Source organism: Mixophyes fleayi, chromosome 6, assembly GCF_038048845.1.
Source record: "Mixophyes fleayi isolate aMixFle1 chromosome 6, aMixFle1.hap1, whole genome shotgun sequence".
Classification (NCBI taxonomy): Eukaryota; Metazoa; Chordata; class Amphibia; order Anura; family Limnodynastidae; genus Mixophyes; species Mixophyes fleayi.
Genome location: NC_134407.1, coordinates 194,207,960 through 194,315,683, shown reverse-complemented (window position 1 = coordinate 194,315,683; position 107,724 = coordinate 194,207,960). Strand labels below are relative to the sequence as shown.

At 41.4% G+C, this 107,724-nt stretch overlaps 2 protein-coding genes across 5 annotated transcripts; one reads left to right on the top strand and one right to left on the bottom strand.

Moving 5' to 3' along the window:
- The first annotated feature begins 8,734 nt into the window (after positions 1-8,734).
- Positions 8,735-15,217, top strand: AANAT (aralkylamine N-acetyltransferase). 3 transcript variants are annotated; one of them, XM_075215398.1, is made up of 4 exons: positions 8,735-8,839; positions 13,121-13,304; positions 14,536-14,690; positions 14,871-15,215. In XM_075215398.1, exons 2-4 carry the CDS (start codon positions 13,160-13,162, stop codon positions 15,174-15,176), a joined length of 606 nt encoding a protein of 201 aa, XP_075071499.1. In that variant the 5' UTR covers positions 8,735-8,839; positions 13,121-13,159; the 3' UTR covers positions 15,177-15,215. The 3 variants fall into 3 exon arrangements, with proteins under 3 accessions (XP_075071499.1, XP_075071500.1, XP_075071501.1); XM_075215399.1 differs by having other exon boundaries at positions 8,738-8,839; positions 13,124-13,304; positions 14,871-15,216; XM_075215400.1 differs by lacking the exon at positions 8,735-8,839 and having other exon boundaries at positions 13,138-13,304; positions 14,871-15,217.
- A 2,850-nt stretch (positions 15,218-18,067) lies between these two features.
- RHBDF2 (rhomboid 5 homolog 2) lies at positions 18,068-67,437 on the bottom strand. 2 transcript variants are annotated; one of them, XM_075177764.1, is made up of 19 exons: positions 67,301-67,437; positions 55,315-55,431; positions 40,945-41,060; positions 40,722-40,849; positions 36,955-37,150; positions 36,143-36,355; positions 34,613-34,741; positions 34,321-34,448; positions 33,853-34,050; positions 30,704-30,815; positions 29,168-29,242; positions 28,099-28,260; positions 25,967-26,073; positions 23,854-23,917; positions 23,674-23,768; positions 23,199-23,274; positions 21,944-22,044; positions 21,389-21,542; positions 18,068-20,144 (listed from the first exon to the last, which is right to left on the bottom strand). In XM_075177764.1, the coding sequence occupies exons 3-19, from the start codon at positions 41,056-41,058 to the stop codon at positions 19,725-19,727; spliced, it is 2,472 nt and encodes an 823-aa protein (XP_075033865.1). In that variant the 5' UTR covers positions 41,059-41,060; positions 55,315-55,431; positions 67,301-67,437; the 3' UTR covers positions 18,068-19,724. The 2 variants fall into 2 exon arrangements, with proteins under 2 accessions (XP_075033865.1, XP_075033866.1); XM_075177765.1 differs by having other exon boundaries at positions 67,311-67,411.
- Positions 67,438-107,724: the final 40,287 nt, after the last annotated feature.

Genomic DNA, 107,724 nt, shown 5'->3' with positions numbered 1-107,724 from the left:
ATAGATTCATTTATGGTGACAGATTGGTGCAAATGTAGGTTTACGATATTATGGAAACTAAAATAAAGTGACGATGTACAATTCAGAGAGCACGCTACTGACTTTTGTACAATACAGAGAGCATGCTAGTGACTGATGTACAATTCAGAGAGCACGCTACTGACTGATGTACAATACAGAGAGCATGCTAGTGACTGATGTACAATACAGAGAGCACGCTAGTGACTGATGTATAATACAGAGAGCACGCTAGTGACTGATGTACAATACAGAGAGCATGCTAGTGACTGATGTACAATACAGAGAGCATGCTAGTGACTGATGTACAATTCAGAGAGCATGCTAGTGACTGATGTACAATACAGAGAGCATGCTAGTGACTGATGTACAATACAGAGAGCACGCTACTGACTGATGTACAATACAGAGAGCACGCTAGTGACTGATGTACAATACAGAGAGCACGCTAGTGACTGATGTACAATTCAGAGAGCATGCTAGTGACTGATGTACAATACAGAGAGCATGCTAGTGACTGATGTACAATACAGAGAGCATGCTACTGACTGATGTACAATACAGAGAGCACGCTACTGACTGATGTACAATACAGAGAGCACGCTAGTGACTGATGTACAATACAGAGAGCATGCTACTGATTGATGTACAATACAGAGAGCACGCTAGTGACTGATGTACAATACAGAGAGCACACTACTGACTGATGTACAATACAGAGAGCATGCTACTGACTGATGTACAATACAGAGAGCACACTAGTGACTGATGTACAATACAGAGAGCATGCTAGTGACTGATGTACAATACAGAGAGCACACTAGTGACTGATGTACAATACAGAGAGCATGCTACTGATTGATGTACAATACAGAGAGCATGCTAGTGACTGATGTACAATACAGAGAGCACACTAGTGACTGATGTACAATACAGAGAGCATGCTAGTGACTGATGTACAATACAGAGAGCACACTAGTGACTGATGTACAATTCAGAGAGCATGCTAGTGACTGATGTACAATACAGAGAGCATGCTACTGACTGATGTACAATACAGAGAGCACGCTAGTGACTGATGTACAATACAGAGAGCACGCTACTGACTGATGTACAATACAGAGAGCACGCTAGTGACTGATGGATGCATTTGGCGGCCGGAAGTTCCCGAACAGTGCTCGGATCCCGTCGGATCCGCACGGTTCAGGTGGGCTCGGATTAGCGAAATCCGAGCCCGCTCATCTCTACTGCAAAGGCATCAAAATTGCACATGAGGAGGCAGTCAAAAAGTTGCTGCCTTTTGCAACAACCTACTTTTGCGAACAAGGATTTTCCACTCATTAAAGAACATAAAAAAAGCAGAGAAATCGATTGGACGCTGAAGACTGTATCCAAATTTCTCTGACATCAAAATGCCTCAATATTGATGCTCTCATATCAAAAATGAAGCAACATCGTTTCTCCAAAACCTGAAGTTTTGAAGTTGAAGCTTCCAAAGAAATTTTGAATAGATTCAATAAAATTTTGAATTCCAATAATTAATAATATATGATTTCCTTCCTTTCAAATCAAGGGGGTAACGTTGGCGTATCTAAATATATTTTGGGGTAAAAGGTAAAAATGTTCCCTGACCCCTGCCCTAGGGGATTAATTGCTGTACAACCCTTCTCTGTTAGTTATTTTGGGTCACAAACTCCAGTGGGACTTCTGTGGGGTTGGACATAAGTGCATTTGCACAATGTAAAAATGGATCTTGGTACAAAATTGATGCACTGTGCATGTGTATAACTTGCATCCATGTTAAGTTTTGCACGTATATTGAAATATGATAGCTCTGAGACTTTTATTTTGCACCTACATGTACTTCTATGTATCATTTCTTAGTACTGACTACCTGTTATCCTGTGATCCACTTCCTTTTCCAAAACACTGTCCTTTAACTGCTCAGTTGTTTATTGTGCACAATTGCTATGCAATTTTATATGATTTAATAGTTCCACTTTAGATATAACACAGTAATAAAGTGGAAAATAATTTATTGTCCAATCCAGTTGCTTAAAGGGAAAAATAAATACATTTATTAATAAAACATTAGTTTAAAATTGAATTACGCAGCACTGCTAACATTAGCTTAGAGTTTCATTACTGAACAGGGGGTTTAATGATTGATAGAGTGGGCTCTTTATTACTTTTATTCTTACTCTTATTTATATTTACTCTTATTTTTATACTATTTGAACAATGTCTAGGGGATGAGAAAAGTACACAAATATATATACATTATTATAATGCTATACAGCAATTCCAAAAATAAGTTAATTATAATGTGCAACAAGTTCTGTGTCTCTGGTCAGATGAAATGGCAACTATGGTCCCTCAGGCAATGTTGACATCTGAGTCCTTTGTCAATTAATCCCAGGTAAATCTTCATTAGAAATATTAATTAGTGAAGTCATATTTAGTCTTAAATGAATAAAGATTGAACAACAGAAATGATAGTGACATTTTGCAAGACTCCAAACCTTTTACTTAATCCTTATCTTATTAAGGCATTGAACAGAGATTCTACTCTATCTCAGACTGTTCCCACAAGCATTGCTTGTTGTCTCAGTGAGGACAGGGCCGGTGCTAGGGTCCACGGCGCCCTAGGCATTTTTAAAAAAGCGGCGCCCCCCCCCCCCCCGCAAAAATCACCGCCCCCCACCTCGCAAAAATCGCCGCCCTCCTCCCTCCTCCCTCCTCCCTCCTCCGTCCTCCCCTTACCTTGTCTCACCACCGCCGCCTCTCTGCTCCGTCTCCTCCCCTCCACTCACTGACACTAGTAAGTGGAGGGGAGGAGACGGAGCAGAGAGGCGGCGGTGGTGACAAAATAGCCTCTTCCCCCCTCCCCGTGCATCTGAATGCTGTGCGGCGGCCGTGACAGGTATGGTCAGCGGTCGCCGCACAGTTCTAAAGTCTTTTAGTTTTCTGTGGCATCCTCCAGGCGCCCTCCAGAGCCCGGCGCCCTAGGCAAGTGCCTAACCTTGCCTAATGGGAGCGCCGGGCCTGAGTGAGGAAACCTATTTTTCAATGTGTTTACATATGACGGGCAGCACAGTGGCTTAGTGGTTAGCACTTGTGCCTCTCAGCACTGGGGTCATGAGTTTGATTCTCGACCATGGCCCTATCTGTGTGGAGTTTGTATGTTCTCCCCGTGCTTGCGTGGGTTTCCTCCGGGTACTCCGGCTTCCTCCCATACTCCAAAAACATACTAGTAGGCCAATTGGCTGCTATCAAATTGACCCTTGTCTGTGTTTCTGTCTGTCTGTGTGTGTGTTAGGGAATTTAGACTGTAAGCTCCATTGGGGTAGGGACTGATGTGAAAGTGTTCTGTACAGCGCTGCGGAATTAGTGGCACTATATAAATAAATGATGGTGATGATGAATACAACAAAAGACTGTGTTTTCACTAAATATATATGCAAATCTAGTTTTCTAAATATAGATTAGGGTTCACAAGTAATACATGAGACTCTGATCCCTAGGTTCCCAAACTGTGCATCGCGGCTCCCAGGGGTGCCGCGGCACTGTCACAGGGGTGCCGTGGACAGGAAGAGGAACAAAAAAAACCAAAAAAAAACAACTTACCAATCCAGCGTTGCCAGGGACCCAGCATCCTCCTCCTTCCTCACTTCTCACTGAATGTCGGGCCTGATGACGTAACGCCCGACATATTCAGTGAGAAGTGGCAGGAGAGAGAATGCTGGGTCCCGGGTGCCGCCTGATTGGTAAGCTTTTTTTGTTTGTTTGTTTTTTTCTTCCAGTCCACAGCAGGATGCAGAGGGGGCACAGCGCGGATGGTAGAGTGAGTGGATGCAGAGAGGGCAGAGTGAGTGGATGCAGAGGGGGCATAGGGAGTGGATGCAGAGGGAGCAGAGTGTGTGGATGCAGAGGGGGCAGAGTGTGTGGATGCAGAGGGGGCAGAGTGTGTGTTAGCTGTAAATTATTCTTTGACAGAAATATCCCTTGGATTTATGTGTATTATTTTTGCATACAACTAAATAAGTATTTGTGTCCTGACCTAAATGCTTATTACGTTTTTATTGATTACTTATAAAACGGGACTGCTCAGTAAATATATTGAAGGGGTGCCTTTAAAAAATTATGGAGACTCTAAGGGTGTCGCAAACTGCAAAAGTTTGGGAACCACTGCTCTAATCAATAGTAGCTAGTGACTGAAAGGTATTTCATACAATATAGGAATATTAGTTTTGTACCTTAATTATTAAAAAGAAGCATAGCGTCATAGTAAAATACAACAAACTGACGATTAAAGATACAATCATATCGACTTATTAAAAATGTCACTTTAACAACAGGAACTCACTTTATTTCTAGTTTTAGCAAGATGCAAACTGCAGAATACATAAATCTGCTCCAGCATTAATGACAGCTACATGTTTTAAATAGCTCGTCCTCCAGGTGTCTCTCTTGTTCTATATTATACTTATACCTTCATCCTAATTTATTACCTGCTTCTGCAGTTCATTTTGGTTTATTATCCTTTATTTAAATAACACCAAAATGTTCAGAAAACCAGGGTGATAAATGGACGTACCTGCAGTTTGTCTACTGCATAATTAATCAAAGTAATTGGGCTTCATTTATGAAGCGTACTTAATGACTTGGTTTTGCTCCCGTAAGCTAGATGGTCCACCCTGTACGTATCAAGGTTCCTCCTTACTCTCCGCTCTTGGGAGAATCCTCTGCAAAGTAGAAGTATGGCAAAGTGAGTAGAGAAAGGTCACATCAAAGTCCAACATTCTACCATTTTAGAGCTACTGCTTTCATTAAATACAGTTTGTATCTTAAGATACTGCTAGGTTAACTTTATTTATGCTTAAATCAATGATGAGAGTGATTGTTTTTATTACATGTGATACTTTGGGCTAAATTTACTAAACTGCGGGTTGGGAAAAGTGGAGATGTTGCCTATAACAACCAATCAGATTCTAGTTATTTATTTAGTACATTCTACAAAATGATAGCAAGAATCTGATTGGTTGCTATATGCAACATTTCCACTTCTTCAAACCTGCAGTTCAGTAAATACATCCATTGGTGTGTGTGTGTGTGTATCTGAAGGCAGATAGTCAGCCAGGTCGGAGCTAATGGAAGAGTCAGGTACTTTTGCAGAGTGAAAATGTGGGTCAGCCTCTCTGCCCAGCAAGGAATGCACCCTCTCCAACCCATTCTCTTGTTTTAGTAATCAGCCTTCGTTAAAACTAAGGAAACATCCAATGCATCTTGTCATTAAGGCAATTAGAGTGTGATTCCTGGCCCTGCTAGTAAAGGTGAAGTCTGACAGCTACTACCTCTCATTGGGAAGAATGCCGGTGTCACTTCCCCAGAGTTCTTAAATATCACAATGAGGCAATATTCCATGTTACCTCTAAAAGTTGTATTGAAATATAATTAATAATAATTTAATACATAGCAATAGCCACTCTATGGATTTTAATAACAAAGCAATAGCCACTCCATGGACTTTGTATTACTATAAATTTTCATTAAGCCTCATTTACAACCAGACAAACACTGACCACTGCCAGTATAGATATCAATTAAGAAATTAAGGGGATTAACTGTGGGGGGAGGCCTCCCTAACTCCTCCCTATCTACCATAATTGTGCCCCTTTGTTTGACAGGGGTAGTGAGTGTTCCTTTTCTCCCATCTTTGGGGAGCCATCTACAACAGGGTATACATAAGGATGAGAGGCAGAGTCAACCACCAGGTGATAAGGGCCACCAATTGTGGCAGCCAACTCCTCTCTAATACCCAGAATGCAACATCATGAGAACATACCTCCCAAGTGTACCATTTCCAGAGGGACAGTCACAATTTCAGTGGACTGTCCCACTGTCCTGCCCGTCTTACAATTTGTCCCGATATCGGAGTGCCATGCTCCGTTTCCATAGCACCCGGTATCCCCTGTTGTCTAGGAGGAAGCGGGGCAGGACGTCTGTCCAAAAAGCGCTACTGTGCAAACAGGGAGTTCGTGGGTGGTGATTGGGCTCGACGGGAGACATGGCTTATTTGTCCCTCTTTCGGAACTCCAAATGTTGGGAAGTGGGAACCAGAGTGTGGATAAAATGTGGTGCCTAGGGCCCATGGAGAGACTTTTGACAGACTGATTGGCGATTATGGTTCCAGCTGGACTGTCCAGTCCAAGCAGCCGCCAGGTGAATACCAAAGCTTGAGACAACCTCTGCTGGAATACTAGAACAACCTTTGTTTTTTTGTGCAGGAATGTTCCTGACAAAAGTGGGATGACATCGGGCTGGGCCTTTTGCTGGCAATTTTGAGCACCGTAGCATGCCTCATCTGAACTAGGGATCATGAAGGATTTTCCTCTGGGTGGCCTGCAGAGTATGGTCTATATAATGTATTGTTTCCTTGTATGTGTTGTGAATCAAATTTCACTGCACACTGGTACACATGTGCAATAAAAGCCAGAATCTCTTAGTGACTAAATTGTAAAATAAACCTTTATTCTTGATTTATTTATTTAGGTGTGAAATCTATATCCGCATCCACATCATCAGGCCATGTGAAGTATAAATGATAAGCCTTACATTATTGAGTGAGCTCATATGCTGCAGAAAGCGGCAAAGGCATAGAGTGCTATATCAGCAAATGAGACTAGAGTGAATGGTAAGAGCTTCCAATCTTACTGAGAAAGCTGCTGATCTTGCTGAAATAGCTGCCAATCTATCAGAGAAATCTGCCAAGTTACTAGAGAAAGCTGCCACAAAGGGAACGGCCAATCCCATAGAGGAGTCTGTCATTACTAGAGAGTAAGTTACCTGAGGTGAAAGGGAGTCTATGTCAAGTCTGGAGGGATTCCAGGTCCAAGGCAGATGGAATCCAATTACAGTCTATTGCACAGTCCCATACACTGGGCTAAACACCAATACTGCAGCCTATTTCAACCAGAGACTTGGCCTTGAACTTCCCAATACTGTTGTGACTACTCCACCCCTCATTCATTACTACCCTCATTATTGTCTTCCTACATATGCTGAGACTACTATCCATATCAATGTCTTCATCATAAATATTACTATTCGTACTACAACACCCTTTATAATTATCTTATTCCTCCACGTGAGGGTTACATTTTTCATTGTCTTCAACATCAAGACTGTTACTCTTCATTATTATCATCTTGTTCATCATAGTTGCTGCAGAGACTTTCAAAATTATATGATGCTAGCAGTGAGTGAGCTTATGTTTAGAGTTCCTAATCAGGTTTTAGCTTTTTCGTTTCATCCGTGTCTCCTGCACAAGACATTACCTAATTTCAGAGTGTGTGCTTGTAGTTTTTACCTGAGAGTATTACCCTCATTAAGCCAAAACCTGTTTTTAGGTAAGCACAACAAGATAGCAGACCTCTCAGTCGATATCGAGTCCATCCAGGAGACTGGGCCTCATGGAGAGCAAAGTGGGTGACTTTTAACATTGTACTGCTCCACAGTTGCATTCTGAGATGCTAGACAAGTGCTTTTAAGAGTATAGTCATTGTGAACCTGCTAATTCACCAATGCTGGTTTCTTTACTGCGCGTTACTGCCAGATGTTGTCATCTTTGATTGCCCTTATTCTCTTCTATTGATGTTTATTGCATTGATATTGAGTCAGTCTATGCTACCCCATTTCATGGTTACATTGATATCAACTACTTTAATCTCATCAGAGATTGAATCTTTTACCCTGCACACATTATTTATCAGATTATGGGGTTTTAATTTACACAGATTTTTAATAAATGTGCCATCTGGCTTAGTCCCATTTCCTGATGAGTTATCAGCAGCCAATTATAGAGAGTTTGGCAGGAATTTCCTGAGTCGACCAGTGGTAGACAATGCCAAAATCTACAACCCCGAAGAGAGGACACAGCTCAGGTGGAGGTACTGTACCTGCTAAAATTGAATGGGTCAGCCATGTATGAGTTGCTGTGAGTAGGCTGATCAATGGCTACAGGGAGTCATTTGCTTGTTTGAAGTTATTGCTGCTAAAGGAAGTGCTAAAAATACTAAATCAGATCCCCTCATAACCAGTCTACCCTGGCATTACCCCCCCTTTAAGTCCACCGACTCGAATCTCCACAACTTACATCCGTTCTATTACATGCCTTTATGATTTTTCAATGATTTGGTTTTCACTGACAAATTTGCTTATTTTAAATTATGTGTATTATTGTGTTATTTCCCCAGCATGTAAATGTATTTACCTTTTTTGCTTTCAATTCCCCCATAATTGCAAAATCTTAATAAAAACTACTGATGATAAAAATGCTAAATTTAGCAGTTCATATACATTTTCAAACAAACACAAAAAGCTTTGGCTCAATGTATACTGTATAAAGGTTTATGGTAAATATACGTATTTAAATCAAACCACATTTCTGTTCTAATTAAAGGTAAGAATACCGATATTTTAAAAGGCATCACAACATTTTTCATGACTAAATGAGAACTTGGCAGTAACAAGAGACTAATAAATTATAAGCATTGGGGAGGCTGCACAGCACAATACCACTCTTAAAAGGCACTAGCTGAGAGCAGGGATAGCTCCTCATTTTCTTTGCCTGTTGCCAGTGGAATCTTAAACCCTTGAAAGTCACGTGAGTGATAAACAACTTAATTCAGAGGATGTCATAAGCAGGCAGCTCAGATCAGTGGACACAGGGAAAAAATATTGAAGTGCCATCTCCAGTCTGTCTTTGCTTCTTCCTGAGCCCACTTGGGAGCTGTTCAGCCAAGGTCGGTGCTGAACGGAGGTAAGTTATCTGGCTGGGAGAGTGGTGGAAAGCAATTACATGTAGTGAAAAGTTTTGATTTTCTCTTATCAGGGAAAACTTTTAATACCTCGTTGGCATCCAGAGCGTTCACATTATCACACACGTATTAAATTTAGATTGTAAGTTCAATAGATCTCATAAGTATTTACTTTAAAAGCATCACTACTATTAGTTATGAATGTAAAGCAGTCACACCTCTATCATATGATACTAACGCACGTATAAACAAGTAGATTGTTAATTAACCAAACACTTTAACTTACGGTGATTAATGTTTATCTTATTGAACAAGTAATTCCATTTAGAAGCTCATTTTAATCAACTCAGGAGTTTATTCAGTAGCAGATTTCACATAAAAAAAAAAATATCACCTACACTGTTAATTACAGTATGATGCTGTAATATTTTCAGGCAGGCAGTCCCTTCCACTCTCCTTCCATAAGTGCTCATTTACAGACCTCTCTTCTACAATCACCACATTGCAATTATATTAATAAGAGTATTTACAGTCTCATGTATGCACAGTGTGCTCAATAATTAACACTGTAAGGTTATGCAGATAATTATTTTTAAGTGCTGATTTGTTTCTATTCTACCTCCTCCATAGCAAATGCAATGTGACCACACTTTCCATTTTCATTCACATATTTTATTCATGAGCCCAATGCTAAAAATATGCGTTTTTTTTCTTTTATATTTTTTTTTTCTTAAATACATCATCCAACATAGTTGGTAGATTTTCACTGGTATCAGACTCGGCAAAATGCACAATTGTCAATGGCAATGCCTATCATATCACAAAGAAGTATATGGACATTATATACAATATACCAAGTACTGCTTAGTTGTGTTCTTAGATTGGATATCTGTAATATTAACTCTCATTATTGTACGAAAGAAGAATGTTGTACATGTACCACTAGGTGTAGATACCTGGCGTGTATATATGTGTATATGTATATATATATATATATATATATATATATATATATATATATATATATATATTTATATTCAGCCTGTGACTGGTATAAGTGGAGTTGAAGACTACAAAGATGCCTCTAATTGGATGCTAGTTTTATAACCCTGAGTTAAGAGGACAATCAACCTTATATGGGGGTTAGATGCTTTTGGTAGAAAATGTAGCAGACCCCTGGAAGTTTGGGTTGCTTACTGCTGGGTGAGTAAAGACAATAGATGACAGTTTTACATGAGCTAATGATCTCCCCTGTATAGAGCTGCGTGCGGCAAACACAGATGCAGCAGAAATGTCTGATGGTCTCTAAAACAAAGTCCCCCAGGGCACACGTGGTTAATGCCATATGGGACCTTTCATGGTGCGGTCATTTCTGACATGATGTCACAGGGCACTGATCATGTAACCTATACACTTCAGTGTTATGTACAGCAGAAACGGGAGTGTAGGACTCATAAGGTGAGGAGCCTGGATATGGCCATTTAGATGATGTGCTTTCACCAAAATACAACACTAACCGCTTATACTTTTATTGTAGTAGATGCATGCTGAAATTACAGAGGACATTATCTCTGCCAAATGGAGAAGGGAGGAAAATTATTGCATGTCTTTAATCAAAGCCAATAACTAAAATAAAAATATATATTTTTTTAAAGGCAAAATTGCATATGGGCTTTATTATATATCCATAGTTTATTTCTATCGCTTTCATTAAAGCACAAACGTTAATTTATTTAACGACAAATAACTGTCTAATTCCTCGTTATTCAACCACCTACCTATTGCTTTTCCCATCTTAAAATATTATAACTACAAGCTTTATTGAGCAGATGTGTGCAGGTAAGAATTGAACTTCTCAGCAGATCATTGCTCCATCGTATTCTAGTATTCTAGACCAGTGGATTCCAAACTTTTTCAGTTCAAGACACCTTTAGGGCCTCCTTCATTTTTTTCAAGACACCCCTAAGCCAAAATAATTACCAAGTAGTCCCCCGCCTTGCTTACCACTGGTCCTGGCCGAGGCACCCCAGGGAGCCTAAGCACAGTTTGGGAACCATTGTTCTAGACAATTTATTACAACATAACATATACTGTAAAGTGCTACAGCGGCGGAGGAGATGGGGTATGACGACATAGTTTATTCTGCTTGTAAACGATTCTTCTTCCTGCTCTGCATTCACATAATCAATGTCTCACCCACTCATTTTGAATTAAATATCACTCTTCGATATTACGGAAACTAGACTGCTATATTGAAAATACAGAAATCACACAACCCTTTTAGGTAACTGGACAACGGAGCTACCGGTTTCATCGTTAGAGGTTAAAGAAACATTGGGTATAATACTACAACAAAGAAATATAACACTTATTTTCCAAGGTAAAGATCCAATGAGCTCAGTTACTGGAGGCTGATGCACTTTTTATATTTTAAGACTACTATTTGCAAATTTTTCTGATTCCAACATAGAATCAATAGAATAAGGTAAAAGTGACTCCTGATTTCTGAATTGTAGCATTGCAGTACAACAGTAGCTGGAAACCTATAGGTTACCCAATGTGTCCTTTTGTGTTTCATTGTAGCACTTAATCATCATAAAATTGCTATTACATTTTTATTATGATAAAATCTCCAACATCTATTATTAGTGCCACACTATTTAATAGTGTCTGATTTCCTGCCAAAATCATCTCCAGCCAATAGCACCACAAAGAAGAATTCAAACAATTGGGCACATCTGGTTGTTTTCAATGTGTCCGTCCCTAAAACATATTAGAAGCCTTTGCTCCATCTTGTAGGGCACTCCCTACAGTTAAAATAAATGGTGCAATAATGCTGACAGAAGCATCTCTCAAATAATATTAAAGAATATGAGCCCTCTGGAATAGGCATATTTTTGTTGTTGCAAAAATTAACTTCTTTCATTTATTTTTAGTGTATATAAGCCAAGTTGATTATAGTGATCTGGAGTCACATTAAAATAGATGAACCAGCCTATAAATGCTTGTTTGGGTGTGGTTTTTTTATTATTATTATTATTAATTTTTATTTATAGGGCGCCACTAGGTATCCGTAGCGCCGTACAGGGACAAACAAAGTTACAATACAAAGGTGAGACAGCATGATACAGTAAACAAAATGCACAGTAACTCCGAGATCTCAAAGCACAGCTAAAGGGGCGGGGGAGGGGAGAGGGGAAGGTCCCGCATACGGAGGAGCCCAAGAGGGCACGGAAGGCAGGGAAACCCCCAGAGTGGAGAGGAGGGAGCAAGAGGTAACGGGGAGGAGGAGGGCAAGGTAGCTGGAGAGCAGAGTTAAAAGTGGTGAAGACAGGAGGAGAGATGACCCTGCTCAAAGGAGCGTACAATCTAAGGGGTGGGGTATACAGACAGAGAGACACGAGGGAGGGAGAGAAGGAGGATAAGGGAAGGGGAGTGAAGGGGAAGAGGCAGAAGATCTGGTAGGGAGTTAAGTGGGAGACTGGAAGGCTTTAAGAAAAAGGTGGGTTTTTAGAGCCCGTTTGAAACTGGACAGATTAGGGCAGGTTCTGATAGAGGGAGGGAGCTTGTTCCAGTGGAGGGGGGCAGCGCGGGCGAAGTCTTGGATACGCGCATGGGAGGAGGTGATCAGGGGAGAAGAGAGGCGACGGTCATTGGCTGATCGGAGAGGGCGGGAAGGAGCAAACCATCTTTTAAAATGTTGGCCTCTTTAGTTGTGAGGCGAGTGTACATGCTTTAAATTGCCTTTCAGTGATATTTAAAGCATAGCTTTGAGATTAGTGTGTAGAGAGTCACTATAAATGAAGGCCCTTGATGTTGGGTTGCAAGCTTAAATATTGTGATCAAAATATGAACCAATATTTGGTATTTCTACTGTGCCAGATGCATTCAAATTTGCACAGGTAAGGATAAGCTCCGACAAAATGTGTTTTTCATATTAATATAGTACACCAATATTGGCATGCAGCTGGTCCCTAAAAAAAAAAGAACACAACAAAGTATGACGAATAAACATCATACTCGGGGAAAAAACAAAAACAATTTGGATTGGAAATAGCAACATTATAATTTAAAATAATTTCAAAGCACGGTACATATTTAACATCCTTAATACGACAAAATGTATCCAAAGCTCTAAATAATAGGGTGTAGACGAACTTGAATATTCATAGGCGACAATGAATCCCTAAATGGATGTGGTGACACTGTTAGTGCCCTTTGGTGTGTGAGTCACAGAGACAGTTTATAAAACGTGATTGTAACGGGTGCTCGTTTATTTCCAGCAGATCTTGTAGTTGGTGCAGAGAAAACCAGATCTTGCCATGTCTGTGCTGAACGCAGTACCTTTCATGAGGCCAATCCACCTTCGGTCCCCACGCCAGCAGAGACGGCACACGCTACCCGCCAGTGAATTCCGTTGTCTTTCCCCGGAAGATGCAGTCAGTGTTTTTGAAATAGAAAGAGAGGGTAAGTGAAGTACTTTGACCATTGTTACATCTTCATTTACAAGTATTGGGTTTGATTGGGATGCCATCATCGAAATATAATTTTAGCCAACAATAGCAAGGTACAGTTGTGACCTAAGGTTTTAACCTAAACCAGTGGTTCCCAAACTTTTGCAGTTCGCGGCACCCTTCGAGTCTCCAAATTTTTCAAGGCACCCCTCCAAAATAATTACTGAGCAGTCCTGTTTTAGAAGTAGTTGGGTCAAAAAATTGTAATAAGTATTTAGGTCAGGACAGAAATACTTATTTAGTTGTATGCAAAAATGCCCCCTCTGCCCCCTCTGCCCCCCTCTGCTGCCCCGAGCCAGCCATAAAAAAAAAAGAAAGAACACAGAAACTTACCAATCCGCGCGGCGCCAGGACCCAGCAGCCTCCTCTCTCCCGCAGCTGTCACTGAATATCGACGTCAGTGACAAGCTGCGGCGGGAGAGAGGAGGATGCTGGCTCCCGGTGCTGCGCGGATTGGTAAGTTTCTGTGTTCTTTCTTTTTTTTTATGGCTGGCCCGCGGCACCCCAGTGACAGCGCCGCGGCACCCCTGGGAGCCGCGGTGCACACTTTGGGAACCGCCGAGTCCTAAACTCTTAAAAAAATACATATCTTACTGCAGTCAAAGACACACACATGCCTTGGCATGCTTCTGGACACTAGGCTATCACATAACACAACCAGAACACTACAGCACACACACTGAAAAGTGGACATTATAATAAATGTAGGCACTAAATAAATCTGTTTTGGAGCAAATAGAGATTACCTATACACCAATATATTTCAGACCAAACAGTGGGATACATTGTAAAGGAATTATAAATACTCTAAAAAGCAAAAAAAAAGTCACTATTTTGTGGCCCTAAATAAAGCTTTAGCAAAAAGAAAAAAAAACCTACACGATTTTCATAGTAAATCTGTCCAATGTAAAATGTCATTTTTACTGAAGGACATCTATATGGTTGTAATACAATAATATTCTATGCAGTACATTCTTGCATCACGCTTAGTTTATCTTTTGGTATGAGTGACTCCAGCTCATTGTAAACATTGAACTCCTATTAGTTAGTATTCCTTTAATAACATATAAAAGAAACCAGTGCAAGACTCCGTCATTCAGTTTAGAGCCCGGGTACCGCCGCATTCTTCTGTTTATTATTGTTGTTGTTGTTTATAACATTATTGCATATCTGTTCTTCCACAGCCTTCATTTCAGTGTCCGGGGAGTGCCCCCTCCACCTGGACGAAGTTCGACAGTTCCTGACACTTTGCCCTGAGCTGTCACTGGGCTGGTTTGAAGAAGGACGACTTGTGGCATTTATCATTGGGTCATTATGGGATCAGGACAAGCTCAGTCAGGTAATGTAGACTGCATACAAAAATGAGGAAGGGAGGGCAATGCAGGCTGGTGTGAATTATACATTTGTTCTGATCATAACCTGTTTTATGGACATCTCACACAACTTTACAATATATTCTAGTAGAATAGATAATTTCACAAATTGCCAGTTACATCTATCCCTATGTCTCTTTCCACAGGACGCCCTCACCCTGCACAAACCTCACGGCTCATCAGTTCACATCCACGTTCTTGCTGTACATCGTACATTCCGGCAACAGGGCAAAGGTTCCATCCTGCTGTGGCGTTACCTCCAGTACCTGCGTTGTCTGCCTTTTGCACGACGGGCTGTTCTAATGTGCGAGGATTTTCTGGTATCCTTCTACTCTAAGTGCGGCTTCAAAGCTGTGGGCCCATGCAACATCACCGTTGGACCCTTGACCTTTATCGAAATGCAGTGTCCGGTTAGAGGTCATGCCTTTATGCGGAGAAACAGCGGCTGCTAGCACCTCTTCTTACCCTACAATCCAAGACCATTAACCATTTCGTTGATCAAGGGCAGTGGGACTCAACATCTGTGTTAGCAAAGGGGGAAAACAAAACCGCTGCAGGGGACTTCCCTTCATAGTACTTCATGGAGGAGTTAATGTGAACTGCCCCCACATCAATGCATTCTTCCACTGTGGTCCCAGGAAAGAAGCCCTCTCACACCATTGTATAAAATTAATCCATCTTCCCAATGACTTCACTGTACAAAACCCTCTTAAATTAATCCATCATAATAAATGTTTTTATTGCTTTCTGGTTTTCTATGCCGGTCTTGTGTCAAATATTATTCATACAATAGCTACAAAGTATGTAGTGCTTAATGCAGCACCGACAACGCCAACAGGTGCAACATTTTGCAAATTTACCATTTATTCATGAGAATGCAGCCTATGAACTGCCTAGGAATCAGTACGTGCACAAGTGATGTCAGGGACAGGATGACTATTCAAAAGCACTAGAATAGGGGATGAGCTTTGACTTTCAAGCATTATGGGAAATGAAGTGCAGCAGCAGCTGAAAATGTGTAAAGTGACACAAGCTCATTATTCATCACACAAGACTACATATGCTGCAGAAAGGCTACGTACTCTCATAAGACATAGTTATGAGTCTTTGTATGTGTTGGCTATCTCACTTTATAAGCACAGTATTCAGAAAAGCAAACTCTAAAGGATAATTAGAAAAGGAGGTGTATGCATGGTATGGACAGCACCACGCGAGTCTGAAAGGACTATTCACTATCATTGCTCAATACCGTGGCATTAATGTTAATCTGCACTGAAACCAAAGCAAACAATTAGCTTTAATCGGTCGCATTTGAGTTAAACTGGTAACACACTACAGGTTTTTCATCCAAATATCGTGCCAATCACATGATAAACAACCGTTTGGTAAGTCGTTTGATTTTATAAAACTTTCTAAATATCACGATCCACATTTGCCTGACATCGTTTCATCGTTGAAGTGTGTACGACCAGCAGTGTAAGCAGATCTCTATAAAGTGGCCAGAACCACAATCTTTTCAGCAGATGGTTATGACAGATGAAGAGCTCAGATTTGAAGGTAAATTGTGTAGGTGTGTACACATGAAACAGCATTCTCATCTGGGCTTTTAGTCGTTGGTAAAGAGTTACAGAAATCACATCTGCAGTAATTTTCTGTAGTGTGTACCCTGCTTTAGACAAAAAAAAAAAAAAAAAAAAAGATTTAGCAGTCTATATATGCTAAATACAGAGCTCATTCGCACATTCAAAACATAATAAACTTATCTACTTGATAGTGTGTAAAAACACAACAATGATATATTTAAAATGTAAAAGGTATTTTTGGAACAACTGGAAACTGTATATAGTTAGGAATCATGCAGAAAATAAGAGGTTGCTATTTTATTTTCATTTTTTTTTACAGTTCTATGTGCAATACTTCTGGGGCATACTGGACCTGACATGGGCAAAGTACTTAATTTAATATTTCTGTTTCAGTCACAGACTGTAAAAAGGCTTGCGACAATAATAGCTTTAGCCTGTATCTAGATATTGTACATTAGATTGTGATAAACCAGCTCATTTTGGTTTGTTTATGACAAAGGATTATGGGTAGTGTTCTAAATGTGGATGTAGACACTGGAATAAATATCATGGTAAGAATTCAGATCCACATGCTTATTTTAGTCCACAGCCACATTAAGACCCAAACATCAACAGGATTTTTTCCGGGCTGCACCCACTTTGTGGAATTCCCTCCCACGCACAGTAAGACTTTCCTCTAGTCTTCAAACCTTCAAGCGTTCACTGAAAACCCACCTCTTCAGACAAGGTTATGATATTCCTCAACCATCATCTTAATTTCCCTAGATTACCCTATTACCATCCTCTACACTGCTAACTCAAGACAACAACCTTCTGACCAACATTGCAACACACATAGCCCACTCAGTACTTTTACATTTGCAGTCTGGCTGGTCCATTGTGCAATATGATGTAGCACATGCCCTTGTGTTTCTAACTCCCATTGTCCCATAGATTGTAAGCTTTCGAGCAGGGTTCTCTTACCTCTCTGTCTGTATGTATTACCCAGTATTGTCTTATTAATGTTTGTTCCCAATTGTAAAGCGCTACGGAATTTGCTGGCGCTATATAAATAAATGTTGATGATGAATGTGAACTAGCTAGTTAAGCTGGGTGCACTCTAATGAAAAGTACTTCAAATGTGACTTCTGTAACGATTTTACCAGCGACTGAAAGTCCTGATGAACATGCCGATTTGTGTGTATACACCTACACGATTTTCCTTCAGATCTCTGCTCTTCCTCTGTAATAGGTATCTGTACAGAGTCCTCTTCTCTACAGCAGATGTTGTCTACAATGGTGGTTGCGAGTGCGTACACACTTCCACATTTGCCTGACGTTGTTACATCCTTGATTATTTTTAATCTGTTTATAAAACCAAATGAAACGATGCAATGTGCTTTGGTATGATAAAACATGATTGCTTAAGAGTACACACTAATGCAATATTTGACCAAACTGCCTTTATCATGTGATCTGCACGATAATTGCATCAGTGTGTACCCATCTTAAGAGGAAATGTTCATTTCTACTGAAGAGCATGGGGTACCTGATATGATAAGTTCCTGTAAGTCAGATACAAAAGTAGAGCAAGAAAAGACATCACACCAAGGTAGCTCTACAACTTGTATAGCTTGAGGCCTGTAAATGTTTTCTCCCCCTCTTCAGACCAGAATTAACACGCTAATCTTTATTTTGAAAACTACAAACAAAAAAGCAGGTAAAAGGAATGCAAAAAAGGAACACAGATTGTCACCTTAATCATACACAAAGACACAAAGTGAAAACATAACTGGAGTTTAGTTTTATTTCAAAATCTGTTTAGTTCTCCGTAGTTAAACCAGTTCTGGAGGACCTACAGCCACACATGCCTTACAAATCGCGACTCTCTGGCTAGTGGGCAGCAAAAGGTTGCAGTAGGAGAGAATGTTGTCGCAGTCTTGCTTTAAATATATTAAATATAAACATTTTACTAAAAATTGCATCAAAAACTACGTTGATTGTATAGATCTCTTGTGACATCTTAGGTCGCTTGTACAAAATGAACATTCACGCCAACACTTTGCAGAGCGGACCCTATCGCACAGCAAATAGGGTAATTTAAAATCCAAGTGTCCCATGCAAATGGCTTGCATTCAAAATATTCTAGTCTCTGTGGGGAAAAAAAACAAAAAGCTAAAGCCCTTTCTCATTCTCAGTAGATTCATCTTTCAGACGTTTGCACAGTGAGATAGATTATCTTTTTCATTCATAGTGCATGATTTTGGTCCATTAATGCAAAAAATGAACAGAACACTGTGTCCCTGATATATGTGCATTATAAATAGATGTGAGGTACAGAAGGTTCCAATCTCAATTCACAGGAAATGAAAAGCTGTGTATAATACAATCTCCTCTGTATTGCACATGTGACATGTTGGAGGTTTAAGAGGGAGTGACATCCACTGCTGGTAACTATGGCTAGATGGGTAGGAGATACAACTGGAGCAGATGTCCAATCAGTAAAAAGATAGAAGATATGCAGGTTGCTGATGTCTGCTTAGTAAGGGGTGGGAGATACAGATAATTGATGTACGGTTAGCAAGGATGTTGGCGTATCACCCACTATCTGGTAAGAGTGGTGGGAGATATATGTAGTTGATGTCCGATTTGTAGCTGCATAGACACATTACCGATACTGTATTATTTGGGTCTTATGAGATTAAGATGTAACTGCCCTTTCATCCAAGTTGAGTACTATGTGTTAAATATGACGACATGTGCAATTCCTCTAATCTCATATGATAAAGTCTAGTGTTTTTCCCCTAGTGTTTTACTATCCCACACTTCTATCCGTAAACCAAAGAAAGAACTAATGAGCCTTGGAGGCAGCTTTTCTTCCAGAAAAACGTCATCATATAACCTTTGAACAGATCATTTGTGAAAGGGATGTAGAGGTTTTCTTAAAACAGTTCTCCGAATTAGCTGCTTCTGCTAACTAGGACCACACAAAACCTTTGTTTAAGTTTGTATTCCCGTCTACTGGGATCTTACACTTAACATTGATAATGCATAAAGTCAGTGGGTGATTCCTGAGCGGCACAGTTCTACAATGACCAGCTGGTGAAAAGTCCATCCATTCACCCTCCTTTAAGAGCTTCCGTTTTGGCTCCTTAAAAATAAAATCCGACAGTCCTGTTAACATATCCATAAGCAGGCACTGAGAGTTGGACTGACTCTAGAATTGGCTCAGGTATGTCCATCTTGCTTCTGGTACCATGTATTCAACCAGACATTGCCCAGTGCGCACTCTAAATATCACATTAAAGTTGATTACACAATCCGAGCCATGGATAAAATAGAGACAAATCCAAAAATATTCTATTATCTTAGTCATTATTCTATGACTTAAGTTTCACCTTCTGGTTACTTCCATGGTTGGAAAGCTGGAAAAAAAAATCAGTGGAGTGTCTGGTCTATATCATACTTCTCACAGAACTTGTTGGTGAAGGGGATGCAGGTAAGGTACTCTATCCAAGCCCAGTTAATTGGATATACATACAGCCAGATAACCAAAGAGGCAAATAGACCAATAAACACCAAAAGAGAGACGAGGATCATTACTCTCTTGCGATACTTGTCAGCTGTGCCGAATGTAATGTACGGGAGGAAGGAGAACGATAGCAAAAGACCACTGATGAATCCAAAAATGTGGGCTATGTTGTCAATCCATGGGAGCAGTCCAAAGAGGAACAAAAAGAGAACAATGCCAAGAAGCTTGAAGAAAGCCTTCCATGGTTTTGCCAAGATTTGCCAACTCTGGAACAGCTCAACGAAAAGGCATGCCAGGAGTCCAAACTGAGATCCTGCTGGACCAACCTGCAGGGGAGGAGAGAACGGTGAAAAGATGAAATGGGAGAGAATTTGGTGACATTTAATGACTACATCCAATGAGCAACGTTTGTAAAATAACAGATTGAAAGCAGTTTAAAAAATTAGAGTAAAGAATAGTCACAGTGGCATATACTATTGTTGTTGGATAGTTTTGTTTCAACTACTCTTAAACATGTTGATGTTGTAGTCAAATGTGATCTATTATTGTATTCAAGCAAAAGCACTTTTTTTTTTCCCTCTTGAATATTGAAATTGTGCAATTAGAACATCTGCCCGAGAGGTACGGGTGTATTGTGCGATAACAAAACCCTCCACCCAAACCTCAGTACAGAAATTGCTGGTTTGATGAAGCCCTTTACCACAAAATGGGAAATATAATAGAAAGCAGACCATTATATATTTGAAAAATGAATTGACAACATATAAATGACAAATATATAAATGCTGATGAAGAGTCAATGTGCTGTATGATTCATCCCTACGGCTGTATTTAGTGACATCAGCATGCACTCCCCTGCCAGAAACTAGTAATGACAAAAACGCAAAGAAAGAGGTAATAACGGACAAGACACAAGAACACTGATAAGAAAAAGTATAGAGAATAGAGTTGTAACTGAATCAAGTGAGGTTAGTGAAAGTGCCATGACCCAGTGAGAGTGACAGACAGATCCACTTAGGAAACGGGTGTCAGATCCTAGCTGTCTGATCACCTGGATTAGTGACAGGTGTAAGGCAGACAGCTAATCTCAGGATAATCGCATGAAAGCTAGAGAGTCAGACATGAGAGCGAGATGCACGTGCCAGGGGGAAGGCGGGGAGGGAGGGCATCAATGGCTGAGAGAGGAGAAAGTGATGCAGAACTGACCAGAAAAAAAAAAGACACACAGAGAACACTCACAGAATTGGGAAAAAATAAGGAGTCTATTTCTCAGTTTGCCAAAAATATATGAAAAGCATAGATCAATCTGCCTTACTTGTATAAAGGTCGTATTCTACAGTAAAAAAAAACCTTCTTTTGTTCTCTTACAACAAATTCTCACCAAGATCATGCTTTAGATTCAAAGGAAGAGGACTGATAGGAATATAAAGGCTTGCAGATATGCATGGCCTGCATAAGACTGTAAAAACACACAGTATATATGGGTACTCCATTGTCACTGTGAGATTAACCAGATGTGTGTACACCACTATGCGCCACTTCAGGCCTCGCATTTTCCCACGGGACTCACCTCTGCCCGGTAAGGCAGGAATAAGGCACTGGCCAAGTTCCCTGTGATACCGCTCAAGATGTAGATGATGGAGATCCGAAGCCAGCCTGCCAGCTTCTCCAGGTCACGCAGGACTGCCATCTGGAAGATCACCGACACCAGGCAATGAATAATCCTAAAAGAGGGGGAGCATGGTCATAGTTTAAAATTGGAGCCAGTAACCGATTAGTGATTTATTTTAACCCCTTTTCTCGTAAGCCCAAAATAAAACGTATTCCGAAACATGACAGAATTTAAGGTGACTTTCCATTTTCTAGGCAGCAGCTGGATGCAAAGCTACTGTTCTCAGTGCTAGGTTATTTGCTTCCCCCAAAAACGATAACTATGAGAATTTTATTAGGAGCTCTTTAAGATTAGAACATTAACCTGTCTGACATTCTACTCCCCAGCATATGTTGTCCCCAAGACCAAATGCAGTTCCATCTTCTCATGAAGGCTTCTATTAGCATTCATTACAAAGGATCATTAGTGGCCAAGTAGCCAAGTGACCAATTATTCTGTATAACAAATACCTACCCAGCGTGCAGGAAGAGCGATAGCCACAAACGGTAAAACTGATCTGGGACTTCAGGATTTAAAAATGGCAGTAAGCCACATACCTCATCTTGGCAGTGGACCTGCAGCAGAAAAAGTCATTTTTTACACCACTGGACCAATTAAATATCATTAACTGAGATCATCCAGCAGGCCCATGGTCCCACCAACTATACCAAGAAACCACACCTGGAGGAATCAACGTAAATGTAATTATTTAACAAAAAAATTGGCATACAAATAAGACACCAAACCAACCAAAAAAATAATTCCTTGGCTCCTATCCATGACAAATGTCCAATTTTCCTTTCAAGATGCACGTGTGCTTTGCATATTAATTTTCTAACTTTTCTCTTTGGATGGGAAAAAACCCCTATATAAATTTAAATTTAGGAGAGTGGCTCGACCATAGAGAGCTGCTACCATTGCTTATGGCAAATTGTGGTGTATAAGGTGAACATATGCCACTGTTTTCTTCTTCAGAGCAAGTCACTACTAATGTGACATAATATACAACTGGATAGAAGTTACATTACTACACAAAAGTAACATGAATGGGCAGTGGATATGGTTACATTTATACTAGAAGCCAGCATAAAGACCTATCAATTTTATAGACGAGAGCACGGTCACTGAACAATCTCGGGTCCTTGGCCAAATCTTAGGGCCCCTGAGGGAAGTGCTAGTGGTGCCTAGGAGAGATATGGTCACGAGGACCAAAAGGAAGATATTGGTCCATATAGTCACTCTAGCAGGGGCGGATCTAGACAATAAGTTTACCCCGGGCGATTTTAGGGGGGGCGGGGCGATTTAGGCCCCGCCCCCTTTCTGATGTCTAAGGCTGCCGGCGGCTGCACAGTATGTGCAGGTCCGTTCAGCAGTGGCAGTGTGCTGCCCCGCTACTCTGATTGTGTTTAAAACACAATCAGAGCAGCCGGGCAGCACACTGTCACTGCTGAACGGACCTGCACAGTGTGCAGCAAGCCCCTGCTAGGGGGGGGGGGGGGGGGGCGATCGGGCCCCCCCCCCCTGAATCCGCCACTGCACTCTAGCCTACCTATAATCTGGCACAGATACACCCATACACCCCCACCGTAGTCACAACCACTAGGCACACAAAGGATGCCTAGGTACATGTACCCTCCCGTCCCTCTGCACCCCTGGATGGAAGATAAAGTCAGCTTTGGGTCTGTGGTGTGCATGTCAAAGGATTTCAAAATGTCTGACAAACACTAACCTGTGAGCAAAGTGTGGCCTCCTCGTGGAAGTATCCATGCATGAAGCTACAATACTCCCGTGTTGTTATTTCACAGCTGAGGAATAAAAGTGTCAATACAAAATGTGATGTTACAGCACAAATTCCATCTTGTACAATTATCATACAAAATCATTCTGCTTTTGTTCTGCTCTAATAACCTAGCACCTATGTTTTTGCATAACTCCTAAATGTGCATCTGCTCACACCCAGTCTCACCAGGTCACTATTACACCTGTCTACCATTACTTTACCAACCAGTTGCCTAGGGGAGGGCTGGCAAATTTTAGATGGGGGGGGGTCAAGACTCGACTCAGCAGCCTGTTAGGGGGATTTTAAAGGACAAACAAAAATGCAGGTGGCCCAGTGCCCTAGCCCAAGGTAGCCCACTATGGGACTGGCAGATGCCCCACTGCCACACAGCCCAGTCTGCCCCTGCAGTTACCAATGCGCTTACCTTCCCTTAGTACCGATGCAGCATGGTCGTCCCTTGATTTCACAGTCCATGTTCTTTAACCCAGTGTGGTTGTTTTTGTGCTGAAATGTGCAAATCTGGAGAAAGAAGACAGAAAGGTAAAAGGATTGTTGAGGCCTTTAGTCCTGTCTGTAGCCAAGCAACTCATTCCGTTCCACTTACTGGCCACTTAGTGATGTCATCTGCCCATACATGAGGTGTGATGGATGCCGGCTCCTCACATGTCCTGAGGGACAAGAAAGTCACATGATCACAGGTACATGCACTGGAGCATGATGAATGACAAACCTGAGTTGTGGTACCTGGTAACCCAGAGTTTCCCAAACCCAAGTTCTCAGGACCATCCCCCTAACAGTGCAGGTTCTCCAGGTGACAAGTGAAATAATTAGTACAACCTGCGAATTTTTTACAATGTGTCACTCAGTAATGAATACACCTGTGCTCCAGCAAGGAGATATGGAAAACCTGCACTGTTAGGGGTCGCTGAGGACTGGGGTCAGGAAATCCTGGTCTAATCACTACAGGGTAATACACCAACTAAGTAAGAGACACTTGAACACTAGAGTTTACATTCTAAAGAATGAAATACAATATACACAGCAGCTTTTCCAAACAAAGATAACACCTTAGCACCATAATTGTTATTACCCAATCTATATACAGACAAACATCCACTGATTTGTTTTACAAGGATTTACAAAGGAAAAAACACAGGTTCTGCTCATGAATAACGAGTCAGTGGATGTAGAATATTGTGCATCATCATATGTTACTTAGGAATTAATAGACCTTGCTGGTGGGGAGGATGTTATAGCATTGCTCCTGCAGCTAAGCCACCCTTTCACCACTCCAGGACAAAGATACAAGAGCACATGGCATGGATGCTGACCTTAAACCGAGACGTAACAAGCAGACAGCTTTAGTGAGAACACTAGTAATCCAAGGCCAGGGATGAGCAAGAGCAGGATTACATGTAATGTGTCTTCAGCAAGATGCACATTAAATATACAAATATTTAAAGCACCAGTAAACTCCTTAAAAATACTCTGCTTTTTGGGGGCCCCTACGTAGAGCCATTACTGGAAAATCAACAAGATGCTATACTCTAAGTATCTGAATCCACCACTTGGGGGGTTTGAAAAACCAATCAGATTCTAGCTATCATTTATTTAGTACATTCTACAAAATGATAGCTAGAATCTGATCGGTTGCTATAGGCAACATCTCCACTTTTCAAACCTGCCGGGAAAACTCTCAGCTTGATACATTTACCCCCTGGTCTGTACACAGGAAGTTGGGGGTGGATGTTTGAGCTTTTTTCATAACTTCGACACCTATGCACTTCCTTTACATTGGGGTTGATCTTCCCTCTACCGTTGATATGTATATTATAGCAGGGAGCCCTCCTCCCTCGCCAGACCAAGGGGGTTGGTGGATTGTGATTTTTCGTGTCTGATATGAGTTATTCTCACTCATCTCTCTATAAAATATTGCATGTGCTACTATATAATGTCCCAGGCATGGTTTGTTTTTCTATTTTTTTGCTTGCGGTTGCCTTTTAGTTTAGGATTGTGCTTAATAGCATGGTATTATCCTTTAAAGGCCAATAGAACAAAGGTTATTACGTGTGATCATCTCATCTGTATATTCATAATCACAATTTTCTCAATGTACAACCTATACAATATGTTGCAAGCACTTAATTGTATAATGATTGCAAAATATCTATTACCTTTTTGTTTGAAAAAGCAAATAAAATGTTTTGAAAAAATAAAACAAAGAAATTATGCGTTTTTATTCAACATATACCCCCCCCCCGTCCCACTCTCCACTAATACACCCCTGTCCCCATTATGCAGGGTTGCAGTGAGAACACTCACAGGAATAGAGAGCCCATCTTATGGATGGCATAACTTGAGTGTGCACAAAAGGCTGACAAGGTTGAAAATTCCGCCCATCTCCGAAGTCTTCATATGAGAAGGGTACGGCGAGGATTGTGACATACTCAATAACAATCACAGGCCATACACACACTATACTCTATCCTTCTGTCACTAAACACTATAGGGCTCTTGCAGTGTAGCACTAGTGATCCCAGTCTCCTGCCTACGGACGGAAAGAATGGAGGGCATCCCAATCTGGCCAGGCTAAAGATAGACCCACTGTTGCTGTTAGACTGAATAGTTGTGTCTAACAACCCATATTTCGAAGCTTTCCCTTATTATGGACCTTGTAGGTCGGGACTATATTACAGGCCATCAGTTTCTAGACTTACCGGGGATCTTGGTGGCAAACGGCTCCCGACACTCTGCTCTTGCTGCCCTTCTCATCCAGCAAAGGGGGATTGTGTTCTGGCCACTTTATAAAAGTTGCCAACGTTTCCTGATAGTTGGAAAAAAAAAATATAAAAAAAAAATAAAGTTAGACACTTGATCGTTCAAATTAGAAGGATCCTATGACAATAGCAATACTTGCTAAAGCAGTTATAAGAAGACGTGACAAATTATTTGATAAAACCCCTATTATTATTAGAAACATCAATAGCAGAACTTTAGTAATGCCATGACAGGAGCTCCTGCAGTTGAAGAGAACTCGCTGCTGCAGGAACGTCAACATGTCTACTCCTGATGCCAACACAGAAGAATAGCACTGTGTTAGTGTGCTAAGGGCTGGATAGACACATCAGGAACCAAAGCTCCTGCACACTACAGTCTAATCATTCAATACAATTATTTTTATTAAATTGTTAAGGAACCAACATAAGTGGGCGACAATAGACCCAATATGTTCAAAAGTAGATGGCAAAATTGAGTGAAAATCTGTTCTAATTGAAGTGCTTGTAATGTAAATGTATGACTACAGGCTAACCATCCAATAACTGCCCTATATGGTGCACAAACTGCAAATGTCTCATCAGATCAAAATTATGTATGGGAAGCAATCATTTGTGCTTACTCGGTTTTAAAACCGGATTGCTTTTAACTGTAATGTGTGTGTGTGTACGCCTTAACTGTATATTAATATGATTGTACAGAAGTACTAGAGCTAGCTATAAAACAAAAAAACAAAATAAACTGATGTGTATGTGCCAACTTAAACACAGCGCTGTTTGCACAGACCCCTCTCTAATGGTCATCAGCGTAGAAAGGCAAGAGAAATGAGACAAAAATACACTGTACATAGAATTACACAACTATCCTCCAATACATTGTTTATTAAGCACTTATGTGAATTTCTTCCCTTTTAACCACTATTTTATACGGTCTTATAACATGACACTTCTATTTAGGGTGTTGAAATGGTTTTAGTGACATTGCTAGGTCATAGATCAAGTCACAGTGTCTTTAAAAAGTTTTACCTGTCAACCACACACACGTGTCACAAACCAACCTTAACCAAACTTGACCAATGCAAAACTATTATGGAGATATGGATGTTTTGCATTGGTCAAGTTTCTATATGTTCAATGTGATTGGTTATTACCTTTATATACCGTCTTTTCCCCTTTCCCCCCACTACCTTGAAAAAGACTTGTTTATGAGTTGAAACGCGTCAGTGGGTGAATGGGGAAGATATTTGCTCCTAACCAGAGTTGCTGAGAGTCCCAAGTGTTGCAGGTATAACATTCTCTTTTCCGGATAAGAGCTGTTTACATTTTGGATGCCTTTTTACATCTGGTACAGATCGCTATATACCTGTGTATGGAACTTCAATTATTTGTACAACATTCTACGTTTTATATTGTTCATGCGAGTGTGTTGCTTTTAATCGTTATCAACGGATACACACTATGTGTCTTTCACTCTCTCCGTCTGTATCGAATAGAGCTTAATTAATCCAAACACCTGTAGTGAAAGTCTATATGGACACAGGTCTCAACAGAAGGGCTACACACACATACAAGAGTGGATATTCCTAAATCAGACCGATTGGTGTCTATCACTGTTTTTGAAGTACTTTTATATCTACTCTACTATGGAGAATATATCTACGGTATCGTAAACCACATAGACGATAATACTGCTCATAAGATCTATGATTTTAGACTTTGCGGTTGGAATATCTATTGGTCTTTACTCTTGATCCTTTTTTGCTTGTATATTAAGTAGCACCTATTTTTCTTCGCTCTTTTTTTTGCTTTTAGAATGAAGTGTTAATCTATCATTCAATGTTTAAAATGTCATATCAGGCCTACCCAGTCTGAGAGCTCTTCTTTCCAGCAATCATATAGGAGCTAAATAATTGAATGCAGCGTAAAGAAAACGCAAAAATTGTGCGCAAAACAGTCTCTGAAGCAAATTTTGCAAAATAAGCAAAGCATCTGCTGTAGAACGCGCCAGTCCTATTGGTGCTATTTTCTGTCCAGAGTGAAATAACACAACATACACTGGGTGGTCTCCCCCTTACCGAGCAGTACTTCCGCAAAGTCTGTACGCAGCCGGAATTATCGTTCTGAACACAACAACCAGACTCCCGTTCCAAGTCATGCTCTGTCTGGATCAGGCGCTCGATTTGGGCATCCCTCCGTATGCAGGGGGAAAACTTAGCTCCAAGGTGAATGAGAGCTATCTGAAAAATACAGGAGTTTTTTTTTACAACATATTTTGTTTTATTTTACCTTCCCACCATCAGTGAATGGGCTTGCAAGACAAAGCAGATGTGCAGTAAAGGAGGTGAGTGGAGCAACAAGCCATTGCTAAAGGGCAGGCCTGTCCAACCTGCGGCCCTCCAGGTGTTGTGAAACTACAAGTCCCAGCATGCCCTTCCAGATATCAACTGGTTGTCTACTGGCAAAGCATGCTGGGGCTTGTAGTTTCACAAACATCTGGAGGGCCGCAGGTTGGACAGGCCTGCTATAGGGTCAACAAATGGCATAATTCAGAAACAGTGTGTGAGCAGCATCTGTAAAGAGTGATCGTTACATTGGGGAGCAGGGAGTGCTGGGTCTAATAATTAGCATGTCATGACAAATCTTCATCTCTCTGTATGTGTATATACAGTGCCTCGAAAAAGTATTCACACTTCATTAAAACCAATGAGATTCCTTAGAATGGGAATTTTTATTTTTGACTCCACCTTATCTTCAAAAATGAATAGTAAATCGTTATGTTACAACAAAAAAAATTAAGCTGAAATATAATAATTTAAAAAGTATTAATCCACCTTCGTCAATACTAAATTGAACTAGATCTGGCAGACATGACAGACAGTAGTATTTTTTGTGCACTTTGTAACTTTGAACACCAAAATGGGGCAAAATTCCTACTTGCTCAAGTTGAGTCAGGTGGTTGGTTGTGGAGCAGATTGACAGCAATCTTGAGGTCTTGTCGCATATTTTCAGTGCGATTAATATTAGGACTCAAGGACACCTATTTTCCTGCTAATGTTGTGCGCCAGTGCAAATTTGAACTTACAAGGGATATGGAAACACACACAAATACACACATTTGGTTCTGTACGTGAGCACTATACTTACTGAACTTGGGCCTATCCAGAAGTTTTCTTGCTGTATGTATTTTACACTCTCGTATACACCTTTGTTCCTTAGGACCTAAACATAACAGGTGTGAAGGGAAGAATGATAAACTAAAAAGGAAATTAAAACATTTTTTTTTTTTTTTTTTTTAAATAAACCTTTTTTGCAGAATAGCTCAACCCCTCTACGGTTTACCATTTCCAGCATCTGCAGTCATCCACTTAAGAGGTTACAACCCCCCCCCCGATCCCCCACCTCACCTCCAAGTTTTGCTGCAATTTGTGTGGCTTCAATTACGGTCATCAGCCTGCGTTTATGTCACTTATTTAGCATTTTATGGAATTCAGACTTGGGAAAATAAACATCAATTTTAATTTTTTTTTCTCCTTTTTTTAATCGTGACAAAAAATTAGGCTCACTTTGGTACCATTCTTTAGATGAAGTTTTATTTTGTAGGGTTATAAAAGCAAAGTTTGACACAAAAAAACCCCAAAGCTTTTTTCCCACGATTATACTCAATATTATTTATAATAAAACATATGTCCTTAAATCTGTTTTAATCTGAGTAATTTTATCTAGTTTAGGGAAATTTATTGGGGCTAAACGGGAGTGTCTTATTAGACTTTTTTTTTTTTTTTTATTAATTCATTTTTATTAATTTTTCACTAGAATGTCTCCAAGTCAAAAAAAAAAAAAGAATCTTCGGGGGACACTACAAGTAATTTGGTACTTCTTAAACCAAGTAGCTCTCTCTTCTGGAGGAGAGCCACAGTGATAACATGATATCCAAGTACAGCATCCTGTATCAGTCGTACTACTGAACACTGTGTAGAAAATTATGAGAGTGGTTATTAACTATAACAGCTACTGACAGTCTCTCTAGACCCCCAGGCGGTCAGTGACAGAACAACGTCAGGCATGCAGCAACTTTAATGTGCATCCGCCGTTCTCATGTGCAGTAAAAACATAGCGCAAAGGTCAAAAGCCCATGTCCAGCCACTGTATAGAAAAGAATGGCTGGGTAGCTAATGGGTTAAGGGAGGTTTCCACAAATATAACTTATACCCTCCCTCCTCCTTCATAGCGCTCCTGAAGTGGACTTGGATGACTGCAGTACTTTGCTTTGAGCTGTAAAGCTCCCTACAGTAAAATTAGCAAGCAGCGGTGAGACCTCACATCCTATATTTGCTACACAGAGAGATGAGGATTGAGCAAAAATTAACTTCTTTAATTACAAGTCACTTTGTCTAGCTTTATCCCAGGTACAAGAAATACATTATAAGTTTAACGGGGCAAATAAACTGTGCCTGAGAAATTATGTATATAGTGCTGCATAAAATAGGTGTTTTGTTCTAAAGACACTTGTGGTAAAGTCAAGCAGGTAGCCTACAATATTTAATGATTACGTGGTCCGTTCCCGTTTACTGGAACTGAACTGTGCATGGCAGAGTTCAGGGGAGTGGAACGACAAAGTTACCAATGGTTTTTGTGGGCACCGAAAATTGGCAACTCAAAACTCTCTGGGATGCGACCTACCAGTTCAGTGGTGGTATGCTGTGCAAATCCGATGGGGGCAATGCCGTATGTACCAATGGCTAGAAGGGTGATAAGGACATGGACAAAGGTGATCCAGTAGGTAAAGTATGGTCTGTATAGGATAACAAAAAATGAATATAAAATTAAGATTCTGTATTTCAACGTTTTTTTTTTATATCTTCTGAACGAGATGTAATATACATTTAGCGTCTATTTTGTCAATGCAAGTCCTCACCTGTCTTATAATTTTGGTTATATACACTTTCTAGCAAAGTGAAGGTTACTTAGTAACATTGCTGTCTCTTTCTGCAATATCACACTCCACTATAAAGAGATTCCTTACCTGCCAAAGAACTGCTGCTCTGCAGAGCATCACTAGAGAATATCGCTCTTCCTATTATACTGCCCTCACTCTTGTCCAAAAACCCCGCCGCCTCTTGGCCAGAGTCAACACGCTTCTCTGTCCTCTCTCATGACCCAACCCTTCTTCCCTCATGACTTTGCCACTTACTTTTAAAGGTAAAATAAGCATCAGTCATAAAATCTCATCTCAACGGATTCACTTCCCTCCAAACACCCTCTCCTTGGAGAGCCACCCTTACTCGTTTCTCCCCTGAAACTGAATCAGAGGTCTTCACACTACTCTCTGGCTCTCTTTCTCCCCCAACATCCCCTCGACCCTGTTCCCTCACATCTCCTACGTTTAGCTCACTTCTTCAAACTATCCTTCTCCACCAAAACCTTCCATTTTGCCTTTAAACACGCGCTTGCCTCTCCTTTTCTCAAGAAACCATGTCTTGAGCCTTCCTCACTTTCCAACTCAGCCATTTACAACTGGATGTCCCTCAAACGCCATATGTCCAAACTAGAGCTCAACATCTACCCTCCTCCGACTGTCACTAGCCCACCTCATGTCTTCCTTTTGGTTGACATGACGCTCTCCCCTGGCCCACACACTCGTCCACTTGGTGTCATCATCAACTACATCCTCACATCCAGTGCCTCACACAGCCTTGTCACCTTCTCTTTCAAAACATTGGCAGAACACACCCCTCGCTCACTCAGGATAACAAAAAAACGCAACACTTGGTCATTCCTTCATTATCGCCTGCCTTAATTGATGCTACCTCCTCCTAGCTGGCCTTCCCCCCCACCCACCTTTCCCATCTACAATCCACACTGACTGCAGCGTTGAGGAGTTTTCTCCCACTGCACCACTCTGCAGATCACTTCACTGGCTTCCCATTCCTTACAAAATTCAACTCAAGTTGCTCACCCTACAAAGCCTTCATCAATGCTTCACCTTCATACATCTCTAACCTCATTACTTTGGCTTGACCTCTCTGTTCTGCCTTTGGACTAAACCTCTCCTCTTCTAAAACCACATTTCAATATTTCAAGCACTAACAAAACCCACCTCTTCGCTATAGCCTAGCTTACATCCTCCTAGACTTCTCCCACTGCACCCTACACCTGCCACATCCTCTCTGTGCGCCATGTCCGCTGCTCCTCTTAAATGTACTCGCTAAGTTACGTGTAACTGGCATTGTGTATAGATTTATATTTTGTACGATTTGTTATTATGGTTGTTTAATTTGTATTTGTATGATCTCTATTTCGACTGTCCAGCGCTGCGAATTTGTGGCGCCTTACAAATACTCAATAACCAATTAGCAACTAGCTATTTAAAATCGGTCAAATTTGATAAAGATCAGTGCAAAACTGCAAAAACCCATGTTGGCGTGATTGCGGGGTGGTGGGCTCTTTTCTCCATGTTTGGTGGGATTGCCCTCTGGTGGCTAAATTCTGGGACGATGTTATATCTCTGGTCCGACAGGTCACCTCAATTAACGTGCCTAAGAATCCACTCTCGGTGCTCCTTTACCAACCTATCAAGGGCATTACTAAGACATCAGATAAGCTGATCCGACACATTTATAATGCAGCTAAGTTACAAATAGCTAGTGAATGGAAGAAGGCCTCACAACCTTCTAAAGAGGGAGTTATGAAAAGAACTTGGCACACGGCATCCATGGAATATATGACTAGTCTCCTCCATGACAAGGTCCCCACGTTCCACAAAATATGGGATCCTTGGTATAGCTTTAACAACAGCACTATGCCAGGCCTCTCATAAGCCTAAGTTTCTTCTTCCTCCTCTTCTCTCCTCAATCTCGGTAACTCTCTTTCTCCTATTCTCCTCGTGCTCTCTCTATCCACCTCTCCCCCTCTGTCCCTCCCCCCTTCCTCCCCTCCCCTCGTACCTCCCGAAAAAAATAAAAAATCATAGCAGTATGTTCTATTCACTAGATAAGTACAATGGTATAAGTTGCACCTCTGCTATTGGGGTAAAAAAATTTCTATCTCAATTGTCCACTTCGCAGATCTTTAACTCCCTCCTGGAATGTTTCTGGATGAGAAAGATGTATTTTTATTTTGTCTGTCACTTTCTTTTGCATTTCTCATTTTTCTTATCTGGTGTCCTTATATCTAGTAATAATGGTACCTGGACAAGATGTATGATTTGTACTGTTGTGCTGTATATTAAAAAAAAAAAAAAAAACCTGCAAAAACCCTCAATGTACCAAATACCTAAATAGTTTGTGTGCTGGCAATTGCAAATCCAATTACTACTCGAAACACTTAACTAACAATACAAGTTAGTTAAAGGCTATTGCATCTATCTCAGTGGACCAAACAAATATTCAAAAAAGGTGTGCCTGTTCTTTAAAGTATAAATTGCCAGGACCTGAGAACCAGGGGTGGATCTCTGCATCACCAGGCCCAATAGCAAAATGTATTGGAGGTGCCTGCTGTGCTCAATGTGGCCTCGGGAGGGTGGACCATCATTGTACCAGGGCCCCTCTCACATTGGGGCCCCCTAGTGGTCACACCTTCTGCAACAATGGCGAAGCCACCACCGCAAAGAGCTTTGTTCTTCGAATGTCCCTTTTGTTACGGCCCCTCTATTACATAAGTAGTGTATTTGTCTCGTATTATGTTCACCTTCCACCCGCCCTACTCCAAGAGAGTGTTTATAGAATTTTGGTCACAGAAAGCATTAGAAATCTCTCCAGGTTTATTGCCAGCTTATTTATGCTCCATGCTGTAAAGACAGTGTACCCACCCCTCTTACCATGCCGTCTCACCTGTGGCTGTCAACATGTTCCAGTTGGGTCTGCACAGTGCTGCTGATACTACGTCTGTAGGTCCTATTCAACCAGTTCCCCACCACTCCCAAGCCATATAGACGCTTCTTCCGGTCAAACGCAAAGTGCTTCACCTGAGACGCAATGCGCTTGCCTCTACGAGGGTGGCCGGACAGACAAGGTTTGTCCGTCTCTGTCCTGCAGGAAAATAAGATCTTGCTTTATTACACTACCACTTTCTCCAGAGTTCAAGCACCGATGTCGCTTAAGATTTTATAGAAACCTAAAGAAATACTACATTATTATAGTGGGATATTAATATTCTACTGGGATGTTTTGCTCTAATACGTGTCCGTAGTAATGGATTTAAAGTTTGTATGGAACACGTTTTATGCCGAGTGTAAAGGACTGGCTCACAATGTACCACCATCAATCACCACTGAGCAAGCAAAACGAGGGCATATTTACACGTTGGCAATGGGTCCTTCAGATCTATCGTCAGGCGTTGGCACATGAGCTCGAAAATAAGCCGCGGAGAGGGGAGGAGATTCAAAGACATCATCTGGCATAGAGAAGGCTTCATCGTGCATGTCAACCTGTGCCCATCAAAAGAACGATTAACGTTACATACTTATAAAAGTCTTTAGCAATTGGTAATGGTTTAAAGCATGTAACAATTTGAATTTTTTTTTTCTTTTTTAAATTGAGCTCCGACGTGATTAATGGGTTACTTATATTAGGTACACAAAATGTTTCTTGCCTTACTGAAGAAGGAGGAGTCCAGAGTATCCGGGGCATCCACGGTGTCCTCATCCATAAAGCTAGGATAGGCAAAGCTTTTCTTGTTCCCTGCTTTTCGGCTGTGGGGGGTGTCTAGTATGGGGCGACCCTGGAAACACATTTGAAAGGCCACGTCAATGCTAATCATCTCTGCAAGTTGGAATAACTAAAACTAAAGCATGCACAAGCCACAGAGGGTGGATAGGCATAGCAGCAACACAGCCACACAGCTGGGATAACACCAAGTAATCGTGCTACCGGTACACAATGGACATAGAATGCTGCAGAATTACAGTGGAACCTACCACTACAATATCATCTTTAGGAGAATGTACAGAGTGGTGGACCATACAGCCTTGTCAATTATTCAGTGTTTCCTCACTGCTGTACAATATAAAATTCCATTTCACATCCCAGTCTTTGATTAATGAACTACACAGTGAGCAGTTTATTTGTGTTCTCTTAACTGTGGGTGTTTCAGCCACAACATTGAGGCACATTTCTGCCAAACACTTTAAAAAAAACAAAACAATTTAAGTCAGGTTTTGAGAACATCCTAGACTTCATATAAATAAAGCTATAGTCATGACATATCTTCAAGTCACCTGCATGTACTTGTAATGAAATAAGAACATAAGTTTGCCAGTAAAATATCTCCTTGGAAAATTTACTAGTAACAGATACAAGTAGTGTGTGGCACTGTTTAGTGGCTAATTCCAGTGGTTGCAGGTTTTCAGGACAGAGGCCTCTACTTCAGGGTAGGAGAACAAATGTTGAAGTCACATGTTATACTGTATTTTATATTATACTATATTGGATCTATATTGTATTAATACCAAGTTGTAGGATGTGGATCAAAATAAAATGTGACTAAATCATGAATGGTCACGGAATGCCGTCATCACTACATCCTAATTTGTTTGTTTCCATCTTTTCTCACCCTCCATTAACAAACCTTGATTTCACCAACTGTTGTTAACAAACCACGTCCTCTCTATTAACAAACCAAAAAGCGTCTAATTTGTACGGAATTAGAACACTGTTAAACGTTATCATCCATATGCAACTTTGGTTGTTTGTGATTCTACATCTAAAGGCCACAGAAAAAGAATAAAGAAAAAAATCTGTTTGCATAGCCCTCAGACACCAGGGGGTATATTTACTAAACTGGAGGTTTGAAAAAGTCGAGATGTTGCCTATAGCAACCAATAAAATTCTAATCATTCATTTAGTATGATTCTACAAAATGACAACTAGTATCCGATTGGTTGCTATAGGCAACATCCACTTTTTCAAACCCACAGTTTAGTAAATGTACATCGTGGTTAATGTTGGACATACAGAAGGGCTGCATTAAAGTGCTCCCAAATAGTATGCACTACACAAATAGTAAAATTCTATGATGTAAGTAACAGCATGGAAAATATGAGATACTTAAGAGTTGGATGTCTTATGACAATGCGATGGCACACAATGCGTAAAAAGGCTGAGCAATACAAGTTTGGCTTACCTTAATGATAGCAGCTGCAGCCCGAAAGCTCATGTGTGCAACACTTTCTCTTTTGCGTCGAGGAAACCGGCAGTACCCTGAACGTACACTGGTAAAGGAGGTCAGCGACATGACTCCGGGAGTCACTGGGCCCACACACGTGTGAGGGGTCCTTGGCCGGTCAACCTCGTCAGGATGCCGAAAAGCTCGTCCCCGTGCCAGTGGATCCACAATCTAGGAAACGCACACAAAACAATTATGAAAGAGCAGAGCTACACAAATTAAAAGATCTCCTTTCAGAAGGTTTATAGTGATAACAGAACAAGATAGACATTTCAAGTAGATGCTTCATTCAGGACATGATAATTGAAAGATCTCATGGTCTTGTACGTTTAGTCCTTGGGTTGAATGTGAAATGCAATCCCTTCATGTAGAATAGTTACCCAGATACAAACAAGGTATATAGTTACGATTACAACCCACCCTAAGGACTAAGCTCATCAAATTTAGCTTGTTCCTGGTTAGTGCGTGAAACTTGCCTTTCGATCTGGGGATGGTGGACTGTGATTAGTAAGCTTGCTGGATGCATGACTACTAGATTATGTTCTCAGGCAGCACGGACCACATATAAATCTATGAATTTTACCATAACAATACATATTTCAAAACAGGTTATGGAATTATGAATGCCTTAGAAATGCAAACAACCAGAGGAACATCATCAATAAATCGCATTGCTGCTCATTAATGTCTGTTTTGGGCAAGTTTAACTATATGGTTTAGTCCATTCACCCAGTCTGGAAGTATAGGGTGCGCTGGTAAACTGAACAGACCTTGGGCAGGCGGGAGGTGGCAGGGGACTCGGTGGTCTGGAAGGAGGGTGTTTCTTGGCTGGGCAGTTCCATGTCCTTCTGATACTGGGGTTTAAGCTTTCCATAACGGAGGCTGCAATGATGGAGACTTTTGCGCTGCCAGTGTTGCCTCTTTCCCTCCCAGTCATTGCTCACGCCGAACCACTGGGCTGTACCCCTGTGAAAAGAAATGTGAGGGTTAGTTTCTCCCTAAGTAGCACCGAACCCTGCTCAAATGGGGCCCAGCAAGGCTGCTCAATCAACGCCACCCTAATTCACAGTGTAAAACCATACAGTAAGATTATACAGCATTGCATTGTAGCCTATGTTCTCATGCCCTCGGTCAGTTTACTTGTGCGTTTTACAATAGTGTAATACAAGCCAGCGAGATCTGTGCATTCAATGGAGGGTTATATATTAACATTGCTCTAAGGCTCAAATCAATTAGCAGATGTCTGTTTGGTTGGCATGGGTTCATGCAGATTTGCAATTCTGAGCAACATTAATAAATAACCTACTGTATGAAGTATTCAATATGACAGCTAATAGAGGCGTACTCAAATATCTGTGCAATTATCAGTGTGTCATGTAAGAGGATGAACCTATCTGATGGATTCATAAAACTTTGACTACAGCCATTTCCATTTGATGCAGTGAGCTGTAAATGTTAGTTATTTATTTAAATTTACATTGCATTTGCATTTTTCAAAACGAAAACACAAAAAGGACATTTACAAGGTGTGCAAGGAACTAGTTTTAAAGATAAAAAAAAAAAAATTCTCACCACTTCAAAAAAATGTCCCTTAGCAAGATATACTGCTGCAGTTATTTGGGATAGGATAATATGCAATGTAGGATTCTGATGAGTTACCAGAGAGCTTTACATTGGGAAAAAGTTTTTAGCATGAATGCAAATCCTCAAGTTTCAAAATAAAACCAGCAAAGATGTATGATCTGATAATGGTTAAGTTACCCCCTCCCCCATGTATTTAAGAGGTCCATTAAGACTTCTTTTTAGGGTATCCAAATAAATGAGACAAAATCCTAATTCACCTTACTTATATCCCAATGTTTTAAATGCTGATTGTTTGCATATGGCAGTGTTGGCTAACCTGTGACACTCCAGCTGTTGTGAAACTACAAGACCCAGCATATCCTTCCAGCAATAAGCTGCTATATATTGGCAAAGCATGCTGGGACTTGTAGTTTCACAACAGCTGGAGTGTCACAGGTTAGCCAACACTGGCATAGGGTATAGACATTGTCCAAAGCTCTTCATTTTAATAAGAGGACACATAATCATTGTAAGGGCCATGTGGTTGCCTTGTTGTAACGCCAGATACTATCAATTAAAGGGGGATAGTTCATGTATAAAAGGATTGATGAGTCAATCAATTTTGCTCCTTAGAGATTTAATCCAGTGGGGTGCAGTAGTGATGCCCACTATTCTCTTCCAAGAGGAGTGTAGGGCCGTTCTATAAGGCCCATCTTTCAATGTAAGGGATTCCCATACTCCTCTGCATACACACATACAGAAATGTGCGTTTCAGCCCTGCCACAAAAGGACCAGCTGGCATCAGGTCAGTGATTCTCTCGTTAACACAGGTGAGAGTGTTGACTAGGACAAGGCTGGAGATCACTCTGTCATGCTGATTAAGTTAGAATAACAGACTGAAAGCTTTAAAATGAGGGTGGTGCTTGAAATTATTGTTCTTCGTCTGGTAAGCATGGTTATCTGTAAGGAAACAGGTGCCATCATCATTGCTTTGCATATAAAAGGGCTTCACAGGCTAGGATATTGCCGCTAGTAAAATTGCACCTAAATCTACCATTGGATCATCAAGAACTTCAAGGAGAGAGGTTTAATTGTTGTGCAGAAGGCTTCAGGTCACACAAGAACATCCAGCAAGTGCCAGGACCATCTCCTAAAGGTGATTCAGCTGCGGGATCGGACACCACCAGTGCAGAGCTTGCTCAGGAATGGCAGCAGGCTGGTGTGAATGCATCTGCAGCACAGTGGGGGGGAACACTTTTGAAGGATGGCATGGTGTCAAGAAGGCCAGCAAAGAAGCCACTTCTCTCCAGGAAAAATATCAGGGATAGACTGAAATTCTGCAAAAGGTACAATGATTGGACTGCTGAGGGCTGGGGTAAAGTAATTGTCTCTGATGAATCCCCTTTCAGATTGTTTGGGGCATCTGGAAAAACACTTGCCAATCCAACCTTGCCAATATGTATTATCATTGATTTGTAAGGCTCCAAAGTGCCAAAAAGTGGGGAAATCAGGATATACATAACTCAGGGACATACAAGGTAGTCAAAATGAATGCAGACATGAACAAAAAGGTTGGGATGGCCCTGCTCATAAAAGATCTTACAATCTAATTGGAAGAAGGCATAGCTGAAATGAGAGGAATGAGTGTGGCTCAGAGTGGAGATTGGGACAATAGCTAGGATTCTTTGGTTTGGGTAGTAATGGCTGGAGTAGAGTAACCACTAATAGATCAGTTTTTAGGGAGTGTTTAAAGATTTGAAGGCTGTGGTGATTGGGCGAGGTAGAGAATTGCATAAGTTATAGTGGCACGTGAGAAGCCTTATTGGCATGATTGTGAGGTGGTTCCCGGAGGCTAGGTGCAGATCAGATGTAGATCTAAAGGGGCAAGAGTACTTTTAGATTAGATTTGAAAAGGGGTGTACTTGTTGAGGGCTTTGCAGGGTAAGGGTGCGTAATTTGAATTGGATTCTGGAAGTCATGCGAAGCCAGTGGAGGGATTTTCAAAGTTGTGTGGCAGATGTGGAGCAGCAAGAGGGGAAGATCAGTCTTGCTGGTACATTTAAGATGCATTGAAGCAGGGAAAGATGGGTGGGGGGAATTCCAGATAGGAAGAGTGGGCAGTAGTCAAGGCGAGATATGATGAGAGGGTGGATAAGAGTTCTGGCTGCATCTTTGGTAAGAAAAGAGAATATTCTGTTAGTATTTCTAGGGTGTTTCTAGGACTGGGAAATAGACTGAATGTAAGGGGAAAAAAAATAATAATCAGAGGGCACAGTCAAGTGTGACTCCAAGGCAGCAGGCCTGGTAGATCGAGGAAACTGTAGTGTTATTGGCATTGAGGGCGGTGGTGGCTCTGGGAGGAGGGACGATAAACTCTGTTTAGGACACATCAAGCTTTAGATAGCATTGGGACATCCACGCGCAGAATGCAAGAGACAGTTGGTTACATGAGAAAATACAAAGAGGGAAAGGTCAGAGAAAGAGGTAAATTTGAGTGTCTTCCATGTAGAGAGGATACTGGAGGCTGAAGAACAAAATTAGTTCACCAACAGAAGAGGTGTAACAGTGAGAAAAGCAGAAGGGCAAGAACTGAGAAGGGACACCAACACTATACCTGCCCTGTTCCAAAATTTGGGTACAAGTACCCTACTGGCTACTCTGAATTGTTGGTGGGACTGATGTCAACGAGCCACTACAGTCTTACTACAATCAATACCACATTGGCCCAATACCTATGCTGCTCAGATTAAATCAAGATTTATTTTACAGTCTAATGTTGGTAACAAAAACACAACCAGCACCCACTATTAAATTCTTCTCAAATACGCACAGTTCCCATAAGCTCCTTACCTAGTGATTTGTAAACGTCATTAGTAACCAATTTCTGTTTTAGGGTACTTTTATTCATTTAAGGGTATATTTACATACAAAGTGGCTCACTCTTTAGTATAAATCAGTCAGTGCGGTTCCTTACTTTCTAATGCTCTGTGACAGTGAGGTCTGTCTTCTGAAGGCAGGCCTGCCGCTTGTAGGAAAGTCTTCAGTCCTCTGTCGTTCCTGCAGGCTAATACTTTTCTGGTAAAGGGGTTTATTAGTGAGAGGCTGTAGGAAAGAACAAAAATTCACAGTCTTATTAGCTAGTATGCTTTAAAAGATATTCACAAATATAGCGAGTGACACAGTTATTGCCTTTGTACCCGAATCTGTGCGGGGTCCTGCTCGCCATCAGTAGGAGGGATGGTGATGGAAAGATTAGGCGGTTTCCGACTTTGCAAACGTGAGTTGCTCCCATTTTTTTTACTGGACGCCATATCTAGACAAAAGGGGGAAAAAAAAAAAAAAAAAAAAGAATGCATGAAATGCAGGACAAAAACAAAAGCCTGGGGCAGACAGAAGCATATCAGGATCTAATAAAATTCTGAGACACAAAAGGTCTTACAACATTAGTGAGAAAGCTAAAGAGAGACTAAATTCACTACTGCCAGTGCGGAATACAACACATGTAGGTAGTACAGGTATTACAAACACGGACATCAATGGACAAAGAAAACTTTTTGCTACATTGCCTGAATACCTCACCAGCCATAGATTTAATTTCCATCATCTTCACAATGCTGTACGCATTAAAAGTAGCAAGTAAACAAATAAATGTAACTCCCCCTTGTCTCCATGTGTGGAATTAGGGGTAAATAGGTGGATATGGACCTGCTCTCCAGATTGAAATGAAGCCACTGAAATCACGGACCATCGCACAACACGGCAGTTGGGTCGGGTACGATTGTCTATGCATGCGCTTCAGTCAAGCTTTCATTCCCAATGTTCCGCAGACACTGCACTGATTAAGGTGGTCAACATCTCATGGAAAGACTGTATTCCTTAGGTTCCATCCTGATTCTCATCCTAATAATCAAAGCACCCCCTTCAGATAGTATCTCTGGAGCCACCTACTTTTGGCTTCCTCCATCACTTGGAGTATTACAAGGCTTGGCACTGGGTCCTCAGCTTTTATTAATCTACACCACTTCTTTGGGAAATGAATAACCTCCTCCTGGTCTCAGGATCACCTATACGCTGGTCACCCAAGACACAGCAAACACCTTAACCTGTACAATCCATTTTTAAAGTCTGACTCCCTGCTAGCGTTAGGAAAACACCATTGACAACTTGGAAAACGCACTTAAATCTAGATAAATAGACAAGTTAGCTTAAAAAAGAAGATGACGTTCTCGACCGCAAGAGCATGCACAGATGAGCAATTGGTCACTGGAACCAATATGTTCCTTTCCCATACCAATACTTTTAAAAGCATTAACAAAAACGCTAGTAAAAAAAGTATGATTTTTAAACAGCAGTGGGTAAGGGAGGAGTGAAGATTCAGTCAAGGCAAGGACAAAACCTTAAGAAGCAACAAAAAAATTGTATAATCATGCCTGGCATTCACGTATTGTTTGATGATGTACTATCTGCTGCAATGAAAACACATATTGCATTAAGTCCAGATCTCACACGGCAGATGACCGGATAGTTGACGGACAGCATCCTATTGTTGTCTCTGCAGGCAAGACTATTTGCTGTCTGGAAACAGAAACAGATCACTGCATGCCTAGTGATAGTAGACTGTGCCAACATACAGCCCAGAAAAATAACTACTTTCTGCTATGAGCCAAAAAAACAAGCAGCTGAGATTATAGCAAAAAAATAAATAAAAAAAATAAACAAATCACGAAACACCACAACTCAGAACAGGCTGTCAGTAAATACTATAACCAAAGCAAAACCCTAAAAATTCTCAGCACATGGGCATCATCCTTCTCAATGTTTATTTACAGATTCCATAGCACTGTATAATCATCTTACAGATATGACATGCATGAATATGGTAAATAAAATAACAGATAAAGATAACAGACACATGAATACAATTGAGCATAACACTGCACACATGGATGATCACGAGCTAGCAAATATAGCGAGCTTGGACACAGGTACAAATCCATGCTTGTGAGTGACAACAAGGGCGCATGAGTGAAACAGACATGAGACATAGGGTAGAGAAAACCATGCTCTTGAGAGCTTACATTCTAGAGGGAAGGGGTACTGAAAGACCGTAGGTTCAAATGAGGAAGGAGCGCATGTGGTAACCAGAGAACGTAGAGTTAGTGGACATGAGGGTCTAGGAGGGGTAGGGTAAGCAAGCATAACGAGATTAGTTTTGAGGGATAGTTTTGTAGGATGAGGCAATGAGTTCTATAGGTGGGGAGCAACATGGTAGAAGTCTTGCAGACAGTAGTGGGAAAATGCTATGAGGAAGGGGTGTGTGGAGCTGAGGTCAGAGGCAGAGCAGAGTGGTCTTGCAAGGGTGCATCTCGTGACAAGGTTAGAGATTACTGGAGGGGAAGCACTGGTGAGGGCCTTGAAGACGATGGTGAGCAGCTTGAACTTAATTCTGGAAGCAATAGAGATTTAGAGTTGGAAGCAAATGAGGAGGGTGACCGAGGTTGCTATATAAAGAAAAAAAAAAAAAAAGGACTAGTAAAAATGTGAATCCTACCCAATAATCTACAGCTGCAATAGAGAAGATGAAAATTCATGGTTCATATATTCTCAAAATGAAGTGTAACCTACACATACACTATATGGACAAAAGTATTTGGCCACACCTGTTAATTATTGAATTGAGGTGTTCCAATCAGACCCGTTGCCAGAGGTGTGTAAAAACAAGCACCTAGACATGCAGTCTCCATTTGCAAATATTTAAGATACAAACTGGGTCGTTCTGAAGAGCTCAGTGACTACAAGCGTGGTACTGTGATAGGATGCCACCTTTGCAATAAGACGGTTTGTGACATTTCATCCCTGCTGGATATTCCACAGTCAACTGTAAGTGATATTATTAGAAAGTGAAAGCGGTTAGGAACAACAGGAACTCCGCCACGCAGTAGATCACGTAAAAACACACAGCGGGTGTCATGACTGCTAAGGCGCATGATGCGTAAAAAAGTCGCCAACGCTCTGCTGATTCCATAGCTGAAGACTTCCAAACTAGCACTGACATTAATATAAGTACAAAAACTGTGTGGCAGGAGAATAATGGAATGGGTTTCCATGGCCGAGCAGCTGCATGCAAGCCTCCCATCACCAAGACCAATGGCAAGCATTGGATAGAGGGGTACAAAGCACACCAACACTGGACAGTGTGGCAGTGAAACGAGTTCTGTGGAGTGACAAATCACACTTCTGTGTTTGGCAGTCAGATGGGCGAGTCTGGGTTTGGCGGATGCTGGGAAAACGTTACCTGCCTGACTGCATTATGCCAACTGTGAAGTTTGGTGGAGAAGAGATAATGGTATGGGGCTGTTTTTGAAGGTTTGGGCTAGGCCCCTTATCTCCAGTGAAGGGAAATCATAATGCTTCACCATAAAAAGTCATTTTGGACAATGCTATGCTTCCAACCTTGTGGCAATAGGCAAGGACTACAAAGACATGGTTTGATGAGTTCGGTTTGGAAGAACTTGACTGGCCCGCACAGATCCCTGACCTCAACCCCATCAAACCCCTTTGGGATGAACTGGAATGGAGATTGTGAGCCAGGCCTTCTCGTCCAACAACAGTGCCTAACCTTATAAATGCTCTACAAAATGAATGGGAACAAATTCCCACAGAAACACTCCAACATCTTGTGGAAAGCCTTCCAAGAAGAGTAGAAGCTGTTATCACTGCAAAAGGGGGACCAACTCCATATTAAAGTATATGTATTTGAATACAAGGTCATTACAATACCTGTTGGTGTAATGTACAAGCGTCCGAATACTTTTGTCCATATAGTGTAAATCAATTTATTTTCTTGCTGTTGTCAGGTGCATGAAAAACAGCAGCATTTATGGATTGCTGTTGCCATCTGCTGGTCACTGCTATTAGGCAATGATAGACAAATGTAAATACTAGCACAAAAACAAGCAAGTAAACACACATATCTTCATATCTATCACTGCATAGATTGATCAGTAATGATGCAAAATGTGTGTGTTTAGGTCCCATATCACATATGGGATCGTTTTCAATATATAGTTAGAACATGCCTTTTTCATATTGTACCGACCAACTTGTACTTTATAGTTGGTTTTCTCGCAATGGACTTCTAAACACCAAATATAAATTGTTGTTCACTTATTAAAAATGACCAAATGTCATTATTAAAAATGAACACTGACAATGACCAAACTATGGAATTACAAGGTAATTTGCGTGTTTATTATAATACAGACTTAATAGAAATGTGCTCCAGTGTTGATCCTTGTCACACATGCTGGCATCACCAAGGTCTTTTCCGCCTAGTTTCCAATGACATTACACAAATATTCTTTTTCTAGAAAGCTTGCTTATAATGTTGTTGTTGCCTGCTGGCGAAAATCAATCTCCTATTGTCAATTTTGCAAAATGCCTCTTCAGATTAGGTCACGTTAAACTTTAGACCGAGTGGTTCTATAAACAGTGACGCCAACAAAGAGGAAACGAATCTGAAAATGTCACAAGATTAGGACTACCTAAGACCCCAGCTTCCAATTCACCCTAATCCTCAAATCACATGATCTAGCTCCAGTTTCAATATAACAATCTCCACATGCATTACTCAGGGGTGGGCAAACCTGTCCTCAAGGGCCATATCCAGTTCATGTTTTTAGGATTTCTTTAATCATGTACAGCTGAGTTAATCTATTTGGCTGGGTCAGTAATTATCCCACCTGTTTCTACAGACAGAAATCCTAAAAACATGAACTGGATATGGCCCTTGAGGACAGGTTTGCCCACCCCTGCTTTACATTTACTGTACTGCTTTGCAAAAAAAAATATGATGTGCCATGGCCATTAAACATTCCTGAAACACAATGTTTTAATCTATGCTGAAGACAGAGGTAGGATGGAACCTATTAGCAAATTAGGATGCACAAACTATCTGAGACAGTAGTTTTTGGGGGCAGCAAAATGAGCTTTGGAAATATTAAACTTATTTATTGCAAAAGTCAAATTAAATTAGTTTCTAGCTTTTTGGTAGATGGGATAGCTGTTATTGGCTACATTTGCCTTTAATATAACATACCCATATAGAAACAGTTATATTAGCTTGTGTAAGGGACGAGAAAGTCACCATTTCAGCTGGAAGCTTAACCCCCTGGCTGGGAGACACTATTTCATGAACACCTCAATGTTGTGTTTTTAGGCTGTGACAAACACATGCATACAGGCCACATCAATACACTTTTCAGTAAAAGTAATCCTGTCTTTAAAATCGGTACCACCATTTATAGTCTCACAGCACTGGGGTCATGAGTTTGATTCCCGACCATGGCCTTAGCTGTGTGGAGTTTGTATGTTCTCTTCGTGTTTGCGTGGGTTTCCTCCGGGTGCTCCAGTTTCCTCCCACATTCCAAAAACATATTAGTAGGTTAATTGGCTGCTATTAAATTGACCCTAGTCCGTGTGTGTGTGTGTGTGTGTGTGTGAATTTAGACTGTAAGCTCCAATGGGGCAGGATCTGATGTGAGCGAGTTCTCTGTGGAATTAGTAGCGCTATATAAGTAGCTGATGATGATAGTCACATTATATAGAGGCACTGCTTATGTGATTAGCGCCTTTTAATCCAATACTACTATAAACAAATTACATAGGATGTAGAATATGGTATGAATAGTACTTTATTTACGAATACCACTAAATTTTTATATATATATATATATATATATATATATATATATATATATATATATATATATATATATATATATAGTGCAATAGAGTCCATGCAAGATGTCTTATGAAAAGGAGACCTAGAAAACTGGGAGATTGGGCAGCATCATGGCAGATGATGTCCACGGTGGATAAATGTAAGACTAGGCCTTTGGGTGAATACAAATATGCATTACTCAATGGGTGAAACACTATTGGGAGAAGGATCTAGGTACAGTTGTAGGTCATTGACCTAGCAGTAGCATGCAACAGCCAATATCCTGCTTCCGGGTCCAGCAGTAAATTAATGTTCCTGTCCACCTCTAAGGAGTCACTACGCCCCCTAGTGACAAGGATCAAAGCATTCGGAATAGTCTCAGGGTTTACAGTCAACTTTGACAAATTAATACATCTATTACTGAAAGAGGGATAATGAATATGCACGTGAGGTAGAGATATAATGATCAATATTAGCCCATTCTATATTTAGGCATACAGCTCCCAACAAAAAAACCTGTTTGCCTTCACCAACTAAACCTAACAAAAGCTATCCGCTATCAAAAAAACCTGGTCAGAGAGGTAGCAGGTTGTGGTCACCCCCACTTCTATATGGGGACAACAAGCCTATTTAAAATTATTTCACTCTCTTTACTTCTCTATGCCATCCAAACTTTACCGGTGTTATTAACATGCAAAGATATTTCAGACAATCACAATATGTTGCAATTTCATCCGGGAAAGAAAAATCAAGGATATGACTCATTAAGCTTCAGCAATATGGAACAAATGGAGGAATGAACATCCTCAATGTGGCATTATATAACTAAGCAGCACAATTACGGTATCTAAGAGATTGATCCAAGGGAAACAAAACTTCACCTGAAGTGGACCTAGCTTCGTTCCTACCTTTGCACGACCAAGAAATGCCCAAGAGAATCCTTGATAATCTCCTTTTGGTGTCCACAAGGAGAGTGTGGAACATAAGACAGACATGAATTAAACCATTATCAATCCATACACCTCCCCATGTTGGGGAAATAGCATTGCATTCTACTCCTTTACCCTTTGGAATGATGCAGAGATCAAAAGCGGGGCTAATTTCTGGATAAAAATACCAGAGAACACTTGACATTCTTACTGTTTTTGGGACTGCCCACCAGTCAGAAGATTCTGGACCCATACCTGAAGGTTTGCTAACTAGTGTCTGGTGAACTACCTTCCTCTAACTGCAGTGTGGACCATGGTTAGAACCTTTGTCAAAGGTGATAAAGAATCAAGAGGAAGTGGAAAAAAACCCCTGGGAAAGCTATATTGATATACTCTAAAATCAAATCAAAATATTTTTTTAAATGTTTTCAAAAACTGTATGATGACTCACTGATCACTCTTTGATTTAGAAGAGCGATACCTGAATGCTATGGTGTCTCCCGTGCCATGCAGAGCAGTGATCAGACAATATGTACCGACTTTACCACCGATTGGGACAAAGCGGTCCAGATTCTGATAGCAGGAAAGAGACTTCAAATTGCGACTGCCCGGCCTAAATTGGGGCTGCTGGGAGGTATGAATTATGGATATCAAAAATCACTGAGGGGTTCTGTGACCATATAAAAGAACGAGGCCGCAGGCCAAGGTCTTTTATACAGCTCACAGAAATCAGAGGTGGCTTCTAAAATATGCAATAATTTACAGTATGGATTATTACTAAAGGGGCGCTCCTAATGAACACAGAAGCCGACATTAAAAGATATTTACAGGAATTTATACATATTATCATTATTTCTGAAATCTAAAAAATAACACTGAGTAAAAAAATAAAACGCAAAGCTCTACAACATGATCATTAATCTAAGAAGAATGTCTATATTTTTATGAAACCACACAGGGTAATAGTTTCTACTTAATGTAAACAAGGGAGAACAATGAATGCATCAGATGTATAAAACGCTGAACCTTTACTCCTGGTTTCTGCACGCACAATACATAATTTCCAGAGGAAGAGCAGATGACAGATACAAAATGTTCAATAAAGGAACCAGTGAACTGAAGAGAAGGTGTGGAGTTAAATAATAGTGTTAGCAGCCGCAAGTTTGAAGAACAATATTTTCATTGAAAGGAAGGGGTAAAGGAAAAAAATAATAAAAAAAAAAAAAATTATGGATAACGTGGGAAACAAAGCAGCAGCAATTAGTGCACACAAAACGTAGTGTAGCTATGCACCGTCTCTGCAGACTCTCGATGATGTATGCATACCTCCCAGGGATAACTTCTGATGCAACCCAAGAGAGACAGAGAGAGAGAGAGAGGGGAATAGAGGGTGAATGGCAGGAGACAAGCAAGGATAGAATTCATTGCTAGCAGACACAGGATTCCTTTCCACCAACTTCAAAGCAAAGTGCTTTCAGAGTCACATGACATTTCTTTCATTTTCTAATGTGTAGGAGTTTAGCCTTATTCATAGAAAACGAATAAGTATATAGACGAGAAATAACAAAATCTCTGCTTGTCAGAGCTTATGTCTAATCAAAGGGCAAGGTGAAACAAGAGGAGCGAGTGTGACTCACAATGGCGTTTGGGACAGTAGTGATGGTGTGCCAATGTGAGTAGTATTGGTGGGAGTAAGGTAAGCTCTAACAAACAGATGGGTTTTCAGAGGGCGTTCAAAGATTTGGAGACGCTGGGTGAGTGATCTGGCATGGTAGCGGAATGGGAGAAGTCTGGTTGGCGGCAGTTAAAGGTGGTTTAGCAGAGGGCAGGAGAGGAGTCCATCTCAGATGGATTTAACAATGTGAGAGAAAGTAGTTTGAGATAAGGTTTGAAATGTCTGAAAGGGTATATGTTGAGGGTTTTGTAGGAGTCGGCGAATAATGTAGATTAGTCATGCAATGTCATTTAGGGTGGCTAAAACGAAAGATGGCTAAGGAGAACACCAGACAGAATAAGGTTGCAGTAGTTGAGACGGGAGATTACAGTATGTGAATGAATAAGGGGTTTGGTTTCAAAAAGGTCAATTCTAGTGATACTCTGATGATGGGGACGACAGGTCTTGGAGAGAGATTGAATGTGAGGAATAGAGTCAAGGGTGACCCCAAGGCAGCAGGCTTGGGAGACTGAGGCAATTGTGATGTTGTTGGAGGTAAGGGAGATTGGAGAGAAGGCAATGGCTTTGGGAGAGTTAAAAAAATAAGTCTCTTACTGAGGTTATTCCAGTATTTAAAGGGGCTTCTCTTTTGGATATATAATATAACTGCCCTTAGTCAATAGATCCCTCTGAGAACCCTCAATTACTGGAATTCGTGAGCCGGATTGCACTGTAGTCTGCGCATTTAAATGCAAACACTACTAGTGATCCATTGCTCACCAATTGCGCACTATGGAGCTCTCCTGAAAGAGTGCGATTGAAGTCTGGAACGAAAGAGCCCTCCAGTACTGTGAGAACCAGCTCTCTGCTTTAAGCAAAGGAAGTTTATGAGCACCATATATGCTAAATGGAGGAGTGAGGCATTTTTATTTAAGGAGGGGTTGTTTAAATATTAACCAATCTCATGTGTTTGATATATTCTTAAATATATTTCAGCACTGGATATTTAAGAAAATAATAAAAAAAATAATAATTCTGACAACATGGTTTCAAGTTTCAACACTTGAAATTTTCTACTGAAAAAAGCACAGATGCTTATCTTGTACTTTGCAAACAGGAAAGTCCTCAGTTTTGCAATATAAAACTTCAGAATATAATGGTTTAGTCAAAGGACAAACCCCAAACATTGAGATTCTCACACATATGCAATGCATTCGTTTTATGGCGACGTTTTTATTGCGTCTTTTTTACAAAAAATTCTTATCGAGTATTCCTTGTCCCCTTCACCACAGCCACACTGAAAAAGCTTTTAAGATAATGGATAACAGGGTTTGAATATAGGGCAAAATTTTACATGGCAAAAGTATAAAATGTCATTTATGCTTGCTGGAACACCACTGGTCATGCCTGTGTGCGCGAATCCACTAATCTAAGCATTGACTTAACCTCCTGCCCTTCTATAGTGAAGCACAATACAGAACCTCTTAAGGCAATGTTTCTCATATCCGGACCTCGCAGGTGTAGTAGATCCTGACTGACACATTGTAAAAGATCCAAAGGTGTTACTAATTATTTAAATAGGCCTTCTCTCAACAATGGAAAAGAACATACAGATTTAATGGCTTATAATAAAAGTAATTTATTTTGGCACAGGTTCAGATATATATTAGTGTCCAAGCAATGTTCCCTTTCATTTTTGGTTAATAAAAAAATAAATAAATGAGGCAATGGATATCACGTTCAACGGAAGTTTTCAATGGTCTGTATATAGCGAAATGAAAGAGGATGCAACTATGCAAATTAGTGATCATCTATTTGTATTTTCCTATACAAAAATCCACTGAGTACACAGCATGCAAGAGGCATATCAGGCCCATGATTGGTTACCAGTGACCACAAATTAAAATCTTGTGAAGTCACCCTTAATACTGTCGCTGAGCCAGGCAGCAAACTGCATGTCATTTTAAGAAGTGATTGTGTGCGACTGACGGGAGATTAAAATTACACGTGTAGGGTAGACTTTACTTTGCTTTTAAATGTTTCACGCCTCATTGATGTTAATTATTCCTAGTGACTGCGTTGTCATAAATAGTTCAGCTCACACAATGGCTTCCTTCTCCGTGAACAGCCAATGGATACACTTTAAGGTTCAGGTATCAAATGTTAACTTTAAACATTTCAGCATGTAGCAATCTTTATTTTTACAATGACCACAGGTAACTGAAAAGCATACATTTTGTCTGAAATAGCTGCCATACGCCCATGGCGTGCTACATAACATTCTCTGGCATTGTTAGGTGTGATATTCAGCATAAATTGTGGTGTTCGTACCTACATACATTGGGTGTCAACATGAGGTTTAGGAAATGTGTTCTAATTTTAGGGCTACAAAACAGGAGGAAAAAAACAAAAAACAAAAAAAAAAAACCACAACTGCATATTTCCTCAGTCATGTTCACAAATGACAGAAGACACTGACACGTGGTCAGCCTGAGTAAGATGCAATTAAAAAGAAAAAAATAATAATAATAAGATCATTGACAGCAAAACAACTTAGAACTAATCAACATGCAGACTGAGTCCAAGGGTGCATTGTCTTGAGACAAAAGCCCTCTCAGCCCATCCTAACACCAGTCAGTGTTGTTCAGGCCACAACAACCACACAGAAAAGCAGAACATGTACAATAGCCTGTGTGAGTCACCAAATGAACATTAAAAAAAAGAAAAAAAAGGAGGGTGAGATATACTGACAATACTGCACTGTATGTGCAGCAGTATTTACCCCTCCCAAATGTCTCTTTGTGAATCCTCTCGTTGCTTCTTACCTTCCAAAACAACAGTGGTCTTTGGAGTGTATTAACATGCCTGGTGCCTGCATTTATAAGAGTCCACGCTGTACTACATTAGTGGGTTTTTGGAGTTCGTGGCAATGTATAAGCCACATTTCATGAAAATTTGCAACCAAAAGATTACTAAAGGGTCCTTGATTGTCTGAGAACTTGTGGATAAGTGGTTCAGTTTCTAACAAATATTACAATGATCATTTTTAGCTCATTTTAAATGTCCCATCGTGAGCAGTATCTGTTTCTATGCATCACGAGGAAAGTGCAATATCTGTGTGTTATGGGAATACAATATGGTTCACATACCACACAAATAGAACCAGCTCCCTGCTCATAACAACTCTTCCCTGTTGTTGTAACAACTAGTTGGCTATGGGAGTTACGTCTGTTTACCATTTGTAAATGGCTGAGCAGGGAATTGTGAGCAAAAGTCAATGGGCACATATTGAGCAAAGGTTGTCACAAGTGCGGAGAGGGACAACCTATGCGCAATATGTACGCATTGACTTTTGCTATATTGATATTTTATCTTGGCATTTGATCCATCATAGATTGATCACTCTTTTTTGTTACTTTTGTGATATATGTATATATGATTGTTTTGTTATTTGCAAATAACATTAAAACTGTTACCTACCACACACTTAAGGGTACCACAATCCCTTTATTGCGCCGGAAATAAATCTTTATCTAGAAAATAGGAAATTGGGACCTTTTCTCCAAATTCTCTTTTCCCCTTGGCTGCTTACAACCTTTCACTTGGAAGCGCAGGTTTCCCCCTTCTGTTTCTATACCAGGGGTCTGTTAGCACAGCCTGATCATGACTGAACACGTTCCCTTCTGACACCATTTACCCGCATGCCAAATAATGAGGCAACTGATTTAGATCAGAATATTAGCAAGCATCGCATTTGTGCCGAGGCTGCACAAGCGCTCTGATATCGGTGCAATTAAATCTTATCTTCAGCTATAATAAAACATTTGGCCAGCTTAACAGCCATTATCTGTTCTCGGTTTACATTTTTAGACGCTAAAGGAGTCCATATCAGTGTTGACCACACACAGCTATCTTGAAGACAGCATCATTGTTCTGTGTATTTTACTAGGATCCATAATAAACAGCCTTTGATAGATATTAACGTCAAACAGTGGCTGTAAAACTGCAATTACAAAATGCACTTTTGGAATACACTGAACTTCCATTTACAGGTCATTTGACAGATTTATTTATGTAGAAAGTGGTGAAAGTACAAAGATAGATGAACTGAATTATCATCATCATTATTATTAATACGTGTAACTTATTTATAGGGAGCCACATAGGTTCTGTGAGGAGTTTGTATGTTTTCCCCATGTTTGCGTGGGTTTCCTCCGGATGCTCCGGTTTCCTCCCACACTCCAAAAAACATACTGGTAGGTTAATTGGCTGCTAACAAATTGACCCTAGTCTGTGTCTGTCTGTGTGTGTGTGTGTGTGTGTTAGGGAATTTAGACTGTAAGCTCCAATGGGGCAGGGACTGATGTGAATGAATTCTTTGTACAGCGCTGCGGAATTAGTGGCGCTATATAAATGGTGATGATGATGATGGAATGGTAAAATACAGTAAACGAATAACACTATAAATCTCAACACAGTTACTGATAGCCTGGATGGGTAATAGGGTGCAAGCAGTATATTTAGCGCAAGCTGAAACCTGTGCCCATAAGCATGGGCGTAACCAACAGGTTTAGAGCCACTGAAAGATGTGCAATGGAGGACTGGAGTCAATGGGCGGAGAGCCCAAGGAGGAGGTGCACAGTGTAGTTATAGGTAATGAGAACAGGAGGGAAGAGGGCCCTGCTCACTAGAGCTTACAATCTAAAGGGAAAGGGGCAGACAAACGGATGACACATGGGGGTGAGCCAATGTAAGGGGATCTGAGGGCAAGAAGGAAGAGTAGGAGAAATGGAGGGTGATGTATACTACATGGTGAAACAGTTAAGCGAAGGACTGGCAAGCTTTCATAAAAAGGCGAGTTTTCAATGGCCGTTAAAGCGATACAGGCTGGGGGATAGTCTGCTAGAACGAGGGAGACTGTCCCAGTAGTGGAAGGCAGCACAGGAGAAATCTTGGATGCGGGAGTGAGATGTGGTTATCAAAGGTGACAGTCATTGGCTGACTGGAGAGGTCGGGTTGTACCTACTAATAGAACGTATTATGGAATATATATAATAAAACTACTATTTGTTTTATAAACCTAGGCAAGTATTCTACCAATTGCCATTATGACTTGCCAGTGGGGGCACACTTCCAGTGGATTCAAATTTTACCTTAGCAGACCATGTGATATGACAACTCCCAATCACGTCAGATCACACAGAGGAAGCAGACATCTTGTAAGGTAAACCTATCTTCACGAGAATGCAGACTATCATTGCCGAGGTTCTTTCCATGCACATTGGCTCAGCTTCAGTGAAGTCAATAGCTTTTAGGGAACGGGCATTCTGCATTCTCTGAATTTTAGCACCTGTACAAAATGGCTGCCTCCACTCCATGGATGACCGAAGGACTTTCAAAATGTAAATATACAAGGTGTGCAAGTGAGTGTGAGGACATGGAGGCTGGAAGGCATGCACTGTGTACACATATACAAACTAATCTACAATTGACAGAGGCAAAATTAGCAGAGCATAGGAAAGATGCTTGTTGGGTCAAACGCAAATGCTTCAATCAATTACATTACAAACAAAAACACAAGTTCAGCCTTTGTCTGTGTGAAGCCATCCTGTAAGCTGCGCCAATACCCATGAGAATACAGGCAAAAAAAATACTCCAACAAACACTTGTCAACTGACTGTAGCAGAGAACATTCAGGTTAAATTAAATGGAAGTTACATCCTTCTTTTTGAGTTTGCACTTACAAGAGATAAACAGTATAAATGATAAGGAAGGTATATGAAAAAATATTTAGTGAGCATAAGATAGACAATAGTAGTAAGACAGGAGGAAGAAACAAACAGGAAACCAAGTGATAAGGAGAACCACAGGTCAGAGCTGCAGCGTAACAGACTGTGTTGCAGTAACCACCAACTCTGACTCCATTTCCTCAGTGTTTACCACTGTGCTCTTTGGTAATTGCCTCAACTACCACAGTTAGGCGACCTCAGCACAAACCCATCACAATTTATTTTACATGGCAAAAATAAAAAGCTATTCATTAAAGCAATGTTAATAATAATTTCTTTAACAGCACAGAATTATGAAATGTCATTTTCTGGACTATACAAAGATGGCGACAGCAGACTACTAACTACAGTCTTGCAGTCGGAGAAGGCAGACCATAAGTCATACACAGCAGGTCTTGGTTGAACAGCTGTCCTGCAATGTAACGGATACGAAGCTGCTTATAAAGGATGGAAAATGGAGCCTGAGAAAGTACCTGCAGGTCTAATTTGCCAGGGATCATCCAGCTCTTGACCAGAGGGCTTGTGGTACAATAGAAGTCAGCTATTTCCAATTCTGCCCCAGAGTTCGGGCCCGGTCCATCAGCCACACACTAGGCAAAGAAAGAGTAAAACCATTTGTTAGACACTAAACTGGTTCTCGGAAGTAGCATTAAATAGAAAGGGTTAAGGGAGTGTGGGACTGTTCACTGCTGTTTAATGGAAGGTCAGTGGGGGGATGACTACATCATACATACATGGAATACCGGGATACTGTCTCACCCTACCAGACCCACAGACAACACAGACACATAACAATGGTCTCAGCAGTGAAGACAAACATACGTTGCACACTATAGAGATAAACAGAAATGTTGTTTGAGGAAAGCAAGTACGTATATAACTAGAATATTAAATGACAACACTGGGCACCAGAAGAGAAATATAAAGTGCAATTGAACTGCCAAGTCTGGATAGACAACCTGTGGTACTCCACATGACATTATATCCCAGTATTTACAGCAATGTTGCCCATGTTGCTTCTTCGCTGCCAATTTTAACATCAAGTCAATGAGAAAAGCTAGTATATAATAAATAAATGCAATTTAAACAAATAATTACCTCAAACCATCGCTATTTATTAACAGAGCCACAGCAGTTACGCAGTTCTGTACAGAGAATATGCGTCATCGGAGCTTTCAATCTACATCTCCTTAACAGACAGACAGAAACACACTAGTGTTAATTTTGGCAGAAGCCGATTAACCTACCAGAATGTTTTTGGAGTGTGGGAGGAAACCGGAGCTCCCAGAGGAAACCCACGCAAAAATAGGGACAACATACAAGCTCCACACAGATAAGGCCATGGTTGGGAATTAAACTCATGACCCCAGTGCTGTGAGGCAGAAGTGCTAACCACTAAGCCACCATGCTGCCCAAATGTACCCTGCTATATTTATGTTCCTCACACTTCCCCCTCCTCTGCTTTAGACTGGAGAATGAATTTAGAGGTTAGCGAGTTGTCATGTGAACAGTTCTCTCATCTTCCTCATTGTACAAAATATTTGAGTTATCCTAGGTATTCTCACGTAATCTTTCAGAGGCAACCAGAAGTTGCAATGTAATATGTCTGTTTCTCTTACAGACTAAGAAAGGACAAGGGAGGTAAAGTAACTGTATTTATCTAACAAAATGCCCGTTAGATATTTAAGAATGATATTGTAAACTGGTAAGAAATGAAAAGTAGGTATTTTCCATTCCTGCTATTTCACTACAAATATGGAGTTTACAGGTCAATAGAGCATCAGGCTAACAATGGACTGATACTAGAAGAGTGAGAGTTCCAAGGTTCTAGAACTGACATTGATCATATGAGAGAGAACCGAAAGTATGGGGGGGGGGGGGGGGGGTGTTAAGTTCATGCCCTGAAAATGTGCTGGTTGCAAGTAATGGAAGGAGACAAATTAATGAATACTTGGTACCCCCCCAACAAATGTAGCAAAAGCATTAATTTCAGGGTACTAAGTGTTCGTGACAACTAAACAGCACATGGATATGTGCATATTGAACATCTCATTCCAAAAACAGCCTCCACCCTTCTCTGGGAAGGCTTTCCACTAGATTTTTTATCATGAGGTTGGGCACGGATGTTGGGTTGAAAAGGCCTGGCTCGCAGCCTGCGTTAAAATCCGTGCCAAATGTTTTTGATGGAGTTGAGGTCTGGGCTCTGTGCAGGTCAGTCAAGTTCTTACACAACAAACTCGGGAATCAGGAAAAGGGCTTCTCCCAAAACTGTTGCCAAATAGTTGGAAGCACACACAATTCTCTAGAATGTCATTGTATGTTGGAGCTTTAAAGAAGGCGTGTCCACATACTTTTGGCCATGTAGTGTGTGTAGATCTTGATTTTCCATGGTATGCAGCAAGAGACATGGTTTATTTTTTGTCTCTGCAGTACACTATGAGAAGTAGGCTAGCTCCCCTGTTTTGTTGCCTTGATTACTGTATGGTTTCTGTTTGTGTATTTAGAAGCTATGACGTGAGTGTTTTTATACCTTGTGAATTGTAAAAGTGGTATAGTTATATGAGGTGAACAAAGCAATATAAATTGCATTTCACATGTGAGACTCTGATCCCAAGTTTGTGCTGCATACATCAGTACATGTGTAAAGGATTCCTGTGCACGATGAGAATGTGTTGGTGCATACCATAAAAGAAGTATTAAGTAGACTTAAAAAGGTAGGGAGGAAGCACTCACAGGACATTAAAAAAAAAGGATTTCAATATAATTTTTTTTCTTACACTTATTCAACACTTTATGCAGCACCTTACAATGGATATTTAATTAATCACATCAGACCCTGCCCCAGTGGGGACTAGGGTCAGTAGGTTTTTAGACTGTGGGAGGAGCCATGGTTGGAATAGTCCCCTATGGCCCCATTTCTATATAATATATCATCACTCCTATAAGAATTTCCCTGTAACAAGCTGTGTCAGTGAAAAGGTTAGAGGATGAGGCAAGAAGAAACATGTGACATCCGGGGAAAGAATAATGACACAATCACAACAAGGTTTGTATGACAAACTCATACAAATATTTCAGAACCAAAACATCTCTAACAAACCTGGAAACATGCACACAAGTCCACAGCCAGAAATCCCAAGCTAACTATCTCACCAAAGTTCTCTCTTAACTCCACATTAATTATTACAAAACTAAATTAAAGTTTATCTAATCTCTCATATGTAAAAATGCATGGTAAGACTGAACATTACTGCACAGAACACTATAAAACAGTAGTTCTGGAGAACTCACCCTTGACACTGCTGCACAGAATACTCTCCCAACATCCACAAAAGGGTAAAGGTGCTTTGGGGCATATTTAATAAAGCACGATAGTGCTTTTAACGGGTCATTAAGGTCCCACAGTGTCCTCCGCAAATTTATTAAGGGGGCATCGCAGCAGATATCATGGATATCTGCTGCTTTGCATTCCTCTTCGTTTTTGGGAGCAGTCACCATTCAACAGAATGGTCACTGCTCCTGCCTGCAATCTAACAAGTCCCGAAAAAACATTTTTTTCGGGAACTTGTCATGTTAATGTACGCCAGCTTACATCATCCGAATTGAAGAAATCTAATGCTGTCAGCTCTGCTCCGGAGAACAGAGCTGGACAGCGCATGTGTGGAGGGATCACATGATCCCTCCCTGTCACTCAGCGCTCTCTCTCTGCAACTATCGTTGCAGAGACAGAGAGGGGATCTGTGTGCGCATGTCCAGTTCTTGGAACTGGACATGCGCAATTGAAGAGTGAAGAGAAGACCCGAAGACAGCGCTTCCGAAGAGGGGGGCAAGTATGATTTTTTTTATCTCTGAAACAGCAGTTTTTCGGAACTGCTGTTTCTGTGCAGGGCTGTACATAAATGTGAGAAGTAGTTCAATCCTTATCATTGCGATAAGGATTGAAAACTACTTTTCACTTTATGTGAATATTGATAAATGTGCCCCTTTGTTTGTTAGAAACTAAGCCATTGATTGCACAGAGCAGAGGATCTCTGATGATCTCTCCCATGTCTCCCAGTGCTGTTTAATCAATCTCTCAGGTTGCCAAACCAGACAGAAGACCCAGAGCAATACTTATAGGAGAGAGTTCAGCTAAATTGTAGGGACTCTGGCTAGGAAGCACCACATTTCTGTTTAAAATTTGCTATTTGGCTAAACTTGCTCTAGCCCTTTGTGTTCCCCGGTTGCTCCCATAGTCAAAATGGGTATTAGGCTTGTTCAAATAAAGCTTAAATATGCCTCTCTCCTTTATGTAGCTATGTTAACTCTACTTTTTAGACCTTTTCCCCTCAGTGGCTCAGACTTACTCCAGATAGTTTACCCTAGTCAGGCCCATAGACTGGGGACTTCTGGGTCTGAAACACAACTGAAAGCTGCCAAGTGGCAGGAAAAGGTAGAACAAGGGAGCCCATGGCGACTGCCCAGTTCTAATCAGCCAATGTGTCCTGTGGCTGACTCTCCAGGTGAGGTGCTGGCAATATTTGGGACTCCTTAACAGGCTTCCTCATTGAGGCCCAACACATCCTTCCTTAAATGCTGGAAAAGGGTAAGGCCCCAGGAAAGCCAGCAGGACCTTATCTGAAGCCACCTCTAGCAGCTCATAGTGGGGGTATCTTCCATTTACGATGGCTCTATTACATCTGTGGCAATGCTAAGAGCCAGATCAGGGATAATTCTTATACACTACATGGGAACAGGTTGCTTGGCAGGAAGTTACAGTATCTGCTTCCAGGGCAGTTCACACCACACTGGCTCTGCGCCCTCCAAAAATGGCACTCGGGGCCTTCTTCATGAACTAGTGTGGCTGTGTCTGCTTGCCTCACCATTGGCCTACCCCAGAAGAGATAGCTGGGGAGCCAGCTTTGTAGCAGCAGCAGCGCTATCGGTTATCATGACAGTGATGCCTGGCAGCAAAATCCTCTCCACGCCATTCTCCTCTGCAGGCTTGGTGTCTACTTCATCATCTTTATGAGCTGCTGCAGACGGTCCCCCGTGATATCCACTCAGCTGAAAAGTGGATATCGAATTGCCCCCCCACCCTCCCATCCTCCTGCTTCTTCCTGAGCACTTCAAAAGGATTCACTTAAGCAATCTAACTGCTCCGGGAGGCTTAACCTAGAACGTGGGAGAAGGATCCACATGAGATATCTGCTGAATTCATTGTTCGGGTTTTTCTGGTCCTGGGTGATGCATCGTAGGATCTCACAGGAGACAACCAGTAGTTTGTATTCGGCGACCAGCTCTTTGATGTTCATATCCCGGTACATATCTTCTTGATGCATTGGCAGTTTCTCTGCCATTTCAGCCACCAACATTTTGGCAGCAGATGTCTGTCAGGATTCCTGTGGAAGGGGATGAAGATTCAACCTTTCTTCTGTTGACCTCTCCCTTGAAGAATATTCCTGCTGGTTATGGCTGTCAGGAACATGGTGGGAAGTCTCCTGGACAAGCGGATCACCTTCGAGCAGACCTACTGCATTGTCTTTTCCCACTAAGCCTGGTTTGGAGATTCCGAGCAGACTTCTCGTCTCCTACTCCTTGCCCCTTACTCTGTCACTGATCATTTCCTAGGCAGATAGAAAGAACACCCAAGGATATGGTAGCTCAGCAAGTGTAGACGGCTGTGTCGGACACTAAAGGCATATCAGGGATCCTCCATCCAGGACTTATGATTATTGTTTATTTATATAGGGTCAATCAAATTACACAACTCTGTACAGAGAATATATAATTATTCACATCATTTTTTCTTGTTGTGTCACCTCTTCACCTTCTTCTAGGACATCTTTTTGCTCCAGCCAAGACCCACTATTCTCCATGGGACTGAGACCAAGAATCTGTATAGCCTGTAGTACGGTGTACGGATTTTCACCGTACTTTGTTGAACCTCAATTCGCCTATCGTTGGGTAACCAATATCGCCTCTTGGGCGACAGCCCAAACCTTTGTTTCCAAGGTGCACAAACCTTAGGCAGACAATAACCTTAGTCTATTGCTGGGGTCACCTCTCCCATCTCAGGGGTCACGACCCACTATTCAGTACTGCTTTTTGGGTGAACACATCATTTGGTCCCTGGGTACGGTGGGGGCACTCCCTCTTCTGGCTCACAGGGACTCCACAATGTCTGCAGATAACGGATTCCGACAATGGATCTTAGTAAAGAAGCATAATCACTGCAAATGTAATTAGCACAGACATCTTTCCTGGATTAACCCGTTAAGTGCTTTTTGCAGAATATTGAGCTCCGGTACGGGCACTTCCGATGGAGTCTGGGGAACCTAAATGGGTAAAAAGTATCCTGCCCACAGTCCATTTGCTGTGGGAAACAAGGTGCAGCAATGATCGGGCTGGCTAATGCATGAGTAAAAAGCAATGTCTGGAAAAATAAAATATGTTTGCCCAAATGGTGCCTCCACCACTTACTACCTTCCGATAAACAAATAGGCTGCTGCCAAGGTGTTGATGTGAGGACAATACAATAAGTGCAGTGTTTTCCTCTTTGGCACGATTTCTAGAATGACATGTCTGAACAACATTAACATGCAGAGATACCAGGGAGGGAAACAACATTCTGTTACCCAGAGGCATAAACTGTAAAAAAACGTCCTTTCGACATGCCCTGTAACAACACACCAGGAAATTGTCAGAACCAACTGTTCACCTTTTACTTGCATTAACAACACTTGTCCACTTATAATAATTGCCCAACTTTCACTGATTTGTAGTACTTTTCTGAGGGAGACACAGTTACTAAAGGAGTATTAGTAGGAAGATCAGTTTGCCGTGGAGAGGAGTGGGAGATTAAAATTTTCTGCAACAGTAGTTGTGTAATGAATGCAACACCGCATTAGACATGACCACCCTCCAAATCTAGCAGCTTGAAGCTGTACTTTGACTTCAATAGAACAGTAATTAAAGTTTGCTGTTTCTCCTGATAAACACTATAGTCCAGAACTTGCTGTCAGGTAACGGATAGTCCAAGCGGAAGTCCTATAGATGGAAACCGCAGCTAAAGTGCTGTCGCTTGTCCAATCAGATGCCAGATGACTAACCTGCACAGAACCATCTCTGAAGTCACAAATAACTGCGAAGTTGAGGACTTTTCTCAATAGTCATTAGGCAGTGGAAGGATAAAAAGAAGTAGGATACACAATTTCAGTATAAACTTCAAATGTCAAGCAAGGCTTCATACTACACATACATCCAATATTTGTAAAATGAACATGTTTAAAAAATTAAGTTGATATTTGTCATGGTTTGAGCCAACCAGTTATTGTGTAACAATCGGAAATGTGGATACAGTCATATATATGAACTACATCAAGCAATAGCCTCTTACTTAAATGGTTTATTGCAGACACAGGGAGGCTGCTGTAGATCAATAAGCCTTTAACTGGCCTAAACAGGTGTTAAGAAGCCTCCCCCAATGCAAAATTGGTTGTAATTTCTCATATCCCACTTGCTGCCATACCATCGAACAATTAAAATCTTAAGAGTTTAATTGTATTCATTAAATAAAGTGGCATAGAGTCTAAGCCTAGCAAGGGGAAAACTGTGACAAATACAGTCATATACAAAATGTAAGGCCTAAATAACAAGATTTGCTCTGCAAATCCTTTTAGAAAAACTGAAAGGTTGCATTTATTAACACCACATCTACATTAACAAATTGTTTATGCATCAACACTGGATCTTTAAAAAATAGGTCATTTACATTGTAATCCATATAAACATATAGCGATCAATTAAAGTGGATTATTCCACAATTATCAGCTGCCCATACATTGTGAAGGTATGTACTGAAGTGAACTGTTTATACCTAAATCAATGACTTCCTGAACTGATGAAGTTAACGCAATCTGTCAATTACTCCACTTGTATGCCCGCTTAGTGTTCATTGTCTACCCCGGCCCTCTCTGCTCCATTTGTCATAGACACTAGTACTTGCCACTCTGCTCAGACAATGATCATCGTTCTAAAACTAACCAGGACTAGAACAGACGGGAGAAATTGGACAATTACTGCCCAAATCTCTACCAAAATACCACAGACAGAATAAGGGTCTGTATGCAGTACAACATCATGCCATCCCCAACCAACATAAATAATACACACAAGGCTGCCTGTCTGGAAAAGATATGTACCATAGGTCACACTCGGCTGTCTCAACTTCTTGTTTCAGAGGCCAATGTCTTATGCTCCAGCTGGAATTCACATGAAGCAAACTGTTATATAGCAGATACCGGGCAACCCTTCCAACTCTAAAGAACCCCCCCTCCTGTACAATGGCCTCTTATTCACACCCTTCAGTATGTGATGGGAGGGGGGTACAGATGGAGCGGGGGAAGGCAGAAAGGAGCCAGTGTCCCTGGCACTGTCTTGAATTCTGGGAAGACAAAGTGCCACATGGCATCACCCACCACAGACATCAGACAACAATTGAACAAACCTGCCGACGTGTATCAGATCTGCAAAACTGATCAAAGTCTTGACTGCCAGTCAGTGCCACCACGGAAAGGACTGCAGAGTAACTGTAAAAGTAACAGTCATCTTAAGGAAGGTATTACAATGTCCCATGAACAGTAGAACGTGGTATACATGAGTCAGTAGGAGCACATGACAGAACAATGTGTGTATAAGATCTGGAGGAAAAGGCACAAACGTTTAGTCCACGTTTGTCATCGTTACTGTAGTTTTTATTTTAGCATGTTGGTCAAAAAGATATCAACCCCCCCCCCCACCTACCCGCAGAGCTTGTTACATCATTGCGCGTTAGTGTTTGTTACACAATGAACAAACCCACATGAGGAAAAAACATGTCGTCCACTTGATAAGGTGACAATTTAATGGAGTTAAAAGGCACCACATGAAAGTGGGCACTGAAGTGCTAAACAAAATTTATGTGGTTTTCATATGACCACAAACACAGGAAAACCACAAAAGACGTTAATGAGTGCTCAAGTTATTTCCTGAAATACAATTAAAAGCGTCAGCAAAGCATCAAGTTTTACAGTCCAATATTGCATTGCGCTAGATATCAATTATTTATTTAGACTTAGTCCATTATATCTGCTGTCATAATTACAAACAGTTTTCAACAAAATACAAAACAGACAAAATCTAACACAAAGATCCTGTATAAGCAACATGGAAATACTACACACGTATGTCAGTACACATCCCAAAGGGAAAAGACAATGGGAAGGAGTCTATATAAGTACATATTAGTCAAATAATAAACAAGACTGAATACAATACATTGTAAATAATAATTTATCTTACGTCAACAAATAGATGATTGATAACTAAACATACTGACCAAAATAAAACTACCAAAATTTGTGTACAGGACACTTAAGGATGAAATTAATATATCTGAAGACTTCATAGAGACTGCAGGGATATACTTTCTGGCATTCGAAATGGGGAATCTCTGAAAAATAAAATGAATAAAAATACGAAGGAAGTAAACAAAAGAAATCTAACTTAACCCAATTTGCAACAATGTAAAAAATTAAAACCTAGACATATCCTTTACTCTGAAATATCTGCTGGTCACACAAAATGCTTTTTTTTTTTGAATGAAGTACTGCCAGGGACATAACACAACTGACTTTGCGGGACAAAAAAAAATAATAAACAGCATGACATAACGCACAGAATAACATACCTGAATAGTGTAAATTATGGGAAGATTAGAAGTTGCTGAAGACTTCTGTTACTGCAGCCTGATCTTTTACCAGAGGTACGGAATGCCAAAAGGACTCTCATATACTTAGAATCTATACCATTATTCCTTAGCATACATAAGTATCTAAAGAATAATGAATCAGGAAAACTTGACAGGTAATACAAATATTTCCAGAAGATTATATACATATTATTAAGTTCTTTCGTGTAAAATACGAAAATCTTTTAAATCTTACTATTAGAGCATATGGAACCAGTCACGCAAGTTCTTTAGCCATCCAATATGGCTTTGTCTATTTCCAAATCTGGCCCCAGGGTGTTGGACCATCCCCCCAGAGTCTGACCTATTGGTACCCTGGAGTTGACAAGAAAGGAAGAAAAACTCTTTACTTTTTAGAACACTCGCTGCTCTGAAACAAAAAAACATCCCCTTTAACGCTCTTTCTTCCAAATTATTATTATAGCAATATGTTCACGCCCCTTCACTAATAAAAGGCATAATGAAGAGATGCCTGCATGTGCAACTGTGAACGATTAGCTGCAGAGGAGTTAAGTCGGCAGAACATCTAGGTAACAGATTTGCAGCAAATAAACAGATGGGTCACCGTGGAAACAGGGAGGAATAGGACATTTGGATTCCAAGATAACCCCCAAACTCAGGAAGGAACATGAGGCAGTGTAAAACGTTGTGGAGTATCCACAAGCTGACAATTAACATGCTATTCTAACTGCTATTGCTGCTACGAATCTATACACCGAGAATACAACACCATGTCCTCTAATCAGGACTGAATTTATCATACATGAAAGGTTACTTCGTCATGTTGAACCTGACTGTGAATCATCATGCCACTGAAAATCTCCCCTTGCTCGTAATGGGTCCACATTATTAAACATGTTCCATAAAGCACAAATCTGTAAACAATCCTAACAAGACAGATTGTCAAAATGACTTTGAAATGCCTCACAGATTTTGAAAATTAAACTAGTGGCATAATTGTTTTGAAGCTCGATCGCCTTTAAGCCTTAATGACCTATGTAGCTTTGCACAAACATACTTAATATTCACAGACATATTATTATATACAGCAATGGGGAAAAATATGCCTCCAGGACGATAATCAGAGTTGCCCATCACTCTCTAACGGTGCAAAATGGCCCCATGTCAAACAAAAATGACTAAGGGCTCCTACGCAAGGGCGTTCAAAAACAACACTAGTTAAAAGCACAGACAAAACCTTGTACTTTAACCTCGCTGTAACCCAGCATTAAAATCGTGCTCATTACCTCGTCTTAAAGAGTCTGTGCAGTATTGTACACTACGTACAGATCTCCAATGTATTGTTACGGAATGTTAACGTTCCTGAACACTGCGAGCAACATTGATGCAAAGCTATCTGAAGCGAACGCTTGTTATAAAGTGTGTGTGTATAGGTCCATTTGCTTAATTTTATGGATTATTAAAGTGTATTCAATAGGCGTTAAGAAGAAATCTAAGGATGAAACATCTTCCTGACTTCCATTTACCATACACAGAAAAAAAAAAAAAACAAGCAATGGACTTAGGAAAAATCATAAACCACAATCCAAAGGTTTCCTGCTCCTTCTAATACAGCTGCTTTCTGTTTTATGAGAAATTCCGATATTACATAATACTGTACTAGGACGTTGAAACAAACCCCATAACAGAACAATTATATAAAATATTAAGAAAAATAAATATTTATCCCAATGGTTAATGAACAGAACTCACTAGTATCATGGCTCACTCTGTAAAAATCTAAACATTAAACACCAGAGTACACGAGCCCTGATAACAAACTCCACTATATCATTATACAGGCTATATGCAAGCACATAATCCGTAATTCAAATACTAGTGAAGTAAACTAATAGAGTAATAAGCATTGCTTAGTGACAGCATCTACCTGTTGATAGCGGAGACTGCACTGCAAAAAAAAAAAAGTACAGGATCTGTAACGACTGTATTGTACACTGAATCTACAATATATACTAACAGGAAAAACAGTGAATTATATATAAAAAAAAAAACAAGATGGTAATGAACACACTACTGCTAGGCATAATTACACATCCCTGTATGTAGGATGGCGGGAATACTTTTTATGACCTGCAGAATTGTTTCCTGGTGCTTATGGAATATCTTTTAACCCTTTCAACCCACCGCAGTACTGTACAGCTTTGTTTAGAGAAAATGGAGCTTAAATGACACAAAGGATGAGTGACAGGATGTAGAAAATAAAGAGGATTGGGTGAGCAGGATGTCCCTTACAGACCATGGAGACACAACTAGAAACAAATCAAGTGTTTGGGTGTAGATGAAATCACTCTTTGCAGCACAAAGAACGATTACACTGTAAACTCTGTGGCCTATATATCAAGTGACAAGGGGGGGGGGGGGCGCAGACAGAATACTATGAATGACACATTCTATGATCTCTAGATACCAAAGACCCAGCCCCACTCATACTGGAGGTGGGAATAACACTCACAAAACAAAGGTCAGAAATGGAGCCCCACATCTGAGTGTACACTACTTTTACCACAACATACTCTCCACTCCTCTCATGGGTGTATGGTATGTAATTCACCAGACTTCGGTACTATAAAGCATGCACATGCAGTTAGCATAGTAAACAGAGACAACATGCTGGTTACACACACACACCAGGGACCCCGGCAAGCACTATGGACACGCCCAGCCCTCACCTGCACTCACCTGGGCTCCCTCTGCCCCTCTCCCCTGTACGCTGCTCTTCCTTTCTCCAGAACAAACACACTTTCTGGGCGTGGTGGCCAGCAGCCAGCTGGGTGGGCGTGTCTCCGCCGATAGGGGCGTGGTTATACCAATAGGGCCGGACGCGAATGCGGAAGCTGGGAGAGAAACACGTGGGTGTAAAGTGAGTCAATGTGGAGGGGTCGGGGAAGCCGGGAGAGGGGTAATTGGGTGAGGGGGGCGTGGAATGGAGCGTGTCATCGCCACTCGCTAGTAATAAAGGGGCAAATATCTGCTTGAGGGGGTTTCTGTCAAGTTTCCACGTTAGCTGTGTCCATGTCTGTATGGGGTGTGTGAGTATTCTATGTGATGTGTGAGTGTTCTATTTGGAGTGTGAGTATTCTATGTGATGTGTTTGCATTCTATGTTGTGTGAGTATTCTATGTGATGTGTTTGCATTCTATATGATGTGTGAGTGTGCTATTTGGAGTGTGAGTATTCTATGTGGGGTGTGAGTAGTATCGGGCTGCAAGGCATCCCTTATGTCACTGCTTGATGGAACAAGTCTCAATGTGCATGATGAGGGGGCAGCAAAGAGTTCCTGGAGGGGGCAGCAAAGAGTTCCTGGGACATGTCTGGACTTGCAGGATCGGGGAATTTATTGCAAGCAGATCTCAGGGCAGCTGTTATTTATAAATCGTTCAATCGGTCAATTGAATTCCCCCCTGTATAAGTGACCCTAGACTTCGCAAGTATGCTAATGGGCAAGATATTCTAAGGACCCTCTACATGTAAAAGATAAACATAAGGAATACATCCTCTTTAAAATAAACTTTTAATGGAAAAAAATTACCAAGTTATTGGCAATTTTGTTTCAAAATTCGTTATTAAATAATCAAGTAAAACAAAAACATCTAAAACCTCAGTACTCATTTATCAAGTGCCGCTTAATGGCAGTAACAAACAATTAGTCGGCCTCCTCTGGTAAGTTGAAATAAGCCACCAGTCAAAAAATGGAAATTGCTGTACTTGTTCTCATTAAAGTTTATTACTTTTTCAGGTTAATGTTAACAGAATTATCAGTGGAATCATGCAAATAACATTAACAACAAATATCTTAGCATGGTACAGGAATATCATATAAGATCAAATGTTATTTATTTGATGAATTGTAACTTGCAACCAAGAAGTACAAAATGCTTTGCCTCCTGAACTGTTGCATCTTATAGGATATCAGATACTGGTGGGGATGTCTTCAGTGTATTGTATATACCAGTGGATCCCAAATTTTCTCAGTTCAAGGCACCCCTAGGGTCTCAATTTTTTCAAGGCACCCCTAAGCCAAAATGATTACCAAGTAGTCGCACGCCTTTCTTACCACCGGCTCTGGCTGCGGCACCCTTGTGAGATCGGTGTGGCACCCCAGAGAGCTGGGGCACACAGTTTGGAAACCACTGGTATATATTATTTAATTATTTGGTATATATGACCAAATATGGTATTTTGCTTAACTTTAAAATAACTATTATATAATATTTTCTATAAAAATGTTATGAACACATATTTAGAAATCTTACAAGGTAGCAGAAGGTTAGACGCTATTAAGGATTTCAAAATAGCTGGGAGTCAATGTGCTTAATTTTCGCACGAACAACAAAACCTGCGGTTTGCTAGGCGGATGAGCTCACTGAAGCCGATAAGTTCAGGGCCTCCTTTCACCCCCAACAATAAATGAATAGCACCCACCATTAAATAATTAGCTCCGACCCACAGTCCACCAGTAAATTAATAGCCTATCTCCCACCAAAATTACAGCAGAGACCTCCCACCCTGGCAATTAATTAATAGCATTTATGTTTAATAAATATTGCTATTTCCCGCAACCATCACTGCTCTTAAATAATTCATATTCACATTTAATAAATAGGCCTCTTTCTCCCCAAACTCAGACCCACATTCAATTAAAAGCCTCCAAACCACCCCACCTTAAACTAATAGGCCACACTAATAAATTAAATGAAATAGCCCCACCATCACCCAAAAAATAAAATAGCACCCATTAAAAAATTAGCCCTCACCCACACTGCACCATTAAATTAATAACCTACCTTCCACCCACATTATATTAAGACCACCCTCCCTCCTATCCTTCACACATTATAATAAGACCCTCCCTCCCTTCCCTCACACATTATATTAAGACCCTCCCTCCCTTCCCTCCAACTTACTTTCTTTCAGCTGCACTGTGTTGGAGAGTCAGATTCTTCTGTCTCCCTCTCTTGCAGCTCTGCACACATTGGGCACCTGTCATGTGGTGCATGTCCCATGTGACACCTGTCAGTGACGGTGATAAGAGGTAGCCACACTTAGAGAAGGAAGGGAGGAACAGATCATAAGATTTGTAACCAAATGAAGGAAGGTGGCTGGTCCCGGTGGAGGGGCCAGTGACCAAGTACTACATTGTTCCCCCCCGATGACCCCATTCAGAGTACCTGGTCCAGGGGGGCCCCTGACAAGAGTATCAGCTATAAACTTACTCCAGTGACTGCAAGCTCTTAATGAATTCCCAAGTTAAAGCAAATTGTCAGGTCCTGAATTTAAGATTGCCTCCCAGAGGATGCCACAGAATGGGGCAATACAGATTACAGGAGGTACCTCTGTTGTATTAAGTCCAGAACTGACAAGCTCGTAACTGTGAGCATTCAGTCTCTCCTTGCCCATAATGTAAAGCAAATAGCTAATGGGAAATGTGTTGCTTATGATTGATTCCGCTTCTTGACTCTTATTTGTAAAGACCAGTAACTATATATATATATATATATATATATATATATATATACACAAGTTAACCCGTGCATGATACTCATGCATTCTAGTCAAATCAAGATACTTAAGGTCTTAAAAAGGTTCTTGTCATGCATTTGGGCCTAGCCCAGGCCTCCTCAGGGGAAGATCGTTACTTCCCGTCGCAAGCGCCCTTTTTAATGTGTGTTCATGAGGTAAAATTACCTCACGAAAATGAGTTTGACCCCTCAACTCGTAAATTTAGCCTTTACTACCCCTCCCATGGGGGCAAGGGGGGATGATGGAAGCTAACTGACTTGACTATTCTAATTTTTTTGTCAAATAATGTCAGTATACTAAATTTCAGGTCAATTGGATGAGCCCTTTCTGAGAAAATAGTTTTTTCCACACACACACACACACTAACGCACGCCTCTACACATGTGTGTTCATGAGGTAAAATTACCTCACGAAAATGAGTTTAAACCCTACCAAATTTCAGCCCTTTCTGAATTTTTTCCCCGACACACACTAAGAATTTAGTAGGTCAGTGTATAACTCTGCCCAGCAGGTGGCGCTGCAACTTGTTTTTTTTTCTCCACACACAGACGCCACTAAGCATTTTTATATTAGATATATTTATATATATATATATATATATATATATATATATATATATATATATATATATACTGGTCTTTAGAAAAACATCAGGATATTCAATCGGGTACAATAAATTAAAGAGAGCCAGAGAAAGATGAAATTACAGTTTCACTTCCCCTTAAGGAATTATTGCACAATTTTAGTTGCAAGCAGCCTCTCTTAATGCATAGCTGTATAATATCAATGAACATGTTCAAGATACAAACCTACTCCCTCTATAATACAAAAACATAGCAGAAGTTATGGATTTGCACAGTTTTCACAAATGTATGCAAAGCAAATTGGCAGATATCACACAGTATTTAATTATCCTGTCAAATACCTGGTGCCAGCTGTCATCTAAGGTCTGCAGGGATTTTCTGATAATTCTCATGTCCATCAGGTTTCCAGAACAGTACACAATTAATTTAGCTTTAACACCAATCACCTCATATTTACTGAACAGAATCTGAATATATCTTTTTCTAGCCCTTGGAAAGGAAACATTGTTAATATAGAAGTTATATCTGCTAAAATGGTTTCATCTTCATACTTAATGCGGGGTGTGGTTTGCCTTGAGAAATAACTAGTATATGTGAAAATGACAATGCATACCGCCATTGTTTACACTTCACTGTGTTCCATCTATAAGTCGACTGAGCGAGACCACCTATTAGTAAAAATCCATAATGTTAAAGTATTTTGGAGCTTGCACCCATAGCTAAACAACTTGGGCTAAAACTTGGGTCATGATATTACCTTAGCATGATAGCGGGTTTGTGGGGAGCACATCACTTATATAACACCAGTAGTGGATGTCCACCGCTCTCCCCCTCCCAGGTGGCTGCCCACTCTCCCCAGCCGTTCCTTTTCTCAAGTCCCACAGATTTCCATGTGCCAATCAAGGGAAGTCTTGTGGTCTGACTCTAGTAGCCGCATGACTTTTCAGAGAGAAGTCGCAGGACCAGGGCAAGGCTCTTTGCTTTAGTCATGCTGGAATATTATTACTATACGAAAGTGGTGTCAATATATGTGACTAATATTTAATGTTCTCTATTATAATTAGTACATCACTTCAGTGTTGAAAATGCTAAAAATGTAAATTAATTCAAAATTCTGTGACCTGTATAAAGGCATCTAGACTGCAGCGTTATATGGGCACAGAATACCTCAGTGAGTACTAATATCCATATTATTTATATTAGAGTGGGTATTATCTCATATATATTACTCATACTTACCAACTTTAGAAAGTTGGTTTCCGTTAGCCTGCCAGGGGAGGTAGCCGTGATGGGGGGGCTCCAAAATGCACGTCATTTTGGACCCGCCCCGTGACGTAATGACAAACGCTTCATTTGACAGCAGGGGACGGGGCCAAATGCCACGATTCACCGGGAATTGCGGCGTTTGGGACCTAATTCTGCCCACTTCACTAGGAAGTGGGCACTTCCGGGAGATTAATGTATAGAGGGGAATAAGGAGAGGGGAAAGGAAAAAGACAGTGTAATTTGAGGCACTCTTTGAGTACTCAGTAAAATATAACTTTTATTGAGATTGTTTAAAGTGATGGAAAGAGAATGAGCGAAATAGTCAGAAAAGAAAAATAAGTGATAGGTGATTAAAATGCAAGGTAATTTGCAGAGTCCCACCAATATCCTCGTGAATGTAATAATTCAAGCTTAAATAGCGCTACAATATTGTATCTATTAAGTATTATCTTCTATCCATCCCAGAGCATGAAATCTGTCATGTATTAGAATTCATATATACAGATTTTTTATTCTTACATATATTTTTGCATTTCAATTAGAGATATTTTTGTATTGTATATCAATTTTAATTATTGTGTGATTTTCACAATAGTGTTTTTCATGTTTAAGACTTTTCATCAGATAAACAGCCCTGCCTAGTTACAAAATACATTTCATAATCTTTCTTGCACAATTTGTCGATTACTTTTTGCTTTCCATTTATAAAAGAAATCCCAAGTTATTTTAAGGATACTGCTGGCTTTTTGAATAATCTGTAGAGTAAATGTTAGGTTAGCAGCAGAAATTACGAGATGTGTGACTAAAAATGACAGTCTTTATTTTATAACACAATTGATCAGCAAGAAACAGGATATCTAGAGAATCAGATGCAGGATATTAGATGCAGATTATCAGGTTCAGGATCATATGCAAATGATCCGGTTTAGAATCATATGCAGATTATCCGGTTCAGAATCATGTGCAGATTAGAAGGTTCAGAATCATTTGCAGATTAGAAGGTTTAGAATTATATGCAAATGGTTCTGCTATAATCAACAAAATTGCCGGATTCAGAAAGTGCCAATAGCAGAGCAGGACCTTAACTCAAATCATCAGATAAGGTGCCACGGAATGTCACAGTTTACTTATCAGCAGTATATAACAAAATCCAGAGTACTCGGAGACAGACCGGTTGTCCCTCAGAACAGCCGGCCACAATAGCACTTGAAACAGTACAAAGTCAATGCAAAGTCTTACCACTCCAATAGGATTGAGTGGAGCTACACAAGTTGTGATCAGGAAGCAGGCCAGAATGTATGTGGAGTAGCTAAACACCAGAGAGATGTACAACCAGACGTTAGCAAGCAGAACGGGTTGTATAAATGGTAATGGAAACTGTAATGATCCGATTCTTTTTGCACTAAATCCTTACAGGTGCAGTGCTGCATTTTCACCACCAGTGGCCACTATAGGGATCATGTGCCCTAGAAGCAGCTGTAGCTGGCAAACCGATGACTACCCCATAAATACTAACTTCTTGCAATCAGCTCTCGCTGGATCATTGCTTCTTGTGCTCCAGTTTCCTTGCTGCTACCTTGCATCCTGATTCCCATTGCCTTAGGCTGGGTACACACTACAGAAAATTTCTCCCAATTTGATATCGTTAACGATTTCACTAACGACTGAAAGTCTTGATCAGCATCCTGATTCATGTGTACACAATATACACATTTTACACGATTTATCTTCTGTGCTCTTCATCTGTCATAACCATCGGCTGAAAAGATCATGACACTGCAAACTCTATGGAGATCTGCCTATACTGCTGGTCATGCTATTGCCTAAATGTGAACTACCCCAGGTTGACCTCTCACTACGGGACTATTAACCCATGGACGTTTGCCTGTACTGCTGATTTACCTGTGTGCTGACCTGGCTTCACCTCTGACCATGTTATTTGCATTAATACTTGGAACCTTTGTCTGTACTGCTGATTTACCTGTGTACTAATCTGGCTTTACATCTGACCATGTTATTTGCATCAATACTTGGAACTTTTGCTTGTACTGACCAGGCTTGATCTCTAGATCACATTATTTGCATTAATAGTTGGTACTGCCTGTACTGCTGTTAACCCTGTGTACTAACCCAGCTTAAGCTCTGGCTCATGCAAGTACATTTATCTTGGAGCATTTTCTTTTTTGCTTATGTACTGACTTGGGATTATCCTTGCATTTGCTATTATCTTAACCCTAGGTATTCATCATAACTGTCTATTGCTCACCCTGTACAGCTGAATGTGATTTCAACGCATCCAGTACTGTCAGTCAGAGAACATCTATTGATTCATCGTGGTTCCATCTAGTACAATGACACTGGAGTGTGGAGCAGTGGAAACGTGTTCTGTGGAATGACAAATCACGCTTCTCTGGCAGTCAGATGGGTGAGTCTGGGTTTGGCGGATGCCGAGAGAACGTTACCTGTCTGACTGCATTATGCCAACTTTGAAGTTTGGTGGAGGGGGGATAATGGTATGGGGATGTTTTTCGGGGTTTGGGCTAGGCCCCTTATCTCCAATGAAGGGCAATCTTAATGCTGCAGCATACCAAATCATTTGGGACAATGCTATGCTTCCAACTTTGTGGCACCAGTTTAGGGAAGTCCCTTTTCTATTCCAACATGTGTATGCCCCAGTGCACAAAGCAAGGAATACAAAGACATGGTTTGATGAGTTTGGTGTTCAAGAACTTAACTGGCCCACACAGAGCTCTGATCTCAACCCCATCGAACACCTTTGGGATCAACTGGAACGGAGAGTGCGAGCCCGACCTTCTCGTCCAACATCAGTGCCTGACCTCATAAATGTTCTATAGAATGAATGGGAACAAATTCCCACAGAAACACTCCAACATCTTGTGGAAAGCCTTTCAAGAAGAGTAGAAGCTCTTATCACTGCAAAAGGGGGACCAACTCCATATGAAACTATATGTATTTGAATACAAGGTCATTACAGTCCCTGTTGGTGTTATGGTCAAGTGTCCGAATACTTTTGTCGATATAGTGTATGTTGATTGGCTGGTTACCACCATTAACAAGAGGAGGAAATAGGGATCTGGCGCTTCAAAAAACAAAGCCAGATAGATCCACTACAGGGGTTTGAATGAATCGAATACCTTAGGCATCTATTTAAAATGAACACTAATTAGAGCAGATATCTATATTATTATTTTGCATTGAATGTTAGTGTTGTACACTCAGATTGTAGCTTGACAAAATAAAGGGTAGAAGCATCATTACAAACAGGCTTCTCTTGACTCCCAAACATAACTAATAGCATCCACATTGTACATGGTATTAATTAATATATGTTATACTGTTTGTAACTGTGGAATTATAATTTTCATCCAAATTACAATGGTGTTGCTTGTTGCTAGGAATGCATAGAAAAGCCATTCATTTTATAACTTTAAGGATGTTGGGCCTGATTCATTAAGGATCTTAACTTGATAAACTTCTTATTTCAGTCTCCTGGACAAAACCATGTTACAATGCAAGGGGTGCAAATTAGTATTCTGTTTTGCACATAAGTTAAATACTGCCTGTTTTTTCATGTAGTACACAAATACTTGATAGCTTATTTGTACACTGAAATTTAAAGTTGATGTTTGTGTGCTACATGAAAAAACAGGCAGTATTCAACTTATGTGCAAAACAGAATACTAATTTGCACCCCTTGCATTGTAACATGGTGTTGTCCAGGATACTGAAATAAGAAGTTTCTCAAGTTAAGATCCTTAATGAATCAGGCTCGGTGTCACTCGGCACTGAGAATCTGTTTAGAAGCTCTCTCAGCCTTTCCCATAAACTACTATATTCAATAACACTGAAATGTATGAATGGATGCCTCTAACAGACTCACTAAATAACAATCTTATCCCCCTTTACACATACCAGACTGTCCCCACATCACTCATACACCTATACCAGCCTGTGACCACCATGTAATATAGCCTTCTGAGTCATAATTCATCACCTGGGAACCATCAGTTCTTAGTATGTATTGTTGGAATGCAACACTTTGCAATTATTGTGGCAAGTGTCACATTTCTGCACAGAAACCCAATAGATGATGATGATGTAGTAGTAGTAATATTTTTGATTGTGAAACAAAAAAGAACTTCAGGTTGTGAGACCTTTTTACAAAGTTGTCCTAACGGTCACTGAATGAGTGTCTAAGTGCAGCTCTGGGCACTGTAAAAGCACAGCTCTATTATATGCTTTGCATGTCAACATCGCATTCCAGGGACCGATTTCATTGGTTACCAACCATGCAATGAAGAGCTTACTCATACATCTACTTACTGAGATTAGAAAATGCAGATATAAAGCTGCGATCAGCACTAAGAAAATTCTAAACTCTAAAATTATTTCCTAACATCAGTCTTATTATATCCTTGTGCCTGATCATGATTTTGCAGCGTGACTAATGCAGAATGTTTGTGCACATCAATGTATATGGTTTCAACATAAATTAAAGTGTGTCTTTCTTTTACTAACACAATATATCTCTTTTTGGCCTTTGAAACTGTTGGGAGTTAAGTGTCATGGTTAGTTTAGACTGGAAGTAGTGTAGAATAACAACAACTATCTATTACTAAAATTTGGTGATCCTAAACTTTAAGCACTCCAGAAAGTATAACTCAGTCAAGTGAAACACATAAAGAACACCAATGTTCATTACAATACGTATACTGTGCTGGATACTTTTTAAACATTCTGTACAGTATACTTTCTGAAATTATTTACTATATCTTCAATAGCAGCATCATATTTATCTTAATGAAGTCGTCTACTTAAAGACATCTCCCCCTCTCATGTAGCGGAAAGGCCCCCAGTGCATACTATTGTCTGAGCTGGTACTAATGGCACATAGGAGTCTGGAGACTGACTTTACATACTTTAATTCATAAGGTTTAAATGAAAATGGCACCTGGGGGTAAATGTATCAATCTCCGGTTTCTTCAACTCGCGGGAGTTTGGTGAGATGACAGCTAAAATTTAAAGCGACGCTGCCTTGTAAAGGGAAACTTGCCTTTACAAGGCAGCGCCGCTTTAAATTTTAGCTGTCATCTCGCCGAACTCCCGCGAGTTGAAGAAACCAGAGATTCATACATTTACCCCCTGGTTGTTTAGGGATGCAGCCATCCCGTCAGTTGAACTCTTAACTGGCACTGCTTGTTTGTATTAAACATGGCCCAAGTCTTTGCCCTTGAAGTAAGCTATGAAGTACATTCATACATTTTCACAGACACTGTCACCAAGCAGGAGAGAATATTTATTTAAGGAAAAAAAAGTGCAGTTGTATACCTTGGGAAAGCAGGCGTGTCCAAAAGTTATTATTTTCATATCTCATACACTAGTATCCTCCCCGAACCCTCATTGGTTGTAAAATAGATAGGAAACTGCATGTCTCACAAAACTGAAGATGCATATTGACACATTAGCACATGTATGAGACCCAGGGGTAAATTTACTAAACTGTGGTTTTGAAAAAGTGGAGATGTTCCCTATAGCAACCAATCAGATCCTAGTTATCATTTATTTAGTACATTCTACAAAATGACAGCTAGAATCTAATTGGTTGGTGTAGGCAGCATGACTAATTTTTCTAACCCGCAGCTTGATAAATTTAGCCCATAGAGCTTATATGAACCCATAATGCATTACTTAAAACATATCACGTTACTGTAGCACATATTTTTTACCTGCTTGTGTTCATTATTTTGAAACATTTTATATGCTGTTATGAATAAAAGTTCAACCTTTTGAACTTTGTCATTCCTCCCTTTGGTCATTCTTGACCACCAATCTTATACCAAACTTACGATGCCCCTTTCTAGCTATTGCCATCATTTATCCCTAATAAATGCTACTAAAGCTAGTGAGGGTAAGGAAAGATAACACAAAAATGGACTTTATCTCAATGTATGAAACAAGGAAATCACTCTTTATATATTTATATATGGTAACATTTCTAAATATTACAATTTGAATATGTACCTTCTGACATCATAGGCTCTCTATTTCTTACACAAGGTCAGATATACTGGGATACATTTTAAACATAGCATGATCATTGCCACAAATATCCAAACTAGTGCTGCATACTGTATAAACCCTGTAAGCATACTAGATAATCCCTTAACCAACTATTTTAATGACTCCCATCCTTCTCCTGGAATATTCTTTATTTGTTGTTGGAGTTTACTTATTATATGTATTATATATATATATATATATATATATATATATATATATATATATATATATATATGTATATGTATGTCCATGCACACTATCATAGTTCTCTGAGATATAGCTGCAACACTCTTAGCTTGTCATTGCACACATGCCCCTCTATCTGCTTCTCTAATCTATACATTGACTTTCTGTATATGTGCCGCTTCCTCACTATGGACTGTAAAAGAGTCTCTTAGGTTATTTATAAATTCATCTAAAATTCAGATTTTTTTTGAGATGTTGTGATAGTAATCCCACCCCTACCTGGTTAAAATCAAATTAATTAATTGTTCCTAATTGTTTTTGTAGACCACCCCTTGCTTTACCCTTGTTGGTGCATTTTCCAGGAAGGGAACTTCCTATCACAATGGCTGGGATAACTCTAGATAACAGGTGCCATTAGCTCCTGAAGGCAGCCAGGAATAAGCTCTTTTCCCACATATGAAATATAATCCCCCCTGGGTAATATGTGATAATTATTCTAATTACATTACATATCCTCCTGCCATTGCAGCAAAATACCATTGCATTTGGGTAATTGTAATGCAAAGTGTTTCTGGACAAGTTTTAGTGAGGTTGACGGCTGGATTTGTTGTATTACTCTTTGGGAGATAATTGTGTCATTAGCCTGAAAGCAGTTTGATCTTTCTATTCGTTTGTCAGTTAAAGACATTTCATGAGTGCAAAGTAGTTCACCAGCAAGGATCTGAACAGTCAGAGTGGTAACATTGGCTGTTGCAATATGCTGTTGATTAATTGTATTTTTGGTCTATCCACAGTATGAGGATCCTATGAGGCCACAAATTATGATCAAACACTCAATAGGTGTCATCTTTGCACATTGAGGCACACTACTACTTCCATACAGCTTAAGTGATGTCAATCCTGGGTGTTCCTATGGCCCAGAGGCTATAAGGTAATTAATTTTATTTAGGCTCGTTGCAAGTGAAGACTCTTCATGACCTCACTTTTGTTCTTCATGTGCCCTTTGAACCTTTTTGTAAAAAGATTTGTGGATCCGAATGTCTTTGCCTTTACAGCTGAAGGAGTAGTCAGTACAACCTGGAATAGGGTGTCCCATCTCTGGTCCAGTGCTCTTTTCCCGATGAACCTTTTGCTATAGACAAAGTCTACATGTTTCAGGGAATGGCAGGTGTCTTCAGTTGGCGAGGGCAGGTAGTAGTTCACTTGCTGATGCAATATGGAGAAAGAATGTTGTAAGTTTCTCACATACCTTATCAATAGGTCATGTCCTAACTCCAACGTCATGTCTTTAGTTGCTAGCTAGGACTCCCAAACAGGATTTCATAAGAGGATAGTTTAACAGGTCCCCTTGGGATGGTCTTTATTGATAAGACCAGGATTAAGACATCTGACCAAGATAGCCACTTTTCAGTTTGCGTCTTAGCCAGTTTATTTTTTTATTAGCCGTTTGTATCTCTTCGCTTTCCCTCTGCTTTGTGGGTGATAGGTAACGTGCAGTTGTTTAAACTGCATTGCTTTACACATTCATTTCCATTGAAGTGTGCCTCTGTCTGAGGCTATAACCTATGGCAACCCGTACCTATATACAAACTGAGAATTTTTTTTACTGTTACATGAACTTTGGCACATGACCAGGCTTCTACCTATCCAGAAAACAATTCCACACATACATGGACATATTCAAAAGTTCTTACCTTGGATTGAATGAAGTCAACCTGTGTTATATTGAAGGGATAATGAGTATGTGGGAGTTGCCTTGCAGCCTCAAGACCTGCGCCTTACCCGGGAAGTTTTGTAAACACGAATACCATACCATGTGTGGCAAATGTTTTTCCCTACAAAAGAAAATCCTGGACCGATACATTTGTCACACACAAGATCTATAGTTTCTTCCTTACCTCTATGGGCCACCGCATCGACATAGGCCACAAGGGATTTGAGCAGTGATTTTGGACACACTGGTCAGGCCATTGAGTCAAGCTCGATCCCACGGTCAATTTTGGTGCAAACATTTTTTATTCAGTGTCTCTTTTCTACCTGAGAAGCTTTACGCTGTTGTTAAAAAAACAAACAAAAAAAAGCTGCAGGCTAAAAAGTGATTACATGTGGGTGTTAGTAATCGGTTTATGTGTGGGAGGTAAGTATGAAGGAGACTGCAGCAGAGTTAGGACTAAAACTGCCAAATAATAGTTGCTCTGTGACTCTGATTTGTGTTAACAAAGTGTGTTAATTGTACAAGGTAACTTGCACACCTAGACATTGCGTGGCACGGAATATGAATTTCTGGAGCATCTGGAATCTCAAAACATAACATCATATTTTGAGGTGATAACACAGATGTGCACATATCTATTTATATATGTGCCTTCTCTTAGTATATAAAATATTAACAGTACTGTGTCAAATACATTTATTCACTTCTGTTAACTTAATCAAACAACGTGTCAACTTTCCATCTCAGCAGAAATAGTTTAAACAGAAATATGCAGCTCTGCCCATTTACCCTACCCTCTCTTGTGGGCATATTACAAGAGTAGCCAAAGTCTTAAGTATATAGTGTTCAGCGTTACCTCCCATATGAGCGTGGTTCATGTACGCTACAGTACAGTAATTTTTTCATTTATTTTTTAGCAGAGGCATTCATGCCCTGAAGGTAGTTAGATGACACTAATGTAATTATTATTATTATAGGTACTCTCATTAGACATGCAAATAAACTGAGCACATCATGTTATTACTTACTTAACTTTTATTACTATAGCATCAACATACCACTCACTGCTTTACAGAAAATGTTTACGCATTCATATACAGACATAAACCTTGCAGCATTTTTCTCCTTCTGAGAAAGCACACTGATAAGTAATAGCCCTTTGGCCATATTTGTGGAACATCATAGAGACTGGGAGACCCCTCAGGGAACTCCACTAATTCAGATGTATCCTGCCCAATATTTGTGACATACCAGCCTGTTACACCACATACAAAGTCCCGCAGTACTTTAGTTATTGCCAGGTTAGTCTGCGTCTTGTCAGACAGTGGAGTATTAACTATGACCTCTTATCACGCTTATACTTTATACTGTGTTGACTTTCCGATCACCTGGTTATGAAACCGCAGATATTCTACTATTGTACACTCACAGGATTTAAATAGTGCTGTCGGACCTTTATGAATTCTCTCATACTTCAAGGGCAATTTTTATAAATGGAATCACTGTTTACGGAATATACAATCTTTGCTGAGGGACAAGGTTCGTTCACGGACAAGGTGAATTTAGTGTCAGCTTTGGTCAATTCCTGTTAATATTAGTAACACTATAAAGGTTCCAAACAATATTAGGAATTCATCCTCTGCATTTTCAAAGTTGATCAGATCATCAGTATGTGGACAACAAGTGTGACCCATAACTTACGTCACTTCAGGGATCTCATCACCACATGCAGCTGGCCCATACCCAGAGACCAGAGGATGAGCAGCTTGCTAGGTAGCACCCACCCGAGGACACCCATTGAGCAAGCCCATCGGTTGCGTTTCTGGGATATGTGATTCAATTCCACCACCAACACCTGGTTGAGAGGAATCGTGTCAAGGGGGTACGTCATATAGCTGAAGACGCCCCTCCCAAAACTGTTTTTCACCGCAGGCTTTCCTGGAGACCCACTAAAATGTTGGGCTCTGTAGGAAACCATCTTGACCCTGTCTGTTTCCAAGTTAGTGATCCCAGTTCCGGAAGGCCAAAAAGGTTTAGGGTTCTACTCCAATCGTTTATTAGTACCGAAACTGAATGGGTCATTCAGACCCATCCTGAACTTAAAGTTGCTGAATGTGCACCTGCGGGAGGTCACATTCAATATGGAATCGCTCATGCCTGCAATCAACAGCATAGAGTGTGGGGAGTTTATGGTGTCCATAGACATCAACGATGCTGACCTACATGTTGTAATCTGGGAGGGGCATCTCCTCAGGTTTGCTGTACAGTCCCAGGTCTTACCCTTCCGTCTATCCACAACTCCTAGGGTATTTACCAAAATGATGACAGTCATGGCAGCTCTACTAAGAACCAGGGGTGTGAACATCATTCCTTACCTGGATGGCATTATGATCAAGGTCGGCCTTGTCCAACCTTGCTTCGGGCACATGTCTGGGAGCTAATGTCACTTCTGACTCTAAGACTGGTGTCTGTGCACCTCTGTATGAAGTATACAAATTGAAGTGTTGGGATAGCGCTCCTTGGAAAATATGGGAAAGATAATATGAATGTTGCCACAGGCTTTGTCTGAAGCTCCCTAATATAAATTATGTTAAGTGGGAAATAGGCTCAAAAGGTAAGGGTTTTGGTTAGGGATTGAATGGGAATAATACAAAATGTCTACATCATAGTATTGTTACCAATACTTCAGTGATCTTAATAGCGAAAGGATAACATATCTAAACCAAGTTATTCAAGAACAATACAGCCATTATAATCATAGGGGGGAATTCAATTGGCAGTAACGCGGCTCTTTAATACTGCACATTGCTCAGGTGCAATGCAGGGCAGCTCGAATGGTGACATAGCTCTCAACTATCCCCACAGTTAGGACAAAGTCCCAAACCATGTAATTGATTTCTCACCCTCCCTTTTCCCTGTAATTCATTCCTCCCACAACCTGCAATTCATTTCCCCTCTTCTTTCTCCATGCAATTTATTCCTCCTCTCTCCTTCTCTGCTGAGTGCAGTTCATTTTACCACTCTCCCTACCTTCAGTAACTCCTTTCCTCTCCTCTGACACTTGTTACCAAACATTTGAATGAACATGAAAACTGATTATTTTATTTATTAACATAATTATATTGATCCAAGATATTATGCAGAGCTTTACAAAGAAGGTTTAATCATTCACAGCAGTCCCTGCCACAGTGAAGCTTACAGTCTACATTCTCTACCACACAAACATTATCCTCATCGGTATAGGTGGAATAGACACCAGTTCTGTGAGGCAGCAATGCTAACCATCGTGCTACAGTTTCGCCCTGATGCATGAGGTCTATGAAAAAATTGGTTTGGGGTGATGACAAGGTTCATTTGTTAAAAACCACAGTCGCATTTGCTAGATAAAATTGGTATGAAGTCTGTGGTCCTCTGTATGAAAGTTGGGGGAATATTTCTACGTATGATATAATCTGGATAGTTTTGCAGTGACTTTATTTGAAGGGCTTGACTTTGTGTACACGATTGTCAGATTTCTTGTTTTCTGTATGTAAAGTCAGACTAAACATCAGCTGGCTCATTTCAGCAAACTTAATCTTCACATTGTTCAGAAGATCCTGGTCAGGATCACTCATTGGCCTTCTCTGAATGGAGTTTTGAAGGCCTCTGTAAAACTGTCCTGGGTTGAACGGTTGATTACACACATTACTTCTGTGACACTACAATTTTGCACAGCTTTTGTTGCATCAGGGTAACAGGAACCTGGTTTGTTTGTTCTACCTCCAAACACATTTTTAAGACCATAATTTGAGAATAAATATAATTTTCAAGGGATATTTCAAAAACATCTTGCAAAGTCAAGAATACATTGAACTGATGTTACCTTCTGCAATCCTCCACGTGCTTCAGTCACTTCAATCTCTACTGGTTGTATCATTTCAAGCAGTTTTAAAATGCTACAGACTAACCTAGTAATCATGTCACACAGCTGCTACAGAATAGACACTTGAAGATCCCAATGGGTGTTTAAAATTTTACCAATGTGATCAGCTTCAGCTCAAGTGTATTATATTAGCACACAATTTGAGGTCTCTTGCATTTACTTGTGATGTATGATAAACTACATAGAGTTTATCAAAGACTTAAAAGTATCTATTTCAGCAACCACTTTTTAACAATGTCACTGTCTAACGAACTCTCGTGTTCTCTGCCCGAGGTCCAGCGCGCTTACCTGCCTCCCGCTGACCGCTACGTGCGTCTTTTGCTGGCCACCATGTTCTTTCGCTTAATTTCCTCTGCTATTCAGTCATTGGTCCCTCATTCATGGCTTGGACTATATTAAGCACCCTCTATCGTTCATCAGCTCACTGCTCTTCTGCATTATGTTTAGAACTCCACAGACTATTACTCCAGGAATATACTTCCTCCTGTACTGTCCCAATGGAGTATCTCTCGGCAAACTGTCGCCTCTGGGGCAGCACGGTGGCTCAGTGGTTAGCACTTCTGCATTACAGCACAGGGTCATGAGTTCAATTCCCGACCATGGCCTTATCTGTGAGGAGTTTGTATGTTCTCCCTGTGTTTGCGTGGGTTTCCTCCGGGTGCTCCGGTTTCCACCCACACTCCAAAAACATACTGGTAGGTTAATTGACCCTAGTCTGTGTGTGTCTGTCTGTCCGTATCTGTCTGTCTGTCTGTCTCTCTCTGTCTGTGTATGTGTGTGTGTATGTTAGGGAATTTAGACTGTAAGCTCCAATGGGGCAGGGACTGATGTGAGTGAGTTCTCTGTACAGCGCTGCGGAATTAGTGGTAATAATAAATGGTAATAATAATAGTAGTACCGACAGAGAGACCGAGAGGATCCGTCTATCCCAGGTTTTGTGACAGTCACTAATTGAAAGTCCAGTCACCTGGCTCTTCCAATTCCACACACTGAAAGACATGAATTTTGGTGACCGATTTATGGCCCTCTTAGAGACCTCTACTCTACACTTACTGCTAAAGTTTGGATTAATACCCACCTATTAGCCCTAATGGAGCTAAACAGGGGTGTCTGCTCTCTCCTCTGTATTTGCACCCTTGATAGACTTATAGCTAACCAAATCAGACTGAATGTTAAAACCTCTGGGATCCCATTCATTTACTACAATTACAAGTTTGCACTAATTGCAGATGATGTTGTCCTTACACTGGCCAAGCCACTGATTGCCTAGTTAGTTGGGGAAATATAAGGAAGCTTCGAACTTTAAATTCAGTCACTCATAGTCGGTAGGCCTTCCTATGAATCTGCTCACACACACATCGAAACTTTACTTTCATTTCACATGGAAGGATACTTCCTTTAAGTACTTGGGAGTCAAGTTAACCAACTTATATAATAAAGATGGACAATTACCTGGCTGTTGTAGAGAAAGCAGTGGATCACTGGCATACCCTGGAACTCTCCTGGATACATCATATGAAGTTGAAAAGTTAATTTGCAGCCCAAACTATTATATTCTGTATGCTCCATACACTACAGATGAGACTTCCACCATGGGTTCACAAACTGGTTTTATAAGGAGTTGGAAAAAAAGAGTTATCAGCACTGTCTTACATAAACCTAAGTTCCATAGTAGACCGGTAGTTTACAATATTGCTAAATCTTATTAATCTGACAATTTAAGCCAATTTCTCTCTCCTGGTACTAAGTATTTTGTTGACCTTAAAGATGCCACCTTAGGAGGGGAGGCCTTGCAATCAGCTTGTGGGCTATGCAATAGGAACAGAGTAGGAGATATATCCTCAAACCCAGTGGTTACCCTAGTTCTTGGTATAAGAGATAAGACTAGAGTTATCTATAAACTCACACCACATCCCTCTCTACTAAGGCCTATCTATCACTATTCACTAGGGCTACATGTGAGAGCATTCAGAAAGTGAAGGAGTAGCATTATCTAGAGTATTGCTGATTTCACTGAACATGGAGTCCCTAGATCTTTTGCTGCAATACCAGCTGAATTCACCTTTTCCCTAACAGAAGCTTGTCCTTACTTACAGTTTGCCCACGGCATCCTCACGCTCATGGTCCCGTCCCAGTTTATGGCATTGAGAACCTTGCTAGGAATCCTTTATCAACTAACAGCATCACTTTGTATAATCACTGGTAAAAAACAACTTTACTTCTTTGTTGGAAGGGATTTGGGGAGTGGCCAGGCCCGGCGCTCCCATTAGGAAAGGTTAGGCAGCTGCCATGGGCGCCGGGCTCTGGGGGGCGCCTCTGAAATCGTGCACATCTATAAAGCTGTCCGGCGGCCATGGAAGTTAAACTCACCGGCCGCCGCACAGCTTTATAGATGTGCACTATTTCATCCATGGGGGGACGACATTATTTTGAAATTTTGCCTAGGGCGCTGAGTACCCTAGCACCGACCCTGGGAGTGGCTCACTACTCTATTTTAGATCTCACACCCCACCCCATTATTCCATAATGCATAGAAATGGAGAAAATCACTGCCTATATAGTTGACTTGTTGGCTCAATTTGAAAAGATTTGGTTGCCCTGGATGGTAGCCATGGGTTGCCCCTCTGTTTCTACAACATTCACAATTAAGCAAGTACTGTGATGACAGCATGTTCAAATATAAATTGGCAGGTCCTTGAGTACCTTTCCTTTCTCCAAGAGAGTTATACACAGGATTGCAGTTCCTGACTCCTTAAGATTACCCTTATTATATTATCTCCCTCCCTATCCCCTGTTACTGTTAGTTTTGTATTTGCATGTACTTTCACCTTTTACTTATGTTGAACCTTTATCTACATAAATTAAAAACATCACGGGATACCATATGCTGGCAATGATTTTTCTGTCTTACAATAGCATTTTCAGCAGTAAAAAAATATTGATTTTCATTTCAAAAATGTATGTACTGTTCTGACAGTTACTTCCTTACTGTGAGCTGTGCCTTACTAAATACCTCTGCCCACTTCTCCTTTTGAGCTTCGGTAATAATTTTTCCTTGTCAGTAGTAATCTCTTTGTGATATTAAATTTTGCTGGTCTGAACTAGAATTTATATCCTTCACAACTGGACTCTCAGAACCCTTCGTGCCTACCTATATCCGTGTTTCATTTATCTTACAATAAACCATTCCACATTTTTATATGTGTTCTGGAACAGATTACTCATTGTATTTAAGGTAAATGTGGAATGTTTTTTGGACTTAGTAAGCTAAGAAAAAACTGTTTGTTTATCCCTGCCAGGCTCCCTTATCTAGGGGGGGGGGGGGGCTGTATAGGACAGTGCAGCTGTCCAGCAGACTTAAATAAGAAACTTCTTAATTTAAGTTCCGTAATGAATCAGGCCCCTTGGCTTTATCATCCATATAGTAAGCATTTGATGGACAGAAATCACTGTAAACAGAGTCCACCAGCATAAATGAATAGCAGTGACTCAGAAGGGTCGGTTATTCTGGAATATTCATTAAACTATAATTTTTATTAAAATCTGTTAAATAATCATAAAAATAAGTAAATTTAATTTAGAACAACTAGGGCCTGATTCACTAAGGTACACAAAACAAACGTATTGTGCGTTTGTTTGTTTTAAAACAACATGTATATCAGGCATACGCACATCCATATTCAACAAACAGCGGATGTAAAATTACGTCTGTTGATGAATACGGGTCTAGGTCCACTCTGCTCTTACAGACAAGACACTTCAGGATACGTCCAATAAATATGTGGAATGTAAAGTCACAAAAGAACACACAGAAAAAAAATTATATTAAGTTAATGTCTCCTGCTAATAATATAGTCATTAATGACAATACATTTAAAACAAAAAAAAAGTTTTCTTTTCATCCCACCCCCATAAAATACATTTTTTAGAATGTTATGAATGTCTACTTTACATAAAAATGCATTTTTACATTTGCTCTTTATTGCAAACACGTGTTCTAGCATGTATACATGACCGTCATCACTAGTACCTGTAGCTGGTGCAAGTAATTCAACTGCAAAACACATACATTTGACGTATATTCCATGTTGATGCCCAAAGCTTGAATAGGACGCTTGGCGTGCTCGAGCTTGGCACGCCCTTACTGTACATTGACTATGTGCAGACGCCCCTTCACTTCCCCATTCTGCCCATGAAATCATAGGCTGTAGTAAAGGTCCGTTGCGCTCGAGGATTAATTGGACGTTGCTGCTGTTATGTTCGTTTTATCGCTACCAATAAACATTGTCTAATGCGATTATTGTGGTTCCAACAGACAAAGAAAATGAATAGCAAAAGATAGCAGGATTTACAGCAGGCCATGCTGAAGCATAAAAGTTATAACAATAAACAGGAAAGTATAAAAAACTAATACATTACATTTTCGCTTGCACTTCCTGGGCCCAGGTCCATGTAGTTTGTAGTTAGGAAAATAGAGATTTAGCAATGCACAGGAGATGTTTGAATTAACATAAACAGTGATGATGTCACAAATATGCACAGATAACACTAAGAGAGGTCTTCATTGGTCCAGGGTTAATGATGTTCCAGTTGTCTGCTGGTCAGAGGTCAGTTCATTTGATCTTTTCCAAGGGTGGGGGCAACTCACTCTAACTGTTGCCTACATGTCTTCCTGCCCAATAACCAGTTTAAACTGACCCATTTCAGGATCTGCCTGCAGCCCTCTGCATTACATGCTGCTTGCATTGGCAGCTCCTGCCTCCTGGACTTTGGACTTGTGTTTCATGTATTATCTGCAGTACCTCTGTTCACCAGAAGTGCTGATATTGTGCCTTCCCTTCCATCACCAGGGGTTAACCTGGGTGTCTCTCTATTTATACCTGCCACTCCTTGCATACCTTGCTGGTTAATGTTGTTGCTGTTTCATGTTGCTGTTCTGCGGTGGTGCAGAAAAAGTAATAAATTAGGTCTTTACTGTGCCAGTAATATACACTTTTTACAAGACTGTCCTCTCCACAGACCACGACAGCCTACAGAACCGTCTTCTGTATATTCACCTCCTCATTCTGGATTTGTTTGTGCTTCACTTCCTGTTCCCATATTACACCCTGTTCTGCTCCCTGGAATGAGACCTAGCCTGCCAGTTCCAGCCGCCTGTCCTGAGGCGCCAGTTTCTGACACCAGTCCAGAGGTGCTAGTTCCAGCTGCCTGTCCAGAAGTGCCTGTTCCAGCCACCAGTCCAGAGGTGCCAAATCTAGACGCTTGTCTCGAGGTGCCAGTTCCAGCCTCTTGTCTCCATGTGCCACTTTCGGCTGCCAGTTCCAAGGTACTAGTTCCAGCTGCCTGTCTCGAGATGCCAGTCTCTGATGCATGTCCTGAGGTGCCAGATCCTGTCACCTGTCATGAGGTGCCAGCTCCTGTCTGCTGACCTGAGGTGCCAGCTCCTGTCACCTGTCCTGAGGTGCCAGTTCCTGGCATCTGTACTGAGGTGCCAGCTCCTGTCACCTGTTCTGAGTTGCAAGCTTCTGTCGCCTGTCCTGAGGTGTTACCTCCTGTTGCCTGTCCTGAGGTGCCAGCTCCTGTCACCTGTCCTGAGGTGCCAGTTCCTGCCTCCAGTACTGAGGTGTCACCTCCAAGTTCCGAGTTGCCATCCAGTTCCTAGGTGCCAGCCTCTGCTTCCAGTCCTGAGTCTCCCACCATTGTCTCCAGTCCAGAGTCTCCTGCTGTTGTCTCCAGTCCTGAGTCTCCTGCAGTTGTCTCCAGTCCGGAATCTCCTGCCATTGTCTCCGGTCTTGAGTCTTCATCCTCTGCCTCTATATCTGCTTCCGAGTCACCAGCCTCTGTCTCCAGTTCTGAGTCGCCAGCCTATGTATCCAGTTCTGAGTCGCCAGCCGTTGTCTCCAGTTCTGAGTCGCCAGCTGCCGTCTCCAGTTCCGAGTCGCAAGCCACCGTCTCCAGTTCTGAGTTGTCAGCCACCGTCTTCAGTTCAGAGTCGTCAGACGCTGTTTCCATTCCTGAGCTACAGCCTGCTCCAGAGAGGGCGCTGACCCTACAGCCTGCTACAGAGAGGGTGCTGCCCCTACAGCCTGCTTCCAAGATGGCGCTGCCCCTACAGCCGGCTTCCGAGAGGACGCCACCTTACCAGCCTGCTTCCGAGAGGGCGCTTTCACTACAGCCCGCTCCAGAGAGGATCCTGTCCCTTCAGTCCACTCCAGTAACATTGCTGACAGTTCAGCCCGAGTTGCTGCCTAATTCGGTTCAGCCATAGTTGCCGCCTAATTCGGTTCAGCCATAATTGCCGCCTAATTCGGTTCAGCCATAGTTGCCACCTAATTTGGTTCAGCCTGAGTTGCCGCCTAATTCGGTTCAGCCTGAGTTGCTGCCTAATTGGATTCAGCCAGAGTTGGTGCCTAATGGGGTTCAGCCCGATTTGCTGCGTAATTCGGTTCAGCCTGAGTTGCCGCCCAATTTGGTTCAGCCTGAGTTGACACATGATGCGGTTCAGCCTGAGTTGACACTTAGTGCTGTCCGCTCTGGGGCTTCTCACTGTGCTGTTCACTCTGGGGCTTCTCACTGTGCTGTTCGCTCTGGGGCTACTCACTGTGCTGCCCAGCCCGGGCCTCCTGCCAAGTCGTCTGCCCAGTCCCGGCCTCCTGCCAAGCCATTCGCATGGTCTCCATCGCCTTTCCGCCCTTGGACAAGGACTTTCATGCCGGGCCCCTTACAGTGGATTATGACTCAAGCTATTGTAATCACTTTTAGTAATACGAGTGTCTTGAATCTGCCCAAAGGGAAGGGGGGGGGGGGCGGTACTGTCAGGATCTGCCTGCAGCCCTCTGCATTGCATGCTGCTTGTATTGGCAGCTCCTGCCACCTGGACTTTGGACTTGTGTTTCATGTATTATCTGCAATGCATGCTTCTGTTCATCAGAGGTGCTGCTATTGTGCCTTGTCCCTTTCATCACCTTTCATTCCAGCAATAAACATTGTGTGTTTCACCATATTCCGGGCTCCTTAACTGTGATTTCTGCATTGAAGTGTGACAACCCATAAACAAAGTACTTTTGAGTATTAATCTCATAATGCTCATAACTTGCAAATGCTAGATGTGATCGCTACTCTGTCGAAACTGGGTTTAACATGAAATAAGCTTTAACATGAGACCAAACTCTTTACCTTTTTGTTTTGTGTTTTAACTTTGCTAGAGGAAATGCATTATTTTTGATGAATATACCTGATGCAATAAGCCTTTGTTGAGGAAGTCTTTTTTTTTTTTGGTACGGAAATGACTTATTTGGGGTTTTGTAACTTTTCTTTGGGAATGTGTATTCTGCAACTGTCTAAAGAAAGGATCCATGTTAATCTCATGTTAATTAAACCTTTTGATTTGTGAGGGTCCAGCACCTGAAGGCACAGGAAGGTTTAATTAGACTTACTGTTAGATTTCCTGTGTCTAAAACAAGATGCAGGAAATCACAGCAAGTTTTATGATATCATAGATAAGTGTAAATATTGTTAGCTTTACACTGCATGTAAATCCATGTTTGCGTAAGCACATTGCATCCTGATTCTTAAAATAGCTCAGACCTCAGGGGGCTGGCTTACCCTGTGAGGCTGTGTACAAAAGCTGTATAAAAAGCACTGTTTTGTATTGAAAATTATTATTCTTGTTTCATCTGACCTGCTCACTAGTACTAGTACCAGGATGAGCAAAAAAAACATCACTTGCTTCAAAGACCTGCTTGGAAACTTGTCTATCCCTGTGACCTACAGATTAGACCTAACTCTAATTCGTTCCCGGCTGTTCTGAGATTTGGACCCAGCTTTACGGTACCACCGCTCTGCCCGCTACCCAGCAGCTCTGGCCAGTGTGATAGGCCAGGAGGGATCCATCTACAACAACCCTGATCCATAGGACGAGGTAAGGGGCACCAGCCCAGGTACACCAGTAAGAAAAGTAAGAAAATCTGATGCTGGATGCCGGTAAGGAGTCCAGTGGTGGCAGCATTTGTAAGCCTCTGCTACTGTGGTTAGAGGGCGCATTTGGGATAACAAAAGGGAACGGTGGCAAAGTAAGCCCAGCCGATTCCCAGCAACAACAGACAGGGTGGCATAGGCGGTCCATCCTGTCACACCTTTACTCAGTGGCGGATCCAGGGGGGGCGATCGGGGCGATCGCCCCCCCCCCTAGCAGGGGCTTGCTGCCCGCGGCTGCACAACATGTGCAGGTCCGCTCGGCAGTGACAGTGTGCTGCCCGGCTGCTCTGATTGTGTTTAAAACACAATCAGAGCAGCCGGGCAGCACATTGTCACTGCCGAGCGGACCTGCACATATTGTGCAGCCGCCGGCAGCCTTGAAGTCAAAAAGGGGGCGGGGCCTAAATCGCCCCCCCCTAAATCGCCCCGGGTAGGATACTTTTCTAGATCCGCCCCTGCCTTTACTATAATATTATTAGTATAAATTACTTCGAATACATTTTACTAATAAATAGATGTGGATTGGAAACCTAATAAATGTGTACAATTTACAAGTGTAAGTGCGAATGTAAGTGTGTGTTATTAATCCGTGCGATGGCGTCATTACATGTGGCGTACTAATAGCAATCGCACGGTAAAACATTGTTAATCAATTTAGTTTACCTTATCCAATTATTTGACTTCCACAGTGCGTTCTCTTTTATATGGTTGGTTCTGGTAATGCGCAGAGCGATTTTATGCAAAATACGACACGTTTTGGCATTTACATTCCTTAATGAATCAGGCCCTTAGTGTCTATATTTAATATGATATGATAGTGGCAGGTCATTACTGGTGGTGCATTATACAAGGAAAACTTGGCACAAAATAGTTACTCGTATACAGTTGGTGCAACCCTAGAAGTTTACCTCAGAAATGAATAGTCCAGTGAATTTAGGAATACGAATAATGTTTATGTGTGATAGTTTAATTCGGTGGTAGTCAGCATATCGATACTGGCTACCCCGTATGCATCCATGTACAATGTAGTTTACAAAGGCTTCTACATTGTACATGGGGGCATACTTACATTACCCCCTTAACAACAGCGATAATCACGTCGGCATGCTCAATGACGTCATCAACTGCAGCCGCCTTCTTGCTTCATCCTCATTGGCTGAAGTCAGGGTGAAGAGGAGTCGTCATCGGTCAAGTTCGGGAAGCAGCCCCTTCAGAATCCTCAGGTCGGGATAAGTCTTGTCTGGCTTCTCGCCATCGATATGCCGTGCCCCACCCATTTAATTAGACCTAGAAATAAAGGTATTTTTGTGCAGAGGGCCTACACTTATTAAATATTCCTGATCAAAATGTAAGGAAATGAAGCTCAGGGATTGAATTAAACTCACTGATATGTTATATAAAATCATAATCTTATCAAGGCCTTTAAGCGAACAAATAGAAAAGTATAGCATCATATTTTTACACAAAATGCAGCACTGCAATAAATCCAGTATTGAATCACTAGTCAAGTCAGCTCTGCATAGCAAACTAACAACTGAATTGAAAATGATTCCAGAATCAATTAAGTTCACACTAGGTAGTGATGGCGTTGATCCAAACATTTATATACTGCCGGAATCAATAAGGCATGGTCAGGAGACATTAGTAATAGTTCTTGAACGCTTTACTAGAACCTTAGACTGTCATAGACAGCTGAGATCCAGGTTTGAGACCGCACAAGCTGCAACATTGCGCCGACTGTTATAAACGATGGTTCAGCATGAAGCACAGAGCCAATGTATATTCATCACTGGCCGTCGGAAATCAGTTTTATTATAGATATGAAGCAGCAAAACAAGGTCTGTAGCAGCCTGTGTAAAATACTATTCTGCAAATAAGAACTGAAGCTGATTAAATGTACGTAGAAGGGGTGCCTACACTGGGTCATCTCCATGTAGCTCCAAAAAGTAATGAGGTTTCAGCAACCTTTTCTAGGCTATTAGCCTTCCTATTTGCTACCAATTGTATCACCCCCAGGGACAATCATGAATGAAGGTTGAAGGAGTTCCAGAGTATTTACTCTGAGCTTATTCAGATTCCACCAGGATGAGTCATGATGACAGAGACCAGTTAGCTTCTCCGGCATTCTTAAGCTGGGTACACGCCACAGAATTTTCACCCATCTATCGTGCCATTCACATGATAAATGACCGTTAGGTCCGATATCGCATTAGTGCGTACTCTCCCACGTCCATGTTTTATTGTACCAAAGCACATTGTGTCATTTCATTTGATTTTATAACCGACTAAACATCTCTATGAACGATGGAATCATGTCGTTCCAATTCTGCAGTGTGTATGCACTCACGACCAGCAGTGTAGGCAGATCTCCATAGAGTTTACAGAGTCACCATCTTTTAAGCCGATGGTTATGACAGATGAAGAGCACAGATCTGAAGGCAAATCTTGCAAACTGTGTATAGTGTGTACACATGAATCGGCTGCTGATCGGGACTTTCAGTCCTTGGTAAAATCGTTAACTATATGGCATCAGGAGAACTTTTCTGCAGTGTGTACCCACAGGGAGATTTCTGTATATCACAACCACTCCTCCTAAAGGAACCAGATGATGTGCCCAGGTAAATAACCTTACCAAGTGGGACTCTACGGAGGGCTTGGAACTGACAAAACAAAAGCAGTCATGTTTTAAATGGAGCTACAAAAAAACGCTCTGATCCAGGAAATTGATATCCTGGATAACAAAACTGATATATTATATATATTATATTCTCAGCTTGACAGGTAATTTTAAGCTCTCCAAGCTTCACCCTCAGCCTTGAAGTCACATGTGTAGAACCTGGAAATTAGTATTTGGTGGATTTATCTTACTTTGCAGTCGATACCGGAGAATTATACAGAATTACAGCGCTATGTTACCAAACTATTTCTATCCCTGGTCCCCAGTGCAAAATAATAATCATTACGCTGTGACCGAATATAAACGGGTACTTTGCCTAAACCCACCAGCTGATTACCCACCAAGGGCTACCATGGTGTCCCTCCATGGTGTATAAGCTTGGAAATGTGTAACTAGTACCTTCTGATCACAGGGCTCAATCATCTGTGATGACCACATATGTATATGTTTGGTTTATCGTTTTTGATTTATTCAGTGGTGTTATTTATTAGGGTAAGATGGTTGTATCTATAAATTCTTACATGTTAAAGCTAAAAATTTCCACATAAGTAGAATTATTTTTTTCTGACCTAAATGCCTAGAGAACGATTTAATGATATTACAAGAGATATTTTTCCCATGCTAATCCCCAGACATTTAACAAAAAAAACCATTATGTAAAAAGCTTTTATACTACAGCAGACTCTCTTTAATAAAGAAAAAAACTTTATCATATTATTATTATTGTTTCTTTATGAGGCGCCACAAAGGGTCTGCTGCATCGTACATAGAGCGTGGGACAACAGTAGAGTATAACAGTACACGACATACAGGCAGTACAAAGACAAAGTACAATTAATACAAAAAGTACAAATAAGGTGCAAAAACAAAAAAAATTACAAACTCAGCAGGGAGCAGCTGTACAAGCAAAGAGGCAGACGTGACTGCCAGTGCACAGATAGAGTGGGAAGGGAGGGAAGGAGGTGGAGAGTGAAGAAAGGAGGCTGAACCTGTGCCCACTTGTGTGGCTGCCATTAACAGGATCAGGGCAAAGATGGAGATGCAAAGGCAAGGGAGAAGAGGAGAGACAGCGGTAGGAGTCAAGTGATGAAGAAGAGATAAGAGAGGGGGAGCAGCAGGGGGCAAAGATAAACAGGAGGAAGAGGACTGGAGGAAAGAGGGCCCTGCTCAAGGGAGCTTACAATCTAAAGGTAAGGGAGAGACTGACAGGAGACACAGAGAGGGAATATATGGTGAGGGGATGAGAACTCTAAGGAGAGAGGAGAACATGAATAAGAAGGAGCAGAGGAAGAGTGAGGGGTAGTATAGTATGGTGAATATAGAAGAATAGTGAAGAGGAGGATTAGAGGAGGGCAGGGTTATATGGAGGAAGCATAGGCTAATCTGAACAGAGGGGTTTTGAGGGAGCATTTGAAGTTAGGCAGGCTGGGGGAAAGCCTGATAGAATGGGGGAGATTATTCCAGAGTAGAGGGGCAAGCACGGGTGAAATCTTGAATGCAGGAGTGAGAGATGGTGACCAGTTGGGAGGTGAGGCAGCGGTCGTTGGAAGACCATAGAGGGTGAGAAGGAGAATGAGTGGAGATGAGGTTGGAGAGAGCAACAGGACGCGCTTGCGCAGTAGAGGAAGGTGGTCGTCCCTGGCACCTAACGGGAGAGCAGGGATGGCGCCTGACAGATAGGAAGTGAACCAAGAGAGGACAGTGTCAGAAAGGCCAAAGGAGCGAATAGTGTCAAGCAGGAGAGGGTGATAAACTGTATCAAAGGCTGCAGAAAGGTCCAAGAGGCTGAGGAAGGAGTAGAGTCCTTTAGATAATAGGTCAGTAGTGACTTTAGCTATGGTGGATTCTGTGGAGTGGAGGGGGCAGAATCCAGATTAGAGAGGATCGAGCAGGGAGTTGTCAGAGAGGTGGTTAGTGAGAAGGCTGTAGACTAGCCATTCAAGTAGTTTAGAGGCGAAGGGGAGGAGAGAGATAGGGCGGTAATTGGACAGGGTATAGAGATAAAGATTCATTTTTTTAAGAATAGGTGAGACTATAGAGTCTTGGAAAGATGAAGGGAAAATTCCAGATGAGGGATAAATTGGTGGGCTAGGTGGGAGCAGGCAATGGGAGAAAGGGATCTGAGGAAGTGGGAGGAGATGGAATCAAGTGGACAGGTGGAAGGGGGAGAGGATAGAAGTAAAGAATGGACTTCCTCACTCGAAGTGGGCAGAAGAAGGACAAGGGATGAAGGTTGGAGGGCAACGGAGGGGGTTATGCAGGCGGGAATGAGAATTGTGGGAGGATGAGATTTCGGTTCTGATGGCATTGATTTTGAAGGAGAAGAATGTAGTGAATTCAGAGACAGAAATAGAGGATGGGAGGTGAGGAGGGGGAGGGGAAAGTAGGGAATTGAAAGTACCGAAGAGGCGGAGGGTGATAGATAACTGGGAAATGATGAGAGAGTTAAAATAGGATTGTTTGGCTAAGGAGATGGCAGAGCTGTAGGAGGAGAGAATGAATTTAAAGCAAAGAAAATAAGGATTTTCTCCAGTGGAATTCAGCTGTCCGTGAACATAATTTGAGGAAACCTATGAATTTAGAGTTCCAAGGATGGGGGTTGGAATGGCGGAAGGAGACAGCAGTGGCGGGGCAGGCAAAGTCAAGAGCAGAAGAGAGGGTATAGTTGTAGAGGGAGGTCGTCAGGTTGAGACAAGTCTGAAAGTCTAAGGGATAGAGAAGAGTGTCAAGGGAAGAGGAAAAGACATCAGGGTCAAGAGGGTTAAGATTACGCCCAGTGAGAGTGTGTTTAGGAGAGGGGAGAAGTAAGGGAGACGAGGAGATGGAGAAAGAGAGGAGATGATGGTCAGATAGGGGGAATGGAGATATGTCAAAGTCGGAAAGAGGGCAAGCGTGGGTAAAAAAAAAGGTCAAGAGCATGGCTAAGATGGTGGGTGGGGGAGGAGGTCCATTGGGATAGGCCAAAAGAAGGAAAGAGCAAGAAATTTAATGGTCAGAGATGTTATTGATGGGAATGTTGAAGGCACCCAGGATGATGGAGGAGAAGTCAGACGAGAGGTAGTGGGGGAGCAGGCTGCAAAGTTATTGAGGAATTGGGAAGTATGGTCAGTGAAAAGAATTGAAGAAGCGTGTGGAGTGGACCTCAAAGGAGAGGAGAACTTAAGGGAAGGCTCAGGACGGATGACAGTGACGGTGCACATAGCGGAAATGAGGATGCCCACATCACCCCCAGGACGGTCACTAGGCCTGATGGTGTGAGTGAAGAAAAGGCTCCCATATGAGAGAGCAGCAGGGGAAGCTGTATCAGAGGAGGAGAGCTAGGTTTTGGTGGTGGAAAGTGGGGAAATGTGAATGAGATTGTTGGATTACAGGTGCGCAGGGGTGTGTAAGGATTGGGACACAGACTAGGACAGGGGGATAGAATGGGTATAGGACATGAACAAGGAGGTATTGTGAGTGGAGTGGGAGGGGGTCGGAGGAGAAGGGGGAATGAAGAAGGGGAAAAGGAGGAGGTGAGAGAGAGAGAGCGATGGATGGTGGTGGCGCTAAGAGGGTGGTAGAGCTAAGAGGAACCCCAGGGTGTGGGTATGCAGTAGGGAGGAAGGAGGTGAAGGGGAAAGTGTTGAGAGGCAACAAGGGAGGGATTGAGGTAAAAATAGAAATGAAAATTGTAATGAGGAGAAATAAAGGTTAGGTATACAGTGACAAAGAACTGTAGACTAGTATCAGAGGGTGGTACTAGATAGGCAAACAGTTACTTAAAGTGCATTAATGAGTACTGAACCAGACAATAGTATACAGTGCAAATGAAACAGACAGTAATATACAGTGCAAATTAAATATGGCAAACACCTACTTATAGTGCATTAATGAGTACTGAACCAGACATAAGTTAAGGAGGGCGGAGGGAGACCAACGCCTAAAAATGGAGTATAAAAATGGAGTGTGGGAGAATGACCATGTGGCGATATGGGAGCACAGGGAGGTAGTAATGTTAGTGTCCGTGAGCGAGTATAAGGAGGATCAGGAGCTCAGTAGTAAGAAACCTTGTAAGGGAGTCTGGGGAATGGCAAACGGGACTAGAGGTAATGGGAGAGAATCCAGGGGGTAAATGTATCAAGCTTCGATTTCTTCATCGATTAAAAATCGCTGCAAATTTTAGTGCCCAAATCGCCAGATGTATTTAGCTGCGATTTTTACTCTGATCTTCAAAATCGCTAGTCACCTCTAGCGAGTTGCTGGGATTTCAAACACGCCCATATTTAGCCAACTCCCCCGTCCGAGCACTATTAACCCTAGTGCTGCCAGCCTACTGCTGATTACGTGAAAATCGGGAAAAAATTTGCGTGGGGTCCCTCACCATTTTCAAGCAACCAGCACTAGGCAAACCAGTCGGGGTGATTGGCACTATAGCAAGGGGACACACGGCAGTGGTCCCCCTGCCATAAAGGCATACCAACCCCAGGCCCCCCCTCTAGGAATAACCAGCCCAGTGCTGAAAGCATTAGGGCTCATTCTACATCCCTGGGAGGTGGGTGTAGGGTAATATCGGCGATTATAGAGTTAAAAAAACAAACAGACACCATTTGTTTTGTGCAACTACAAGTCCTAGCCATGCCAGGGTGCCATAAACAGTCTGGGCATTCTGATGCTTGTATAAATACAAGCACCAGCATACCCATGACAGCCAGGTCATGCTGGCACTTGGAGACTTTGTCCATCTTTTGATACCAAAGATGATGAAATTTTGACAATGTGACATACCTTTTCCAAAGATATGTGATTTTAGCTGTTTCCGGATACCACCCGTACCTGTCATTCACAACCCTGGTGTCACGGGCACTAGGAGTCTTGCCCAGGAATTCACCAGATGACTGGGCTTACCAGAGTAGTGAAGTTCACACAACGGTCCTCTGGTATCAGGGTGACTAGCGGAACATATATCACAGCAGATGGAGAGAGAATGCCAATAAATAATAGGAAAGTCAGTGACTTGCAGCAATCTTGGTCAATGAGTCAGCGACTAGCTGATATTGTGGAAAGGCAAATTTGAATACGGAGATCAGGATGGACGTGAGTAGATGCGGGAAGGTAGTAGGGAAGTCAGTGATCTGCGTACAGCAAGTTGTACCACTGCTTATGGTGAGAAGACTTGTCCAGGTGCAGGTAGGTAGCGGGGAAGTCAGTGGTCTGCGTATAGCAAGTTGTACCACTGCTTATGGTGAGAAGACTTGTCCAGGTGCAGGTAGGTAGCAGGGAAGTCAGTGGTCTGCGTACAGCAAGTTGTACCACTGCTTATGGTGAGAAGACTTGTCCAGGTGCAGGTAGGTAGCGGGGAAGTCAGTGGTCTGCGTACAGCAAGTTGTACCACTGCTTAATAGGTGAGGATGTGTACAGGTGTCGATGAGTGGAGGCATACAAGGATAATAGGATGCAGACACTGAGAGCGCAGAGGAACTTGATCCCAACAGATATGCAGCGTATCCTGCAAAGTCTATAACGGTATGTGTGGCGCTGCTTGGTAGAGACTTGCTCAGCACAGATATGCAGGCCAATAATGGATAGTCACTCACAATTATGTATATAACGACTGAGTAGTACGGTTAGTTCCAAACAGATATGCAGCATAACAATAACAGTCTATAGCGGGTATGGATACCGCTGCTGAGAGGGAAAACTTGTCCTAGCGGATATGCAGAGTAAACGTAGAAAGTCAATAATAGATAGGCATACCACTATTCAGTACAACAGTCTGTCCACAGGAAGATGCAGGGACTGCAGAGACGCTGAACGGCAGAGACGAGTGTAGGAACCACAGGTGAGTAGATCCGGTAATCAGAGTCCAGCTGAGGACGCAAGCAGGAAACAGGAGACTGTAGCAGGTATGGAAACCAGCGATGAGTAGCACAGGGAATCCACAGGAACTGAAGACACTAGTAGTACACAGGAGACAGTAGCGGGTATGGAGACCAGCGATGAGTAGAACAGGAATCAGCAGGAAACTGAAGACACTAGTAGAACACAGGAGACACCTTCAGAGACTCACAGGGAATGAGACTCAAGATCAGGCAATGAGGTAATGAGCACAGGTGCCTTAAATAGGGAGAGTTGCCTAATCAACCAATTAGATTAAAAGCAACATTCACAAGAGTTCTTGGGTGCTGCGCATGCGCAGTCCATCAGGATGGCGGACGGCCGCGGTTCAAGATAGGTGCCGGCAGGAAGGCTAGGGAGCCACGCACCAGCGTAGAGGCACTCACGGTCCGGTGAGTGACACCTGGTGTGATTTCTGCTCCTCAGTATGGAGTGGCACCCGGATCCCCCAAAATATGAACTATGAAGACATTTTCCTTTGAAGCTCATATTTCTATATAGCTGTATAGGCATTCAAAATGCTGCCTTGGGCTGCAAGGATGTCCAGCTGTGACCGGCCCCACAAAGTCTATTCAGGAGTCCAAAAACTAACTTGTGTCAGGATATATCTCACATCAAGAGCTCTTTGAAGCTGCCCCAGGTGACACTCCTATCTTCTCACACTGAAATATGCAAAGTCCTCATATACATTTACATCAGACTTTCTGCCTTCACATTTTACACTTTCATAGCTGAACTTATCAATGGATTCATTTGATATAACATATTTACACTGCAGTTATGATTCATCCCTTATAAATAAATGTAAATTCCCTATGTTCATGACATTTGTCATTAATGATTAAATTATTAAAAGGCAACATTATTGAATGTTTTTATTTTGTTTCTGTGTGTTCTTTTGGGTCTTTATATTTCATACATTGATTGGGTATATCCTGCAGTATATTGTCTGTTAGAGCACAGAGTACCTAGTCCCGTATTCAACAAGAGACATATCTTCATATTCTCTCCTAGTTGAATACAGACATGCGATTTACGTGCATTTTTAAAACAATTAAATAAATGCAATTTACCTTCATTTTGCATGCCTTAATGAATCAAGCCCATAATTTGTGTGTCCAAAAATGACGCAATTATGTTTGTATACTGAACTGCTCATACCTTTAGATACATGCGGCCATGGCAGCTAGTTGGCAGCGCTTCCGTGTCCACTCCCAATATGTGGGTTCGCCATGGCTTCTGCCATTTGCTTCATTTTCAGCCCCCCAGATGCGCATCTTCCCTATGACAGAAGTGCCTCAGCTCCCAGACTTAGAGCCGCGACAGGGCAGAGAGGCTCCCTGCACCAACTAATGATGCCACAATGCTGCAAAAAGATGCATAGAAGAAGAAGAGAAGCAGAGAGGTAAGTAAACTACTGCAACAGAGGCAGATTGAAGAGGCTGAATAGCTCGAATTGCATTCTGGAGGTGATGGGAAGCCATTGTGGGGATTTACAGAGTTGTGTGGCATTTAGGATGGATGAACGAATAAGGGTTTGGTAACTTCCTGAGTGAGAAAAGGTACAAATCTGTCAATTTGTGAAGGAGGAGGCAACAAGACAGTGCAAGGACTGGATGTGTGAATTTAAGCTGAGTCGAGGGTGACACCAAGGCACCAGACTTGGGGAACAGGAGAGAGTGTGATACTGTCACCCCTGAGAAAGACCAGAGGTAGTGACACTAGAAGGGATTAAGGTAGCATTGGAGGGGGATTTTGTGTAGCATTTAGGGGGCTTTAGGTAGCATTGGGACACCCAAATGGAGATGACAGAGAGGCAGTTGGACACAGTGGATAAAATAAGAGAGAAATCAGGGAGGAGAGTTACATTTGTGTGTCATCTGGTAGTGGAAGCCAAAGGAATGTATGAGTTAGCTGAGAGAAGAGGGATAAAGAGAGAAAAACATAGTGCTAAGAACAGAGCCTTGAAGTGCACCAACAGATAGAGGGAGAGAAGTAGGGATGTGCACCGGCGACTTTTGAGGTCTCGTGTTTTGTGTTTTGGATCCGGATTTTCGTTATTTTTGAGGTTCGGATTTGTCTCGCAAAACACTTGACGAAAGGTCTCGGTTCGGATTTAAGGTATTGGATTCGGATTTTTTTGGAAAAAAACATAAAAAGTTTAAAAATCAAGTTTTTGGGCTTATTTTCACTCCTAGGCTATTATTAACCTCAATAACATTCAATAACAAGCATTTCCACTAATTTACAGTGTATTCTGAACACCTCACAATATAGTTATTAGTCCAAAACGTTGCAAAAAGGTATCTTTCTGGACTGCGTAGAGGAGTGGGTCACCACAATATATTAAAAACCCTGAACTTTTATGAATCGCACCAATAAATGTACCTGGACTGCGTAGAGGAGTGGGCACTGGGCACCACAATAAAATATATAAAAAACCTTCAACAGGTCTGCATTACACTACACATACGGCTGCTCCTCCATCCTCTCCATCATATACATGTTGGAGTTTTAGCGTGTGACAACCTCTTGTTTTTGATAATGTCAGTGCATTTTGAATATTTTTCAATTTGCCCCACACCACTGAATGTACTTTATCTATGATACTGTCACGGGCACTAGGAGTCTTTACCCAGGGATCACCAGATGGTAGGCTTACCAGAGCAATGTAGATGGTAATAGAGTACTCTGGTAGCTGGGTGATCACGGAACATGAAATGATGGCCGGTGAGATGCTCAGGAAAGTCTATGACTAGCAACACTGGTAATAATGAGGTAATAATACACAAGGAACTGTATGGACAAGGACACGTGAAGGTAGTCAGTGGTCTGCGATAGCAAGTTGTACCACTGCTATAGTGAGTAGGAATGTCCAACAGAAACAAGGAGGTGATGAGAGTCAGCGGTCTGCGGGTAGCAAGTTGCACCGCTGTCTGAGTGAAGGAATGGAATCCAAGTGGAGGTATCCAGGTAGTCAGTGGTCTGCGGTAGCAAGTTGTACCACTGCTATGTGAGAGGATGATGGAACAGGTGATACCGGAAACAGGGATCAGTGGTCTGACATCAGCAAGTTGTACCACTGAATATATATGTGAGGAGGTGCACAGGGGAAGACTGCAACACAGGATATACACAGGCACCTTATACACGATCCACAGTAATATGCACAATATAGATATATATATGGATATAAATGACTGAGCAGGTCTGCAATCTAGAAAGTCTCTTGAAGTAGTCCAGCACAATGATAACACAGTCAATGATGGCAATAGACTCAGCGGATAGCAGACTCCAGAGAGAACCAAACACAGTCCAGCAAGATATGCAATACACAGCACAGTCAATGAGAAGTATGCATACCGTGGTTCAGCAGTAGCAGTCAGATGGGATTGCAGCGGTACCTGAGCGGCTGGAGACCGACTGGATAGGAAGTCCCTGGATAGGTGAGGCAGCGGTCTAGCAGGTGCAGCGCACAGGTGAGTAGACCGGCAGGGACACGAATCCACAGGAGTCAGCAACACGTGGAACTGGACTCATAGGGGACCCAGGAGAATGGAGATGATCCAGCAGAGGGTAGTAGATGAAATACAAATCCAATGCTGACAGGAGGGTAGAGGCCAGTAGAACACGTGAAGGCGTGGAGAGTGGATCAGCAGGAGATGGACGATAGCGCTGACCACAGCGGCAGGACTCAGCGGCACACGGAGGTAACCAGTAGCAACCACAGGAACCGACAGCGATGGGCAACAGGAGTGCAGTGCAGGGCAGGAGCTGTTGATAATGAAGTGTAGCAGATGGTCATGAAAGCGGCAGTCTCGAGGAAGCCACAGCAAGATGAGATGAGGCTGTAGTGCACGGAGGCAGCGGATAGTAATCAGCTGGCAGTCACGATGTGGAACACAGGCGAGTTGCAAGCAGGAGGCTGTAGTGCACGGAGGCAGCGGATAGTAGTCAGCTGGCAGTCACGATGATGAACACAGGCGAGTTGCAAGCAGGAGACTGTAGTGCACAGAGGCAACGGATAATAGTCAGCTGGCAGTCACGATGATGAACACAGGCGAGTTGCGAGCAGGAGACTGTAGTGCACAGAGGCAGCGGATAGGAATCAGCAAACAGACTTGATGAGGAGCAGGTGAGTGAAGTAAAAGCTGGAGTGCACGGAGGCAGCGGATAGCAATGAGCAAACAGTCACATTGATATACAATAACGTTGAAGTGGTTTAGAAGACTGTAGTGCACGGAGGCAGCGGATAGGAATCAGCAAACAGTCCTGATGAAACAGTTGATGGTAGGAGTGGTTTAGAAGACTGTAGTGCACGGAGGCAGCGGATAGGAATCAGCAAACAGTCCTGATGATACAGTTGATGGTAGAAGTGGTATGGAAACCACAGGATTAGAAGTGGTTTGGAAACCACAGGAATCAGCAGCGCTGAATACACGAGGAATACAGGAACACCTTCAGAGACTCATGAGGAATGAGACTCCAAGATCAGGCAACGTGGTATTGACCACAGGTGCTTAATATAGGGAGTGTTGCCTGATCTGCCAATTGAGTTAAAGGGACATACACTGAAGTATAGGAAAGGGCTGCGCATGCGCAGACCCTCAGGATGGAGGACGGCCACGGTTCCTAAATGTCCGGGAAGAGGCACTCACGGTCCGGTGAGTGACAGATACGCATCTATCTATCTTGACTGCGTAGTGTGGTGGCCCCGGTACACAATTTGGTACCGAGGCCACAATATAATTAAAAAACCCTCCACGTGTCAGAATTCCACCAAACAAGTATCTGGACTGCGTAGTGGGGTGGCCCCGGTACCCAACTTGATACCGGGGCCACAATAAAATAAATACACCCTCCACGTGTCAGAATTCCACCAAACAAGTATCTGGACTGCGTAGTGGGGTGGCCCCGGTACCCAACTTGATACCGGGGCCACAATACCTCCTCCAAACATGCTACAGACAATTCGTCATTGAGATCCCATTAAGTATGTTAAAGACAGACAGGGTCCAAGTGTTATTAGTTGACTTTGTAAAGAAAAAAACTGTCCCTGTTGCACATAGTCGTGCAATGAAGACTTACTTTTTCATTTAAAGGCACGATCTTTCAAGTGTAGTGTTTGTAAGTCTAAGTCATATTATACTTTTGGTAAAATTGGTTTTTTTTGTTCCTCTTTATGGTAATTAATTAGTAATAGAATTAAAGTAGGAAATAGAATTAAATAGAATTAAAGTAGGAAATAGAGTGGTATAGAGTTGTAGTGTGGTATAGATAGAGTGGTCCACACAATATAATAATAAAACCCTCAACTGGTCTGAATTCCACCAAACAAGTATCTTGACTGCGTAGTGTGGTGGCCCCGGTACACAATTTGGTACCGAGGCCACAATATAATTAAAAAACCCTCCACGTGTCGGAATTCCACCAAACAAGTATCTGGACTGCATAGTGGGGTGGCCCCGGTACCCAATTTGATACCGGGGCCACAATACCTCCTCAAAACATGCTCCAGACAATTCGTCATTGACAGACCCCAGACAGACAGGGTCGTAGTGTTATTGTTTGACTTTGTAAACCCAAAAAAATGTCCCTGTTGCACTTGCACATAGTCGTGCAATGAAGACTGACTTTTTCATTTAAAGGCACGATCTTTCAAGTGTAGTGTTTGTAAGTCTAAGTCATATTATACTTTTGGTAAAATTGGTTTTTTTTGTTCCTCTTTATGGTAATTAATTAGTAATAGAATTAAAGTAGGAAATAGAATTAAATAGAATTAAAGTAGGAAATAGAGTGGTATAGAGTTGTAGTGTGGTATAGATAGAGTGGTCCACACAATATAATAATAAAACCCTCAACTGGTCTGAATTCCACCAAACAAGTATCTTGACTGCGTAGTGTGGTGGCCCCGGTACACAATTTGGTACCGAGGCCACAATATAATTTAAAAACCCTCCACGTGTCGGAATTCCACCAAACAAGTATCTGGACTGCATAGTGGGGTGGCCCCGGTACCCAATTTGATACCGGGGCCACATTACCTCCTCCAATTTCCAAGTGTAGTGTTTATAACATCTTAACACTACACTAATTCTAGCACGTCAAAACCTCTTGTTTTAAATAATGACAGGGCATTTAACTTTTGATTTAATTTATTGAATTTGTTGGCATTTTCTTTTACTTTTTGAACATGGCAAACGACTGTTGAATGGTCACATAATGCCAAAAAAAAAGTTGCAAGATGGAATTGTCCTTGGGCCCTCCCACCCACCCTTATGTTGTTGAAATAGGACATGCACACTTTAACAAACCAATCATTTCAGCGACAGGGCCTACCAAACAACTGTGGCTGAAATGATTGGTTTGTTTGGGCCCCCACACCAATAAAACAATTCATCTCTCCCTGTACAAACTAAACAGGCTCTACTGAGGAAAGATGTCGTCCTTATCCTCAACCTCTGATTCCTCTCCTCCTACAGTGTGTACTTCCTCCTCCTCACACATTATCAATTCGTCCCCGCTGGACTCCACAACCACAGTCCCTCTGTACTGTCTGGAGGGCAGTGCTGTACTTCATTGAGGAATTGATTATTCATTTTTATAAACATCATTTTTTCAACGTTGTGAGGAAGCAACCTCCTTCGCCGCTCACTGACCAGGTTCCCCGCTGCACTAAAAACTCTTTCCGAGTACACACTGGAGGGGGGACAACTCAGTTAAAAAATAGAGCCAGTTTGTACAGGGGCTTCCAAACTGCCTTTTGGAGTTCTACCACGTCACTACCTCTAGTTAATTTAGATTGCAAGGCTTGTAAATATAAATACTTTGAAGATAAAAAAAAGCAGGCTGCACAGACTGTGGAGCTAGAAAGTGAAATTAAATGGACCACGTTACTTTGGTGGCTATCTATGCCCCCCCCCCCGCCCTACACTTGTAGTTGAATATAAATAAAGCAGCCTGCATAGACTGTAGAACTAGCAATTCAAATATACAAAGAAATGGACAAAGGCAGTTTGGTATCTGTCTGCATCAGATCCCCTCTCCACTAGGAGTAAAACAGAAAACTTTTCAGCCGTTATATAATCTAGAATATAAATAGAAATTGAGAAATGCAATTTGGTATCTGTCTGCATCATAATCATCAACATCCTCCTCAGCGCCAGCTACATCAATATCCTCCTCCCAGTGCACAACATTCACACCTTCATTAGCCAAATCTGTAACTGGACTGTGGGTGATCCTTCCAGCATATGCAGAGGGCGTGCTGCAAATGCTGGATGGAGTCACCT

Excerpts from the sequence above, each read along its gene's own strand:
- AANAT (XM_075215400.1), top strand. The coding sequence starts at position 13,160 with ATGTCTGTGCTGAACGCAGTACCTTTCATGAGGCCAATCCACCTTCGG. Across the intron at positions 13,305-14,535 it reads TTTTGAAATAGAAAGAGAGG|CCTTCATTTCAGTGTCCGGG; the intron begins GTAAGTGAAGTA and ends GTTCTTCCACAG. Across the intron at positions 14,691-14,870 it reads ATCAGGACAAGCTCAGTCAG|GACGCCCTCACCCTGCACAA; the intron begins GTAATGTAGACT and ends CTCTTTCCACAG.
- RHBDF2 (XM_075177764.1), bottom strand. The coding sequence starts at position 41,058 with ATGGCGTCCAGTAAAAAAAATGGGAGCAACTCACGTTTGCAAAGTCGG. Across the intron at positions 23,918-25,966 it reads GTTTGCCACCAAGATCCCCG|GACATGTGAGGAGCCGGCAT; the intron begins GTAAGTCTAGAA and ends CTTGTCCCTCAG. Across the intron at positions 23,769-23,853 it reads ATGACATCACTAAGTGGCCA|ATTTGCACATTTCAGCACAA; the intron begins GTAAGTGGAACG and ends TTCTTTCTCCAG.